Raw genomic sequence first — 144,179 nt, forward strand, 5'->3', positions numbered from 1 at the left:
CACTGCGTCTTGCACGCTAATGACAACCAAACACTATCAACTCCCTACAAGTAATCCACCAGAACTTCCCGTCCACCTCTGGAAGTTCACTACCCTGATATCTTCAGGTTCTTCCGGGTTTCACTACCAGGATCCTCTGCAGCTCCTCCAGGCTGCTACCATGAAGTTTCCTTGAGCAACTACGGTGCTTCACCCTTCTGCTAGGTTCCTCCACAGCTCTCTTGGCTGCTACACCGTGAAGTTTCCTCGAGCAACTATGGTGCTTCACCACCTCTACAGAAGCATGTGACACTCCTCTTCACTACTTCTCCTCACAGCTCGAGGTCCTCTGCTTCACTACCTTGGAGTCTCATCAATTACTTCATCTATGCTGGCTTCGAAGTTCTCAGCAACTTCTTCCCCAAAGACAAACCTGCAACCCATCGACACTCCAATAAAAACGTTTCCCATTAACACATAAACAAAAATAACCACACAATATGCTTGCCTCAAACCTCTATCTGTCCTCTACATACAGTGAGAGTGGACTCCCCCGTTTTGGGCGGGTCCATACTCCACCTCGCCTGGCGGCGGTCCTCACTCGCTGGGAGGGTCTTCCTCCGTCAGGAGCCGGGCTCCCTCAGTCGTCTGTCAGAGCTCAGAGGGGACGGACGTCGCTCCGTGCTCCTCCCTCTTCACTCTCCTATTTCAGGCTTTCTGCCTTATTAAAACATGTCTAACTTATAAATAAACATTGATACTGTCGCTGGGCACACGACCAACCACAAGCAATCACTATGAACTGGCGTATATCGTGCTTACCACAGATTAACTGGTCGAGGGCGCTTCTCCCTCTGACGGCGTCTGGTCACGGCGCTTCCACGGCCCACAATAATGCCTCTGGGCGATTTAATAAACACTTTGTCGACCAGGACTTGAGACCACAACGTTCCCAGCTCGGTTCCACAGCTGGTACGTCTGCACACTTCTCTTCTCTTCGAGATATATCACTAGGGGGTTCCCTTCTGACGGGAGCTCAACGGAGCGCGGCTTTTCCCTGCGATGTCTGGCACTCAAGTGAGGTCAAAGCCCTTCCAGAAGCGAGCCTCACGCCTCCAGCAAAATGTCCACATCTCCTAGCCAGTCATTTATCTGTTTTCTTCTTCATTGCCCATAATCTCAAACTGTTATACATATCCAAGCAACTATTTTACATATGCGTTATCACCTCAATATTTGCTAGGCCTTCTAATCAGGTCAGGCTTGCTGAATAACTCTCAAGGAGGGAGACTCGTTTCTCCTGTAGGCTGAGATCATAACACATTGTAGTGCAGGCGGGCGTGGTAATACAGGTGTGCGTGGTTGTTCAGGTGGGCGTGGTGGTGCAGGTGGGTGTTGTGGTGCAGGTGTGCGTGGTGGTGCAGGTGGGTGTGGTGGTGCATGTGGGCGTGGTAGTGCTGGTGGGCGTGAAACTGCAGATGAGTGTGGTGGTGCAGGTGGGTGTTGTAGTGCAGATGAACGTGGTAGTGAAGGTGGTTTTGGTGGTGCGTGTGAGTGTGGTGCTGCAGGTGGGTATGGTTGTGCAGCTGGGCGTGGTGGTGCAAGTGGGCATGGTGGTGCAGGTGGGCGTGGTAATGCAGGTGGGCGTGGTGGTGCAGGTGGGCGTGGTGGTGCATTTGGGCATGGTAGTGCAGTGTCGTGACGCTGAACCCCGGTTCATTCCGAACACAGCGATTACACAACACATAGCACCTTGCCTCAGCAACTGTTACTACCACCGTGTACTCCTACACAGACCAGACCCTTGAGGCGTACCACTAGGTTTGTACTGGAACACAATGAATGAACATATGGAAGGTATTTAAAGGCCGTCGGGTTTTGCCATTTAATTACAAAGAATAGACTCTGACAAATAATACTATATTAATTAACATACTCTATTAGGGCAATACTCTTCCAATACCCATAGACCACTTGACCTCCGCGATCACCACCCACACTCGTAACTTCCGCCTAAGTCCCTAATACGGAATGATTACTACAACGCTCCACACCCGGTTAGTCTTTCATTCAATACTCACATACTGCAGACTTAACTTGGTCACTAAGATCACATCAGGTTCTCGCATAGCTGTCTGCTACACTTCGCTGCTGCCACAAACGGGGATCCAAAGGACTTGCTAGTTCAACTCCCACAATCAGACTGTCTCTAGCCAACCATGGCCTCAAACATTTCACCACTCCTCTCAAGGAAGGTATAATCCGATTAACCTTATCCCTAGAGCGGTAACCTTGATCCTAGAAGCCTGACGAAGAATAATTCCTCTTTCCAGGAATTATTAATTTGGCTAAACAGCTTCGATCTTAATCCATTGACCTTTCTTAGATATGTGATCCATAGTCTGTCTACTTACATGCACTTCCAATCATCATTCGTTAAGTGTTGTAGTAATAATCCTCTAGCTAATAATTCCTACTAACTTGTGGATTACAACACCACTCCCCTCCTTAAACACGCATATGTCCCCATATGCATCATTGCAATGGTTCCATTAGTGCAAGGACCTGGAGGATGCACCCACCATATGTGTACAACTAAGAAATCATCCAATAAGTTCATCATACACACGATGAAATAAATTAAAATTTTCCCCGACATGACTCACAACACTTCTCCAACATATACATTATATTCACATCATAGCACAGGTAAAATAGTCTGTAATAATTTTTCCCATCTCCAACAATGCACATATACCTAAACTGCTGACATATAATTACATACAAACATAACCATAAAATTACATTGACCAGAATGCTGGCAATTAAACAGAAATGACACTGGTCTTTAATATATACATAACACATATATATCTAAGGTTCTTCATCCTTAGTAATAAGTTAATTATAATTTAACATCGTGCCCTGTACTGTTGACATAAGGGCTTACAATGATCACACAATGTTTCACTGGCCTCCTCCACAATTGGCAGCATCACTTCTCTTGTCTTCGTGTCCCATGGTTGCTAGGTCATAGATCCTCCATGACCCAGACAAAACCCAGGCTGTCCAGCCTGGTGAATGTTGTCAATGTCCCATCAATGCTCTGAGCTAACATGATCCTGGCCTCCAGAGCAACGGAGATTCCTACCCCAGGGTCATGTTCCCTCGGGTCTGTGCTGACGTCTCGTTCCAGGCACCAATCCCAGAACGCTGTAGATACCTCACAGCTCTCTGGTCATCCTTCTTTGCTGTCCTCACCACAGCTGTAGCACATTACTCTAGGCCCATCCGCCCAGAGTGTGTCCACCTGTATTCACACCTTCCCGACCGCTGTACCTGCAAAATATTCCCTCGGAGCCCCCTGGCTCGATCCCATTATTACATGACACCCCTTCGGCTCCTTACTCTCTCCCCGTATATAGCCTGAGCGCAGCTGCAAAACCATTGCAGCTGGCCCTTATCCCTGCTTTGATGTCAGGGGGCGAATTTCGCCTATAACGTCACGTTGGCTTCACTTCCTTTCCCTATTTTTCTAGAATTACTGAGTGTAGCCTCATGGCTTCCCTTCTACTCTACCTGAAGCTCTGTGACATGATCCCGGGGGACCTTCTCAAGCCTAACACTCAGTAATGGTGCCGATGAGGTAATATACAGTATATACATACACATACAGTATCACAATAAATACCTCATTAAAACAATTTCACAACTAATGTCACTAAAACATCATACTGCCACTGGCTCGCCTCTAGCGAGATTCCTGTAACAACTTAATAAGAAATTAGTATATCTACTTCGCTCGCCCACTGCAACCACCAACACCTGAAATTTTGAAATTCTACATTATAATCTTATCCATAAGACTTACCCACTCCGACACACCATCACCTCTGGTCAACCCAACCACTGATGACCTCATTATAACACCACGTCTCTCAACAGTCAGGCTCTGCGTCCTGACGCACCTGACCTCATTACACCGATACTCACCGTATCCACCACCACCTGGCCTCCAGTGCCGCTATGCACTCCACAACGCCACACTCCATACCAGGCGTCCAAACGCCACAACACTACACATGCTACTCTACACCACACTCTACACACTACCCAACACTCTACAAAACTACCATGCCCAAGCACCACTCAACACCGCACTCTACACACTACCCACACTCTACAAAAACTACCATGCCCATGCACCACTCAACACCGCACTCTACACACTACCCACACTCTACAAAAACTACCATGCCCATGCACCACTCAACACCACACTCTACACACTACCCACACTCTACAAAAACTACCATGCCCATGCACCACTCAACACCACACTCTACACACTACCCACACTCTACAAAAACTACCATGCCCATGCACCACTCAACACCGCACTCTACACACTACCCACACTCTACAAAAACTACCATGCCTATGCACCACTCAACACCACACTCTACACACTACCCACACTCTACAAAAACTACCATGCCCATGCACCACTCAACACCGCACTCTACACACTACCCACACTCTACAAAAACTACCATGCCTATGCACCACTCAACACCACACTCTACACACTACCCAACACTCTACAAAACTACCATGCCCATGCACCACTCAACACCGCACTCTACACACTACCCACACTCTACAAAAACTACCATGCCCATGCACCACTCAACACCACACTCTACACACTACCCACACTCTACAAAAACTACCATGCCCATGCACCACTCAACACCGCACTCTACACACTACCCACACTCTACAAAAACTACCATGCCTATGCACCACTCAACACCACACTCTACACACTACCCAACACTCTACAAAACTACCATGCCCATGCACCACTCAACACCGCACTCTACACACTACCCCACACTCTACGAAACTACCATGCCCATGCACCTGCAGGTGGTGCAGGTGGGCATGGTGATGCAGGTGGGTTTGGTGGTGCAGGTGGGTGTGGTGGTGCAGGTTGGCATGGTGGTGCAGGTGGGTGTGGTGGTGCAGGTGGGTGTGGTGGTGCAGGTGGGTGTGGTGGTGCAGGTGGGTGTGGTGGTGCAGGTGGGCATGGTGATGCACGTTGGCATAGTGGTGCAGGTGGGTGTGGTGGTGCAAGTGGGTGTGGTGGTGCAGGTGGGCATGGTGATGCACGTTGGCATGGTGGTGCAGGTGGGTGTGGTGGTGCAGGTTGGCATAGTGATGCACGTTGGCATGGAGGTGCAGGTGGGTGTGGTGGTGCAGGTGGGTGTGGTGGTGCAGGTGGGTGTGGTGGTGCAGGTGGGCATGGTGATGAACGTTGGCATGGTGGTGCAGGTGGGTGTGGTGGTGCAGGTGGGTGTGGTGGTGCAGGTGGGCATGGTGATGCAGGTGGGTTTGGTGGTGCAGGTGGGTTTGGTGGTGCAGGTTGGCATGGCGATGCAGGTTGGCATGGTGGTGCAGGTGGGTGTGGTGGTGCAGGTGGGTGTTTTATTGCAGATGAACGTGGTAGTGAAGGTGGTTTTGGTGGTGCGTGTGAGTGTGGTGCTGCAGGTGGGTATGGTGGTGCAGCTGGGCGTGGTGGTGCAAGTGGGCATTGTGGTGCAGGTGGGCGTGGTATTGCAGGAGGGCGTGGTGGTGCAGGTGGGCGTGGTGGTGCATTTGGGCATGGTAGTGCAGGTGGGTGTGGTGGTGCAGGTGGGTGTGGTGGTACAGGTAGGTGTGATGGTGCAGGTGTGCATGGTGGGTCAGGTGGGTGTAGTTGTGCAGATGGGCGTGGTAGTGAAGGTGGTTATGGTGGGGCGGGTTTCTGTGGAGGTGCAGGTGGGTATGGTGGTGCAGGTGGGTGTGGTGGTGCAAGTGTGTGTGGTGGTGCAGGTGGGCATGGTAGTGCATGTGGGCGCGGTAGTGCAGGTGGGCGTGGTGGTGCAGGTGGGTGTGGTAGTGCAGGTGGATGTGGTGGTGTAGGTGGGTGTGGTGGTGCAGGGGGGTGTGGTGGTGCAGGTGGTTCGTGGTGGTGCAGGTGGGTGTGGTGGTGCAGGTGGTTCGTGGTGGTGCAGGTGGATGTGGTGGTGCAGGTGGGCGTGGTAGTGCAGATGGGTGTAATAGTGCAGGTGGATGTGGTGGTGCAGGTGGGTGTGGTGGTGCAGGTGGGTGTGGTGGTGCAGGTGGGTGTGGTGGTGCAGATGGGTGTGGGGGTGATGCGGGTGTTGTGGTGCAGGTGGGTGTGGTGGTGCAGGTGTTGCGTGGTGGCGCAGGTGGGTGTTGCAGTGCAGGTGGGTGTAGTAGTGCAGGTGGGTGTGGTGGTGCAGGTTTGTGTGGTGGTGAAAGTGTGCGTGGTGGTGCAGGTGGGTGTGGTGGTGCAGGTGGGTATGGTAGTGCATATGTGTTTGGTGGTGCAGGTGGGCGTGGTAGTGCAGGTGTGCATGGTGGTGCAGGCGGGCGTAGAGGTGCAGGAGGGCGTGGGATTGCAGGTGGGCGTGGGAGTGCAGGTGGGCGTGGCAGTGCAGGTGGGCATTGTAGTGCAGGCGGGCGTGGTAATACAGTTGTGCGTGGTTGTTCAGGTGGGCGTGGTGGTGCAGGTGGGTGTGGTGGTGCAGGTGGGTGTTGTGGTGCAGGTGTGCGTGGTGGTGCAGGTGGGTGTGGTGGTGCATGTGGGCGTGGTAGTGCTGGTGGGCGTGGCAGTGCAGGTGGGTGTTGTAGTGCAGGTGGGTGTGGTAGTGCAGGCGGGCGTGGTAGTGCAAGTGGGCTTGGTATTGCAGGTGGACGTTGTGGTGCAGGTGGGCGTTGTAGTGCAGGTGGACGTATTAGTGGAGATGGGCGTGACGGTGCAGGTGGGCGTGGTCGGGCAGGTGGGCGTGGTAATGCAGTTTGGTGTGGTGGTGCAGGCGCCTGTGGTGGTGCAGGTATGCGTTGTGGTGCAGGTTTGCGTTGTGGTGCAGGTATGCGTTGTGGCGCAGGTGGGTGTGGTAGTGCAGGTGGGCGTATTAGTGCAGGTTGGCGTAGTGGTGCAGGTGGGCGTGATGGTGCAGGTGGGCGTGATGGCGCAGGTGGGTGTGGTAGTGCAGGTGGGCGTATTAGTGCAGGTTGGCGTAGTGGTGCAGGTGGGCGTGATGGTGCAGGGGGGCGTGATGGTGCAGGTGGGTGTGCTAGGGCAGGTGGATGTGGTGGTGCAGGTGGGTGTGGTGGTGCAGGTGGGTGTAGTTGTGCAGGTGAACGTGGTAGTGAAGGTGGTGCGGGTGGTACGGGTGTGTGTGGTGCTGCAGGTGGGTATGGTGGTGCAGCTGGGCGTGGTGGTGAAGACGGGTGTGGTGGTGCAGGTGGGTGTGGTGGTGCAGGTGTGCGTGGTGGTGCAGGTGGGCGTGGTAGTGCAGGTGGGCGTGGTAGTGCAGGTGGGCATGGTGGTCTAGATGGGTGTAGTGGTGTAGGTGGGCGTTGTGGTGCAGAAGGGCGTTGTGGTGCAGGTGGGTGTGGTAGTGCAGGTGGGCGTGGTAGTGCAGGTGGGTGTGGTGGTGTAGGTGGGCGTGGTAGTGCAGGTGGGTGTGGTTGTGCAGGTCGGCGTGATGGTGCAGGTGGGCGTGGTGGTGAAAGTGGGCGAGGTGGTGCAGAAGGAGGTGGTGGTGTAGGAGGGCGTGGTTGTGCAGGTGGGCGTGAGTAGTAGGGAGTACAGCGCACAGGTCATTTTTTTTTTTTTGCCAGAGGACCCCTGTGCGATGTACAGCGCACAGGTAATTTTTTTTTTTTTGGCCAGAGGACCCCTGTGCGATGTACAGCTCACAGGTAATTTTTTTTTCTGTGAAATATCGTGTCTGTGAGCCAGGGTATTCAGGTAAATTTTGTCAGTCACAGATTTTAGAAGTAAGGATTTCTTATGATGAAAATAATTTCCGAGACATAGAAGTTTGTTAAGGGCTTATGGGAGAAATTCAAATATCGTGTGAAGCGCTTTAGGGTTTCCAGGAGAACTCTACGGACATATTTTACCTGTTTTCAACTTACAAAAAATCGTCTATGTAAGCCATAGTTTTTCATGTAAATTTAGAAAGTTACCTGTGTGAGCCAGGGTTTTCAGGTCTCGTACCTCACATCACCTCCCTCCCCCCTTACCTCGCAATCTCTCGCGTCACCTTTATTTACCTTACGCCCGGCCAGCCAGACGCTTCGTGTAGGTCTCCTCTTATCATATCTTATCTTATCTTCTCCATAATATCTGGACCGTCCCTCCTCTCTCTCTCTCCTTTCATTCAGTTCAGCTATTTTCTGACATCATATGTTTGCTCCTTTTCATTAAGCAAGTCAGTTTTACACAAATAAATCGTGTTAGTAAGCAAGTTCTAGCTCACGTTCCCTGCCTTAGTCCCCTGTCGTATAATGAATACTATCATTCCAATCCCTCTAAAATTTAAAAATAATCATATTTCAAACGTATTTCAATACAGTAATTTAGTTACCGAGCTCCAGCGCTTGTCCTCCGCCTTAGCTCTCTCTCGTATCTTCGTTAATACCTATTCAAATTCCCCGAAATTTTTACCCTCTGTATTTCAGGCACCGTAAATAAGATCAAGTCCATTACCGAGCTCCAGCTCTCGTCCTCCACCTTAGTTCATTGTACAAGATCGTTAGTAACAGATCAATTCCCCTGAAATTTTTTACCCTCTGTATTTTCAGGCTCCGTAAATAAGATCAAAACAGTTATCGAGCTCCAGCTCTTGTCCATCGCCTTAGTTCATTTATACAAGATCGTTAGTAACAGACCAATTTTCCCGAAATTTAAAGCAGACATACTTCAAAGTTAGTAAATAAAAATCAAGTAAGTTATCGAGCTCCAGCTCTCATCCCCCGCCTTAGTTCTCTCTCGTATATTTGTAAATAACCTATCAATTTCCCGAAATTTAAAAGCAGACATACTTCAAAGTTAGTAAATAAGATCAAGTCAGTTATCGAGCTCCAGCTCTCGTCCCCACCTTAGTTCTCTTTCGTATCTTTGTAAATAACCCATCAATTTCCCTGAAATTTTTACCATCTGTATTTCAGACATAGTAAATATGAAGTAAACAAATATAAAACTCTAGCTCTTGTCCTCTGTCCAAGTTCACTCATGTAAATTCATTACTATCAGTCCAAATCCCCCTGAGATTTAAACACCCAACTACATTTTCAGACATAGTAAATAAAAACCAGTTCAGTTATGAAGTTTCAACTCTTGTGCCCCAGCTTAGTTCATTTTGTACAAGTTCTTTATTTTCCAACTAAATCACCCTGAGATTTAAAATCACCTTATTTTCTAACGTAGTAAAATTAATCTGGACATTAGCCAAGTTCCATTTCCTCAGCCTTAGATCATCAGACATAAATATATTCAATCAAGTCCATCTCCAGCCTAACTCTTATCCGAGTACACACATAACCCCAACCTGTGTAATTATTTTTCACCCCCTCCCACCTTCCTCCATCTCATCTCATCTCACCTTACCCTTTCCCTCCCTTACCTTCTCATCCCCAACGTATCCAAACCTTCAATAATCATACTGTATTTGCATATTTTCTCTATATTCAGCTGTGTTCTTCACATTTTGTCCATGTTTTCTGTGTTCATTCCATGTTCTACAAATGTTCACAGCATTCTCAGTTCAATTCTTTTCACCTGTTTTTTCTCATTTTTTCTGTAATCTTTCTCTTAGTCTCATTATGTTCTCTACAAATTCTAGTCATAGTTTCTATGTACATCATATGTTCTCTGTATAACTTTTATACTCAATATTCATGTTCTCAATGTTCTTAGCTTGTTCTTCACATGTTCAGTGTTCATTCTTTGTAATCCCTATTCTCCTTATCATGTTTTCATGTTCTCTGTAAGTTCATATTCCCAACATGTTCACTGTATTTATCAACTTTTCTTACATATGTTCTTTGCCATGTTCCCCATATGTTCTCTGGGTTTTTCCCCTTACATGTTATTTAACGTTCCTTAACTAAAAAAATCTTTCGCCAATCAACTAAAACATAGTCACTTTCGTCATTTCTCAACTAAACTTATTATCCAGTCAACTAAAAATTGTCAAAGGAATCTTTCCAACACTGTTCATAACTAAACTTATTCCCTAGTCATCAGAAAATAACCGTGTTCTTCATGTTTCATTGTCATTTCATAACTAAAATTATCCATCAATCAACAGAAAAAGTCATATTCATCATTTCGTAACAGCCATTATGTTTTCGTCAAGTAAGAAAATATAGTCAAAGATATCTATCATCGTCGTTCTTAACTGACATTTATACGTTGTGGAGCACTAAAAATAGTCAAATGTAACTTTTTCAACACTTTCGTAACTAAAATTATATGTCGCTAAGTAAGAAAAAATTGTCAAAGGAATCTTTCCAGCACTGTTCACAACTAAACATATTCCCCATTCATCAGAAAATAACCGTGTTCTTCATGTTTCATTGTCATTTCATAACTAAAATTATCCATCAATCAACAGAAAAAGCCATGTTCATCATGTTTTTGTCTTTTTGCTTAACTAAAATTATGTTTTGTCAAGTAAGAAAAAATATCCAAAGATATCTTTCATCGCTGTTCTTAACTGACATTATACTTTGGGGAGCACAAAAATAGTCTCCCTCGTCATGTTTTATCTTTTTCCTTAACTAAAGTATTCATCAGTCAACTAAAAAATAGTTACTTCATCATGTTTCCTTGTCATTTCTTAACTGAAATATCACTTCTCTCATTTAAAATAGTCATGTGTAGCCTCTTTCCAACACTGTTCTTAACTAAAGTAACCTTTCACTTCGCTAAAATAGTCATATTCATCATTGTTCCTAACTAAATTATATGTCGTTAAGTAAGAAATATAGTCAAAGACACTCTTCGAGACATCAAGGACTTACTCAAAGACATCAAAGTTGCACTCAAAGACATCCTTTGAGACATCAAAGACATCCTTTAAGACTTCAATGGGACTCTTCGAGATATCAAAAGATCCTCTCAAACACTCAAAAATTTACTTGCATCCTCAAAGTTATTCTCAGAGGCATAAAAGTTTTCTCAGAGCTATCAAACTTGTTCTCAAAGTCATCAAAGTTATTCACAGAGTCATCAAAGTTAATCTAAGACATCATTTTTCATCAAAGATATTCTCTCTAAACCATCAATGTTCTTTTCTAAGACATAAAAGTTATTCTCAGAGTCACCTTCGTTCTTCAGAGAAACTTTCCAAAACATCTTTGTTCATCAAGTTATTCTCGGAGTCATCAAAAGGTATTCTCTAACTCACTTTTGGTCATTAAAGTTAATTTCTATGTTATAAAAGTTTGTCTCAGAGACATCTAAAGTTAATCTTAGAGTTATCAAATGTAATCTCTAACTCACTTTTGTTCATCAAAGTTGATCTCAGAGTTAACAAAGGTAATCTCTAACTCACTCTCGTTCATCAAAGTTGTTTCAAAGACATCAAAGTTAATCTCAGAGTTATCCAAAGATATTCTCATGTCCACAAAAGTTAATCCAAGAGACGTCAAAGTTAATCTCAGACATCTTCGTTCATAAAAGTTATTCTCAGAGACATCTAAAGTTATTCTTTAAGACAACAAAGTCTTTCTCAGAGTCATCAAAGTAATTCTCAGAGTCACCTTTGTTATTCAAAGAAGCCTTCTGAGACATCCTCGTTCAACAAAAACTGTCCTCAGAGCCATCAAAAAGTTAAATACAGTCGTCAAAGTTATTCTCTAAGTATCTTTTCGTTCATCAGAGAAGCTTTCTAAGACATCTTTGTTCATCAAAGTTGTTCTCTAAGACATCAATCTTGTTCTCTAAGACATCAAAGATGTTCTCTAAATCATAAAAGTTAATCTCTAAGTCACCTTCGTTCGTCAGAGAAACTTTCCAAAACATCTTTGTTCATCAAACTTGTTTTCAAAGTCATCAAAAGTTAATCTAAGACATCTTTTTTCATCAAAGTTATTTTCAGATACATCTAAAGTTATTATGTAAGACATAAAAGTTATTCTCAGAGTCATCAAATGTTATTCTCGAAGTCATCAAAGATATTTTCAGAGACATCTAAAGTTAATTTCTATGTTATAAAAGTTATTCTCAGAGACATCTAAAGTTAATCTTAGTCATCAAAGTTGTTCTCTAAACATCAATGTTGTTCTCCAAGACATCAAAGATGTTCTCAAAATCATAAAAGTTATTCCCAGAGCTATCAAAGTTATTCTCAAAGTCATCAAAGTTATTCAAAGAGCTAACAAAAGTTATTCTCTAAGTAACCTTTCGTTCATCAGAGAAGCTTTCTAAGACATCTTCGTTCATCAATGTTGATCTCTAAGTCACCTTGGTTCATCAAAGAAACTCTCCTTCTTCCATCAAGTTATACTTTAAGACAACATTGTTGTTCTCTAAGACATCTTCAGGCATAAAATTTCTCTCCAAATACAACTAGTTCAGCTTTTCATATGAAACTTACACTTCTGTTAAATATATTTTCTTAGACATTTTACCTTTTAAACTGTTCTCTGAACTACACTGTTCAAACCTACGTAACCTATCCTCTCCACCCAATGTTACTTAGTTAACTTAACCTTCATAACCTAACTTTACCTATCCTAACATAACTTACATTACCTTACCTAACTTAACCTAACTTATTTAACTTATCTTACCTATCCTAACGTAACCTAACTTGCTTTACCTAACTTAATCTTACATTCCCAAACTGATGTATCCTAACTTATCTAGTCAAACCAGACATGATCTAACTTACATAAGTATTCCTTCTTGTCTTTTGTGTTTCGTCAATCATTGTCTCATATTCATTTACTCATTTCATTAGTTAATTTCTCAAATGGTCACTTATGCAGTTCAAGTGCTATTTGTTAGAGATTGGATATTTAAGCATTTCAAAGAATTTTTGTTATATATGGGCATTTACTCATTTCATTAGTTAATTTCTCAAATGGTCACTTTTGCATTTCAAGTGCTATTTGTTAGAGATTGGATATTTAAGCATTTCAAAGAATTTTTGTCATATATGGGCATTTACTCATTTCATTAGTTAATTTCTCAAATGGACGTTTTTGCATTTCAAGTGTTATTTGTTTAAGATTTGGTGTTTAACCATTTCAAAGGATTTTTGTTATATATGGGAACTTACTCGTTTCAAGGGCTAATTTCTCAAATGGTCATTTTTGCAGATCAAGGGTTATTTGTTAAAGTTCATCAAGTTGCTCATAAGTTGTATTTATTATGTTTGTTATCATTTATTCTTATTCCCCAACCCCTTAACCTAACCTCTTGTAATCTTAGTGTATTTGGTAGGTTCTATCATATGTTCTTATTCCCCAACCCCTTAACCTAACCTTTCAGATGTAGTTTATTGTGTTTTTGACGTATTTGTTGAATATATTATCCTTTTCCTAACCTTTCAGATGTAGTTTTGTTTCTCCTTTTTGTATATTTTTACCCAAACCCACCATCCCACTTAACCTTCTTTCCTTCTTTTACTTTGATTCTCCTACTCCTTCTAACCCTCCTTTTCTATCTCTCTCCCTTATTCTATCTCTTCCTCCCCCTCTCTCTCTCCCTCATTTGCTCAAATGCTCTCTTCTTTCTCAAATTCAAGTCTTAATGCTCCCATTCTCTCACCCTCACTCTCATTCACTTAGTTTTTCTTTTTCTCAAATTCAAGTCTTAGTGTTCCCATGCTCTTCCTCCCCCTCTCTCTTACTTTTTTCTCCTCTTTTCATGCTCTCACTCCCTTGAGCTCTTGTTTCTCAATTTCAAGTCTTAGTAGATCTGATTCTTTACTATTGTAATTTTTATTATTACTATGATAAAGAATGAACTTATATGTGAAAACAAAGTAAAAGAAGGAAAGAAGGTTAAGTGGGATGGTGGGTTTGGGTAAAAATATACAAAAAGGAGAAACAAAACTACATCTGAAAGGTTAGGAAAAGGATAATATATTCAACAAATACGTCAAAAACACAATAAACTACATCTGAAAGGTTAGGTTAAGGGGTTGGGGAATAAGAACATATGATAGAAGAAAAGATAGGATAGGTTACGTAGGTTTGAACAGTGTAGTTCAGAGAACAGTTTAAAAGGTAAAATGTCTAAGAAAATATATTTAACAGAAGTGTAAGTTTCATATGAAAAGCTGAACTAGTTGTATTTGGAGAGAAATTTTATGCCTGAAGATGTCTTAGAGAACAACAATGTTGTCTTAAAGTATAACTTGATGGAAGAAGGAGAGTTTCTTTGATGAACCAAGGTGACTTAGAGATCAACATTGATGAACGAAGATGTCTTGGAAAGCTTCTCTGATGAACGAAAGGTTACTTAGAGAATAACTTTTGTTAGCTCTTTGAATAACTTTGATGACTTTGAGAATAACTTTGATAGCTCTGGGAATAACTTTTATGATTTTGAGAACATCTTTGATGTCTTGGAGAACAACATTGATGTTTAGAGAACAACTTTGATGACCAAGATTAACTTTAGATGTCTCTGAGAATAACTTTTATAACATAGAAATTAACTTTAGATGTCTCTGAAAATATCTTTGATGACTTCGAGAATAACATTTGATGACTCTGAGAATAACTTTTATGTCTTACATAATAACTTTAGATGTATCTGAAAATAACTTTGATGAAAAAAGATGTCTTAGATTAACTTTTGATGACTTTGAAAACAAGTTTGATGAACAAAGATGTTTTGGAAAGTTTCTCTGACGAACGAAGGTGACTTAGAGATTAACTTTTATGATTTAGAGAACATCTTTGATGTCTTAGAGAACAAGATTGATGTCTTAGAGAACAACTTTGATGAACAAAGATGTCTTAGAAAGCTTCTCTGATGAACGAAAAGATACTTAGAGAATAACTTTGACGACTGTATTTAACTTTTTGATGGCTCTGAGGACAGTTTTTGTTGAACGAGGATGTCTCAGAAGGCTTCTTTGAATAACAAAGGTGACTCTGAGAATAATTTTGATGACTCTGAGAAAGACTTTGTTGTCTTAAAGAATAACTTTAGATGTCTCTGAGAATAACTTTTATGAACGAAGATGTCTGAGATTAACTTTGACGTCTCTTGGATTAACTTTTGTGGACATGAGAATATCTTTGGATAACTCTGAGATTAACTTTGATGTCTTTGAAACAACTTTGATGAACGAGAGTGAGTTAGAGATTACCTTTGTTAACTCTGAGATCAACTTTGATGAACAAAAGTGAGTTAGAGATTACATTTGATAACTCTAAGATTAACTTTAGATGTCTCTGAGACAAACTTTTATAACATAGAAATTAACTTTAATGACCAAAAGTGAGTTAGAGAATACCTTTTGATGACTCCGAGAATAACTTGATGAACAAAGATGTTTTGGAAAGTTTCTCTGAAGAACGAAGGTGACTCTGAGAATAACTTTTATGTCTTAGAAAAGAACATTGATGGTTTAGAGAGAATATCTTTGATGAAAAATGATGTCTTAGATTAACTTTGATGACTCTGTGAATAACTTTGATGACTTTGAGAACAAGTTTGATAGCTCTGAGAAAACTTTTATGCCTCTGAGAATAACTTTGAGGATGCAAGTAAATTTTTGAGTGTTTGAGAGGGTCTTTTGATATCTCGAAGAGTCCCATTGAAGTCTTAAAGGATGTCTTTGATGTCTCAAAGGATGTCTTTGAGTGCAACTTTGATGTCTTTGAGTAAGTCCTTGATGTCTCGAAGAGTGTCTTTGACTATATTTCTTACTTAACGACATATAATTTAGTTAGGAACAATGATGAATATGACTATTTTAGCGAAGTGAAAGGTTACTTTAGTTAAGAACAGTGTTGGAAAGAGGCTACACATGACTATTTTAAATGAGAGAAGTGATATTTCAGTTAAGAAATGACAAGGAAACATGATGAAGTAACTATTTTTTAGTTGACTGATGAATACTTTAGTTAAGGAAAAAGATAAAACATGACGAGGGAGACTATTTTTGTGCTCCCCAAAGTATAATGTCAGTTAAGAACAGCGATGAAAGATATCTTTAGATATTTTTTCTTACTTGACAAAACATAATTTTAGTTAAGCAAAAAGACAAAAACATGATGAACATGGCTTTTTCTGTTGATTGATGGATAATTTTAGTTATGAAATGACAATGAAACATGAAGAACACGGTTATTTTCTGATGAATGGGGAATATGTTTAGTTGTGAACAGTGCTGGAAAGATTCCTTTGACAATTTTTTCTTACTTAGCGACATATAATTTTAGTTACGAAAGTGTTGAAAAAGTTACATTTGACTATTTTTAGTGCTCCACAAAGTATAAATGTCAGTTAAGAACGACGATGATAGATATCTTTGACTATATTTTCTTACTTGACGAAAACATAATGGCTGTTACGAAATGATGAATATGACTTTTTCTGTTGATTGATGGATAATTTTAGTTATGAAATGACAATGAAACATGAAGAACACGGTTATTTTCTGATGACTAGGGAATAAGTTTAGTTATGAACAGTGTTGGAAAGATTCCTTTGACAATTTTTAGTTGACTGGATAATAAGTTTAGTTGAGAAATGACGAAAGTGACTATGTTTTAGTTGATTGGCGAAAGATTTTTTTAGTTAAGGAACGTTAAATAACATGTAAGGGGAAAAACCCAGAGAACATATGGGGAACATACCTGATCAGAATACCTGATCAACCAGGCTGTGACTCATACGTCAGGCTGCGAGCAGCCGCGTCTAACAGCCTGGTTGATCAGTCCAGCAACCAGGAGGCCTGGTCGACGACCGGGCCGCGGGGACACTAAGCCCCGGAAGCACCTCAAGGTAGCCTCAAGGTAGGTAACATGGCAAAGAACATATGTAAGAAAAGTTGATGAATACAGTGAACATGCTGGGAATATGAACTTACAGAGAACATGAAAACATGATAAGGAGAATAGGGATTACAAAGAATGAACACTGAACATGTGAAGAACAAGCTAAGAACATTGAGAACATGAATATTGAGTATAAAAGTTGTACAGAGAACATATGATGTACATAGAAAATATGACTAGAATTTGTAGAGAACATAATGAGACTAAGAGAAAGATTACAGAAAAAATGAGAAAAAACAGGTGAAAAGAATTGAACTGAGCATGCTGTGAACATTTGTAGAACATGGAATGAACACAGAAAACATGGACAAAATGTGAAGAACACAGCTGAATATAGAGAAAATATGCAAATACAGTATGATTATTGAAGGTTTGGATACGTTGGGGATGAGAAGGTAAGGGAGGGAAAGGGTAAGGTGAGATGAGATGAGATGGAGGAAGGTGGGAGAGGGTGAAAGATAATTACACAGGTTGGGGTTATGTGTGTACTCGGATAAGAGTTAGGCTGGAGATGGACTTGATTGAATATACTTATGTCTGATGATCTAAGGCTGAGGAAATGGAACTTGGCTAATGTCCAGATTAATTTTACTACGTTAGAAAATAAGGTGATTTTAAATCTCAGGGTGATTTAGTTGGAAAATAAAGAACTTGTACAAAATGAACTAAGCTGGGGCACAAGAGTTGAAACTTGATAACTGAACTGGTTTTTATTTACTATGTCTGAAAATGTAGTTGGGTGTTTAAATCTCAGGGGGATTTGGACTGATAGTAATGAATTTACATGAGTGAACTTGGACAGAGGACAAGAGCTAGAGTTTTATATTTGTTTACTTCATATTTACTATGTCTGAAATACAGATGGTAAAAATTTCAGGGAAATTGATGGGTTATTTACAAAGATACGAAAGAGAACTAAGGTGGGGACGAGAGCTGGAGCTCGATAACTGACTTGATCTTATTTACTAACTTTGAAGTATGTCTGCTTTTAAATTTCGGGAAATTGATAGGTTATTTACAAATATACGAGAGAGAACTAAGGCGGGGGATGAGAGCTGGAGCTCGATAACTTACTTGATTTTTATTTACTAACTTTGAAGTATGTCTGCTTTAAATTTCGGGAAAATTGGTCTGTTACTAACGATCTTGTATAAATGAACTAAGGCGATGGACAAGAGCTGGAGCTCGATAACTGTTTTGATCTTATTTACGGAGCCTGAAAATACAGAGGGTAAAAAATTTCAGGGGAATTGATCTGTTACTAACGATCTTGTACAATGAACTAAGGTGGAGGACGAGATCTGGAGCTCGGTAATGGACTTGATCTTATTTACGGTGCCTGTAATACAGAGGGTAAAAATTTCAGGGAAATTGAATAGGTATTAACGAAGATACGAGAGAGAGCTAAGGCGGAGGACAAGCGCTGGAGCTCGATAACTGTTTTGATCTTATTTACGGTGTCTGAAATACAGAGGGTAAAAATCTCAGGGAATTTGGACTGTTACTAATGATTTTGTACAAATGAACTAAGCTGGAGACAAGAGCTAGAGTTTGATAATTGATTGCATTTACTAAACTATGTCTGAAATACAGCGGGTAGAAATTTCGGGGAATTTGAATAGGTATTAACGAAGATACGAGAGAGAGCTAAGGCGGAGGACAAGCGCTGGAGCTCGGTAACTAAATTACTGTATTGAAATACGTTTGAAATATGATTATTTTTAAATTTTAGAGGGATTGGAATGATAGTATTCATTATACGACAGGGGACTAAGGCAGGGAACGTGAGCTAGAACTTGCTTACTAACACGATTTATTTGTGTAAAACTGACTTGCTTAATGAAAAGGAGCAAACATATGATGTCAGAAAATAGCTGAACTGAATGAAAGGAGAGAGAGAGAGGAGGGACGGTCCAGATATTATGGAAAAGATAAGATAAGATATGATAAGAGGAGACCTACACGAAGCGTCTGGCTGGCCGGGCGTAAGGAAAATAAAGGTGACGCGAGAGATTGCGAGGTAAAGGGGGAGGGAGGTGATGTGAGGTACGAGACCTGAAAACCCTGGCTCACACAGGTAACTTTCTAAATTTACATGAAAAACTATGGCTTATATAGACGATTTTTTGTAAGTTGAAAACAGGTAAAATATGTCCGTAGAGTTCTCCTGGAAACCCTAAAGCGCTACACACGATATTTGAATTTCTCCCATAAGCCCTTAACAAACTTCTATGTCTCGGAAATTATTTTCATCATAAGAAATCCTTACTTCTAAAATCTGTGACTGACAAAATTTACCTGAAAACCCTGGCTCACAGACACGATATTTCACAGAAAAAAAAAATTACCTGTGAGCTGTACATCACACAGGGGTCCTCTGGCCAAAAAAAAAAAAATTACCTGTGCGCTGTACATCGCACAGGGGTCCTCTGGCCAAAAAAAAAAAAATGACCTGTGCGCTGTACTCCCTACTACTGGCGTGGTGGTGTAGGTGGGCGTTGTGGTGCAGGTGGGCGTGGTGGTGCAGGTGGGCGTTGTGGTGCAGGTGGGCGTGGTGGTGCAGGTGGGCGTGGTGGTGTAGGAGGGCGTGGTGGTGCAGGTGGGCGTGGTGGTGCAGGTGGGCGTTGTGGTGCAGGTGGGCGTGGTGGTGCAGGTGGGCGTGGTGGTGTAGGTGGGCATGGTTGTGCAGGTGGGCGTGGTGGTGCAGGTGGGCGTGGTGGTGCAGGTGGGCGTTGTGGTGCAGGTGGGCGTGGTGGTGCAGGTGGGCGTGGTGGTGCGCGAGGGCATGGTGGTGCAGGAGGGCGTGGTGGTGCAGGTGGGCGTGGTGGTGCAGGTGGGCGTGGTGGTGCAGGTGGGCGTGGTGGTGCAGGTGGGCGTGGTGGTGCAGGAGGGCGTGGTGGTGCAGGTGGGCCTGGTGGTGCAGGTGGGCGTGGTGGTGTAGGTTGGCGTGGTGGTGCAGGTGGGCATGGTGGTGCAGGTGGGCGTTGTGGTGCAGGTGGGCGTGGTGGTGCAGGTGGGCGTGGTGGTGTAGGAGGGCGTGGTGGTGCAGGTGGGCATGGTGGTGCAGGTGGGCGTTGTGGTGCAGGTGGGCGTGGTGGTGCAGGTGGGTGTGGTGGTGTAGGAGGGCGTGGTGGTGCAGGTGGGCATGGTAGTGCAGGTGGGCGTGGTGGTGTAGGTGAGCGTTGTGGTGCAGGTGGGGGTGGTGGTGCAGGTGGGTATGGTAGTGCAGGTGGATGTGGTGGTGTAGGTGGGTGTGGTGGTGCAGGGGGGTGTGGTGGTGCAGGTGGTTCGTGGTGGTGCAGGTGGGTGTAATGGTGCAGGTGGTTCGTGGTGGTGCAGGTGGATGTGGTGGTGCAGGTGGGCGTGGTAGTGCAGATGGGTGTAATAGTGCAGGTGGATGTGGTGGTGCAGGTGGGTGTGGTGGTGCAGGTGGGTGTGGTGGTGCAGGTGGGTGTGGGGGTGATTCGGGTGTTGTGGTGCAGGTGGGTGTGGTGGTGCAGGTGTTGCGTGGTGGCGCAGGTGGGTGTTGCAGTGCAGGTGGGTGTAGTAGTGCAGGTGGGTGTGGTGGTGCAGGTTTGTGTGGTGGTGCATGTGTGCGTGGTGGTGCAGGTGGGTGTGGTGGTGCAGGTGGGTATGGTAGTGCATATGTGTTTGGTGGTGCAGGTGGGCGTGGTAGTGCAGGTGTGCATAGTGGTGCAGGTAGGCGTGATAGTGCAGGTGGGCAGGGTGGTGCAGGTGGGCGTGGTCGTGCAGGAGGGCGTGGGATTGCAGGTGGGCATGGTGGTGCAGGTGGGCGTGGGAGTGCAGGTGGGCGTGGCAGTGCAGGTGGGCATTGTAGTGCAGGCGGGCGTGGTAATACAGTTGTGCGTGGTTGTTCAGGTGGGCGTGGTGGTGCAGGTGGGTGTGGTGGTGCAGGTGGGTGTTGTGGTGCAGCTGTGCGTGGTGGTGCAGGTGGGTGTGGTGGTGCATGTGGGCGTGGTAGTGCTGGTGGGCGTGGCAGTGCAGGTGGGTGTTGTAGTGCAGGTGGGCGTGGTGGTGCAGGCGGGTGTTATAGTGCATGTGAGTGTGGTAGTGAAGGTGGGTGTGGTGGTGTAGGTGGGCGTGGTAGTGCAGGTGGGTGTGGTAGTGCAGGTGGGTGTGGTAGTGCAGGCGGGCGTGGTAGTGCAAGTGGGCTTGGTATTGCAGGTGGACGTTGTGGTGCAGGTGGGTGTGATAGTGCCGGTGGACGTATTAGTGGAGATGGGCGTGATGGTGCAGGTGGGCGTGGTGGTGCAGGTGCCTGTGGTGGTGCAGGTATGCGTTGTGGCGCAGGTGGGTGTGGTAGTGCAGGTGGGCGTGATGGTGCAGGTGGACGTGATGGTGCAGGTGGGCGTGATGGTAAAGGTGGGCATGATGGTGCAGGTAGGTGTGGTGGTGCAGGTGGACGTGGTGGTGCAGGAGGGCATGAAGGTGCAGGTGGGTGTGGTGGTGCAGGTGGGTGTGGTGTTGCAGGTTGGTGTGGCGGTGCAGGTGGGTGTAATTGTGCAGGTGAACGTGGTAGTGAAGGTGGTGCGGGTTGTACGGGTGTGTGTGGTGCTGCAGGTGGGTATGGTGGTGCAGCTGGGCGTGGTGGTGCAGACGGGTGTGGTGGTGCAGGTAGATGTGGTGGTGCAGGTGTGCGTGGTGGTGCAGGTGGGCGTGGTAGTGCAGGTGGGCCTGGTGGTCTAGATGGGTGTAGTGGTGTAGGTGGGCGTTGTGGTGCAGGAGGGCGTTGTGGTGCAGGTGGGCGTAGTGGTGCAGGTGGGTGTGGTGGTGCAGGTTTGTGTGGTGGTGTAGGTGGGTGTGATGATGCAGGTGGGTGTGGTGGTGCAGGTGGCCATAGTGGTGCAGGAGGGCATGAAGGTGCAGGTGGATGTGGTGGTGCAGGTGGGTCTAGGGATGCAGCTGGGCGTGGTGGTGCAGGTGGGTGTTGTAGTGCAGGTTATTATAGTCTGTGGGTTGGTTGATGTTGTTGTTGTCGTGTTCCTCCTTTACGGACAACCCAACCCACAACTCGGTAGAGTGCTTACACCTCACTAGGAGATCACCCTTGGTACTCCTGGCTCTTGGAGAGGGGCTCAACGTCACACGTTTAGGGGATGCGGCTCCAACACTCAACCTCGTTGTCACGGGCACACACCCACTCGAGCCGCTGTGACTCCCCACTCTCTCCTTAGGTGATATGATCTCCTCAATCCCCTTTTGACTTATTAGTATTACCTTCTACCCTGCCCACAGCTGTGGTTCCTGGTTCTCTCTCTCTCTCTCTCTTCTTCTGTACTACCTCCTGGGAAGCCTCACTAGGACAAGGGCAAACACCAGCAAATTGGAATACATTTACTGGACAAAGCACATACACGATACATACACACATATAATAATAATGAATCCTATACTCTATAATATTACAATCAGGTTGCACTCCAACACCATCAGAACTCTATCATCAGCTTATCAAGTGGTATCCTATCTCCTGGTTCACCACCTGATACTATCAACCTCCTCAAGTAGATCAAGTCTACATACACTGTTGCACCATCAGCAAGAGAATATATATATGTATCTATAAATGTGTTCAAAGAAAATCAGCATTTGAATGCAATAACATATATCAGTATAAATGTTCATTGATACACAACGATGATCAATCGATCACTCTATCAGTCCTAGAATGCATACATCTATAGGTAATCCAGCCTACGACTGTAACTCTAAACTTCAGTGTAAAACACTCCTTGACATAAGAATGCAAACAGTCACTCACCTCTCACTGCGTCTTGCACACTAATGACAACCAAACACTATCAACTCCCTACAAGTAATCCACCAGAACTTCCCTTCCACCTCTGGAAGTTGACTACCCTGATATCTTTAGGTTCTTCCGGGTTTCACTACCAGGATCCTCTGCAGCTCCTTCAGGCTGCTATCACGAAGTTTCCTTGAGCAACTACGGTGCTTCACCCTTCTGCTAGGTTCCTCCACAGCTCTCTAGCCTGCTATACCATGAAGTTTCCTCGAGCAACTATGGTGCTTCTCCACCTCTACAGAAGCACGTGACACTCCTCTTCACTGCTTCTCCTCACAACTCGAGGTCCTCTGCTTCACTACCTTGGAGTCTCATCCATTACCTCATCTATGCTGGCTTCGAAGTTCTCAGCAACTTCTTCCCCAAAGACAAACCTGCAGCCCATCGACACTCCAATAAAATGTTTCCCCTTTAACACATAAACAAAAATAACCACACAATATGCTTGCCTCAAACCTCTATCTGTGCTCTACATACAGTGAGAGTGGACTCCCCCGTTTTGGGCGGGTCCATACTCCACCTCGCCTGGCAGCGGTCCTCACTCGCCGGGAGAGTCTTCCTCCGTCAGGAGCCGGGCTCCCTCAGTCGTCTGTCAGAGCTCAGAGGGGACGGACGTCGCTCCGTGTTCCTCCCTCTTCACTCTCCTATTTCAGGCTTTCTGCCTTATTAAAACATGTCTAACTTATAAATAAACATTGCTACTGTCGCTGGGCACACGACCAACTACAAGCAATCACTATGAACTGGCGTATATCGTGCTTACCACAGATTAACTGGTCGAGGGCGCTTCTCCCTCTGACGGCGTCTGGTCACGGCGCTTCCACGGCCCACAATAATGCCTCTGGGCGATTTAATAAACACTTCGTCGACCAGGACTTGAGACCACAACGTTCCCAGCTCAGTTCCACAGCTGGCACGTCTACACACTTCTCTTCTCTTAGAGATATATCACTAGGGGTTCCCTTCTGGCAGGAGCTCAACGGAGCGCGGCTATTCCCCTGCGATGTCTGGCACTCAAGTGAGGTCAAAGCCCCTCCAGAAGCGAGCCTCACGCCTCCAGCAAAATGTCCACATCTCCTAGCCAGTCATTTATCTGTTTTCTTCTTCATTGCCCATAATCTCAAACTGTTATACATATCCAAGCAACTATTTTACATATGCGTTATCACCTCAATATTTGCTAGACCTTCTAATCAGGTCAGGCTTGCTGAATAACTCTCTAGGAGGGAGACTCGTTTCTCCTGCAGGCTGAGATCATAACACTCCCCTCCCCTTATTTTTGAGAGTTATTCCAGTGGCAAAGCTCGGGATAATACATCCGCCACCACACTGTCTCTTTCTTCAACCGATTGGTTCGACCGGTTAGTCTGTTTGCATACTCCGTCAGGAGTCTACAACTAGTTCGTTGCTCCTTGCAACATCTGGCTCACAACTCGCCAGAAACATGATCTTCTCACAAACGATTTGACTTCTCTGGCACCTCTTGGCTAGGCTGTCCTCCTTGGACGCCTGCACTCCATCGGTCCATTCTACTTACTGTTTCCACCCTCCGTTTCCTCGTCTTCTTCTCTTCACGTCCAGAGTCAGACATCTACTGTCTGTACCTCCTCTGTCGTCTTCACACTTCCATCTACTGCCGTTATACTTTCGTCTCCTGTCCTCATACTTCACTCTCTCGTCTTCACCGACGATCCTCCCTTTCGTCTCCTCATTTATCCGAGACCTCATCCTGTTTGACCTCCATCGAGTCCTCAGCTTTCCTCTATTCCTCCATGCTTGCATCATCATCCTCTTCCCACACTTTTCACCTCTATACCACTCAATTTCTTCTCCTTCAACTCTTCTTCGTTCCCTAAAAGTTTCTTCGAGCACTGTACTACAGCCACCAGCACTCGACCGTACATGTCGCTTTACCTCTCCTAGAGTGCTCGTAAGCATCTCTCCACACATACTGTCTCTTCTCCTTTCATTTTCTCGGCTATTACTCTTCTTCACTATCTTTTCTCTACGTTTTCTGTGAAACATGTCAACTCCTGACATCTCAAACAACTTAACTCCACCATCCATATGCCTCTGTGCTCGTGGACCACTTGACGCTCTACTCTCGTCCTCAGTCTGTCCACATCTTTCCTCATTCCTACTCAGCACAGTTGCATTCGCTTTCCAACTCTTAATTTCAGCAGTCTGGGCTCTACTCAGGTTCGCTCTCTTCACATGATTCTTCTTCGGCTGGGTCATCCTCACTTTCGACCTCACCGAGACTCCATTTTCCTGGGCTGGACCTTCATCAAACAGCCACGCTATATCTACATCGATATCTTCCACCGGTTGAATCGACACTGTCTCATCTTCTCCAGCGTCTTCCTCGTCGGCCACCTCGGCATTCATCACTACCGAGACAGGGTACTCAATGGCTTGCCGGTCTCCTGACTCATCTCCTCGGATGTCAGTCAGGTTCACACTCTCAGGTGTCCCACCCGTGCCGTGGCCTTCAGGGCACTCCTCTGGCACAGTCTCCACCATGACTCTTGGCAACACCTTTGTCCCGCACAAGTCATTTCCCAGGATCACTTGGATTCCTGGAATAGGTATGTCGGGGCACACTCCCAACATCACCTCCGCCGACACATATTCCGACCTTAGCTGGACAGTACATACGGGCATGTCACCCTCAGACAATAACCCATATACTCTCATCTTACTCCTGCCAGCTAACCGTCGATCATTCCCAATCAGGCTTCTCGTAATCAAGCTCTGATTAGCTCCGGTATCTCTCAAGATACCAACTACTACCTCAGGTTGGCCTCTTATACTGATCCAACCTTTGCTCATGAACGGTCTATACCTCTCGTTCACTAAGTTCGTCTTCTGTGGTTTGTCTCGGAACACATTAGTATATTTACTTTGGGGGTCACACATGGCCAGGGTCACAACTCTCTTGCCCTGCCTACAGTCTCGCATTACGTGACCCAATCCGTTACAATTGTAACATCTCATCTGGGAAAAATCTCTCCTATATGTACCAGAGTAGCTCTGACTCTGCCCACTTGTATTGGAGTTTCTCGGGCCAGACGTACTACTCGTACTCTGTGGAGCTTTACTGGACTCTTGATTCCCTGGATAACGATTAGGTTCTCGTTTAGCTAATCCATCCTCACTTTCAGACGAAGTACGCGACCTACTCTTCTGAGTTTTAGGGTACTTACTTTTATCTGCCCATTTATCAAAATTCTTCTCACCCCAGACTCTTCTGGGTCTTTCATAATTTCTTCCTCCCCAGACTCCATTGGGTCTGCCATTGCTGCGTCTCACCTCGCTTCTTACTCTGTTCTCCCTTAAGCTCTTGTACGCTTCAGTAATCATATCTGCCCTATCTGCGGCATCTTTCACCTCCTTTATCCCTACTTCTTGGATCTTGAACTTTGTTTCGGGATGCATCATCTCCAAGAACTTCTCCATGACCATCAGTTGCTTCAGGTCAGCGTAAGATCCAACTCCAGCAGCCTCAATCCACTTCTGGAATCGTCTTTCCAGATCCCTTGCTGTCTCAGCAAACGTACATGCTCCAACTTTGATCATTTCTCTGAAGCGCTTCCTATAAGCTTCTGGGGTTAACTGAAACGAGCGCAATATGCTGCTCTTTACCGTGGCATAATCCTGGCACTCTTCCAGTGACAATTGGGTGTATGCCTCCCTGGCTGCACCGGTCAATCTTAACTGGACCAGCTGGGCCCATTCCTCCTGTGGCCACTCCTTGATACTGGCCACCTTTTCAAAGTGTTCGAAAAAGCTCTCTGCCTCTTCAGGAACAAACAAGGGAATGTCCTTCTCCCTAACCCTAACATCTGGTGAGTGTGATACCTGGGTAGTGCTCTCTGGCAACCCATGTTCAATCCTTTGTTCAGCCAAGGTTCTATTCGCTTCTATCTGCATTTGTTTTGTTCTCTCTTTTTCTTTTTCGACCTGGGCTTTTTCTTTTTCTTTCTCCTGTTCCAACTCCAGTTCTCTTACTCTGGTTTTCTCTTTTTCTATTTCCAGTCTGGTTTTCTCTTTTTCCTTCTCGGCTTCATTTTTCATCTGGAGTTCTAATTTCATCTTTTCCAGCTGGAACTGTCTCTCCTTGTCCTCACGCTGCATCTGGAGCTCTAACTGGAATCTCTCCAAGCTCCTATTTCGGCTACTCCTGCTACTGCGGCTACTCTTGCTGCTCCTACTCGATCCTTGGGATCTCACTTCATCCTGCCCATCATCCTCCTTTCCACTTTCAGCTCCTTTCTGGGCTCCTTGCTCTGCCGCTTCACTTTTGGCTCTTAACTGCCTCAGGATCTCATCCTTCATCCCAGCTACTTTAGATGCTTTAAACCTGATGCCACATTTTTCTGCTATTTGCTTCAATTGATCCCTCGTGCAACCTTCCAAGTCCTCAGGCTTGCCTGACTCCACAAACGCTTGCACCTTCTCCATCTTGTCCTGTGAGTCTTCCCAAGAGAGAGAGTATACACCTGCGGTCACACAGTTTATCTGTTTTAGCAAGGGTGTTGGTTGATGTTGTTGTTGTCGTGTTCCTCCTTTACGGACAACCCAACCCACAACTCGGTAGAGTGCTTACACCTCACTAGGAGATCACCCTTGGCACTCCTGGCTCTTGGAGAGGGGCTCAACGTCACACGTTTAGGGGATGCGGCTCCAACACTCAACCTCGTTGTCACGTGCACACACCCACTCGAGCCGCTGTGACTCCCCACTCTCTCCTTAGGTGATATGATCTCCTCAATTCCCTTTTGACTTATTAGTATTACCTTCTACCCTGCCCACAGCAGTGGTTCCTGGTTCTTTCTCTCTCTCTCTCTTCTTCTGTACTACCTCCTGGGAAGCCTCACTAGGACAAGGGCAAACACCAGCAAATTGGAATACATTTACTGGACAAAGCACATACACGATACATACACACATATAATAATAATGAATCCTATACTCTATAATATTACAATCAGGTTGCACTCCAACACCATCAGAACTCTATCATCAGCTTATCAAGTGGTATCCTATCTCCTGGTTCACCACCTGATACTATCAACCTCCTCAAGTAGATCAAGTCTACATACACTGTTGCACCATCAGCAAGAGAATATATATATGTATCTATAAATGTGTACAAAGAAAATCAGCATTTGAATGCAATAACATATATCAGTATAAATGTTCATTGATACACAACGATGATCAATCGATCACTCTATCAGTCCTAGAACGCATACATCTATAGGTAATCCAGCCTACGACTGTAACTCTAAACTTCAGTGTAAAACACTCCTTGACATAAGAATGCAAACAGTCACTCACCTCTCACTGCGTCTTGCACACTAATGACAACCAAACACTATCAACTCCCTACAAGTAATCCACCAGAACTTCCCTTCCACCTCTGGAAGTTCACTACCCTGATATCTTTAGGTTCTTCCGGGCTTCACTACCAGGATCCTCTGCAGCTCCTCCAGGCTGCTATCATGAAGTTTCCTTGAGCAACTACGGTGCTTCACCCTTCTGCTAGGTTCCTCCACAGCTCTCTTGGCTGCTACACCATGAAGTTTCCTCGAGCAACTATGGTGCTTCTCCACCTCTACAGAAGCACGTGACACTCCTCTTCACTGCTTCTCCTCACAGCTCGAGGTCCTCTGCTTCACTACCTTGTAGTCTCGTCAATTACCTCATCTATGCTGGCTTCGAAGTTCTCAGCAACTTCTTCCCCAAAGACAAACCTGCAACCCATCGACACTCCAATAAAATGTTTCCCCTTTAACACATTAACAAAAATAACCACACAATATGCTTGCCTCAAACCTCTATCTGTCCTCTACATACAGTGAGAGTGGACTCCCCCGTTTTGGGCGGGTCCATACTCCACCTCGCCTGGCGGCGGTCCTCACTCGCCGGGAGAGTCTTCCTCCGTCAGGAGCCGGGCTCCCTCAGTCGTCTGTCAGAGCTCAGAGGGGACGGACGTCGCTCCGTGTTCCTCCCTCTTCACTCTCCTATTTCAGGCTTTCTGCCTTATTAAAATATGTCTAACTTATAAATAAACATTGCTACTGTCGCTGGGCACACGACCAACTACAAGCAATCACTATGAACTGGCGTATATCGTGCTTACCACAGATTAACTGGTCGAGGGCGCTTCTCCCTCTGACGGCGTCTGGTCACGGCGCTTCCACGGCCCACAATAATGCCTCTGGGCAATTTAATAAACACTTCGTCGACCAGGACTTGAGACCACAACGTTCCCAGCTCGGTTCCACAGCTGGCACGTCTACACACTTCTCTTCTCTTAGAGATATATCACTAGGGGTTCCCTTCTGGCAGGAGCTCAACGGAGCACGGCTTTTCCCCTGCGATGTCTGGCACTCAAGTGAGGTCAAAGCCCCTCCAGAAGCGAGCCTCACGCCTCCAGCAAAATGTTCACATCTCCTAGCCAGTCATTTATCTGTTTTCTTCTTCATTGCCCATAATCTCAAACTGTTATACATATCCAAGCAACTATTTTACATATGCGTTATCACCTCAATATTTGCTAGACCTTCTAATCAGGTCAGGCTTGCTGAATAACTCTCAAGGAGGGAGACTCGTTTCTCTTGCAGGCTGAGATCATAACAAGGTGTGCGTTGTGGTGCAGGTGGGCGTGGTGGTTCAGGTGGGCGTTGTGGTACTGGTGGGCGTGGTGGTGCAGGTGGGTGTGGTGGTGCAGGTGTGTGTGGTGGTGCAGGTGGGCGTGGTGAAGCAGGTGGGCGTGGTGGTGCAGGTGGGCGTGGTGGTGCAGGTGGGCGTGGTGGTGCATGGGGGCCTGGTAGTGCAGGGGGGCGTGGTAGTACAGGTGGGTGTGGTGGTGTAAGTGGGCGTGGTAGTGCACGTGGGTGTGGTGGTGTAGGTGGGCTTGGTAGTGCAGGTGGGTGTGGTAGTGCAGGTGGGTGTGGTAAAGCAGGCGGGCGAGGTAGTGCAAGTGGGCGTGGTATTGCAGGTGGGCGTGGTATTGCAGGTGGACGTTGTGGTGCAGGTGGGCGTTGTAGTGCAGGTGGGTGTGGTAGTGCAGGTGGACCTATTAGTGCAGATGGGCGTGGTGGTGCAGGTGAGTGTGGTGGTGTAGGTGGGCGTGGTAGTGCAGGTGGTTGTGGTTGTGCAGGTCGGCGTGATGGTGCAGGTGGGCGTGGTGGTGAAAGTGGGCGTTGTGGGGCAGGAGGAGGTGGTGGTGTAGGAGGGCGTGGTTGTGCAGGTGGGCGTGGTGGTGCAGGTGGGCGTGGTGGTGTAGGTGGGCGTTGTGGTGCAGGTGAGCGTGGTGGTGCAGGTGGGTGTGGTGGTGCAGGTGGGCATGGTGGTGTAGGTTGGCGTGGTGGTGCAGGTGGGCGTGGTGGTGCAGGTGGGCGTGGTGGTTCAGGTGGGCATGGTGGTGCAGGTGGGCGTTGTGGTGCGCGAGGGCGTGGTGGTGCAGGTGGGCGTGGTAGTGCAGGTGGGCGTGGTGGTGTAGGAGGGCGTGGTGGTGCAGGTGGGCGTGGTGGTGCAGGTGGGCGTTGTGGTGCAAGTGGGCGTGGTGGTGCAGGTGGGCGTGGTGGTGTAGGTGGGAATGGTGGTGCAGGTGAGCGTGGTGGTGCAGGTGGGCATGGTGGTGTAGGTTGGCGTGGTGGTGCAGGTGGGCGTTGTGGTGCAGGTGGGCGTGGTGGTGCAGGTGGGCGTGGTGGTGCACGAGGGCATGGTGGTGCAGGAGGGCGTGGTGGTGCAGGTGGGCGTGGTGGTGCAGGTGGGCGTGGTGGTGCAGGTGAGCGTGGTGGTGCAGGTGGGCGTTGTGGTGCAGGTGGGCGTGGTGGTGCAGGTGGGCGTGGTGGTGCGCGAGGGCATGGTGGTGCAGGAGGGCGTGGTGGTGCAGGTGGACGTGGTGGTGCAGGTGGGCGTGGTGGTGCAGGTGGGCGTTGTGGTGCAGGTGGGCGTGGTGGTGCAGGTGGGCGCGGTGGTGCAGGTGGGCGTTGTGGTGCAGGTGGGCGTGGTGGTGCAGGTGGGTGTGGTGGTGCAGGTGGGCGTTGTGGTGCAGGTGGGCGTGGTGGTGCAGGTGGGCGTTGTGGTGCAGGTGGGCGTGGTAGTGCAGGTTGGCGTGGTGGTGCAGTTGGGCGTGGTGGTGCAGGTGGGCATGGTGGTGTAATTTGGCGTGGTGGTGCAAGTGGGCGTGGTGGTGCAGGTGGGCGTGGTGGTGCATTGTTACATTATAGTGCATGTGAGTGTGGTAGTGCAGGTGGGTGTGGTGGTGTAGGTGGGTGTGGTAGTGCAGGTGGGTGTGGTAGTGCAGGCATGCGTGGTAGTGCAAGTGGGCGTGGTATTGCAGGTGGGCGTGGTATTGCAGCTGGACGTTGTGGTGCAGGTGGGCGTTGTAGTGCAGGTGAGTATGGTAGTGCAGGTGGACGTATTAGTGGAGATGGGCGTGGTAGTGCAGGTGCACGTGGTGGGGCAGGTGGGCGTGGTAATGCAGGTGGGTATGGTGGTGCAGGTGCCTGTGGTGGTGCAGGTATGCGTTGTGGTGCAGGTGGGTGTGGGTAGTGCAGGTGGGCGTAATAGTGCAGGTGGACGTGGTGGTGCAGGTGGGCGTGGTGGTGCAGGAAGGCGTGGTTGTGCAGGTGGGTGTGGTAGTGCAGGTGGGTGTGGTGGTGCAGGTGGGTGTGGTAGTGCAGGTGGGTGTATTGGTGCAGGTGGGCGTGGTGGTGCAGGTTGGCATGGTGGTTCAAGAGGGCGTGGTGGTGCAGGTGGGCGTGGTGGTGCATGTGGGCATAGTGTTGCAGGTGGGTGTGGTAGTGCAGGTGGGCGTGGTGGTGCAGGTGGGCGTGGTGGTGCAGGTGGGTGTGGTGGTGCAGGTGGGCATAGTGTTGCAGGTGGGTGTGGTAGTGCAGGTGGGCGTAGTGGTGCAGGTGGGAGTGGTAGTGCAGGTGGGTGTGGTGGCGCAGGTGGGTCTGGTGGTGCAGGTGGGTGTGGTGATGCAGGTGCGTGTGGTGGTGCAAGTGAGTGTGGTGGTGCAGGTGGGCGTGGTAGTGCAGGTGGGTGTGGTGGTGCAGGTGAGCTTGGTAGTGCAGGTGGGGGTGGTGGTGCAGGTGGGTCTGGTGGTGCAGGTGGGTGTGGTGATGCAGGTGCGTGTGGTGGTGCAAGTGAGTGTGGTGGTGCAGGTGGGCGTGGTAGTGCAGGTGGGTGTGGTGGTGCAGGTGAGCGTGGTAGTGCAGGTGGGTGTGGTGGTGCAGGTGCGTGTGGTGGTGCAAGTGAGTGTGGTGGTGCAGGTGGGCGTGGTAGTGAAAGTGGGTGTGGTGGTGCAGGTGAGCTTGGTAGTGCAGGTGGGTGTGGTGGTGCAGGTGGGTGTAGTGGTGCAGGTTTGTGTGGTGGCGCAGATGGGTGTGGTGGTGAAGGTGGGTGTGGTGGTGCAGGTGGGCGTGTTAGTGCAGGTGGGCGTGGTGGTGCAGGTGCGCTTGGTAGAGCGAGAGGGCGTGGTGGTGCAGGTGGGTGTGGTGGTGCAGGTGGGTGTGGTGGTGCAGGAGGGCGTGGTGGTGTAGGTGGGTGTGGTGGTGCAGGTGGGTGTGGTGGTGCAGGTGGGTGTGGTGGTGTAGGTGGGTGTGGTGTTGCCGGTGGGTGTGGCGGTGCAGGTGGGCGTGGTGGTGCAGGTGGGCGTGGGGGTGCTGGTGGGTGAGGTGGTGCTGGTTTGCCTGGTGGTGCAGGTGGGCCAGGTGGTGCAGGTGTGTGTGGTGGTTTTGGTGGGCGTGGTGGTGCAGGTGGGTGTGGTGGTGCAGGTGGGCGTTGTGGTTCGGATGGGCATTGTGTTGCAGGTGGGTGTGACAGTGCAGGTAGGTGTGGTGGTGCAGGTGGGTCTGGTGGTGCAGGTGGGTGTGGTGGTGCAGGTGAGCGTGGTAGTGCAGATGGGTGTGTTGGTGCAGGTGGGTGTGGAGGTGCAGGTGGGTGTGATGGTGCAGATGGGTGTGGTGGTGCAGGTGTGTGTGGTGGTGCAGGTGGGCGTGTTAGTGCAGGTTGGCTTGGTGGTGCAGGTGGGTGTGGTAGTGCATGGCGGCGTGGTGGTGCAGGTGGGTGTGGTGTTGCAGGTGGGTGTGGTGGTGCAGGTGGGTGAGGTGGTGCAGGTGTGTGTGGTGGTTTTGGTGGGCGTGGTGGTGCAGGTGGGCTTGGTGGTGCAGGTGGGCGTGGAGTGCTGGTGGGTGTGGTGGTGCTGGTGGGCCTGGTGGTGCAGGTGGGCTTGGTGGTGCATGTGGGTGTGGTGGTGCAGGTGGGCGTTGTGGTTCAGGTGGGCGTTGTGTTGCAGGTGGGTGTGGTGGTGCAGGTGGGTGTGGTGTTGCAGGTGGCCGTGGTGGTGCAGGTTGGTCTGGTGGTGCAGGTGGATGTGGTGGTGCAGGTGAGCGTGGTAGTGCAGATGGATGTGGTGGTACAGGTGGGTGTGGTGGTTCAGGTGGGCGTGGTGGTGCAGGTGGGCGTGGGGGTGCAGGTGAGTGTGGTGGTGCAGGTGGCCGAGGTGGTGCAGTTGGGCGTGGTGGTGCAGGTGGGTGTGGTGGTGCAGGTGGGTGTGGTAGTGAAGGTGGGTGTGGTGGTGCAGGTGTGCATGGTGGTGTAGTTTGGCATGGTCGTGCAGGTGGGCGTAGTGGTGCAGGTGGGCGTGGTAGTGCAGGTGGGTGTGGTGGCACAGGTGGGTCTTGTGGTGCAGGTGGGTGTGGTGGTGCAAGTGGGTGTGGTGATGCAGGTGAGCGTAGTAGTGCAGGTGGTTGTGGTGGTGCAGGTGGGTTTGGTGGTGCAGTTAAGCAAGATAGTGCAGGTGGGCCTGGTGGTGCACGTGGGCGTAGTGTTGCAGGTGAGCGGGGTAGTGCAGATGGGTGTGGTGGTGCAGGTGAGCGTGGTGGTGCAGGTGAGCGTGGTGGTGCAGGTGGGTGTGGTGGTGCAGGTTTGTGTGGTGGTGCAGGTGAGCGTGGTAGTGCAGATGGGTTTGTTGGTGCAGGTGGGTGTGGAGGTGCTGGTGGGTGTGATGGTGCAGATGGGTGTGGTGGTGTAGGTGTGTGTGGTGGTGCAGGTGGGCGTGTTAGTGCAGGTGGGTGTGGTGGTGCAGGTGCGCGTGGTAGTGCATGGCGGCGTGGTGGTGCAGGTGGGTGTGGTGTTGCAGGTCGGGTGTGGTAGTGCAGGTGGGTATGGTGGTGTAGGTGGGTGTGGTGGTGTCGGTGGGTGTGGCGGTGCAGGTGGGCGTGGTGGTGCAGGTGGGTGTGGTGGTTTTGGTGGGCGTAATGGTGCATGTGGGTGTGGTGGTGCAGGTGGGCGTTGTGGTTTAGGTTGGCGTTGTGTTGCAGGCGGGTGTGGTGGATGCAGGTGGGTGTGGTTTTGCAGGTGGGAGTGGTGGTGCAGGTGGGTCTGGTGTTGCAGGTGGGTGTGGTGGTGCAGGTGAGCGTGGTAGTGCAGATGGGTGTGGTGGTGCAGGTGGGTGTGGTGGTGCAGGTGGGTGTGGTGGTGCAGATGGGTGTGGTGATGCAGGTGGGTGTAATGGTGCAGGTGGGCGTGGTGGTGCAGGTGGGCGTGGTGGTGCAGGTGGGCATGGTGGTGCTGCTGGGTGTGTTGGTGCATGTGGGCCTGGTGGTGCAGGTGGGAGTGGGGGTGCAGGTGGGTGTGATGGTGCAGGTGGGCGTGGTGGTTCAGGTGGGTGTGGTGGTGCAGGTGGCCGTGGTGGTGCAGTTGGGCGTGGTGGTGCAGGTGGGCATGGTGGTGTAGGTTGGCGTGGTGGTGCAAGTGGGCGTGGTGGTGCAGGTGGGCGTGGTGGTGCATTGTTACATTATAGTGCATGTGAGTGTGGTAGTGCAGGTGGGTGTGGTGGTGTAGGTGGGTGTGGTAGTGCAGGTGGGTGTGGTAGTGCAGGCATGCGTGGTAGTGCAAGTGGGCGTGGTATTGCAGGTGGGCGTGGTATTGCAGCTGGACGTTGTGGTGCAGGTGGGCGTTGTAGTGCAGGTGGGTGTGGTAGTGCAGGTGGACGTATTAGTGGAGATGGGCGTGGTAGTGCAGGTGCACGTGGTGGGGCAGGTGGGCGTGGTAATGCAGGTGGGTATGGTGGTGCAGGTGCCTGTGGTGGTGCAGGTATGCGTTGTGGTGCAGGTGGGTGTGGGTAGTGCAGGTGGGCGTAATAGTGCAGGTGGACGTGGTGGTGCAGGTGGGCGTGGTGGTGCAGGAAGGCGTGGTTGTGCAGGTGGGTGTGGTAGTGCAGGTGGGTGTGGTGGTGTAGGTGGGTGTGGTAATGCAGGTGGGTGTATTGGTGCAGGTGGGCGTGGTGGTGCAGGTTGGCATGGTGGTTCAAGAGGGCGTGGTGGTGCAGGTGGGCGTGGTGGTGCATGTGGGCATAGTGTTGCAGGTGGGTGTGGTGGTGCAGGTGGGCGTGGTGGTGCAGGTGGGCGTGGTGGTGCAGGTGGGTGTGGTGGTGCAGGTGGGCATAGTGTTGCAGGTGGGTGTGGTAGTGCAGGTGGGCGTAGTGGTGCAGGTGGGAGTGGTAGTGCAGGTGGGTGTGGTGGCGCAGGTGGGTCTGGTGGTGCAGGTGGGTGTGGTGATGCAGGTGCGTGTGGTGGTGCAAGTGAGTGTGGTGGTGCAGGTGGGCGTGGTAGTGCAGGTGGGTGTGGTGGTGCAGGTGAGCTTGGTAGTGCAGGTGGGGGTGGTGGTGCAGGTGGGTCTGGTGGTGCAGGTGGGTGTGGTGATGCAGGTGCGTGTGGTGGTGCAAGTGAGTGTGGTGGTGCAGGTGGGCGTGGTAGTGCAGGTGGGTGTGGTGGTGCAGGTGAGCGTGGTAGTGCAGGTGGGTGTGGTGGTGCAGGTGCGTGTGGTGGTGCAAGTGAGTGTGGTGGTGCAGGTGGGCGTGGTAGTGAAAGTGGGTGTGGTGGTGCAGGTGAGCTTGGTAGTGCAGGTGGGTGTGGTGGTGCAGGTGGGTGTGGTGGTGCAGGTTTGTGTGGTGGCGCAGATGGGTGTGGTGGTGAAGGTGGGTGTGGTGGTGCAGGTGGGCGTGTTAGTGCAGGTGGGCGTGGTGGTGCAGGTGCGCTTGGTAGAGCGAGAGGGCGTGGTGGTGCAGGTGGGTGTGGTGGTGCAGGTGGGTGTGGTGGTGCAGGAGGGCGTGGTGGTGTAGGTGGGTGTGGTGGTGCAGGTGGGTGTGGTGGTGCAGGTGGGTGTGGTGGTGTAGGTGGGTGTGGTGTTGCCGGTGGGTGTGGCGGTGCAGGTGGGCGTGGTGGTGCAGGTGGGCGTGGGGGTGCTGGTGGGTGAGGTGGTGCTGGTTTGCCTGGTGGTGCAGGTGGGCCAGGTGGTGCAGGTGTGTGTGGTGGTTTTGGTGGGCGTGGTGGTGCAGGTGGGTGTGGTGGTGCAGGTGGGCGTTGTGGTTCGGATGGGCATTGTGTTGCAGGTGGGTGTGACAGTGCAGGTAGGTGTGGTGGTGCAGGTGGGTCTGGTGGTGCAGGTGGGTGTGGTGGTGCAGGTGAGCGTGGTAGTGCAGATGGGTGTGTTGGTGCAGGTGGGTGTGGAGGTGCAGGTGGGTGTGATGGTGCAGATGGGTGTGGTGGTGCAGGTGTGTGTGGTGGTGCAGGTGGGCGTGTTAGTGCAGGTTGGCTTGGTGGTGCAGGTGGGTGTGGTAGTGCATGGCGGCGTGGTGGTGCAGGTGGGTGTGGTGTTGCAGGTGGGTGTGGTGGTGCAGGTGGGTGAGGTGGTGCAGGTGTGTGTGGTGGTTTTGGTGGGCGTGGTGGTGCAGGTGGGCTTGGTGGTGCAGGTGGGCGTGGAGTGCTGGTGGGTGTGGTGGTGCTGGTGGGCCTGGTGGTGCAGGTGGGCTTGGTGGTGCATGTGGGTGTGGTGGTGCAGGTGGGCGTTGTGGTTCAGGTGGGCGTTGTGTTGCAGGTGGGTGTGGTGGTGCAGGTGGGTGTGGTGTTGCAGGTGGCCGTGGTGGTGCAGGTTGGTCTGGTGGTGCAGGTGGATGTGGTGGTGCAGGTGAGCGTGGTAGTGCAGATGGATGTGGTGGTACAGGTGGGTGTGGTGGTTCAGGTGGGCGTGGTGGTGCAGGTGGGCGTGGGGGTGCAGGTGAGTGTGGTGGTGCAGGTGGCCGAGGTGGTGCAGTTGGGCGTGGTGGTGCAGGTGGGTGTGGTGGTGCAGGTGGGTGTGGTAGTGAAGGTGGGTGTGGTGGTGCAGGTGTGCATGGTGGTGTAGTTTGGCATGGTCGTGCAGGTGGGCGTAGTGGTGCAGGTGGGCGTGGTAGTGCAGGTGGGTGTGGTGGCACAGGTGGGTCTTGTGGTGCAGGTGGGTGTGGTGGTGCAAGTGGGTGTGGTGATGCAGGTGAGCGTAGTAGTGCAGGTGGTTGTGGTGGTGCAGGTGGGTTTGGTGGTGCAGTTAAGCAAGATAGTGCAGGTGGGCCTGGTGGTGCACGTGGGCGTAGTGTTGCAGGTGAGCGGGGTAGTGCAGATGGGTGTGGTGGTGCAGGTGAGCGTGGTGGTGCAGGTGAGCGTGGTGGTGCAGGTGGGTGTGGTGGTGCAGGTTTGTGTGGTGGTGCAGGTGAGCGTGGTAGTGCAGATGGGTTTGTTGGTGCAGGTGGGTGTGGAGGTGCTGGTGGGTGTGATGGTGCAGATGGGTGTGGTGGTGTAGGTGTGTGTGGTGGTGCAGGTGGGCGTGTTAGTGCAGGTGGGTGTGGTGGTGCAGGTGCGCGTGGTAGTGCATGGCGGCGTGGTGGTGCAGGTGGGTGTGGTGTTGCAGGTCGGGTGTGGTAGTGCAGGTGGGTATGGTGGTGTAGGTGGGTGTGGTGGTGTCGGTGGGTGTGGCGGTGCAGGTGGGCGTGGTGGTGCAGGTGGGTGTGGTGGTTTTGGTGGGCGTAATGGTGCATGTGGGTGTGGTGGTGCAGGTGGGCGTTGTGGTTTAGGTTGGCGTTGTGTTGCAGGTGGGTGTGGTGGATGCAGGTGGGTGTGGTTTTGCAGGTGGGCGTGGTGGTGCAGGTGGGTCTGGTGGTGCAAGTGGGTGTGGTGGTGCAGGTGAGCGTGGTAGTGCAGATGGGTGTGGTGGTGCAGGTGGGTGTGGTGGTGCAGGTGGGTGTGGTGGTGCAGATGGGTGTGGTGATGCAGGTGGGTGTAATGGTGCAGGTGGGCGTGGTGGTGCAGGTGGGCGTGGTGGTGCAGGTGGGCATGGTGGTGCTGCTGGGTGTGTTGGTGCATGTGGGCCTGGTGGTGCAGGTGGGAGTGGGGGTGCAGGTGGGTGTGATGGTGCAGGTGGACGTGGTGGTTCAGGTGGGTGTGGTGGTGCAGGTGGCCGTGGTGGTGCAGTTGGGTGTGGTGGTGCAGGTGGGTGTGGTGGTGCAGGTGGACGTGGTGGTTCAGGTGGGCGTGGTGGTGCAGGTGGGCGTGGGGGTGCAGTTGGGCGTGGTGGTGCAGGTGGGTGTGGTGGTGCAGGTGGGTGTGGTGTTGCAGGTGGGCATGGTGGCTCAGGTGGGCGTTTTGGTGCAGGTGGGTGTGGTGGTGCAGGTGGGTGTAGTGGTGCAGGTGGGCGTGGTGGTTCAGGTGGGCGTGGTGGTGCAGGTGGGCGTGGTGGTGCAGGTAGGCGTGGTGGTGCAGGTGAGTGTGGTGGTGCAGGTGGGCGTGGTGGTGTAGGTTAGTGTGGTGGTGCAGGTGGGCGTGGTCGTGCTGTTGGGCGTGGTGGTGCAGGTGGGTGTGGTGGTGCAGGTGGGTGTGGTGTTGCAAGTGGGCGTGGTGGCTCAGGTGTGCGTGAGTAGTAGGGTGTAAGCGCCACAGGTAACTTTTTTTTTTGGGCAGAGGACCCCTGTGGGGTGTAAGCGCCACAGGTACCTTTTTTTTGGGGGGGAGAGGACCCCTGTGGACTGTAAGCGCCACAGGTACCTTTTTTTTTTTGGCCAGAGGACCCCTGTGGACTGTAAGCGCCACAGGTACCTTTTTTGTTTTTCTGGGAAATTCGTGTCTGGGAGCCAGGGTTTTCAGGTAAATTTTGTCAGTCACAGATTTTAGAAGTAAGGATTTCTTATGATGAAAATAATTTCCGAGACTTAGAAGTTTGTTAAGGTCTTATGGGAGAAATTCAAATATCATATGTAGCGCTTTAGGGTTTTCAGGAGAACTCTACGGACATATAAATTTTGTCAGTCACAGATTTTTAGAAGTTGTTAAAGTTCTTATAATTAAAAATCATGTCATACGAGTATGGACTGTTTTGTGTGCGTATCCATGTGTACTATTGTCAAGACGGACAGACACGTGAAGCTATGTGTGTTTATGTGTACCTGTAATTGAACCACACCCCCCTCCCTCCCCCCTTACCTCGCAATCTGTCGCCTCACCTGTGTTTACTTTAGACGTCAGCCAGACACGGCCTTCAGGTCACCTCGGTAATCGTATCTTATCTTCTCCATAGTAATATCTGGACCGTCCCTCTCTCTCTCTCTCTCTCCTCCTATTTCCTTACAGCTATTTTCCAACATCGTATGTTTGCACCTTTTCATTAAGCAAGTCAGTTTTACACAAATAAATCGTGTTAGTAAGCATGTTCTAGCTCACGTTCCCCCGCCTTAGTCCCCTGTCGTATAATGAATACTATCATTCCAATCCCTCTAAAATTTAAAAATAATCATATTTCAAACGTATTTCAATACAGTAATTTAGTTACCGAGCTCCAGCGCTTGTCCTCCGCCTTAGCTCTCTCTCGTATCTTCGTTAATACCTATTCAAATTCCCCGAAATTTCTACCCGCTGTATTTCAGACATAGTTTAGTAAATTCAAACAATTATCAAACTCTGGCTCTTGTCCCCAGCTTAGTTCATTTATACAAGATCGTTAATACCTATTCAAATTCCCCGAAATTTCTACCCGCTGTATTTCAGACATAGTTTAGTAAATGCAAACAATTATCGAGCTCCCGCTCTCGTCCCCCACCTTAGTTCATTTGTACAAGATCGTTAGTAACAGATCAATTCCCCTGAAATTTTTTACCCTCTGTATTTTCAGGCTCCGTAAATAAGATCAAAACAGTTATCGAGCTCCAGCTCTCATCCCCCGCCTTAGTTCTCTCTCGTATATTTGTAAATAACCCATCAATTTCCCGAAATTTAAAAGCAGACATACTTCAAAGTTAGTAAATAAGATCAAGTCAGTTATCGAGCTCCAGCTCTCGTCCCCACCTTAGTTCTCTTTCGTATCTTTGTAAATAACCCATCAATTTCCCTGAAATTTTTACCCTCTGTATTTCAGACATAGTAAATATGAAGTAAACAATTATAAACTCTAGCTCTTGTCCTCTGTCCAAGTTCACTCCTGTAAATTCATTACTATCAGTCCAAATCCCCCTGAGATTTAACCCTTAAACTGCGCATGGCGTATATATACGCCCTGAGTAACATGTCCCATGGTGCGCATGGCGTATATATACGCCATAGGGTGCCAGGCCTGATTCAAATGGCCCGCGGCTACACGGGGTTCACAGTAGCTTCCTCAGGGCTCTTGTAAACAGATGCCATTTTAAAAAAAAATCGTGGGCAATATTCTCAGGTGTGAGAGGCACAGTACTGTTGGAGCAACCAAGGCCGGCGCACGCAGCATGAGCGAACAGCATTGATGTTCAGCTTGTGCCCACAGCATCGCCGAAAAATGTCAAAATAAATATATAATTGTTATTATTTAGCGATGACAATATTACAGATGACCAATGACTGTGATATAAATAACCAGGGTTGTGATAATAGCAGGATTGTTGTAATAATTAGCGCTGTGTGAGGAGTGATGCTGAGAGACGGAGGGAGACAGCATCGTTTACTGACTGTGTGGCCACCTGTTATTGTTTGCGTTCACCATACTAGGTCAGTGGTTCTCTATGGTGAACACAAATGTAGATACTTATATATAATGTGTGTATTAGTGTAATAACAGCAAAAGGATTATGTTGGGAGGAGCCATATGGGTGACGGAGGTGACGTCGTCTGCACGATTTCTCTAGCTGTTTAGAGGGTGGCCACTATGCTCTTTGGGCGCTCTACAAGCTTAGGTGTACAGTTACGGTGCATAAAACATGTAGATATTTATATATAACGTCTGTATATAGTGTAATAACACCACAACTGGTATTGTTGGGGGAGAAAGTTTAGTGCGTGTGACCTTGAAAGAGTGAGGGAGCCGCCAGCCGCCATCTGTGTATAGCGACGACTCTTAGTGCCTGAACTAACTATATCAGCTTAGCTGTACAGTTGTGGTGAACAAAATATACTCATACTTATATATAACGTCTGTATATAGTGTAATAACACCACAACTGGTATTGTTGGGGGAGAAAGTTTAGTGCGTGTGTTGAGGGAGTGGCAGTGAGTGGCTGGCTGGTGTGTGGCGGTAACTCCTCGTTGCTTTTCGACTCTCAATACCAACTTAGTGGTTCGTTATGGTGACCAAAACATGCCAATACTTATATATAACCTGTGTATAGAGTGTAATAGCAGCAAAACTATTTGTTTATTGTTTTATAAACATAATAATTGAATCACTAATACGCACATCATACTTTTGAGTATAGCGATTATTAACCACTTTTATTATATAAATATATTACAATACACACTATTGAATAATATTACTGCAAAAAAACTAAGAAAAAATCAATCGGAGACATTGAAACAATTAGGTAATAATATCTTTGTGGCAACTCCCATCTGTCAACGCGGGTGACGCTGACCGGGTCTGACGACCGCTCTGTCAACGCCCACTTTTTGCCAGACTTCCTCGGTCAATTGCGCCCAAAATATGTCACCTACGATTTTTTTTTTATTTTTTCCGTGCTCAGGGGACACAAATTAACATGTTTAGAAGACGAAAAAATTTTTTTGAATTTTTTTTTTTTCTTGCGCACAGGGGTGTAAATGTCCATATGACCCCTGAGCAGTGTAAGGGTTAAACACCCAACTACATTTTCAGACATAGTAAATAAAAACCAGTTCAGTTATCAAGTTTCAACTCTTGTCCCCCAGCTTAGTTCATTTTGTACAAGTTCTTTATTTTCAACTAAATCACCCTGAGATTTAAGATCACCTTATTTCTAACGTAGTAAAATTAATCAGGGCATTAACCAAGCTCCATTTCCTCTGTCTTAGATCATCGAACATAAATATATCCGATCAAGTCCCTCTCCAGCCTATCTCTTTATCAGAGTAATTACCTTACCCTTCTCATCCCCAACGTATCCAAACCTTCAATAATCATACCGTATTTGCATATTTTCTCTATATTCACTGTGTTCTTCGTATTCTCATCCGTGTTTACTCCATGTTCTTCAAATGTTCACAGTCCCATTCAGTTCATATTTTCACAAGTATCTCCATTTTCTATGTTTTCATGTTCATCACATGTTCTCTTTACAACTTTTATACTCAATATTCATGCTAACTTCCATATTTTGTGTTCTTTGTCAATATTCATGTTCCTCTACAAGTTCATGTTCCTCACAAGATCACTTCGTTTTTCACCTTCACTTACATGTTTTCTACATTCTTTGTCATATTCTCCATGTTCTTCACAAGTCCATTGTTCATTCTTTGTATTCCCTATTCTCCTTATCATGTTTTCATGTTTTCTGTAAGTTCATATTCCCAGCATGTTCACTGTATTCATCAACTTTTCTTACATATGTTCTTTGCCATGTTCGCCATATGTTCTCTGGGTTTTTCCCCTTACATGTTATTTAACGTTCCTTAACTAAAAAAATCTTTCGCCAATCAACTAAAACATAGTCACTTTCGTCATTTCTCAACTAAACTTATTATCCAGTCAACTAAAAATAGTCAGAAATAGCCTCGTTCAACACTGTTCTTAACTAAAACAACCTTTCTCTTAGCTAAAAATTGTCAAAGGAAACTTCTTTCAGCACTTTCTTAACATCCGCTATGTTTCATCAAGTAAGAAAAAATTGTCAAAGGAAACTTTCCAAAACTGTTCATAACTAAACTTATTCCCTAGTCATCAGAAAATAACCGTGTTCTTCATGTTTCATTGTCATTTCATAACTAAAATTATCCATCAATCAACAGAAAAAGTCATATTCATCATCATTGTTCCTATCTAAAATTATGTTTTGTAAAGTAAGAAAAAATAACCAAAGATATCTTTCATCGCTGTTCTTAACTGACATTATACTTTGGGGAGCACAAAAATAGTCTCCCTCGTCATGTTTTGTCTTTTTCCTTAACTAAAGTATTCATCAGTCAACTAAAAAATAGTTACTTCATCATGTTTCCTTGTCATTTCTTAACTGAAATATCACTTCTCTCATCTGAAAATAGTCATGTGTAACCTCTTTCCAACACTGTTCTTAACTAAAATACCCTTTCTCTTAGCAAAAATTGTCAAGGGAAACGTTTCCAATACTGTTCATAACTAACTTTATCCATTGTCATTCAACTAAAAATGGTCTTGTTCATCATTTCGTAACAGCCATTATGTTTTCGTCAAGTAAGAAAATATAGTCAAAGATATCTATCATCGTCGTTCTTAACTGACATTTATACTTTGTGGAGCACTAAAATAGTCACTGTCGTCATATTTTGTCTTGTCTTTCCTCAACTAAAATAGTCAAATGTAGCTTTTCAGCACTTTCGTAAAATTTATCTGTCGTTAAGTAAGAAAAAAATAGTCAAAGGTGCTCTCCGTGACACCAAAGTTACTCTTCGAGACATCAAGGACCTACTCAAAGACATCAAAGTTGCACTCAAAGACATCCTTTGAGACATCAAAGACATCCTTTAAGACATCAAAGACACCTCTCGAGGCATCAAAGACACTCTCAAACACACCAAAAGACACTCTTCGTTCATCAAACTTATTCTCAGAGATATCTAAAGTTATTCTCAGAACAATCTAAAGTTATTCCAAGACAACAAAAGTTATTCTCAGAGCTACCCGAAGCTATTCTCAGAGGCATCAAAGCTATTCTCAGAGTTAACAAAGTTGTTCCAGAAAGACGTTAAAAATTAATCTCAATCATCAAACTTGTTCTCAAAGTCATCAAAGTTAATCTTAGAGTTATCAAAGGTAATCTATAACTCACTTTTGTTCATCAAAGCTGATCTCAGAGTTAACAAAGGTAATCTCTAACTCACTCTCGTTCATCAAAGTTGTTTCAAAGACATCAAAGTTAATCTCTAAGACATCAAAGTTATTCTAAGAGCTATCAAAAGTTATTCTCAGTCATGATATGTTATTCTCTAAGTAACCTTCCGTTCATCAAAGACATTCTCTAAGTCCTCAAAGACATTCTCTAAGTCCTCAAAGTTATTCTCTAAGTCCTCAAAGTTATTCTCTAAAACAACAAAGTCATTCTCAGAGTCATCAAAAGTTATTCTCAGAGTCACCTTCGTTATTCAAAGAAGCCTACTGAGACATCCTCGTTCAACAAAACTGTCCTCAGAGCCATCAAAAAGGTTAAATACAGTCATCAAAGTTGTTCTCTAAGACATCTTTGTTCATCAAAGTTGTTCTCTAAGACATCAATGTTGTTATCTACGACATCAAAGATGTTCTGTAAATCATAAATGTTTATCTTAACTCACCTTCGTTCATTAGAGAAACTTTCCAATCCATATTCGTTGACCCGAGTTATTCTCAGAGTCATCAAAGCGATCTCTAATTCATCTTCGTTCTCCAAAAAGTTGTTCTCTAAGACACCTTCATTCATCAAAGAAACTCTCCTTCTTCCATCATGTTATTCTTTAAGACATCTTCAGTCATAAAATTTTCTCTAACAAAATGTAACTAGTTCAGCTTTTCATACCAAACCTGCACTTGTTAAAATATATTTCCTTAGTCGCTTTACCCTAAAACTGTTCTCTGAACTACACTGTTCAAACCTACGTAACCTATCCTCTCCACCCAATGTTACTTAGTTAACTTAACCTGCATAACCTAACTTTACCTATCTTACCTTACCTTACCTATCTTACCTAACCTAACCTAACTTTACCTATCTTACCTTACCTATCTTACCTAACCTAACCTAACTTATCCTGCTTAACCTAACTTACCTATCTTACCTAACTTTACCTATCTTACCTAACTTAACCTGCATAACCTAACTTTACCTATCCTAACATAACTTACCTTACCTTACCTATCTTACCTAACTTTACCTATCTTACCTAACTTAACCTGCATAACCTAACTTTACCTATCCTAACATAACTTACCTTACCTTACCTATCTTACCTAACTTTACCTATCTTACCTAACTTACCTACATTACCTAACTTAACCTGCTTAACCTAACTTACCTAACCTTACCTAACTTAACCTGCATAACCTTACCTTACCTATCTTACCTAACTTACCTACATTACCTAACTTAACTTAACCTGCTTAACCTAACTTATCCTGCATAACCTAACTTACCTACATTTACCTAACTTAACCTGCCTAACCTAACTTTACCTACCCTAACTTAACCTGCATAACCTAACCTGCTTAACTTAACTTACCTTACATTACCTATCTTACTTAACTTAACCTGCTCAACCTAACTTTACCTATCCTACCTTACCTTACCAATCTTACCTAACTTTACCTATCTTACCTAACTTACATAACCTAACCTAACTTATCATGCTTAACTTAACTTACCTAACGTACCTAACTTATCCTGTATAACCTAACCTGCTTAACCTAACTTACCTTACCTTACCTAACTTTACCTATCTTACCTAACTTAACATGCATAACCTAACTCTACCTATCCTAACATAACTTACCTTACCTTACCTAACTTTACCTATCCTAACATAACTTACCATACGTTACCTATCATACCTAACTTACCTAACCTTACCAAACTTATCTTGCTTAACCTAACTTACCTACATTACCTAACTTAACCTGCTTAACCTAACTTACATAACTTAACCTGCTTAACCTAACTTATTTAACTTAAATTACCTATCCTAACGTAACATAACTTGCTTTACCTAACTTAATCTTACATTCCCAAACTGATGTATCCTAACGTATCTAGTCAAACCAGACATGATCTAACTTACATAAGTATTCCTGCTTGTCTTTTGTGTTTCGTCAATCATTGTCTCATATTCATTTACTCATTTCATTACTTAATTTCTCAAATGGTCACTTTTGCATTTCAAGTGCTATTTGTTAGAGATTGGATATTTAAGCATTTCAAAGAATTTTTGTCATATATGGGCATTTACTCATTTCAAGGGATAATTTCTCAAATGGACGTTTTTGCATTTCAAGTGTTATTTGTTTAAGATTGGGTGATTAACCATTTCAAAGGATTTTTGTTATATATGGGAATTTACTCGTTTCAAGGGCTAATTTCTCAAATGGTCATTTTTGCAGATCAAGGGTTATTTGTTAAAGTTCATCAAGTTGCTCATAAGTTGTATTTATTATGTTTGTTATCATTTATTCTTATTCCCCAACCCCTTAACCTAACCTCTTGTAATCTTAGTGTATTTGGTAGGTTCTATCATATGTTCTTATTCCCCAACCCTTTAACCTAACCTTTCAGATGTAGTTTATTTGGTAGGTTCTATCATGTTCTTATTCCCCAACCCTTTAACCTAACCTTTCAGATGTAGTTTATTGTGTTTTGACGTATTTGTTGAATATATTATCCTTTTCCTAACCTTTCAGAGGTAGTTTTGTTTCTCCTTTTTGTATATTTATACCCAAACCCACCATCCCACTTAACCTTCTTTCCTTCTTTTACTTTGATTTCACATATAAGTTCATTCTTTATCTTAGTAATAATAAAATTACAATAGTAAAGAATCAGATCTACTAAGACTTGAAATTGAGAAAAACAAGAGAGCAAGTGAGTGAGAGCATGAAAAGAGGAGAAAAGAGTAAGAGAGGGGGGGAGGAAGAGCATGGGAGCACTAAGACTTGAATTTGAGAAAAAGAAAAACTAAGTGAATGAGAGTGAGGGTGTGAGAATGGGGGCATTAAGACTTGAATTTGAGAAAGAAGAGAGCATTTGAGCAAATGAGGGAGAGAGAGGGGGAGGAAGAGAGAGAATAAGGGAGAGAGATAGAAAAGGAGGGTTAGAAGGAGTAGGAGAATCAAAGTAAAAGAACGAAAGAAGGTTAAGTGGGATGGTGGGTTTGGGTAAAAATATACAAAAAGGAGAAACAAAACTACCTCTGAAAGGTTAGGAAAAGGATAATATATTCAACAAATACGTCAAAACACAATAAACTACATCTGAAAGGTTAGGTTAAAGGGTTGGGGAATAAGAACATATGATAGAACCTACCAAATAAACTACATCTGAAAGGTTAGGTTAAAGGGTTGGGGAATAAGAACATATGATAGAACCTACCAAATAAACTACATCTGAAAGGTTAGGTTAAAGGGTTGGGGAATAAGAACATATGATAGAACCTACCAAATACACTACGATTACAAGAGGTTAGGTTAAGGGGTTGGGGAATAAGAATAAATGATAACAAACATAATAAATACAACTTATGAGCAACTTGATGAACTTTAACAAATAACCCTTGATCTGCAAAAATGACCATTTGAGAAATTAGCCCTTGAAACGAGTAAGTTCCCATATATAACAAAAATCCTTTGAAATGGTTAAACACCAAATCTTAAACAAATAACACTTGAAATGCAAAAACGTCCATTTGAGAAATTAACCCTTGAAATGAGTAAATGCCCATATATAACAAAAATTCTTTGAAATGCTTAAATATCCAATCTCTAACAAATAGCACTTGAAATGCATAAGTGACCATTTGAGAAATTAACTAATGAAATGAGTAAATGCCCATATATAACAAAAATTCTTTGAAATGCTTAAATATCCAATCTCTAACAAATAGCACTTGAAATGCATAAGTGACCATTTGAGAAATTAACTAATGAAATGAGTAAATGAATATGAGACAATGATTGACGAAACACAAAAGACAAGAAGGAATACTTGTGTAAGTTAGATCATGTCTGGTTGGACTAGATAAGTTAGGATACATCAGTTTGGGAATGTAAGATTAAGTTAGGTAAAGCAAGTTAGGTTACGTTAGGATAGGTAAGATAAGTTAAATAAGTTAGGTTAAGCAGTTTAAGTTAGGTAAGGTAAGGTAAGTTAGGTTAAATTAAGTAAGTTAGGTAAGGTAAGGTAAGTTAAGTTAAGCAGGTTAGGTTATGCAGGTTAAGTTAGGGTAGGTAAAGTTAGGTTAGGCAGGTTAAGTTAGGTAAATGTAGGTAAGTTAGGTTATGCAGGATAAGTTAGGTTAAGCAGGTTAAGTTAAGTTAGGTAATGTAGGTAAGTTAGGTAAGATAGGTAAGGTAAGGTTATGCAGGTTAAGTTAGGTAAGGTTAGGTAAGTTAGGTTAAGCAGGTTAAGTTAGGTAATGTAGGTAAGTTAGGTAAGATAGGTAAAGTTAGGTAAGATAGGTAAGGTAAGGTAAGTTATGTTAGGATAGGTAAAGTTAGGTTATGCAGGTTAAGTTAGGTAAGATAGGTAAAGTTAGGTAAGATAGGTAAGGTAAGGTAAGTTATGTTAGGATAGGTAAAGTTAGGTTATGCAGGTTAAGTTAGGTAAGATAGGTAAAGTTAGGTAAGATAGGTAAGTTAGGTTAAGCAGGATAAGTTAGGTTAGGTTAGGTAAGATAGGTAAGGTAAGATAGGTAAAGTTAGGTTAGGTTAGGTAAGATAGGTAAGGTAAGGTAAGATAGGTAAAGTTAGGTTATGCAGGTTAAGTTAACTAAGTAACATTGGGTGGAGAGGATAGGTTACGTAGGTTTGAACAGTGTAGTTCAGAGAACAGTTTTAGGGTAAAGCGACTAAGGAAATATATTTTAACAAGTGCAGGTTTGGTATGAAAAGCTGAACTAGTTACATTTTGTTAGAGAAAATTTTATGACTGAAGATGTCTTAAAGAATAACATGATGGAAGAAGGAGAGTTTCTTTGATGAATGAAGGTGTCTTAGAGAACAACTTTTTGGAGAACGAAGATGAATTAGAGATAGCTTTGATGACTCTGAGAATAACTCGGGTCAACGAATATGGATTGGAAAGTTTCTCTAATGAACGAAGGTGAGTTAAGATAAACATTTATGATTTACAGAACATCTTTGATGTCGTAGATAACAACATTGATGTCTTAGAGAACAACTTTGATGAACAAAGATGTCTTAAAGAACAACTTTGATGACTGTATTTAACCTTTTTGATGGCTCTGAGGACAGTTTTGTTGAACGAGGATGTCTCAGTAGGCTTCTTTGAATAACGAAGGTGACTCTGAGAATAACTTTTGATGACTCTGAGAATGACTTTGTTGTTTTAGAGAATAACTTTGAGGACTTAGAGAATAACTTTGAGGACTTAGAGAATGTCTTTGAGGACTTAGAGAATGTCTTTGATGAACGGAAGGTTACTTAGAGAATAACATATCATGACTGAGAATAACTTTTGATAGCTCTTAGAATAACTTTGATGTCTTAGAGATTAACTTTGATGTCTTTGAAACAACTTTGATGAACGAGAGTGAGTTAGAGATTACCTTTGTTAACTCTGAGATCAGCTTTGATGAACAAAAGTGAGTTATAGATTACCTTTGATAACTCTAAGATTAACTTTGATGACTTTGAGAACAAGTTTGATGATTGAGATTAATTTTTAACGTCTTTCTGGAACAACTTTGTTAACTCTGAGAATAGCTTTGATGCCTCTGAGAATAGCTTCGGGTAGCTCTGAGAATAACTTTTGTTGTCTTGGAATAACTTTAGATTGTTCTGAGAATAACTTTAGATATCTCTGAGAATAAGTTTGATGAACGAAGAGTGTCTTTTGGTGTGTTTGAGAGTGTCTTTGATGCCTCGAGAGGTGTCTTTGATGTCTTAAAGGATGTCTTTGATGTCTCAAAGGATGTCTTTGAGTGCAACTTTGATGTCTTTGAGTAGGTCCTTGATGTCTCGAAGAGTAACTTTGGTGTCACGGAGAGCACCTTTGACTATTTTTTTCTTACTTAACGACATATAAATTTTACGAAAGTGCTGAAAAGCTACATTTGACTATTTTAGTTGAGGAAAGACAAGACAAAATATGACGACAGTGACTATTTTAGTGCTCCACAAAGTATAAATGTCAGTTAAGAACGACGATGATAGATATCTTTGACTATATTTTCTTACTTGACGAAAACATAATGGCTGTTACGAAATGATGAACAAGACCATTTTTAGTTGAATGACAATGGATAAAGTTAGTTATGAACAGTATTGGAAACGTTTTCCTTGACAATTTTTGCTAAGAGAAAGGGTATTTTAGTTAAGAACAGTGTTGGAAAGAGGTTACACATGACTATTTTCAGATGAGAGAAGTGATATTTCAGTTAAGAAATGACAAGGAAACATGATGAAGTAACTATTTTTTAGTTGACTGATGAATACTTTAGTTAAGGAAAAAGACAAAACATGACGAGGGAGACTATTTTTGTGCTCCCCAAAGTATAATGTCAGTTAAGAACAGCGATGAAAGATATCTTTGGTTATTTTTTCTTACTTGACAAAACATAATTTTAGATAGGAACAATGATGATGAATATGACTTTTTCTGTTGATTGATGGATAATTTTAGTTATGAAATGACAATGAAACATGAAGAACACGGTTATTTTCTGATGACTAGGGAATAAGTTTAGTTATGAACAGTTTTGGAAAGTTTCCTTTGACAATTTTTTCTTACTTGATGAAACATAGCGGCTGTTAAGAAAGTGCTGAAAGAAGTTTCCTTTGACAATTTTTAGCTAAGAGAAAGGTTGTTTTAGTTAAGAACAGTGTTGAACGAGGCTATTTCTGACTATTTTTAGTTGACTGGATAATAAGTTTAGTTGAGAAATGACGAAAGTGACTATGTTTTAGTTGATTGGCGAAAGATTTTTTTAGTTAAGGAACGTTAAATAACATGTAAGGGGAAAAACCCAGAGAACATATGGGGAACATGGCAAAGAACATATGTAAGAAAAGTTGATGAATACAGTGAACATGCTGGGAATATGAACTTACAGAAAACATGAAAACATGATAAGGAGAATAGGGAATACAAAGAATGAACAATGGACTTGTGAAGAACATGGAGAATATGACAAAGAATGTAGAAAACATGTAAGTGAAGGTGAAAAACGAAGTGATCTTGTGAGGAACATGAACTTGTAGAGGAACATGAATATTGACAAAGAACACAAAATATGGAAGTTAGCATGAATATTGAGTATAAAAGTTGTAAAGAGAACATGTGATGAACATGAAAACATAGAAAATGGAGATACTTGTGAAAATATGAACTGAATGGGACTGTGAACATTTGAAGAACATGGAGTAAACACGGATGAGAATACGAAGAACACAGTGAATATAGAGAAAATATGCAAATACGATATGATTATTGAAGGTTTGGATACGTTGGGGATGAGAAGGGTAAGGTAATTACTCTGATAAAGAGATAGGCTGGAGATGGACTTGATTGAATATACTTATGTCTGATGATCTAAGGCTGAGGAAATGGAACTTGGCTAATGTCCAGATTAATTTTACTACGTTAGAAAATAAGGTGATTTTAAATCTCAGGGTGATTTAGTTGGAAAATAAAGAACTTGTACAAAATGAACTAAGCTGGGGCACAAGAGTTGAAACTTGATAACTGAACTGGTTTTTATTTACTATGTCTGAAAATGTAGTTGGGTGTTTAAATCTCAGGGGGATTTGGACTGATAGTAATGAATTTACATGAGTGAACTTGGACAGAGGACAAGAGCTAGAGTTTTATATTTGTTTACTTCATATTTACTATGTCTGAAATACAGATGGTAAAAATTTCAGGGAAATTGATGGGTTATTTACAAAGATACGAAAGAGAACTAAGGTGGGGACGAGAGCTGGAGCTCGATAACTGACTTGATCTTATTTACTAACTTTGAAGTATGTCTGCTTTTAAATTTCGGGAAATTGATAGGTTATTTACAAATATACGAGAGAGAACTAAGGCGGGGGATGAGAGCTGGAGCTCGATAACTTACTTGATTTTTATTTACTAACTTTGAAGTATGTCTGCTTTAAATTTCGGGAAAATTGGTCTGTTACTAACGATCTTGTATAAATGAACTAAGGCGATGGACAAGAGCTGGAGCTCGATAACTGTTTTGATCTTATTTACGGAGCCTGAAAATACAGAGGGTAAAAAATTTCAGGGGAATTGATCTGTTACTAACGATCTTGTACAATGAACTAAGGTGGAGGACGAGATCTGGAGCTCGGTAATGGACTTGATCTTATTTACGGTGCCTGTAATACAGAGGGTAAAAATTTCAGGGAATTTGAATAGGTATTAACGAAGATACGAGAGAGAGCTAAGGCGGAGGACAAGCGCTGGAGCTCGATAACTGTTTTGATCTTATTTACGGTGTCTGAAATACAGAGGGTAAAAATCTCAGGGAATTTGGACTGTTACTAATGATTTTGTACAAATGAACTAAGCTGGGGACAAGAGCTAGAGTTTGATAATTGTTTGAATTTACTAAACTATGTCTGAAATACAGCGGGTAGAAATTTCGGGGAATTTGAATAGGTATTAACGAAGATACGAGAGAGAGCTAAGGCGGAGGACAAGCGCTGGAGCTCGGTAACTAAATTACTGTATTGAAATACGTTTGAAATATGATTATTTTTAAATTTTAGAGGGATTGGAATGATAGTATTCATTATACGACAGGGGACTAAGGCAGGGAACGTGAGCTAGAACTTGCTTACTAACACGATTTATTTGTGTAAAACTGACTTGCTTAATGAAAAGGAGCAAACATATGATGTCAGAAAATAGCTGAACTGAATGAAAGGAGAGAGAGAGAGAGAGGGACGGTCCAGATATTACTATGGAGAAGATAAGATACGATTACCGAGGTGACCTGAAGGCCGTGTCTGGCTGACGTCTAAAGTAAACACAGGTGAGGCGACAGATTGCGAGGTAAGGGGGGAGGGAGGGGGGTGTGGTTCAATTACAGGTACACATAAACACACATAGCTTCACGTGTCTGTCGGTCTTGACAATAGTACACATGGATACGCACACAAAACAGTCCATACTCGTATGACATGATTTTTAATTATAAGAACTTTAACAACTTCTAAAAATCTGTGACTGACAAAATTTATATGTCCGTAGAGTTCTCCTGAAAACCCTAAAGCGCTACATATGATATTTGAATTTCTCCCATAAGACCTTAACAAACTTCTAAGTCTCGGAAATTATTTTCATCATAAGAAATCCTTACTTCTAAAATCTGTGACTGACAAAATTTACCTGAAAACCCTGGCTCCCAGACACGAATTTCCCAGAAAAACAAAAAAGGTACCTGTGGCGCTTACAGTCCACAGGGGTCCTCTGGCCAAAAAAAAAAAGGTACCTGTGGCGCTTACAGTCCACAGGGGTCCTCTCCCCAAAAAAAAAGTTACCTGTGGCGCTTACACCCTACTACTTGCGTGGTGGTGCAGGTGGGTGTGGTGGTGCAGGTGGGTGTGGTGGTGCAGGTGGGCGTTGTGGCGCAGGTGGGCATGGTGGTGTAGGTTAGTGTGGTGGTGCAGGTGGGTTTGGTGGTGCAGGTGGGCGTGGTGATGCAGTTGGGCTTGGTGGTGCAGGTGGGTGTGGTGGTGCAGGTGGGTGTGGTGTTGCAGGTGGGCGTGGTGGTTCAGGTGCGCATGGTGGTGCAGGTGGGTGTGGAGGTGCAGGTGGGTGTGGTGGTGCAGGTGAGCGTGGTGGTGCAGGTGGGCGTGGTGGTGCAGGTGGGCGTGGTGGTGCAGGTGGGTGTAGTGGTGCAGGTGGGTGTGGTGGTGCAGGTGAGCGTGGTGGTGCAGGTGGGCATTGTGGTGCAGGTGGGCGTGGTGGTGCAGGTGGGTGTGGTGGTGCAGGTGGGCGTGTTAGTGCAGGTGGGCATTTTGGTGCTGCTGGGTGTGTTGGTGCATGTGGGCGTGGTGGTGCAGGTGGGAGTGGTGGTGCAGGTGGGTGTGGTGGTGCAGGTGGGCGTTGTGGCGCAGGTGGGCATGGTGGTGTAGGTTAGTGTGGTGGTGCAGGTGGGTTTGGTGGTGCAGGTGGGCGTGGTGATGCAGTTGGGCTTGGTGGTGCAGGTGGGTGTGGTGGTGCAGGTGGGTGTGGTGTTGCAGGTGGGCGTGGTGGTTCAGGTGCGCATGGTGGTGCAGGTGGGTGTGGTGGTGCAGGTGGGTGTGGTGGTGCAGGTGAGCGTGGTGGTGCAGGTGGGCGTGGTGGTGCAGGTGGGCGTGGTGGTGCAGGTGGGTGTAGTGGTGCAGGTGGGTGTGGTGGTGCAGGTGAGCGTGGTGGTGCAGGTGGGCATTGTGGTGCAGGTGGGCGTGGTGGTGCAGGTGGGTGTGGTGGTGCAGGTGGGCGTGTTAGTGCAGGTGGGCATTTTGGTGCTGCTGGGTGTGTTGGTGCATGTGGGCGTGGTGGTGCAGGTGGGAGTGGTGGTGCAGGTGGGTGTGGTGGTGCAGGTGGGTGTGGTGTTGCAGGTGGGCATGGTGGTTCAGGTGCGCATGGTGGTGCAGGTGGGTGTTGTGGTGCAGGTGGGTGTGGTGGTGCTGGTGAGCGTGGTGGTGCAGGTGGGCGTGGTGGTGCAGGTGGGCGTGGTGGTGCAGGTGGGTGTGGTGGTGCAGGTGGGTGTGGTGGTGCAGGTGAGCGTGGTGGTGCAGGTGGGCATTGTGGTGCAGGTGGGTGTGGTGGTGCAGGTGGGCGTGTTAGTGCAGGTGGGCATTTTGGTGCTGCTAGGCGTGGTGGTGCAGGTGGGCGTGGTGGTGTAGGTGGGAGTGGTGGTGCAGTTGGATGTGGTGGTGCAGGTGGACGTAGTGGTTCAGGTGGGCGTGGTGGTGCAGGTGGGCGTGGTGGTGCAAGTGGGTGTGGTGGTGCAGGTGGCCGTGGTGATGCAGTTGGGCGTGGTGGTGCAGGTTCGTGTGGTGGTGCAGGTGGGTGTGGTGTTGCAGGTGGGTGTGATGGTTCAGGTGCGCGTGGTGGTGCAGGTGGGTGTGGTGGTGCAGGTGGGTGCGGTGGTACAGGTGGGCGTGGTGGTGCAGGTGATCGTGGTGGTGCAGGTGGGCGTGGTGGTGTAGGTTGGTGTGGTGGTGCAGGTGGGTGTGGTGGTGCAGGTGGGCGTGGTGGTGCAGGTGGGCGTGGTGATGCAGTTGGGCGTGGTGGTGCTGGTGGGTGTGGTGGTGGAGGTGGGTGTGGTGGTGCAGGTGGGCGTGGTGGTGCAGGTGGGTGTGGTGGTGCAGGTGGGTGTGGGGGTGCAGGTGAGCGTGGTGGTGCAGGTGGGTATTGTGGTGCAGGTGGGCGTGGTGGTGCAGGTGGGTGTGGTGGCGCAGGTGGGCGTGGTGGTGCAGGTGGCCGTGGTGGTGTAGGTGGATGTGGTGGTGCTGGTGGGTGTGGTGGTGAAGGTTGGTGTGGTGGTGCAGGTGGGCGTGGTGGTGCAGGTGGGCATTGTGGTGCAGGTGGGCGTGGTGGTGCAGGTGGGTGTGGTGGTGCAGGTGGGCGTGGTGGTGCAGGTGGCCGTGATGGTGTAGGTGGATGTGGTGGTGCTGGTGGGTGTGGTGGTGAAGGTGGGTGTGGTAGTGCAGGTGGGCGTGGTGGTGGAGGTGGGTTTGGTTGTGCAGGTGGGTGTAGTGGTGCAGGTGGGTGTGGTTGTGCAGGTGCGCGTTGTGGTGCAGGTGGCCTGGTGGTGCAGGTGGCCTGGTGGTGCAGGTGGGTGTAGTGGTGCAGTAGGGCGTGGTGGTGCAGGTGGCGTGGTGGTGCAGGTGGGCGTGGTGGTGCAGGTGGGCGTGGTGGTGCAGGTGGGTGTGGTGGTGCAGGTGGGTGTGGTGGTGCAGGTGGGCATTGTGGTGCAGGTGTGCGTGATGGTGCAGGTGGGCATGGTGGTGCAGGTGGGCATGGTGGTGCAGGTGGGCATGGTGGTGCAGGTGGGTGTGGTGGTGCAGGTGGGCGTGATGGTGCAGGTGGGCATGGTGGTTCAGGTGGGCATGGTGGTGCAGGTGGGCATGGTGGTGCAGGTGGGCATGGTGGTGCAGGTGGGCATGGTGGTGCAGGTGGGCGTGATGGTGCAGGTGGGCATGGTGGTGCAGGTGGGCATGGTGGTGCAGGTGGGCATGGTGGTGCAGGTGGGTGTGGTGGTGCAGGTGGGCATGGTGGTGCAGGTGGGCATGATGGTGCAGGTGGGCATGGTGGTGCAGGTGGGCATGGTGGTGCAGGTGGGCATGGTGGTGCAGGTGGGTGTGGTGGTGCAGGTGGGCATGGTGGTGCAGGTGGGCGTGATGGTGCAGGTGGGCATGGTGGTGCAGGTGGGCATGGTGGTGCAGGTGGGTGTGGTGGTGCAGGTGGGCATGGTGGTGCAGGTGGGCATGGTGGTGCAGGTGGGCATGGTGGTGCAGGTGGGCATGGTGGTGCAGGTGGGTGTGGTGGTGCAGGTGGGCGTGGTGGTGCAGGTGGGCGTGATGGTGCAGGTGAGCGTGGTGGTGCAGGTGGGCGTGGTGGTGCAGGTGGGCGTGATGGTGCAGGTGGGTGTGGTGGTGCAGGTGGGCGTGATGGTGCAGGTGGGCGTGATGGTGCAGGTGGGCGTGGTGGTGGAGGCGGGCGCCGCGCCCAATATATTTATCAGATTCCTTTACTACCAGTAGGGAAAGTGTTTAAAACTGACGTTGTATGATGGGCAAAGAATTATTTTGCTCCTGACGAAGTAAACTCAGTCCTTTCAAGTTTAACTCAAGATGCCTGATATATGTCAAAAGGAATTCTTGAGTTAACTTTGTAATTTAAGTCGGCATTAGTAATATAAATATTGGGATACAACATTTATGATTAAGTTGCTTAAGACCTGTGGACTTTGTATGTAAAGGAGCCAAAGTGTTGAGTGTGAGGGTGCTCATGAGGCAGAGATAGTGGCCATAGTGTGAGCATCTCAGAGAATGATAGGGAGCCATTGTATCAAACATTATTTATTTATTTATTTATTTATATATACAAGAGTTCTTACATTCTTGTTCAGCCACTAGCACGCATAGAGTTCTGAGCAAGTTCTTAATCCTAATTTTCACACACACAGACTTCACCCAGGAAGGAGCCCGTAGCAGCTGTCTAACTCCCAGGTACCTATTTAATGCTAGGTGAATAGGATCATCAGACTGAAAGAAACTCAGTTCATTTGTTTGCTGCCACCCACATAACCATATATCTGGATGGTTAAGTTCCCACACCTTACTGTGTATATATCTGAATGGGTGAGATTTGAGTTGACTGGACTTAGGTCAATGCGTGACTCCGGCCTCAGGTCCGGGGTTCCAACTGTAAACTCAACAGTATTGTTCGGTCCACTCCACCACCGTTCAGTTTCAGCTGGTAATTTTTATTATCGAACAATTTACATTTTTCTCCCATGTCTTTTATTTAGCGACAATGGAAGCTGTTACCCTGGAGCACCTGAGCTTGAATGATCAGTCTAGAGAATCAGTGAAAATGAGTTTCAAGGGTAAACTACTGTGTATATTACGGTGACCCAGGCGCTATGCTCTGGTAAAGTCACGGTACACAGGGTATAACCGACGTAGAGCATGTGATATGACACAGTGCATGCAATATATATTTGACATTGACATGCATGCACGTCTCGACTATCGCTGACTTCAGACAACCATTTTTAGGATATTGAGTATTACGAAGGAGATTGGTGTATTTTTTCAATGAGTAGCCAGTATTTTGTCAAGTATTTTAATATTATTATTACTTGTTCTGGTTTTGTACATAATTGGGTATTTTATTCTATTATTTTTCGTTTATTTTGTTATGGAGAACGTTGAGGATGTGCTAAAAGGTGGGTTTCGAACATAGGAATATCTGAAGCTCTATTTGAATAATGTTAAAACATAATTTTTGTCATGCAAGTAGTGTTTTTCATTCATAAAGTGGGGGACGTAGTTTGGATTAAAGAGATGTTACAAAATATGTACTGTGTGCTCGTACATGGGTTAGTAACACCTCTTTAGGCGTATTCTATTTTTGTCGTAATGCATAATTGATAATTTATCAGGTATATTATTAATATAAATTTTTACACTGAGAGCAATCTCACTAACGCCATGTATCAATGAGAAAATCCGTAGGGGCCGATAGGAGAATTCGGCTCCTACGGATTTTTCTTATTGACGCACCACGTTAGTATTCACCTAGTTGTATTCACCAAGTTGTGCTTCGGGGGAGGGGGGGGTGAGCTCTGCTCTTTCGGCCTGCCTCTCAACTTCCAATCAATCAACTTTTACTAATTACTAACAATTTTTTCCACACACACACACACACACCCAGGAAGCAGCTCGTAACAGCAGTCTAACGCTTAGGTACCTATTTACTGCTAGGTAACAGGATGAAAGAAACTCTTCCCATTTGTCTCTGCCGGCGCCGGGAATCAAACCCGGGCCACATGATTACGAGTTCCGCGCGCTGTCCACTCAGCTATCAGACCCCTTGGGGGGGGGGGTCTGGTAGCTTAGTGTGATTATTTCTGTGTATTGAAAGAGGAGCGTCAGCGGTAGCACATTCCTAGAAGACCGAGCCACAGTACGTGGAGGGATTGCGTGAAAATCCTGGTCCAGCTTCATTGGAAGCCTCGGGAAACCCTCGTGAACTCAGTAGAACTCCTGGCTGCAATCTTTTTATCATATCGTGGCCTAGTTAACTAGGGCGTGTGCGTGGAAACACCCACCGCATGGGTTCGAACCCTCATCACGGTTCCTATGGATTTTCTCATAAATATATATTAGCTACATGTATAGCTATGTTTAGAATAGGTTACTCCTAGTTGTTGTGGTTCTGTACCTACCCTCCCTGTTGGGCATTACTGCCAGCGACCTATATTAGGCCAAGGAGTCCTTTTTTATTCAGACATTTGGTCATTTACACTAATAAGCGTTATATGTAAGGAAGAATATGCCTGCGTCTACCGAAATGTAATAGCTAAGAACAAAATAGTACACTTATGTGTGGGTGAATGCAACTGACACATTTGGGGATCTTCAGAGTAATGAGACTCCTCACAGTAAGTCATACTAGGGGAATACTGTTGAAGGTGTTGAAGCTAATGAAGAGCTGTATTTTCCCAATCCATCCTTTTTTTAACAAAAAACTGCTTCCTGTATACATATCAATATGTACAGGTACGTCCTGCCTAATTCACATCACCTCGAGAAGATGGCTCCCTTTGACGAGGGTCATCTGGTCCTTAATTACATCTGGACTGTATCTAGCAGATGCTCAAGTCGAATGACATATGGAGAGCAGTTAGGTACTGTCGAGAACCCTGCATGAACCCGCTACAGTACTGGCAGTTGATAATGAGGAGTTGTAACGGATGTTGATGCAATTCGGGCAGATGACAGGAACATGGCGTGCAATTATTATAGTCTGTGGGTTGGTGGTGTTGTCGTTGATCCTTCTCTACGGACAACCCAACCCACAACTCGGCAGAGTGCTTTTACTTCACTAGGAGATCACACTAGGCGCATCTGGCTCTTGGAGAGGGGTTCAACGTCACACGTTTAGGGGATGCGGCTCCAACACTCAGCCTCGTTGTCACGTGCACACACCCACTCGAGCCGCTGTGACTCCCCACTCTCTCCTTAGGTGATATGATCTCCTCAATCCCCTTTGACTTATTAGTATTACCTTCTACCCTGTCCACAGCAGTGATTCTTGGTTCTTTCTTTCTCTCTCTCTCTTCTGTACTATTTCATGGGAAGCCTCACTAGGACAAGGTCAAATACCAGCAAATTTGAATACATTTACTGGAAAGAGCACATACACAATACATATACACATATAATAATAATGAATCCTATACTCTATAATATTACAATCAGGTTGCACTCCAACACCATCAGAACTCTATCTATCATCAGCTTATCAAGTGGTATCCTATCTCCTGGTTCACCACCTGATTTTATCAACCTCATCAAGTTGATCAAGTCTACATACACTGTTGCACCATCAGCAAGAGAATATATATATGTATCTATAAATGTGTTCAAAGAAAATCAGCATTTGAATACAATAACATATATCAGTATAAATGTTCATTGACACAACAATGAACAATCGATCACTCTATCAGTCCTAGAACGCATACGTCTGTAGGTAATCCAGCCTACGTCTGTAACTCTAAACTTCAGTATAAAACACTCCTTGACATAAGAATGCAAACAGTCACTCACCTCTCACTGTGTCTTGCACGCTAATGACAACCAAACACTATCAACTCCCTACAAGTAATCCACCAGAACTTCCCTTCCACCTCTGGAAGTTCACTACCCTGATATCTTTAGGTTCTTCCGGGCTTCACTACCAGGATCCTCTGCAGCTCCTCCAGGCTGCTATCATGAAGTTTCCTTGAGCAACTACGGTGCTTCACCACCTCTACAGAAGCACGTGACACTCCTCTTCACTGCTTCTCCTCACAGCTCGAGGTCCTCTCCTCCACTACCTGGGAGTCTCATCAACTACTTCATCTGTGCTGGCTTCGAAGTTCTCAGCAACTTCTTCCCCAAAGACAAACCTGCAACCCATCGACACTCCAATAAAAATGTTTCCCCTTTAACACATAAACAAAAATAATCACACAATATGTTTGCCTCAAACCTCTATCTGTCCTCTACATACTGTGAGAGTGGACTCCCCCGTTTTGGGCGGGTCCATACTCCACCTCACCCTGCGGCAGTCCTCACTCGCTGGGAGGGTCCTTCGCCGTCAGGAGCAGGGCTCCCTCAGTTGCCTGCCAGCGCTCAGAGGGGACGGACGTCGCTCCGTGTTCCTCCCTCTCTACTCTTATTTTAGGCTTTCTGCCTTATCAAAACATGTCTAACTTATAAATAAACATCGCTACTGTCGCTGGGCACACGACCAACTACAAGCAATCACTATGAACTGGCTTATATCGTGCTTACCACAGATTGGCTGGTCGAGGGCGCTCCTCCCTCTGACGAAGCTTGGTTAGGGCGCTGCCACGGCCCACGATAATGCCTCTGGCCGGTTTAATAAACACTTCTCATCGCCCGGGACTTGAGACCACACGTCCCCAGCTCGATTCCACAGCTGGTACGTCTGCACACTTCTCTTCTCTTCGAGATATATCACTAGGGGTTCCCTTCTGACGGGAGCTCAACGGAGCGCGGCTTTCCCCTGCGATGTCTGGCACTCAAGTGAGGTCAAAGCCCCTCCAGAAGCGAGCCTCACGCCTCCAGCAAAATATCCACATCTCCTAGCCAGTCATTTATCTGTTTTCTTCTTCATTGCCCATAATCTCAAATTGTTATACATATCCAAGCAACTATTTTACATATGTGTTATCACCTCAATATTTGCTAGACCTTCTAATCAGGTCAGGCTTGATGAATAACTCTCAAGGAGGGAGACTCGTTTCTCCTGCAGGCTGAGATCATAACACAATGTAGGGTTGAAAGTGCATTAAGACCGTGCAGCTGAGGTGGAAGTGTGCGGGGAAGCCCTCCTCTTTTTTGTTAGTGTGGTAGGAGGTCATCCAACCGGTGATGGTGCTTTTAGTGCATGGGACAGGGTCAGGCTTGTCCACTAACATAATCACAGAAGAAGTTGTGATGTCTTCCCTAAAGAGAACACTGGATCCAGCTCACAGGGAAGCTGGGGTTGGAAATTATTTGTATATGCAGTTAGTGGGTGAAGAATTTAGAGCAACCCATATTCAGGCAACGTTTGACCTCACAGCGGATAACCCCCAAAGACGCATCTCAAATTTGACCGTTCTATGTATTCAAAATTGATACTTTCCTTTTATATAAATGAATATAATTAAATATTAGAATTTTATGTATAGATAGACCAAAATTAGGTTCTACAATGGCCTTGAATCTTCAACATATATAAAACGCGGATCCCTACACCACGCTGCACTTAATGTGAATACAAGAAGCTGCTGTTTCTGCATTCCTGTAATAATAGCGAGCGTAATTTAATATGAAATCACTAATTGTGTACGAGGGAGACATGTTGTGGCTAGCTGGGGAAGGTAACGCCCAGAGGCACTTAGTGATAGTGTAGCACGGTGTTCGGCTGACCAGTTATCTTTATGGGGTAATTAGGTTCCAAGAGTCACGCCTCAGAAAGTCACTTGCAGCTTCGGGTACCCGTTGTCTAAGGAGGTAATGTGAGGGAGAATTCGTGTATGTACGCACTCCAGAGTGCATAAAAGCGATTACACCTGCACAGGTCTCCAATAATAACAGCGTGAGAGGAAAGTGAATGTGACCTGTAGGAAAATGTCCTTTTACGATAAGTCCATTATAATAAAGAAAAATATAATTAAATACTTCGCACACATAACTTAGTAAACATATAATCATGAGAATCAGGTGCCAAACCTCTGTGTATGAACCAAGTGTCGGCATTTTCCTCACCCGATCAATAAGTGTTCCTTCTCTGGCTTGATAAAAGACTCCTCGGCTCTCTGGGTCGGTATACCCCGCTCCACCTGTCGCCACGAAGGTCGTAAACTCATACCCCGTCGTCACGAAGGTCGTAAACTCATACCCCGTCGTCACGAAGGTCGTACACTCATACCCCGTCGTCACGAAGGTCGTACACTCATACCCCGTCGTCACGAAGGTCGTAAACTCATACCCCGTCGTCACGAAGGTCGTAAACTCTTACCCCGTCGTCACGAAGGTCGTACACTCATACCCCGTCGTCACGAAGGTCGTACACTCATACCCCGTCGTCACGAAGGTCGTACACTCATACCCCGTCGTCACGAAGGTCGTACACTCATACCCCGTCGTCACGAAGGTCGTACACTCATACCCTGTCGTCACGAAGGTCGTAAACTCATACCCCGTCGTCACGAAGGTCGTGCTGTCATTTCTGGTTATGCACGTTAGGAGCAAGTAAGTGGATTTCGTTGCCTTGTGCACTCATGTGCACGGTCTCTAACATTATGCAGCTAGAATAGTCGTGTTTGGGATCAGCAGATAGCACATGACATGAGCAGTCTAACGAAGCTACGATGGTCACCGTGCTACAATGAGCAGTATTTCAGCAATCTGAAAACAGGTTATTCAGGATTGGGAGAGAGTATCAGAAATTTGGTAGAGGTGAGGTCACTTATCTCTCTGGGGACTGCCTGGGGAGCTTGGTACGAGGTCACTACCACTATGCATGAGGTCATACATGTCTTCACAGCTCCTGGCCCCCTCCCTAGTGGCTATGAAAGCTGCTCTGTCATTGGCAAATTATAAGAGCTGCAGCCCTATTAGTTTATGTATTTCTGTCTAGCAGACAAAGACTCGGTATCTATGGTACTGGTGCCACTTTCATTTTTCTGCTGGTGGTAGTCAAGTTGTGTGGAAGTCCGTAGTGTTGTTTCCTAACTCGGCCAAGGAAGGAAAAGCATAACTTCCCAACCGAAAGCTTTTAAAAGCTTCTTTTTTATCACACATTCATATATATCCAGTTGGGCCCAAATCCTCAAACCGCTTAACTCGTTATACACGTTGTAATGACAACATGGATGAAGTTTTATAAAGTGAAAGGATTAAGCCTACTGATTCCCACATGATTGAAGTGTTAACAAAGCAAGACACTGTTGTAGCATCGTATATCAGTAAAATCATCATTTATTACAACAGCAAGTCGCAGCATCTCTAGCTCTTCATATTATAGTGCTGCAAGTGACTAGGATAATCTGTTATCATCTCTCAGGAGTGAAGATATATGAGTGAGAAGGCCTCACAGATTGTATTATGAACGTGTCGTGTCCATTGCCCACGGGACTACGGTTGTGTCAGTGTGCCACGTGATAGCCTATTGACCCCAGTAATTGTGCTATCACTGTTCCTATCTGCATTTAAGTATGCTCCATTGCCATGGGACATGCCTGTATGTGATGTCATGTGCGACAAACTGCAAAGGTGTCGTCATTGCCAACAAGTTAGCCCCATTCATCATCTGTAGAGTAGACGAATTCCGAGAAAGGACATCGCCTACCTAACGAGATGTAGATGTGCCTCACTGAATGGCAAAAAGCTGGCCAATTTAGTAGGTGTTAAAAACTTTAATTTCAAGTTATTTCCTCATGATTGTTTCCTTGGAATCGACCGACTGGTTTAAGTGAGACTTCATCACAGAACTCGGACAGAAATCTGTTAGCTAAGAACCACATCAGATTGACATTGACCATACGTTCAAATTCAAATGTTTGTAGACGCCACTCCGTAGAGAGAAGTCTTTAGGGTATGACCCTAGAGAACCAGGTTTCCAAATAGGAAGAACAACAACCGCTTCATGCCAATCCTCAGGGACTGACGACGACTCCCAGATACGCTTACAAACAATCAGTAAAGACTGATGATGCATGGAGGGAGATGGTAAAGCATCCCATAATGAATATCCTCTCAGCCCGCCACTGTAGAACCGCAGAGGGCCAAGGCAGACTAGAGTTCTGAGAGAGAGAAAGGATCGTTCTAGGAAGGCTGAAGATAAGTGCGAAAATCTAAGGGGACAAGATTTAAGAAGGGGCTTACAGGTAAAGAAAGGAGGAAGATGAGAACCGGAGCTAAAAGTCGAAAAGTGTGAATCCAGTTCGGTCGCGACCGACACCAGCTCTGCCACAATAGAACCACGGAGGTGAAGGACTGGCGAGACATCTGGAACAAACTTACCAGCTATCTTGCGGATTTTCTTCCAGATCAGGGACAGAGGAATGTCAGACGTCATGGTGGAAACAAAAGATCTCCAACCCTCATGCTTAACTGCATGGATGGCCCTACGGGCCACTGCACTCGCCTTACGAAACAAAATAAAAGAACCGGGCGACCGTTGGTGACGATGTTTCTTCCAGGTTGCACGCTTACAGTGGACAGCCCGAGCACAGTCTGCATTCCACCAGGAAACGCACTTCCGCGTTCCTCCGGAGGTAGAGCGAGGAACAGAGCAGAGAGCAGCATAAAAACTGCCATGAAAAAGGAGAGAAGGGCTTGGGGAAGAGGCAGATCAGAGTGGTCGGAAAGGGTAGTACGTAAGGTGAAAAGGGTCCAGTCAGCCTTGGCAAACTGCCACCTAGGGAAGGAGAGGGGAGGATAAAAAGAGAAGTTGACAAGGATGAGGAAATGGTCACTACACACAGAAATCACAATAACGTGATGCATCAGATGAACAAACCCTCATAACGACCCTTGTTGATTTGTTCAAATGGTCACTATTATGGAGGCCACCAAGAACCCCCCAGGGGAATTCCTAATAAATAGAAGATGAGCAGAGAGAAAGATCAAGACAGGAAAGGATACGAGTACAGGAGTCAACATGAGTGGGCTCATCAGAATTCAGAAAAGACAGAGAAGAGAAGAAAAATGGTTCAAGAAGGCAGCTCCGGGTGTTTGTCAGAACATCTTCCCAGAGGGTATGCCGACAGTTAAAATCCCCCAAAAGGAGTCCAACAGGTGTTTAAGATCAGGAAGAGCAAGCGGGACATTTGCGGAGTGATAAACAGAACAGACTGTATACCATTTACTCACAAATATATGGGCCGCAGAAGAATGGGCTTGGGAATGGGCGACTGATAAAGTAAGAGGACCAAGGGTCCCCTTACTTTACAAGACGAAGGGTCTTGATCCGTCATATCATGACGGATCAAGAAAGTAGTAGAGTTATGGACCACAGCAAAATCTGGAGGGGAAAAGAAAAAAGAATAACCACGGAAGCAACCAGGACGAGCGCCAAGCATCGGCTCCTGGAGACAAACAAAAAGCATTGAAAACTGCGTGATCAAAAGTTGGAGTTCATGGAAGTTGGCATAAGAACCACGAATATGCCATTGAAGAACAGACATAGACAACAGAGAGAGAATAGAAACAGAGATAACATGGGCGAAACAAAGGCAAAGAAGAACACAGTAGACTAATTAAGATCAGGATCAGTGAAATTGGGGTGACGAGGCATAGGCAAAGCTAGCAAAGATAATGGAGGCAAGGCAGTTGGAGGACTGACCAGAGGCGGACTGACAGTTCCCAGCGGGAGGAGGCATCATAGAAGGGCAGTCAAGGGAATAGGAAACAGGAAGGCCAGAAACAAGAGAAGGCATCGGACCAAGAGCAGCATCCTCAAGAGGATCAAGGACCATGGGAAGAGACAAGTGACTCTGCCACTGAAATGGGAGGGAAAGCAGGGTTAGTGTTGGAGTCGGAAGGTGAGGAATATATTGAAGCTTTCTTACCCGCCGGGGGGGAAGAGTTAGAAGAGCCAGGCTTACGTTTCTGATGTAGAGCAACAGGCGTACCATCAGTAATGTACTGAGCGACTGCCTAGACAATTTCCACAGGAAAAGAAGAAGGGAATGGCCAACATGAAGAATGCTGAGAGGAGGATGGACAATGGCCCGAACAGACAGGCAGTGAAGAGGGCCAAGAGACAGAGGGAGGGGCTGAGAAGGAGTGGGGCGAGAAGATAAAGAGGACAGAGATGACAAGGAAGACCGGGAAGGAGGGAAGGAAATACCAGAGGGAGAACAATGAGGAAGATCCCCATTGGCCCAGAATGCAAAGGAGCAGGCGAGGTGGCGTTGGAGGTGCCAGGGCCCAAGACCTTGTAACTGTTGCGAAACTAAGAAATTGGGAGAGGGCGAGGAGAAAAGGGAATGCAACACATGGGGCATAAGACATTCCAGAGAAAGACAGCGAACTTGGAGTTTTGCCTCAGGAAAAGACAAATCATCACAGTGTTTCAAATTAAGGATGGATTCCTCAAATTTGTAATGCTCACACATGTGCGGGGAAAGGCAGGGTGGGTGTGGGTGTCACCGCAACTGATGCTGTGAGCGTGGGAAGACGTGCACTCCATCTTAGGATGGCTCCACACAAAGGGGCATAGAGACACGGGACCATGCCCAAATGTTAAGATTCTGTTGCATAGGCGAGGCGAGGGATGTACTTCTGAATGAAGCATCTGACACCAACATAAATGACGGAAGATGGAAGGGACCGAGTATCAAATGTGACCTTCACAACGCGAAGAGGTTAATGGCAACAACCACGAGGGGATGTCGAGTGAACGTATTTATCTGGAGGATAAAATAGCCTTGAGGAAAGAACAGTGCTAATGCTGGCATTTAACCAGACATTTTTGAAGATTTGAACAGAGGTCTCCCCAATGCAGGACTGTGAAGCCAAGTGGTCAGCCTCTTCCTGAGAATGGGCTGCAACAAAACATGTACCAGTACGGGTGGGGTTAATAGTGACAAATGTAAACACTGAATCAACAAGGTGTTTATCTATATAAATAAAAATGGAAATGTTCGTTTGTTCAAAATCGCTAATCTGCGAAAGTTCTTCACCGATTGCTTTGAAATTTTCACACAATGTTACATTTGCATCTGGCCAGGTTTTTTATATACATACTATATAGATATCACGTCTGTGACGGTAAAAAACATGTTATTTTCTGAAAAACTGTGTTTTTCATGTATTTTTCAGGTGAGGGAAATCTTCGAAACCGCTTTACCGATTGCTTTGAAATTTTGACAAAACGTTGCATTCGAATAGGTGCGTCTTTTTATATATCTACTATATACATGCTTCACCTGTCACAGGAAAAAACATTCTTTTCTTGAAAAACAGCGCCATCTGTTGGACGTAAGAGCAACACACGTTGTAATCTCCAAAAGTTCTTCACCGATTGCTTTGAAATTTTGACACAACGTGGCATTCGAATAGGCGCGTCTTTTTATATACCTACTATATAGATGCCACCCCTGTGACAGGTAAAAACATACGTTTTTGAAAAACAGCGCCATCTGTTGCACATAATGGCAACATGCACGCTATTCTAAATATGTCACAAATTCCATTTCAGTGTTTCCGATTGCACTGATAAATTTTATTTTCATGGATTTGGATTTATTTAATTTTTTATTTAATTATTTTGTGTGAATTGTGTTGGAATTGAGCTGTGTTGTTTACAATACCGTTCATTTTATAAGTATAGTTTATTTTTCATTTTTTCTCATTTTCATTTCATTTTTTAACTGTTTTTCTTATATTTCAGTGATGGGAACATCAGATCACTTGATGTTCCCAATTTTCAGATGGGGAACATCAGACCATTTGGGAAGGCATCGGACGAGGGAGTGGGGAATGGTGGGGATGACAAGGGGACGGAAGTGAGAGATGGTGGGGAGGACGATGGGACAAGTGAGGGGGGTAATGATGGGGAAGGACAGGGGGATGGGGGAGTTTGGGATGGTGGGGACGAGGGGATGGAGAATGGTGGGGAGGACAAAGGGACAGGGGAGTGGGACATGGTGGGAAGGAAGAGGGGATGGTGGAGTGGGGAATGGTTGGGAGGCCGAGGAGATGGGTGAGGATTGAATAGTGGGGAGGACTGGGGGACAAGGATAGTAACGCACATGCGTTGCTGAGCCACAGCAACACGTGGCCGGGTACTGCTAGTGGAGGAATCAATCATCAGGACGAGTAGTGTAAACATGACTAAAATCAAAATACTTAGTCCACATAGCAGGACCAAACAAAGCCTGGAAAGAGTTTGACTGGAGAGGAATCATGCTCGTGTGATTGCAAAGGTGACGGCGCTGGGCACTTCTAGGAAGAGGGGGGGGGGGGAAAGTTCCAGTTGTGAAAACGAGAGATGGAGCCATGCCAGGTGATTCGGTGGTCACCACTGGGGGCTTGAGGCTCAACCCCGCCACAGAGATGAGGGGAGCAGAGAGAGTCATTCGGGAGAATCAGAGAAGTAGCATGGTCAGGGCCCAATGTAGCCGGGAGCTACAGAGCCCGGCCTTTGAGCACAGTCCGACTCGGGGGGCCTGGTTGCCTACCCCACGAGTCTGAGAAGTTAAAAGTGGGTCAAAAAATAAAAGATACGAACGAACAAGAAAAACATTCATCTACGAATAAGGCCAACAACCCCCCCCCCCCCACCCTACAGAGGTTCATCGTGGATATACACCCTGCACTTGTCACCTTAAGAACCGTCAGTCCGTTGAGACTGTGCTCAGCAACAAAGGAAAACTTTGACAATAAAAGTATCCCCTCACTCGACAACGTCAGGTGCCACAGTTCTACGGGTGAGAGATGCCTCAAAACCAAGAGGCTTTGACGCCTCACCACTCAGTGTCAAAACAGAAGAAGACAAAAAAATCATCAAGAATGGCAAAAAAATTACAGGAATGGAACAATCTGAAAGGAGAAGAGGTGGGAAAGAAAAACGAAACATGAGGAGAGGAAAGCGCTACCAGCATAATTGGAGAGGACAGCAGCGGGAGCATAAGTCTTCAAAAGGACAGAGGATAATCCGGCCCAAGAGCATCACACTCTGGCAGGCGTGCACTAAGCCCCCTCACAACCGCAATGGACTGGACAGGGAGAAGGTTTCTGTGGTAAAGGATTCCTGTTTTCTCGTGATATAGTATGTGATGCTGGCCTGTAAATTTCTACCCAAACCTCTTTAGGCCTATCGAAGGCGTAACTCTCTCAAGAGCTCTACAACTGATTCTCTATCTCCGTATGGTCTATCTTGGTTTCTGCTGTTATCTCAGGGAGTTTCTGAATGATTATTATACTCTTTTGAAATATCTTTCTAGTCTGTCCTTAAATTGATTGTGAACTTGCTGTTTGGAATGCAACATCCAACATCTTTTTAACTACGACATTAAATCTTGCAAACACTAACTGTAACGGTCTTATTGTTCCATTGTTGCAACGTGACACAAAGTTGTTACATTACGTGTTAGAAAGTGTTTATGATGTGTCGAAAGTTGTTATAACTTGATAGAAGGTGTTACAACTTGTTCGAACGTTGTAGCAACCTAGTTGTTTCGTTGAGTGTTTTGCGGTTTGTTACTATTGACTACTTGGACACACGTGGTGCCATTTACAGAGTTAAGGTTTTCTAGTGTAGCCTCAATAGTTGCTAGCCTCTTCTGGCACAGTGCATTATTTCTCTTTGTCTCCTCTATTTCGGCTTTGCTCATGTCGTCTGCCAATTTTCATAGTTTATGTTCCCATTTTGCATTTAGCCCTTGTAGTTTGTTACCCCAAGTTACTCTCCTTTTATCTATTTCCTTCTGCCAAATGGGTTAGTCAATGGTGCAGTCATCCAGTATGTTTCAAATGTCTAGGTTCACCTTAAATTTTTAAAGATATAAATTGTCAACCACACTACCGTTGATAATAACATTTTATTAGCCTGGGAACTAGCAGTCTTGAACCATGCAAACGCTGCAGTTGGGCAGCGGTTAGTTGCTTCTGGAGTCCTTCCTTAATAAGACTGTTTGTGGTGCAGTGGTAAGAACTACGCTTATATACCGTCTCTTGCTACTGGGGTCGGTGGTTCGAGACTCCTAATGCCCGGGTGATTGAATTGTGAAGAGTATAGAAGAGTAAAGAAACTAGACAATGTCTTGCATAGTTTCAATTGTAATTATATTGCAGCAAGGGATAAAGATATTCCAGTGTATTATTGTGATGATATTTTAAAAATTATATCATTGACAAAAATGCTTCGGAATCCAAGTTGATTATAATGTCAACCAACAAACGAACAGTGTCGAACCGTGTGACGTCAGAGGCGTCAACCCTGGCACAATAATCAGTATACCTTGTACAAGAAACTGAGTCTCATAGTCTACTATGTAACGATTACCACCACCCACCACCACCACCATATCAACAATGCCACACACTCATCATCCCTACCACTCCACAACACTACCACAACCAAACACCATCTGATTCCAATATTACCACATCTAGCAGCGGTAGAGGTGGATTTTCCATATGAAACTACATTGGACCACCACCACAATATTAGACAACTAAGCCAATACAACACCAATACCACAACATCATACAAACACCACACCACAGAACAAAACCATCACCACACCAACATCACCAATACCACACCACCATCACTACTTCGCATCACTACCACAACTGCAACCTCGCCAACACCACCACTAATACACTATTACCACACCCACAAGCTTCCCCCAAGCCAACACTCCCACTACTCCACCACTAACACACAACCACACTACATAACAACACCACACAACACCTACACCAAATCACCACACCACTACCAACACCTAACCATTCTAAATCGACCACTAATACACAACCACACCGTCACCACTACCAAAGCACTATGATCACACTACCAGTACTATACCACCACTACCACATAACCAGTACCAAACCACCACTATCACACCTCCACACCATAACCATCACTCCATCACTACCACACCACCACTACCACACCCCCTATTATCAAAACTCCACTAACACACACTACCAATTCCATACCATCGCACCATCACTATCTCACCCTCACTTCAAAACTACACTACAACACCACCACTACTATACCATAACTACCACACCACAACTAGCACACCACTACTACATCACCACCATTACCGAATCCCCACTACCACATCACCACTACCACACCACCACTACCACCTACCACTACCACACCACCACTACCACACTACCACTACCACACCACCACTACCTTACTACCACTACCACACCACCACTACCACACTACCACTACCACACCACCACTACCACACTACCACTACCACACCACCACTACCACACTACCACTACCACACCACCACTACCACACTACCACTACCACACCACCACTACCACACTACCACTACCACACCACCACTACCACACCACCACTACCACACCACCACTACCACACTACCACTACCACACCACCACTACCACACTACCACTACCACACCACCACTACCACCTACCACTACCACACCACCACTACCACACTACCACTACCACACCACCACTACCACACTACCACTACCACACCACCACTACCACACTACCACTACCACACCACCACTACCACACTACCACTACCACACCACCACTACCACACTACCACTACCACACCACCACTACCACACTACCACTACCACACCACCACTACCACACTACCACTACCACACCACCACTACCACACTACCACTACCACACCACCACTACCACACCACCACTACCACACCACCACTACCACACTACCACTACCACACCACCACTACCACACTACCACTACCACACCACCACTACCACACTACCACTACCACACTACCACTACCACACCACCACTACCACACTACCACTACCACACTACCACTACCACACCACCACTACCACCTACCACTACCACACCACCACTACCACCTACCACTACCACACCACCACTACCACACCACCACTACCACACTACCACTACCACACCACCACTACCACACTACCACTACCACACCACCACTACCACCTACCACTACCACACCACCACTACCACTCCACCACTACCACACTACCACTACCACACCACCACTACCACACCACACTGAACTACAGACCAGTGTCCTTGACTTGTATACCATGCAAGGTGATGGAGAAGATTGTGAGAAAAAACCTGGTAACACATCTGGAGAGAAGGGACTTCGTGACAAATCGCCAACATGGATTCAGGGAGGGTAAATCTTGCCTTACAGGCTTGATAGAATTCTACGATCAGGTGACACAGATTAAGCAAGAAAGAGAGGGCTGGACGGACTGCATTTTCTTGGATTGTCGGAAAGCCTTTGACACAGTACCGCATAAGAGGCTGGTACATAAGCTGGAGAGACAGGCAGGTGTAGCTGGTAAGGTGCTCCAGTGGATAAGGGAGTATCTAAGCAATAGGAAGCAGAGAGTTACGGTGAGGGGTGAGACCTCCGATTGGCGTGAAGTCACCAGTGGAGTCCCACAGGGCTCTGTACTCGGTCCTATCTTGTTTCTGATATATGTAAATGATCTCCTGGAGGGTATCGATTCATTTCTTTCAATGTTTGCGGACGATGCTAAAATTATGAGAAGGATTAAAACAGAAGAGGACTGTTTGAGGCTTCAAGAAGACCTAGACAAGCTGAAGGAATGGTCGAACAAATGGTTGTTAGAGTTTAACCCAACCAAATGTAATGTAATGAAGATAGGTGTAGGGAGCAGGAGGCCAAATACAAGGTATCATCTGGAGAGGAAATTCTTCAGGAGTCAGAGAAGGAAAAAGACTTGGGGGTTGATATCACGCCAGACCTGTCTCCTGCAGCACATATCAAGCGGATAACATCAGCGGCATATGCCAGGCTGGCCAACAAACGAACGGCATTCAGAAACTTGTGTAAAGAATCATTCAGAACTTTGTATACCACATATGTCAGGCCAATCCTGGAGTATGCAGCCCCAGCATGGAGTCCATATCTAGTCAAGGATAAGACTAAACTGGAAAAGGTTCAAAGGTTTGCCACGAGACTAGTACCCGAGCTGAGAGGTATGAGCTACGAGGAGAGACTACGGGAATTAAACCTCACTTCGCTGGAAGACAGAAGAGTTAGGGGGGACATGATCACCACATTCAAGATTCTGAAGGGGATTGATAGGGTAGATAAAGACAGTCTATTTAACACAAGGGGAACACGCACAAGGGGACACAGGTGGAAACTGAGTGCCCAAATGAGCCACAGAGATATTGAAATTGAAATTGAAATTGAAATAAGTTTATTGAGGTAAAATACACACAAAGGGATGAGGTAGCTTAGAAAGAACTTTTTTAGTGTCAGAGTGGTTGACAAATGGAATGCATTAGGGGGTGATGTGGTGGAGGCTGACTTCATACACAGTTTCAAGTGTAGATGTGACAGAGCCCGATAGGCTCAGGAATCTGTACACCTGTTGATTGACGGTTGAGAGGCGGGACCAAAGAGCCAGAGCTCAACCCCCGCAAACACAACTAGGTGAGTACAACTAGGTGAGTACACCACCACTACCACACCACCACTACCACACTACCACTACCACACCACCATTACCACATCACCACTACCACACCACCACTACCACACTACCACTACCACACCACCACTACCACACCACCATTACCACACCACCACTACCACACTACCACTACCACACCACCACTACCACACCACCACTACCACACCACCACTACCACACTACCACTACCACACCACCACTACCACACTACCAATACCACACCACCACTACCACACCACCACTACCACACCACCACTACCACACTACCACTACCACTACCACACCACCACTACCACCTACCACTACCACACCACCACTACCACCTACCACTACCACACCACCACTACCACACTACCACTACCACACCACCACTACCACACTACCACTACCACACCACCACTACCACACTACCACTACCCCAGCAAACACAAAACGTTTTTTGACTTTTTTAATTGGTCTCAGAAAGGTGACACTGTAACTATTTATATAAAGTCGTCATTTTAACTTATGAAATACATTAATTTCAGTCACTCAAATTGCAAATGAATAACTGACATTGTAAACATTTCTAATTTAAATTAGTACAAACATATATAGTTCACCTAGTTGTGCTTGTTGGGCTTAAGATCTGCTCTTTCGGCCTGCCTCTCAACTGTCAAACAACTGTTACTAACTACTATTTTTTTCACACACACACACACACACACACACACACACACACACACACACACACACACACACACACACACACACACACACACACACACACACACACACACACACACACACACACAGGCTGTTGGGCCTGACAGAATCTCACCATGGATACTAAAGGAAGGTGCAGAAGCACTAAGCATGCCACTCTCTATGGTGTAAAACAGGTCACTGGAATCAGGAGACTTACCAGAAAGTTGGAAGACAGCTAACGTGGTCAAAATATACAAAAAGGGTGACAGGTGAGAAGCACTAAATTACAGGCCAGTTTCCTTAACTTGTATACCATGCAAGGTGATGGAGAAGATCGTGAGGAAAAGGCTCGTAGAACATCTGGATGGAAATAACTTTGTTACGCACCACCAACATGGGTTCAGGGATGGTAAATCGTGCCTCACAGGTTTAATAGAATTTTATGACCAGGCAACAAAAATTAGGCAGGAAAGAAAAGAGTGGGCCGACTGCATTTTCCTGGATTGCCAAAAAGCCTTTGACACAGTACCCCATAAAAGGCTGTTAAAAAAATTGGAGCAACAGGCAGGAGTAAAAGGGAAGGTGCTCCAGTGGATAAGGGAGTACTTAAGCAACAGGAAACAGCGAGTAACTGTGAGGGGGAAGACATCAGAGTGGCGAGATGTCACCTGCGGAGTCTCACAGGGCTCAGTATTTGGACCCATCCTGTTTCTAATATATGTGAACGATCTTCCGGAGGGTATAGACTCATTTCTCTCTATGTTTGCTGATGATGCAAAAATTATGAGAAGAATCAAGACGGATGAAGATAGACAGAGACTACAGGATGACCTGGATAAACTGGAGGAATGGTCTAGAAAATGGCTGCTAAAGTTCAACTCGGGAAAGTGTAAGGTGATGAAATTAGGTGAAGGGAGCAGGAGGCTGAACACAAGGTATCATCTGGGAGGTGAAATCCTGCAAGAGTCAAATAGAGAGAAAGACCTGGGGGTTGATATCACACCTAACCTGTCCCCAGAGGCCCACATCAAAAGAATATCATCAGCGGCATATGCTAGACTGGCCAACATAAGAACTGCCTTTAGAAACTTGTGTAAGGAATCTTTCAGAACCCTGTATACCACTTATGTAAGACCAGTCCTGGAGTATGCAGCTCCAGCCTGGAGTCCATACCTAGTTAAACACAAGACAAAGTTAGAGAAGATTCAGCGGTATGCCACCAGGCTCGTCCCGGAACTGAGAGGATTGAGCTACGAGGAAAGGCTAAAGGAACTGAACCTCACATTCCTGGAAAACAGAAGAGTAAGGGGAGACATGATAACCACCTACAAAATTCTCAGGGGAATTGACAGGGTGGACAAAGACAAACTCTTCAACACGGGTGGGACACGAACAAGGGACACAGGTGGAAACTTAGTACCCAGATGAGCCACAGAGACGTTAGAAAGACTTTTTTTAGTGTCAGAGTAGTTAATAAATGGAATGCACTAGGAAGTGATGTGGTGGAGGCTGACTCCATTCACAGTTTCAAATGTAAATATGATAGAGCCCAGTAGGCTCAGGAATCTGTACACCAGTTGATTGACAGTTGAGAGGCGGGACCTAAGAGCCAAAGCTCAACCCCCGCAACCACAATTAGGTGAGTACAATTAGGTGAAAGGTGTTGTGTGTGTGTGTGTACTCACCTAATTGTACTCACAATTAGGTGAGTACAATTAGGTGAGTACACACATACACACACACACACACACACACACACACACACACACACACACACACACATACAGGAGGCACTGAACTACAGGCCAGTGTCCCTAACCTGCATACCATGCAAGCTGATGGAGAAGATTGTGCGAAAAAAAACTAGTGGAACATCTGGAGCGAAGGAACTTTGTAACACAGCATCAACATGGGTTCAGGGATGGCAGGTCCTGCCTCACAGGGTTACTTGAATTCTACGACCAGGCAACAAAAATAAGGCAAGAAAGAGAAGGGTGGGCAGACTGCATATTTTTGGATTGTCAGAAAGCTTTTGATACAGTGCCACACAAGAGGCTAGTGCGAAAGTTGGAGATGCAGGCTGGAGTGCGAGGGAAGGTACTCTGGTGGATAGAGGAGTACCTAAGCAACAGGAGACAACGAGTCTGTGTGAGGGGTGAGGTCTCAGATTGGCGAGACGTCACAAGTGGAGTCCCGCAGGGGTCAGTCCTTGGACCTATACTGTTTCTGGTATATGTACATGATCTCCCAGAGGGTATAGATTCGTTCCTCTCAATGTTTGCCGACGATGCAAAAATTATGAGGAGGATTGAAACAGAGGATGATAGTAGGAGGCTACAAGATGACCTGGATAGACTGAGTGAATGGTCCAACAAATGGCTGTTGAAGTTCAACCCGAGTAAATGCAAAGTAATGAAACTAGGCAGTGGAAACAGGAGGCCAGGCACAGGATACAGAATAGGAGATGAAGTACTTAATGAAACAGACAGAGAGAAAGATCTAGGAGTTGATATCACACCAAACCTGTCTCCTGAAGCCCACATAAAGAGAATAACGTCTGCGGCATATGCGAGGCTGGCTAACATCAGAACGGCGTTCAGGAACCTGTGTAAGGAATCATTCAGAATCTTGTACACCACATATGTAAGACCAATCCTGGAGTATGCGGCCCCAGCATGGAGCCCGTACCTTGTCAAGCACAAGACGAAGCTGGAAAAAGTCCAAAGGTATGCTACTAGACTAGTCCCAGAACTAAGAGGCATGAGTTATGAGGAAAGGCTGCGGGAAATGCACCTTACGACACTGGAAGACAGAAGAGTAAGGGGGGACATGATCACAACCTACAAAATCCTCAGGGGAATCGACCGGGTAAACAAGGATGAACTATTCAACACTGGTGGGACGCGAACAAGGGGACACAGGTGGAAGCTGAGTACCCAAATGAGCCACAGAGACGTTAGAAAGAACTTTTTCAGTGTCAGAGTAGTTAGTAAATGGAATGCATTAGGAAGTGATGTGGTGGATGCTGACTCCATACACAGTTTCAAATGTAGATATGATAGAGCCCAATAGGCTCAGGAATCTGTACACCAGTTGATTGACGGTTGAGAGGTGGGACCAAAGAGCCAGAGCTCAACCCCCGCAAGCACAATTAGGTGAGTACAATTAGGTGAGTACATAGGAAGAAGCCCGAAGCAGCTGTCTAACTCCCAGGTATCTATTTACTGCTAGGTAACAGACACATCAGGGTGAAGGAAACTCTGCCCACCTGTTTCTGCCGGCTGCGGGGATCGAACCCCGGTCCCAAGGTACATGAGTCCAGAGCGCTGTCTACTCAGTTAGCAGCCCCCATGTGTGTGTGTGTGTGTGTGTGTGTGTGTGTGTGTGTGTGTGTGTGTGTGTGTGTGTGTGTGTGTGTGTGTGTGTGTGTGTGTGTGTGTGTGTGTGTGTGTGTGTGTGTGTGTGTGTGTGTGTGTGTGTGTGTGTGTGTGTGTGTGTGTGTACTCACCAAGTTGTGCTTACGGGGGGTTGAGCCCTACATACCCACTCACCAGACCTGTGGGTGGATGTGCGATGTCGTGGGTGTGTAGGGGTGGGAGTGTGGTTGTATATGGCTGGGATGTGTGTGGGATGTGGTCGATATGTGCTAGTGTGTGTAATTACCTAAGTATAGTTACAGGATGACAGCTGTTACAGGATATTACAGTCTCTCCTCTCAACTGTCAATCAACTGGTGTACAGATTCCCGAACCTATTGGGGACTACCAAATCTGCATTTGAAACTGTGTATGGAGTCAGCCTCCGCCACATCCCTATTTATTGCATTCCATTTGTTAACTACTCTGACACTGAAAAAATGATTTCTAAAGTCTCTGTGGCTCATTCGGGTACTCAGTTTCCACCTGTGTCCACGTGTTCATGTTCTGTCCGTGCTAATTATCTTGTTTTTGTCCATCCTTTCAATTCCCATGAGAATTTTGAAGGTAGGTATCATGTCTCCCCTTACTCTTCTGTATTCCAGGGACGTGAGTTGCAGCTCCTTTAGCCTTTCCTCGTAGCTCATACCTCTCAGTTCTGGGACGAGTCTGGTGGCATACTGCTGAATTTTCTCTAACTTTGTCTTGTGTTTAAGTAGGTATGGACTCCAAGCTGGAGCTGCATATGCAAGTGTATAAATGTTGACTGCTATGGGGGATCTAGTATTATTATGGAGTAGGGTCAGCAGTTAGAATCAAGGTGTAACAGGGTAGTGACACAATTAGGCCCGGCCCCCAAGGAACATAGGTTCCTGTTTATACTTTAAGGTTTTAGAACAGATCTGTCGTCTGGGATACAATCAACTACGTCACTACAACAGGAGTAATGGATACACCTCAAAAACTAACTTATTTATTAAACCCTCTTAACAACAACCCCTATACATTCACAACAATAACAATAATTACTTTACCACACTATCTTACGTTAAAAGTCTTGGTCCACATAGGCAGGATACAAGGTTTTACAATTAGCACAAGCTAGGGTAAAGTCTACTAGTGAAGAACTTGAAGCTTGAGGCAACTTAGGGTAGTGAGCCCACGTTGAGTACCCTAACACAACACAACACTTAGGGGTACCCAAAACACTGGCAAATACTACAAAGGTCTACACAAGTCTTACAATTCCAGAGTAAGCACGATTATACACAAACAGCCAGGATTGGTCTGACATAAGTGGTATACAGGGTCCTGAACGATTCCTTACATAAGTTCCTAATGGTTGTTCTTATGTTGGTCAGTCTAGCATATGCCGCTGAGGATATCCTTTTGATGTGGGCCTCTGGGGACAGGTTCGGTGTGATACCAACCCCCAGATCTTTCTCTTTATTTGAATCTTGTAGGATTTCACCTCCCAGATGGTACCTTGTGTTCAGCCTTCTGCTCCCTTTGCCTAATTTCATTACTTTGCATTTTCCTGAGTTGAACTTTAGTAGCCATTTTCTAGACCATTTCTCCAGCCTGTCCAGGTCGTCCTGTGGTCTCTGTCTATCATCATCTGTCTTGATTCTTCTCATAATTTTTGCATCATCAGCAAACATAGAGACAAATGAGTCTTTACTCTCTGGAAGATCATTTACTTATATTCGAAACTAGATGGGTCCAAGTACAGAGCCCTGTGGGATTCCACTGGTGGGATTGGTGACATCTCACCAATCTGATGTCTCCTTCCCTCACCATTACTCGCTGTTTCCTGTTGTTTAGATACTCCCTTATCCACTAGAGCACCTTACCTTTTACTCCTGCCTGTTGCTCCAACTTTCGTAACAGCCTTTTATGGGGTACTGTGTCAAAAGCTTTCTGACAGTCAAAGAAAATGGACCACCCTGTCCACAGCTGTGATCCTTTCTCTCTCTTTTCTGCTTTCTGCGAAGCCTCACCAGGACAAGGGCAAACACCTGTTAATTATACACATTTAATTAATAAAGAACATGTACAGTACACTAAATAAAAGAAAGAAGAATATTAACGTAAACACTTTAAGCTACTGTAATCTGGTTGCAATCCAATACCATTCTGGCTTCACTAGCTGTCTATATCAAGTGGTTGCCCAACTCCTGAGTTGCCACATATTACTCCCTCACCAAGTGGTTAAACTCTTGTCGTAATAATATTTCACAGTCATCCCTAGAATTTATATATATATATATATATATATATATATATATATATATATATATATATATATATATATATATATATATATATATATATATATATATACATATATATATATATACATATATATATATACATATATATATATATACATATATATATACATATATATATATATATATATATATATATATATATATATATATATATATATATATATATATATATATATATATATATATATATATGTCGTACCTAGTAGCCAGAACGCACTTCTCAGCCTACTATGCAAGGCCCGATTTGCCTAATAAGCCAAGTTTTCCTGAATTAATATATATTCTCTAATTTTTTTCTTATGAAATGATAAAGCTACCCATTTCATTATGTATGAGTTGAATTTTTTTTTATTGGAATTAAAATTAACGTAGATATATGACCGAACCTAACCAACCCTACCTAACCTAACCTAACCTATCTTTATAGGTTAGGTTAGGTTATGTAGCTGAAAAAGTTAGGTTAGGTGAGGTTAGGTAGGTTAGGTAGTCGAAAAACAATTAATTCATGAAAACTTGGATTATTAGGCAAATCGGGCCTTGCATAGTAGGCTGAGAAGTGCATTCTGGCTACTAGGTACGACATATATATATATATATATATATATATATATATATATATATATATATATATATATATATATATATATATATATATATATATATATACATATGTCGTACCTAATAGCCAGAACGCACTTCTCAGCCTACTATTCAAGGCCCGATTTGCCTAATAAGCCAAGTTTTCATGAATTAATGTTTTTTCGTCTACCTAACCTACCTAACCTAACCTAACCTAGCTTTTTTTGGCTACCTAACCTAACCTTACCTATAAATATAGGTTAGGTTAGGTTAGGTAGGGTTGGTTAGGTTCGGTCATATATCTACGTTAATTTTAACTCCAATAAAAAAAATTGACCTCATACATAGAGAAAAGGGTTGCTTTATCATTTCATAAGAAACAAATTATAGTAAATATATTAATTCAGGAAAACTTGGCTTATTAGGCAAATCGGGCCTTGAATAGTAGGCCAAAAAGTGAGTTCTGGCTACTAGGTACGACACATATATATATACACATATTATATATATATATATATATATATATATATATATATATATATATATATATATATATATATATATATATATATATATATATTAGTTGATTTTATACCCGCACTGGGTCAGGTGATAATACAATAAAGGTGAAAACATGGGGGGATATATAAGGGATAAATGTGAGGTGAAACATAGAGGTAACTGCAGAAGGCTTATTGGCCCATATAAAATAAAACTCCTAAGGGGGAGCCCATTGCTACTCCGTCTATTTGTAAATGCATGTCTCCTTGTGGACTGATGAAAGGGGCTTCCTTTGTACATGCTTCGAGAAGACTTTTCAAGTGTGGCTCAGGTATGTCTAATTTGGGGGTGCTCTCGTCTCTGTATACTCTGTCCAGTATCATTCCTATGGTTGTGTCGACTGGGACGTTGGTAAATAGGGATTCAACGTCCAGGGAAGCGATGATTCCATCGGGCTGGGTAGATTTGATCAATTCTAGGAAATCTGCTGATGATTGTAGACTAAACTTACTTGGAGTGTACGGAGTTAGGAGTTCATTGAGTTTCTTTGCCAGGTGATAAGTTGGGGTTGGTATTTGGCTGATTATAGGGCGTAGTGGGTTACCTGGTTTATGCGTCTTAACATTGCCGTAGGCATATCCTAAGTCATAGTCGCCTTGAAGTTTATTGAAATGCACACTACCTTTCTTTGCGTTGATTGCTGTAATTGTTTTGTTTACTTTCCGCTTAAGGTCTTCTACGGGGTTCCTCGTGATTCGTTGAAATTTGGAGTCGTCACTTAGGATGTCGCTAATTTTGTTCATGTATTCATGGGTAGGAATCAATACATATGCTGCTGTTTTGTCGGCTTTTCTTATTGTTACGTCTTTCAGATTTTTTAGTTGTTTTGCTGCTTCTTTGAGTCGTGGGGTTAAGATTGTAGATGAATATGTTCCTCGTTTTTTCCCTGCTTCTGCAAGTAGTTCAGCCTGAAGTGTGTCAGTGGTGATGACTTTTGTTGTCTTCTAGCTTATGGATGTCGTCCAGAAGCATTTCGATTTCCAGGCGTTTTTGATGCATCTTTGGTTTAGATATGAATTAACAATTTAGACCAAGATTTAAGAGGTCTCGTTGGTCCTGGGTAAGATCATAAGAAGTCAGGTTAATGTAGCCATCTTTAGGACGAGGGATCTTAACCTGTCCACCGTTTAGGGCTGTTAACTTACGGAGTGTCTTTGTTTCTACACGAGTTTTATGTTGTTGTTTCAGGTTAAATAGTTCACTGTTGATGGTGTGCTTGAGTTGGATAGGGATGTCGTACTGGGTCCATTTGTTTAACAGATGCTCAGCCTGCTCTGTAAGGGTTTGGAGGGCTTCCTTCTTCTTGTTTAGTTGATGCCGAATGAGCTCTTGCCTATACCCATAGGTAAACTCTGTATTGCGGACTGCTGGGTCATGTGGGTTTATATTGGTGTATTTTCATATTCAATGAAACATGTGCGTTTCATTGATATGAAGTGATAGCTTCGGCTATCACTTCCTTATGTCCGGTCGTGATGGTCAAGCGGATTAAGGCGTCCTGTAGTTACCAGTTGCATTGCTCCTGGGAGTATGGGTTCGAATCACTTCTGGGGTGTGAGTTTTCAGTCACATATAGTCCTGGGGACCATTCAGGCTTATTTGCATTTGTGTTCCTCACGTGTGCCCCAAAGAATGAGATGATTTGATAAAATGCTATGCCCAAGATTACCATCCGAGTGCCGGCGAGGAAGTGGTCAAATAGCTTCGGCTATCACTTCCTTATGTCCGGTCGTGAAGGTCAAGCAGATTAAGGCGTTCTGTAGTTACCAGTTGCATTGCTCCTGGTAGTATGGGTTCGAGTCACTTCTGGGGTTGTGAGTTTTTTAGTCGCATATAGTCCTGGGGACCATTCAGGTCTGTTTGCATTTGTGTTCCTCATGTGTGCCCCAAAGAATGAGGTGATTTGATAAAATGCTATGCCCAAGATTACCATCCGAGTGCCGGCGGGGAAGTGGTTCATATAGCTTCGGCTATCACTTCCTTATATCCGGTCGTGATGGTCAAGCGGATTAAGGCGTCCTGTAGTTACCAGTTGCATTGCTCCTGGGATTATGGGTTCGAGTCATTTCTGGGGTGTTAGTTTTCAGTCGCATATAGTCCTGGGGACCATTCAGGCTTGTTTGCATATGTAAATGTATATATATATATATATATATATATATATATATATATATATATATATATATATATATATATATATATATATATATATATATATATATATATATGTCGTACCTAATAGCCAGAACGCACTTCTCAGCCTACTATTCAAGGCCCGATTTGCCTAATAAGCCAAGTTTTCATGAATTAATGTTTTTTCGTCTACCTAACCTACCTAACCTAACCTAACCTAGCTTTTTTTGGCTACCTAACCTAACCTTACCTATAAATATAGGTTAGGTTAGGTTAGGTAGGGTTGGTTAGGTTCGGTCATATATCTACGTTAATTTTAACTCCAATAAAAAAAAATGACCTCATACATAGAGAAAAGGGTAGCTTTATCATTTCATAAGAAAAAAATTATAGTAAATATATTAATTCAGGAAAACTTGGCTTATTAGGCAAATCGGGCCTTGAATAGTAGGCTGAGAATTGAGTTCTGGCTACTAGGTACGACATATATATATATAATCTTTGGACAACACCCACCAGTGGGACTCGAACCCAGAAAGCACAACTACCTTCCAGTAGCTGGCATAGCTAGTATGCTTTAACCCACTACACCATCAGACCTTACAAAAGAAGTAGATAGTTCGAGATATATATCCCAAACATCTCCACTTCCCGAAGGCACCAGATGAGTGTGGGGTCAGTCTGCATTTTCCATCAAGCCACTGTCAATGTGAGAGAACTCGTGTCCAGCTTATAAGCCTATACTTGCATAAACCACAAGTGAAGATTAATAATCTTTGGACAACACCCACCAGTGGGACTCGAACCCAGAAAGCACAACTACCTTCCAGTAGCTGGCATAACTAGTATGCTTTAACCCACTACACCATCAGACCTTACAAAAGAAGTAGATAGTTCGAGATATATATCCCAAACATCTCCACTTCCCGAAGGCACCAGATGAGTGTGGGGTCAGTCTGCATTTTCCATCAAGCCACTGTCAATGTGAGAGAACTCGTGTCCAGCTTATAAGCTGGACACGAGTTCTCTCACATTGACAGTGGCTTGATGGAAAATGCAGACTGACCCCACACTCATCTGGTGCCTTCGGGAAGTGGAGATGTTTGGGATATATATCTCGAACTATCTACTTCTTTTGTAAGGTCTGATGGTGTAGTGGGTTAAAGCATACTAGTTATGCCAGCTACTGGAAGGTAGTTGTGCTTTCTGGGTTCGAGTCCCACTGGTGGGTGTTGTCCAAAGATTATTAATCTTCACTTGTGGTTTATGCAAGTATAGGCATATATATATATATATATATATATATATATATATATATATATATATATATATATATATATATATATATATATATATATATATATATATATATATATATATATATATATATATATTATTAAATATGACCGAAAAAGTAAGATTAATAATTCTAACACGAATTTTCTCTATCTTTCGTACATTTCTTTTCACTATTGGTGGTAATTCAAAAATCAATTCTCCAAAATTAATTTTTATTTCTAGTCTGACGCGACACTTGAGCGCGTTTCGTAAAACTTATTACATTTTCAAAGACTTTACATACACAACTGAATAGAACTTACACATCTCCGATTTGTTTATATCTACATTTGAGTGAGGTGGATGGGGTGAGGTGGCATTAATAGGGTATTAATTTCATCAACACAAGACAGAACACGAAACAATGGGTATTGAAAGGAAGTGATTGTAGAAAGCCTATTGGTCCATATTTCTTGATGCTTCTATATTGGAGCGGAGTCTTCAGGTGGGTAGAATATAGTTGTCCATTAATTGGCTGTTGATTGCTGGTGTTGACTTTTTAATGTGTAGTGCCTCGCAAACGTCAAGCCGCCTGCTATCGCTGTATCTATCGATGATTTCTGTGTTGTTTACAAAAATTTCTCTGGCGATGGTTTGGTTGTGGGAAGAGATTATATGTTCCTTAATGGAGCCCTGTTGCTTATGCATCGTTAAACACCTAGAAAGAGATGTTGTTGTCTTGCCTATATACTGGTTTTTTTGGAGCTTACAGTCCCCAAGAGGTCATTTGAAGGCATAGACTACGTTGGTCTCTTTTAAAGCGTTCTGCTTTGTGTCTGGAGAGTTTCTCATGAGTAGGCTGGCCGTTTTTCTGGTTTTATAGTAAATCGTCAGTTGTATCCTCTGATTTTTGTCTATAGGGGTAACGTTTCTATTAACAATATCTTTCAGGACCCTTTCCTCCGTTTTATGAGCTGTGGAAAAGAAGTTCCTGTAAAATAGTCTAATAGGGGGTATAGGTGTTGTGTTAGTTGTCTCTTCATAGGTTGCATGGCATTTCACTTTCCTTCTTATGATGTCTTCGACGAAACCATTGGAGAAGCCGTTGTTGACTAGGACCTGCCTTATCCTACAGAGTTCTTCGTCGACTTGCTTCCATTCTGAGCTGTGGCTGAAAGCACGGTCGACATATGCGTTAACAACACTCCTTTTGTACCTGTCTGGGCAGTCGCTGTTGGCATTTAGGCACATTCCTATGTTCGTTTCCTTAGTGTAGACTGCAGTGTGGAAACCTCCGCTCTTTTCCATGACTGTTACATCTAGAAAGGGCAGCTTCCCATCCTTTTCCATCTCGTAAGTGAAACGCAGCACGGAACTCTGCTCAAACGCCTCCTTCAGCTCCTGCAGATGTCTGACATCAGGACATCAGGACATCGAAGACATCATAAGAAGGAAAGTGAAACGCCATGCAACCTCTGAAGAGACAACTAACACAACACCTATACCCCCTATTAGACTATTTTAAAGGAACTTCTTTTCCACAGCTCATAAAACGGAGGAAAGGGTCCTGAAAGATTTTGTTAATAGAAACGTTATCCCTACAGACAAAAATCAGAGGATACAACTGACGATTTGCTATAAAACCAGAAAAACGGCCAGCCTACTCATGAGAAACTCTCCAGACACAAAGCAGAACACTTTAAAAGAGACCAACGTAGTCTATGCCTTCAAATGACCTCTTGGGGACTGTAAGCTCCAAAAAAACCCAGTATATAGGCAAGACAACAACATCTCTTTCTAGGCGTTTAACGATGCATAAGCAACAGGGCTCCATTAAGGAACATATAATCTCTTCCCACAACCAAACCATCGCCAGAGAAATTTTTGTAAACAACACAGAAATCATCGATAGATACAGCGATAGCAGGCGGCTTGACGTTTGCGAGGCACTACACATTAAAAAGTCAACACCAGCAATCAACAGCCAATTAATGCACAACTATATTCTACCCACCTCAAGACTCCGCTCTAATATAGAAGCATCAAGAAATATGGACCAATAGGCTTTCTACAATCACTTCCATTCAATACCCATTGTTTTGTGTTCTGTCTTGTGTTGATGAAATTAATACCCTATTAATGCTACCTCACCCCATCCACCTCACTCAAATGTAGATATAAACAAATCGGAGATGTTTAAGTTCTATTCAGTTGTGTATGTAAAGTCTTTGAAAATGTAATAAGTTTTACGAAACGCACTCAAGTGTCGCGTCAGACTAGAAATAAAAATGAATTTTGGAGAATTGATTTTTGAATTACCACCAACAGTGAAAAGAAATGTACGAAAAAGAGAGAACATTCGTGTTAGAATTATTAATCTTACTTTTTCGGTCATATTTAATAATATATGTCTACAGGAAAGACTGCTACCAAAATATACTAATATTAAAACGCACGACCCATCAGCAAGGAATCAAGCCTTTACGATAAAATATCGCCAGAATCTGATTCGTGATCAGATATACAAGGCGGAAAATGAAATCAAAGACAACAAAACGCAACTACTTCATGCTACAAACGAATGGAGAAATAGCAACATCGACGAAAGTCTCCGTACCCGCATTGAACAACACCTCGACATCCTCACAGACCGACATCACCTCAGCACTGAAACAAGGATTATCAAGAAACTAACAACGTTATATGGAGGACCTATGGCAATTCCATGACCAAGAGGTGGCTTCCTGAACCTTGCAGGAATCAACCTCACTGAGGACCAAATCACTGTCCTAAATCTGGGTATAAACTGTCACGTTATGTCCAGACCGAGTGAGATGGCCCGGAAAGTGGAGTTGGAAATCCTGTTGGACGACATATTCGACCTCGGGACACAAAAGAAGGTCAATACCAAAGACACCTTGCAAGCAGAACTTATTGCGGAAGGAGGAAAGAATCGAGGCAATTACAGAAGCACCATACTGTCCCCCGAGCTCAAAGCGGCAGCTAAAAGCCTTCGTGACAACAAGGAGATAGTTGTCAGGAGAGGCGACAAGTCGCCAATATACGTCATTCTTAAAAAAGACGAATATCTGGCGAAAATGAACCTCATACTCTCTGACCAAACTAAATTCCAAAGGGTAACGAAGGACACTACAGCCGAATTAAAAGCAAAGGTCAACAAACTGATCGAAACTGTGAACGCCAAGAAATCCGGACTCCACCTGCCAAAGATTATTGGGGAATATAAACCTGGATATGCGTATGGAAATGTCAAGACATACAAGCCTGGAAACCCACTTCGGCCAATCATTAGCCAGATACCCACACCCACGTACAGACTGGCGAAGCGACTCAACGGCCTGCTGGCTCCTTATGTCCCTTGCGCCTTCAGCCTGAAGTCTCCAAAGGAATTTGTTGACTTACTGCGGGGCACACGGGCCACAGGGATAAGAGCCTCGTTGGACGTAGAATCACTGTTCACCAACGTACCTGTGGACGAGACAATCGGGATGATAGCCGACAGAGTGTATCGTGATCCAGCCTGTACTCCTCTTGACATACCAGAAAATATTCTAAGGAAACTACTCCTAGCTTGTACTAAAGAGGCACCCTTCTTGAGCCCGGATGGGCACATGTATAAGCAAGTAGATGGGGTTGCCATGGGTTCTAACGTAGGTGTCCTGTTTGTAAACTTCTACATGGGTACCATCGAGCAAAAAGTCCTAGTCGACATGAACTTGAAACTGGCCATATACTGCAGGTATGTTGACGACATTTTTACACAGGTACCTGATGCCAGACATCTGCAGGAGCTGAAGGAGGCGTTTGAGCAGAGTTCCGTGCTGCGTTTCACTTACGAGATGGAAAAGGATGGGAAGCTGCCCTTTCTAGATGTAACAGTCATGGAAAAGAGCGGAGGTTTCCACACTGCAGTCTACACTAAGGAAACGAACATAGGAATGTGCCTAAATGCCAACAGCGACTGCCCAGACAGGTACAAAAGGAGTGTTGTTAACGCATATGTCGACCGTGCTCTCAGCCACAGCTCAGAATGGAAGCAAGTCGACGAAGAACTCTGTAGGGTAAGGCAGGTCCTAGTCAACAACGGCTTCTCCAATGGTTTCGTCAAAGACATCATAAGAAGGAAAGTGAAACGCCATGCAACCACTTAAGAGACAACTAACACAACACCTATACCCCCTATTAGACTATTTTACAGGAACTTCTTTTCCACAGCTCATAAAACGGAGGAAAGGGTCCTGAAAGATATTGTTAATAGAAACGTTATCCCTACAGACAAAAATCAGAGGATACAACTGACGATTTACTATAAAACCAGAAAAACGGCCAGCCTACTCATGGGAAACTCTCCTGACACAAAGCAGAACGCTTTAAAAGAGACCAACGTAGTCTATGCCTTCAAATGCCCTCTTGGGGACTGTAAGCTCCAAAAAAAACAGTATATAGGCAAGACAACAACATATCTTTCTAGGCGTTTAACGATGCATAAGCAACAGGGCTCCATTAAGGAACATATAATCTCTTCCCACAACCAAACCATCGCCAGAGAAATCCTAGTAAACAACACAGAAATCATCGATAGATACAGCGATAGTAGGCGGCTTGATGTTTGCGAGGCACTACACATTAAAAAGTCAACACCAGCAATCAACAGCCAATTAATGCACAACTATATTCTACCCTCCTCAAGACTCCGCTCCAATATAGAAGCATCAAGAAATATGGACCAATAGGCTCTCTACAATCACTTCCATTCAATACCCATTGTTTCGTGTTCTGTCTTGTGTTGATGAAATTAATACCCTATTAATGCCACCTCACCCCATCCACTTCACTCAAATGTAGATATAAACAAATCGGAGATGTGTAAGTTCTATTCAGTTGTGTATGTAAAGTCTTTGAAAATGTAATAAGTTTTACGAAATGCGCTAAAGTGTCGCGTCAGACTAGAAATAAAAATGAACTTTGGAGAATTGATTTTTGAATTACCACCAACAGTGAAAAGAAATGTACGAAAGATAGAGAAAATTTGTGTTAGAATCATTAATCTTACTTTTTCGGTCATATTTAATAATATATGTCTACAGGAAAGACTGCTACCAAAATATACTTATATATATATATATATATATATATATATATATATATATATATATATATATATATATATATATATATATATATATATATATATATATATATATATATATATGTCGTACCTAGTAGCCAGAACTCACTTCTCAGCCTACTATTCAAGGCTCGATTTGCCTAATAAGCCAAGTTTTCCTGAATTAATATATTTACTATAATTTTTTTCTTATGAAACGATAAAGCAACCCTTTTCTCTATGTATGAGGTCAATTTTTTTTTATTGGAGTTAAAATTAACGTAGATATATGACCGAACCTAACCAACCCTACCTAACCTAACCTAACCTATATTTATAGGTAAGGTTAGGTTAGGTAGCCAAAAAAAGCTAGGTTAGGTTAGGTTAGGTAGGTTAGGTAGACGAAAAATCATTAATTCATGAAAACTTGGCTTATTAGGCAAATCGGGCCTTGAATAGTAGGCTGAGAAGTGCGTTCTGGCTATTAGGTACGACATATATATATATATATATATATATATATATATATATATATATATATATATATATATATATATATATATATATATATATATATATATATATATATATGTCGTACCTAATAGCCAGAACGCACTTCTCAGCCTACTATTCAAGGCCTGATTTGCCTAATAAGCCAAGTTTTCATGAATTAATGTTTTTTCGTCTACCTAACCTACCTAACCTAACCTAACCTAGCTTTTTTTGGCTACCTAACCTAACCTTACCTATAAATATAGGTTAGGTTAGGTTAGGTAGGGTTGGTTAGGTTCGGTCATATATCTACGTTAATTTTAACTCCAATAAAATAAAATTGACCTCATACATAGAGAAAAGGGTTGCTTTATCATTTCATAAGAAAAAAATTATAGTAAATATATTTATTCAGGAAAACTTGGCTTACTAGGCAAATCGGGCCTTGAATAGTAGGCTGAGAAGTGAGTTCTGGCTACTAGGTACGACATATATATATATATATATATATATATATATATATATATATATATATATATATATATATATATATATATGTCGTACCAAGTAGCCAGAACTCACTTCTCAGCCTACTATGCAAGGCCCGATTTGCCTAATAAGCCAAGTTTTACTGAATTAATATATTTTCTCTAATTTTTTTCTTATGAAATGATAAAGCTACCCATTTCATTATGTATGAGGTCATTTTTTTTTATTGGAGTTAAAGTTAACGTAGATATATGGCCGAACCTAACCAACCCTACCTAACCTAACCTAACCTATCTTTATAGGTTAGGTTAGGTTAGGTAGCCAAAAACGTTAGGTTAGGTTAGGTTAGGTAGGTTAGGTTGTCGAAAAAACATTAATTCATGAAAACTAGGCTTATTAGGCAAATCGGGCCTTGCATAGTAGGCTGAGAAGTGAGTTCTGGCTACTAAGTACGACATATATATATATATATATATATATATATATATATATATATATATATATATATATATATATATATATATATATATATGTGTCGTACCTAGTAGCCAGAATGCACTTCTCAGCCTACTATGCAAGGCCCGATTTGCCTAATAAGCCAAGTTTTCCTGAATTAATATATTTTCTCTAATTTTTTTCTTATGAAATGATAAAGCTACCCATTTCATTATGTATGAGGTCAATTTTGTTTTATTGGAGTTAAAATTAACGTAGATATATGACCGAAACTAACCAACCCTACCTAACCTAACCTAACCTAACTTTGTAGGTTAGGTTAGGTTAGGTAGCAGGAAATGTTAGGTTAGGTTAGGTTAGGTAGGTTAGGTAGTCGAAAAACAATTAAATCATGAAAACTTGGCTTATTAGGCAAATCGGGCCAAGCATAGTAGGCTGAGAAGTGCGTTCTGGCTACTAGGTACGACATATATATATATGTCGTACCTAGTAGCCAGAACGCACTTCTCTGCCTACTATTCAAGGCCCGATTTGCCTAATAAGCCAAGTTTTCATGAATTAATTGTTTTTCGACTATCTAACCTACCTAACCTAACCTAACCTAACTTTTTCGGCCACCTAACCTAACCTAACCTATTAAGATAGGTTAGGTTAGGTTAGGTAGGGTTGGTTAGGTTCGGTCATATATCTACGTTAATTTTAACTCCAATAAAAAAATTGACTTCATACACAACGAAATGGGTAGCTTTATCATTTCATAAGAAAAAAAATAGAGAAAATATATTAATTCATGAAAACTTGGCCTATTAGGCAAATAGGGCCTTGCATAGTAGGCTGAGAAGTGCGTTCTGGCTACTAGGTACGACATATATATGTATATATATATATATATATATATGTCGTACCTAGTAGCCAGAACTCACTTTTCAGCCTACAATGCAAGGCCCGATTTGCCTAATAAGCCAAGTTTTCATGAATTCATATATTTTCTCTAATTTTTTTCTTATGAAATGATAAAGCAACCCATTTCATTATGTAAGAGGTAAATTTTTTTTTATTGGAGTTAAAATTAACATAGATATATGACCGAACCTAACCAACCCTACCTAACCTAACCTAACCTATCTTTATAGGTTAGGTTAGGTTAGGTAGCCGAAAAAGTTAGGTTAGGTTAGGTTAGGTTGGTTAGGTAGTCGAAAAGCAATTAATTCATGAAAACTTGGCTTATTAGGCAAATCGGGCCTTGCATAGTAGGCTCAGAAGTGAGTTCTGGCTACTAGGTACGACATATATATATATATATATATATATATATATATATATATATATATATATATATATATATATATATATATATATATATATATATATATATATATATATATATGTCGTACCTAGTAGCCAGAACGCACTTCTCAGCCTACTATGCAAGGCCCGATTTGCCTAATAAGCCAAGTTTTCATGAATTAATTGTTTTTCGACTACCTAACCTACCTAACCTAACCTAACCTAACTTTTTCGGCTACCTAACCTAACCTAACCTATAAAGATAGGTTAGGTTAGGTTAGGTAGGGTTGGTTAGGTTCGGTCATATATCTACGTTAATTTTAACTCCAATAAAAAAAATTGACCTTATAAATAATGAAATGGGTAGCTTTATCATTTCATAAGAAAAAAAATAAAGAAAATATATTAATTCAGGAAAACTTGGCTTATTAGGCAAATCGGGCCTTGCATAGTAGGCCGAGAAGTGCATTCTGGCTACTAGGTACGACATATATATATATATATATATATATATATATATATATATATATATATATATATATATATATATATATGCTACATCTGGGACAGGTAAAAACATTTTTTTTTAAACAGCGCCATCTGTTGCACGTAAGAGAACCACACACTATTCTAAATATGTTACAATTCCATTTCAATGTTTCTGATTGCTTTGATAAGTTGAATTTTCATAGATTTCGATTTATTTTCATTGCGATTTATGTATTTTATGTGACATTGCCTTGGAATTTAGTTGTGTTGTTTACCATACTGTTAATTTCATGGGAATAGTTTATTTTTTTATTTCTTTTATTTCGTTTTTGAACTGTTATACATATTTTTTTGTGATGGGAACATCAGCTCATTTGGGAATGCATTCGGCAAGGGAGTGGGAAATGGTGGGGAGGACGAGGGGATGGGAGTGGGGGATGGTTGTGAGGACGAGGGGACAAGGGGAGGGTGTAATGGAGGGGAGGAGGATAGGATGGGGGAATTGGGGACGAGGGGACGGGGGAATGGAGAATGGTAGGGAGGACAATGGGACAAGGGAATGGGGTATGTAGGGGAGAAAGAAGGGAGAGGGGAATAGTAGGGAGGACGAGGAAACGGTGAAGTGGGAGATAGTGGGGAGAACAAGGGGACGGTGGAGTGGGAATGGGTTGGAGGACAACGGGACTGTGGAGTGGGAAACTGTGGGGAGGACCAGAGGATGGGGGAGGGGGAATGGCGGTGAGGACAAGAGGATGAGGGAATTGGGAATGGTTGGGAGGATGACGGGACAGGGGAGTGGGGAATGGTGAGGAGGACTAAGGGACAGGGGCCATGGTTGCTGTGGCTGAGCACCGCACATATGTGTTGCTGAACCACAGCAACGTGTGGCCGGGTACAGCTAGTGTATCCATAAACACTTGCCATGATCGTTGGGCACACGATCAATCACAGGCAATCACCACCATCTGGTTCAAATAGACTTACCACAGAATTTATCTAATTTGAGGGCGCTCACTCGCTGACGCTTGACCAGGGCGCTCAGACAAGCCGCCCCCTGAAAATGCTTCAGCACTGCTTCACAACTCTTTCTGCAGTCCACAACTTGATTCCACACCTTTCCAGACTGATTCCACTACCGAAACGTCTGCTCACTTCGTTCCATTTGAAGGTATATCAATTAGGGGTCCTTCTCTAACAGGAGCTCAACAGAGCGCGACCTTCCCTCACGATTTCTGCTGCTCAAGTGACCAGCGAGCCTCACACCTTCAACAAACTCTCCACATCTCAGGTCAAGTCATTTATTTACATATTTATTCTCTGCCCATGCTTTTCAACTATTCATCAATATTAGCCTAGTATTTAATATATATTCCCATGTCTATATTACTGTGACCTCGCAGTTAGGTCAGGTTTAATGAATAACTCTCACAGGGGGTAGACTCGTTTTTCAAGCTACCTGGGATCATAACACCCCCCAGACCCTGATGTGTGTGTGACTGTGTGTGTGTGTGTGTGTGTGTGTGTGTGTGTGTGTGTGTGTGCGTGTGTGTGTGTGTGTGTGTGTACTCACCTAATTGTGCTTACGGGGATTGAGCTCTGGCTCTTTGGTCCCGCCTATCAACTGTCAATCAACTGATGTACAGATTCCTGAGCCTACTGGGCTCTATCATATCTACATTTGAAACTGTGTATGGATGTCAGCCTCCACCACATCACTGTCTTCCATCTGTTAACTACTCTGACACTGAAAAAAATCCTTCTAACGTCCCTGTGGCTCATTTGGGTACTCAGTTTCCACCTGTTACCAGTGACTTATTGTACATCATGGAGAGTGGTAGGCACAGAGCTTATGCTCCTTTCTTTAGAATCCATGGTGAGATTCCATCCAGGCCTATAGCCTTTGTCACATCCAAATCTAGCAGATGCTTCCTCACCTCCCCACTGGGAGGTGAGGAAGCATCATTTCTTCTTTCATTTGGTGGTGGGTTATATATCACTGCTACTATTACTCTTGGTCGTCCCATCGTCATGGTGCCTGTTATGAAGTCTCTGAACCCTTCACAGCCTGGAATAACCATCTCCTTGAAACTCCATTCTTTTCTCATCAGTAGAACCACTCTGCCTCCCCCCTACCCCTCCCTCTCTTTCCTTATTACAGTGTAATCCTGGGGAAAACCACATTCGTTATGATTCCTGAGAGTTTTGTTTCTGTGAGCCCAATTACATCTGGGTTTACTTGTGTTCTTTTCCTAAGTTCACTAGCCTTGTTTGTAATCCCATCTATGTTCGAGAACATGACCTTGAAGCTGACTCTCTTTTGTCCATTCTCAGTTTCTGTTGATTCCACTGGAGTTGGTGTCAGGGTTCACCCCCTTCCAACCTGTGGTTTGGGTCGTCCCACATGTCTTAGCACCTCAGTACCGGGCGCCACTGCTCACCCTTGGCCTCCCCCAGTCAACTAAGGGCTAGCCTTATACACCCCTAGTGAGTGGGGAGAGTCAAGTTTCAAATAACTCGCTTAAACCTGCCTGTCCTGACACTGGAACGCTTTCTTCTTTTTATCTAGTCTACTCAGGTCGCCAGCTGGGTGTTTATGCTCGTGTCCCAGCAACACGTCAGAGGTCTTAATGGTTATCTTAATCAAGGATGCAATATCATGTGTAGTACAAGGTGTCACTAATGGTCTCATAAATATATAATATATATAGCCCTAGATAATGGAGACTCACTTAAACTCTTCAGTTAGTTTAACAGTTTACTGAAGAAAACATATATACATTTACAAATGGCATAAAGAAATGTCTATGTTGAAATCATCCGCTGGCGGCAGCATTTCTCGATGCCACGTCTCTGGCAACACGGTCAGCTGACTGGATCCACTCCTCCCGCGCGGGCACACACCTCGCGCCTCTGGCAGCACGATCAGTTGACGGTTCTAGCTGTCAGAACGTCGGGACTTTCCCACGCCTCCAGCGATGCGATCAGCTGTGTGTTTCAGAGTACGTTGCTGGCTCCTTGACCACCAATTACCCTTCCTGGATCACTAACATCCCCACCTTAATGTTAACACACACCAACTCATGCCTAAATGAGTTTTTGGCTCCTAGCCTAACGTCCTGTCACTTAGACAATAAAATGATGAGTGGAAATATTCACAACATATAAAATACTCTAACTCGCCTAGCTCAAAAAGGGGTAAGGGAGGGACAATTATCTACCTTATTTCACTCCAACCACGAAGCTGACTCGTCCTCTGTTGAGGGATGTTGAGGTTCCTGGTTCTGGCTTCTGGTCTCCTGATGAACATTTCCCACACACACACAGGTTCCTCCGTCCTCCGTCCTCCGTTACCTCCGTGGTAACGCATCCTCGCCGTGCTCACATCCAACAGGTACTGCCTTCCTCCTCCTATTCTCTGGGGTACTGGAGACAGGTTCCTCCGTCGTCGTCCTCCACACTCACTGGCACTGTAGACTCTTCGCAGTCCAGCACAGCTTCCCTTCGCCTTAACTGCCAGTAGATTTGGGCCCGGCCCTAGCTTCTCACTTGATGTGTATGACGTGGTCCTCTAGTGGGCGTCCCAGACGTCACCAGCCCAAAGTTCCTTCTGCTGCAGACTCTTGATACGGCTTTTGGCTCTTCAATCCGGTCCGTCCTAGACTCCGGGAACTCCACAGAAGTTGGATGGCTTCCCAGACTGTCTGCAGAATCGAAGCGGAGCTTAAATCTACTGGTAAGGACTCTCTAGGTTCGGAGCTTGCTCGAGCACGTCTTCCCTCTCTGACGGCTCGTGATGTACTGTCTTCCCGCCCAGGTGCCAGCTGCCCCCCGAGCCCTGTGCCTCATGACGTCACACCGCCCGAGGGCTCTCGTCATTGGTCACTTCCGGCACGTGACCTCACCTGGCCAATCAGGTGCCGGGAAGCGTCAGGAAGTCTTGGCGGGAAACAGGATGGCGCGTCACCGTCCTGTGCTTCAAAAGGCGTAAGCCCCTTTCATTATCAAACCTAGCTGGACATTTTACAGCCAGCTTAATCATGCTCCACGCTTTCCCACACATGAAAATGTTCCCTGAACATCAGAGAACACTTAGCCTATGAAGATATGACTCTTGTAAGCTGGGAAGGAAGAATACAAAGGTGGACACCGTCACATGGAGGGGCAAGAGATGTCTGGGATGGGTGAGCCTATGAAGGAGGAACTGGGGGTCTGGGGTTTGAGGGGGCTGGGAGGATCTGGAACAAGGGGGCGAAGGGGGTCTGACATGATGCGGCTGACGGGGGGTCTGGGGTTGGGGGTTAGTTGGGGCATGGGATGAGGGAGCTGGAGGGGCATGTGGTGGGAGGTCACGGGCTGGGGTATGCAGGGTAGACTGGGGTGGGTTGACAAGGAGAGTAGTATAAAGTACGACTATGACCGGCCGTTTTCATTTTTTCCTGGGCCGGTCGTAACACCAGGGTTTTTTCCTGTTTTTCCCCCCGGCCGGTCGTAGCACCAGGGTTTTTTCCTGTTTTTCCCCCCGGCTGGTCGTAGCATCATGGGTTTTTCTCGATTTTTTTCCTGGGCCGCTCGTAGCATCAGGGTTTTTCTCAATTTTTTTTCCTGGGTCGGTAGTAGCATCATGGGTTTTTCTCGATTTTTTTCCTGGGCCGGTCGTAGCATCTGGGTTTTCTGCATGTTGCTCTATTGTCCGTGCCATTTAGCTGAAGGGGATTAAAAGGCTGGTCCCTGTCATAGTCGAATTTCGTTACCCCAGTGAACCTTGCACAGGCATCACCAATGGTCAATGACGTCATCGGGTAGCCAGTCTTCAATTTGCCTGGGAGTAGGATTAAAAGGCTGGTCCCTGGGGTACCCAAATTTCGTTACCCCAGTGGCCCATGCACAGGCATAGCCAATGGGCAATGACGTCATCTGCCAGCCAGACTTCAATTTGCCTTGGGGTAGGATTAAAAGGCCGGCTCCTGGCGTACCCAAATTCTGTTACCCCGGTGACCCTGCACAGACATTGCTAATGGTCAATGACGTCACCCTGTCTTCATCTTCCCTGTATAAGTCCGTTTTCTGTTATAGTGTAATTATTCCCATTTTCAATATTTTTAGCAAAGGGGGATTCAAATGCTGCCATCTGTCAAGCCTAATGTGCAATGGTGTTAACCATTATAAGCTCGTTTTTCACAATAAGGTATTACCATACGGTTTCCTATTGTCTAAGATCATTTTAACATAAGAAATGAGTTCCACCCTGTTACAGAACCAGTATTTACCCAGGTCATTTTCCTAAACCTAAAAAACATATTTCCAACTTATGTCCATTGTTTCGTGTTTATAGTATTAATAGCCCATTACTATCCCTTTTGCCATGTTTCCCCTATTTCTTCTTTGCCTTTGTAGATAATGCAATTTAAGCTTTGTCAATCTGTCTTCAAGGATTGCTTATTGACCATAGGGAAAAATAAAAATGAAAACCCACTATCATCCATTTGTATGAAAACAGTCCCCTGCCAGGCATGGTGATTTCAATGCGATTTCAGTAGTAATCCAATATTACTGTATAAACTAACAGTCCCCTGTCAGGCGTGGTGACTTTAATGCGATTTTAGTACTAATCCAATATAGCTTCATAAGGCATAAATATATATGCACGTACATAAATATATATGCACATCTCACATTCTCTCAAAAACATACCTCCCCACACCTTACTGTAGCATATAACAAATCAAAATACTCATTCAGTGTACATATATAGGAATACTACATTCAGTATAAGCAAGCCTCTCATGTTTTGAAATAAGGCCTTCTTTTCTGACGTCATCATCCCTAATGCGGCGCGAGGCTCCAACGTGCTAAATGCGGACCCTAGGAGGTTCACAGATAAGTGTGAACTCTTAATCAGGCTTAATACCTAAACTGTACTCAGTGCTTCATCAGAGTTGATATTCAGCTACAATGGCTCGGATTTTCGCTCATTGCTCATATTTTCTGATATTCATAAACCGGATCAAACCATCCTAACCTAACTTATTATATATCAAACAAATACATTCTACAGACCAGTTGCTGTTGTTTAGCGACGTCGCAAAAAGCGACCTCAGGTATAGGGATAAGGTATTGCTAGCCATTAGCATATAAGTGTCAAGGTATCACGGCACCTGACTGATCAACTATGTGTGACGTGACCAGATAACCAATACGGCCTTTAGCGTCCTACTGGCATGTGTATTTAATGTTATTATTAAAAAATGACTATACTATCCATCCCCCACCTAACCTTACCAAACGTTTAAGAATATACATTTTAATCATCCACGACTGTAATTATTATTCGGTAATAAGTGCAAAAGTATAACAGCAACCCAAATGTCATACTGCTAATCTTGCAGAATCGTACATCTGGCAGCATTGCAGGTGAGCTGAACATTAGAATAAAGGCAACTGCAGAAGTCCTATTGGCCCATACGAGGCAGCTTCTATATATTTCCACCCAATCTCATTCATATTCATGTCCACCTTATGCTTAAAACAACCAAGGGATCTCACTTAAAGTAATAGTTTACAATAATAGTTTTAATAAATAGCTCTCATTCTAGTTTTATAAACAACAGCAATTATGAAACCCTATAGCTAGATATCGTACTATAATCCACAAGTAGTTACTACACATCTAGTAGCACAGCGGATTAGTAGCTGTGTTCATAGGCTAGTCAACTGTCCTCACATCCATCAAAGAGCTATCCAAATGTCGCACCTCAATTCATCCATCTAGCAACTCAGCTGGATTAGCCTATATTCATAGGCTAATCATTTCTGCACCTCAAAAAAATCCTACTCTTGCTACGCAAATCAGCTACCTTGTTTCTAAACCAACACTCGCAAATACAATCATATTTACCTACACATACTCAACATCCCATACAGTCATAGAGAATAGCCAAGTTTTTTGCCCCCTTTTCCCCCATTAATCAGATGTAATTTATGTCTTACACAGAAAATACAGCATTTACACACCAAATATGTCATTTATGCACAAAATATATTATTTACACTCAAAATATACCATCACACAAAAAATATGACATTTACATACAAAATATGTCAGTTGCTCACAAAAATATACCATTTGCACAATATTGCATGTACGCTCAGAGTATGACATTCACACAAAGTATGGTATTTGCACAAATATTTCAAAACGCTTATGCATTTAGACAATCAAAAATGCGATTTCACTAAAATTACACAATTTCATGTACATAATTTTCACAAAATACCCATACATTGTCTCAAACCAAAATACACTTACACCATTAAGATCTATTTTTTCAGATTACAGAGCTTACACAAAATACACAATTTGCACACAAAAATACAGTTGCACCAGTTCCACTTCAACAAATTAAAAACACAGCTTGCATAAATGCACTAGTAGCACAAAAATTATTATAAATCATGGACAATTATTACACAATTTGTATAATTATTGTACTTCTTTGCACAATTAATACAAGAAAACTTGCTATATAATTTCTCGACTTGCACAATGACAATCAATAAACAAAGGTATAAATAAACAATTCGTCCATATGCAATTACACAACATGCGCAATTAATACACAACTTTCACATATATTACACATCTTTCATAATTATTACACAACTTGCACAAATACATATCTAGCATAAGTATGTACAATACATAACTACCCCAAATATGAAAATACACAACTAGCATAAATACACGATTTACACAAATACAATTGTGACATTTACACAACTTGCTCAAAAATAAAATCAATACACAACTGAACAATACATAACTAGCACATATTCATTAAATACACAATTAGAAAATTTTCACAAATACATATACAATTAATACATACGACTTGCCAAAACAATACACAATTTATAGAAATATAATCAATACATTATTGCAATAATCATACAACTTATGCAAAATACATAATCTGCACAATTAATACACAAGTATATTAATTGTGCAATATATGTACAAATACAAACACAACCAACTGGGTCAAACAATACACAATTTGCATGATATTTTTCTAAGTATATTTAGGACATTAATTACAATATGCTGAGTTTAACCAACTCCCCAAAAGTCAGAATTTCACATATAAAAAAGATACATATGACTTCCGATGAGCTCAATATAAAACACATTCATTTTCCATTAATGTTTCAACATTATTAGTGCTAAACTATTCATCTAACATCCATTTATCTTCATCCATTGTTTTTAATGTCTTATTAATACCTTCTTTGTCACATCCTCTCCAATCAGGTCACCCATATATATTTATGCAAACCATCTAATAGACTTATTTGTTCTAGCCTTAGTTATGTTAGGGCAGGTAGGGTTAGGTAAAGTCAGTATTTTCTATGATAATTTTAAGCAAATTTGCTATATCTTATCAAAAATGCATCCTATTAAAACCTAAATTCATCTAAATCTATCAAAAAATATACTTATACTACACAAATTTGACTAAATTTAACCTAGCAAAAGCTAAACTAACTAAATATGAGCATCCCATATCCTCACATACAAGCCTATGTCACCTCTGTCCATACATTACATGAGTTGGCCATATAGCTCGAACCCCAAATAGGAAAATTTACCCTATTTCATAAACATTCTAGTTCATTACCCCTAAGATATTATATATATATATATATATATATATATATATATATATATATATATATATATATATATATATATATATATATATATATATATATATATATATATATATATAGAAAATGTAGGTAAAAATGGGCTTTGGCAGTGCACAACATTTAGGTAAATTTGGTGGGAATTGTCTTAAATTATTTCGAATTTATGTGGGATAGCTTAAATTTCGCCGACTTTAACCAAATCTAGGTTTGGATATGCTAGGTTATGTTAGGTAAGGTTGCATAGGGTAGGATGGAATAGGAGAAAATGTAGGCAAAAATGGGCTTTGGCATTGTTGTGATACACAACATTGGGGTATATTTGGTGGAAATTGCCTTAAATTAGATTGAATTTAGGTGGCATAGCATAAATTTTACCAACTTGAACTAAATCTAGGTTTGGATATGCTAGGTCAGGTTAGATGAGGTCGTGTAGGGAAAGACACACATATATATATATATATATATATATATATATATATATATATATATATATATATATATATATATATATATATATATATGTCGTACCTAGTAGCCAGAACTCACTTCTCAGCCTACTATGCAAGGCCCGATTTGCCTAATAAGCCAAGTTTTACTGAATTAATATATTTTCTCTAATTTTTTTCTTATGAAATGATAAAGCTACCCATTTCATTATGTATGAGGTCAATTTTTTTTTATTGGAGTTAAAGTTAACGTAGATATATGACCGAACCTAACCAACCCTACCTAACCTAACCTAACCTATCTTTATAGGTTAGGTTAGGTTAGGTAGCCGAAAACGTTAGGTTAGGTTAGGTTAGGTAGGTTAGGTAGTCGAAAAAACATTAATTCATGAAAACTAGGCATATTAGGCAAATCAGGCCTTGCATAGTAGGCTGAGAAGTGAGTTCTGGCTACTAGGTACGACATATATATATATATATATATATATATATATATATATATATATCGTACCTAGTAGCCAGAACTCACTTCTCAGCCTACTATGCAAGGCCCAATTTGCCTAATAAGCCAAGTTTTCATGAATTAATTGTTTTTCGACTACCTAACCTACCTAACCTAACCTAACCTAACTTTTTCGGCTACCTAACCTAACCTAACCTATAAAGATAGGTTAGGTTAGGTTAGGTAGGGTTGGTTAGGTTTGGTCATACATCTACGTTAATTTAAACTACAATAAAAAAAAATTGACCTCATACATAATAAAATGGGTAGATTTATGATTTCATAAGAAAAAAATTAGAGAAAATATATTAATTCAGGAAAACTTGGCTTATTAGGCAAATCGGGCCTTGCAAAGTAGGCCGATAAGTGCGTTCTGGCTACTAGGTACGACATATATATATATATATATATATATATATATATATATATATATATATATATATATATATATATATATAATATCTTAGGGGTAATGAACTAGAATGTTTATGAAATAGTGTAAATTTTCCTATTTGGGGTTCGAGCTATATGGCCAACTCATGTAATGTATGGACAGAGGTGACATAGGCTTGTATGTGAGGATATGGGATGCTCATATTTAGTTAGTTTAGCTTTTGCTAGGTTAAATTTAGTCAAATTTGTGTAGTATAAGTATATTTTTTGATAGATTTAGATGAATTTAGGTTTTAATTGGATGCATTTTTGATAAGATATAGCAAATTTGCTTAAAATTATCATAGAAAATACTGACTTTACCTAACCCTACCTGCCCTAACATAACTAAGGCTAGAACAAATAAGTCTATTAGATGGTTTGCATAAATATATATGGGTGACCTGATTGGAGAGGATGTGACAAAGAAGGTATTAATAAGACATTAAAAACAATGGATGAAGATGAATGGATGTTAGATGAATAGTTTAGCACTAATAATGTTGAAACATTAATGGAAAATGAATGTGTTTTATATTGAGCTCATCGGAAGTCATATGTACCTTTTTTATATGTGAAATTCTGACTTTTGGGGAGTTGGTTAAACTCAGCATATTGTAATTAATGTCCTAAATATACTTAGAAAAATATCATGCAAATTGTGTATTGTTTGACCCAGTTGGTTGTGTTTGTATTTGTACATATATTGCACAATTAATATACTTGTGTATTAATTGTGCAGATTATGTATTTTGCATAAGTTGTATGATTATTGCAATAATGTATTGATTATATTTCTATAAATTGTGTATTGTTTTGGCAAGTCGTATGTATTAATTGTATATGTATTTGTGAAAATTTTCTAGTTGTGTATTTAATGAATATGTGCTAGTTATGTATTGTTCAGTTGTGTATTGATTTTATTTTTGAGCAAGTTGTGTAAATGTCACAATTGTATTTGTGTAAATCGTGTATTTATGCTAGTTGTGTATTTTCATATTTGGGGTAGTTATGTATTGTACATACTTATGCTAGATATGTATTTGTGCAAGTTGTGTAATAATTATGAAAGATGTGTAATATATGTGAAAGTTGTGTATTAATTGCGCATGTTGTGTAATTGCATATGGACGAATTGTTTATTTATACCTTTGTTTATTGATTGTCATTGTGCAAGTCGAGAAATTATATAGCAAGTTTTCTTGTATTAATTGTGCAAAGATGTATAATAATTAATCAAATTGTGTAATAATTGTCCATGTTTTATAATAATTTTTGTGCTAATAGTGCATTTATGCAAGCTGTGTTTTTAATTTGTTGAAGTTGAACTGGTGCAACTGTATTTTTGTGTGCAAATTGTGTATTTTGTGTAAGCTCTGTAATCTGAAAAAAATAGATCATAATGGTGTAAGTGTATTTTGGTTTATGAGACAATGTATGGGTATTTTGTGAAAATTATGTATATGAAATTGTGTAATTTTAGTGAAAGCGCATTTTTGATTGTCTAAATGCATAAGCGTTTTGAAATATTTGTGCAAATACCATGCTTTGTGTGAATGTCATACTCTGAGCGTACATGCAATATTGTGTAAATGGTATATTTTTGTGAGCAACTGACATATTTTGTATGTAAATGTCATATTTTTTGTGTGATGGTATATTTTGAGTGTAAATAATATATTTTGTGCATAAATGACATATTTGGTGTGTAAATGCTGTATTTTCTGTGTATGGCATAAATTACATCTGATTAATGGGGAAAAAGGGGGCAAAAAACTTGGCTATTCTCTATGACTGTATGGGATGTTGAGTATGTGTAGGTAAATATGATTGTAATTGCGAGTGTTTGTTTAGAAACAAGTTAGCTGATTTACGAAGCAAGAGTAGGATTTTTTTGAGGTGTAGAAATGATTAGCCTATGAATATAGTGGCTAGCATCCAGCTGAGTTGCTAGATGGATGAATTGAGGTGCGACATTTGGATAGCTATTTGATGGATGTGAGGACAGTTGTCTAGCCTATGAACACAGCTACTAATCCGCTGTGCTACTAGATGTGTGGTAACTACTTGTGGATTATAGTACGATATCTAGCTATAGGGTTTCATAATTGCTGTTGTGTATAAAACTAGAATTAGAGCTATTTATTAAAACTATTATTGTAAACTATTACTTTAAGTGAGATCCCTTGGTTGTTTTAAGCATAGGGTGGACATGAATATGAATAAGATTGGGTGGAAATATATAGAAGCTGCCTCGTATGGGCCAATAGGACTTCTGCAGTTACCTTTATTCTAATGTTCAGCTCACCTGCTATGCTGCCAGATGTACGATTCTGCAAGATTAGCGGTATGACATTTGGGTTGCTGTTATACTTTTGCACTTATTACCGAATAATAATTACAGTTGTGGATGATTAAAATGTATATTCTTAAACCTTTGGTAAGGTTAGGTGGGGGATGGATAGTATAGTCATTTTTGAATAATAACATTAAGTACACATGCCAGTAGGACGCTAAAGGCCGTATTGGTTATCTGGTCACGTCACACATAGTTGATCAGTCAGGTGCTGTAATACCTTGACACTTATATGCTAATGGCTAGCAATACCTTATCCCTATACCTGAGGTCGCTTTTTGCGACGTCGCTAAACAACAACAACAACAACAACAACTGGTCTGTAGAATGTATTTGTTTGATATATAATAAGTTAGGTTAGGATGGTTTGATCGGGTTTATGAATATCAGAAAATATGAGCAATGAGCGAAAATCCGAGCCATTGTAGCTGAATATCAACTCTGATGAAGCACTGAGTACAGTTTAGGTATTAAGCCTGATTAAGAGTTCACACTTATGTGTGAACCTCCTAGGGTCCGCATTTAGCACGTTGGAGCCTCGTGCCGCATTAGGGATGATGACTTCAGAAAAGAAGGCCTTATTTCAAAACATGAGAGGCTTGCTTTTACTGAATGTAGTATTCCTATATATGTACACTGAATGAGTATTTTGATTTGTTATATGCTACAGTAAGGTGTGGGGAGGTATGTTTTTGAGAGAATGTGAGATGTGCATATATATTTATGTACGTGCATATATATTTATGCCTTATGAAGCTATATTGGATTAGTACTGAAATCGCATTGAAGTCACCACGCCTGGCAGGGGACTGTTAGTTTATACAGTAATATTGGATTACTACTGAAATCGCATTGAAATCACCACGCCTGGCAGGGGACTGTTTTCATACAGATGGATGATAGTGGGTTTTCATTTTTATTTTCCCCTATGGTCAATAGGCAATCCTTGAAGACAGATTGACAAAGCTTAAATTGCATTATCTACAAAGGCGAAGAAGAAATAGGGGAAACATGGCAAAAGGGATAGTAATGGGCTATTAATACTGTGACGGTAACGCGTTGGTGTTCGGCTGTTCAAAGCTAGGGGTATGGCCTCATCACATAGAATAAAAAAAAATAGAAAATCTGGAACTTTGTCTGTGGTAAGGTAAGGAGAAGACACACAAAACACAAGTAAATTTTAACAATGGAATTTTAATTACGTTAGATAAACAAAACATGAATAAAATGGACATACAAATTCGTATAATAAAATCAATCAATCAAAATAATAAGAATAAGTAAATGACAAAATGAAAAGTTATGTTAAGACAAGTGAGCAATAACAAGCTGTGCAATATACAATAAAATGAGAGGTGCAGGAATATTGGCTTTAAGCTATCACCTCTCTTAGTACACGTAAGCCAAAGCTTAGTCTACCAGGAAGAAGTGTTAACCGTATGAAAGCACTGAATATTCTGAAGACTGAGGTCGTGGCGGCCCCAGACATCAAGTAGTATGGTGGGTGGAGTGCAGTTGCAGCCAGACCGGCGGCCAATCAGCGAGGAGCCGGCAACAAGACAGGTAGTTTGGCGGTTTGAGGTGAGGCAGGTGTTCCTGGCTGCATACGTTTTGCTCTCTGGCAAACCTTGGAGATGATGTTGTCGTTGTTGGACATTTCTTCCATAGTAGTTTTATATAGATGTATCGACGTATTTTTAGAGGGAAGAGCAGGCTCAATCTCTTGAAGGAGATTATCGTCACAACTCTCCCCCAAAGCCTGCGGTTCTGGAAGAAGTACGTCGTTATGTGGTGGAGTAATAGATGGAGTCGCTTCTACTTCATAAACTCTGGAGAGGGCATCGGCTATGGTGTTGTCAGAACCCTTGATATAGCGGATCTCCAGGTTGAAATCTTGTAAATACAAAGCCCATCGTAGAAGACGCTGGTTGGTGAATTGGGCTTGATGTAGGAAGCGGAGAGGGTTGTGGTCTGAGAAGATGGTTGTAGACCTGGCGCCTTGTAGGTACGGAGCGAAGTGTTGGAGGTTCAGGACGATGGATAGTAGCTCCTTTTCAATAGTGCTGTAGTTCCTCTGGTGTGGTTTCAGTTTGTAGCTGTAGTAGCTGACAGGTAGAACCTCCTCGCCTCGTTGTTGCATCAGAACACCACCAACGCCGGTACCACTGGCGTCGACATGTAGGACGAAAGGCTTGGTGATATCTGGTGAGGCGAGAATGGGATTAGAACAGAGGAGGAATTTGAGTTGTTCGAAAGCAACGGTTTGCTGCATGGTCCAATTATACCATTGCTTGGGACTGGTTAATAGAATTAGAGGTGTGGCGACTGTACTGAAATTCCTCACAAACCTACGGTAGTAAGAGGCAAGACCAAGGAAGCGCAGGAGCTGCTTCCTGGTGGTAGGCTGTGGATACTGTTGGATGGCTTGAGTGTGTGAGTCTAACGGAGCTAGGCTGCCACTCCCAATAACATGACCCAGATAACGCACTTTACCTTTCGCGAAGGTGGACTTGCCCAGGTTGATGGTGAGGCCGGCTGTCAGGAGCTTGGAGAACAGACGTCGCAGCTGGAGCAGATGTTCACTCCAGGTGTTGGAGGCTACGACGATATCGTCCAGGTAGGCGTATGTGTTATCCAAGCTCTGGATGACACGGTTGACAGCTCTCTGAAAGGTGGCCGGGGCATTACATAGTCCGAAAGGAAGGCGTTCATATCTGAAAAGTCCAAAATGAGTGATGAAGGCAGATATCTCTTTAGCGCGCTCCGTTAGACACACTTGATAGTACCCCTTAAGCAAGTCCACTTGGGACAAGTACTGGGCACTACCAATGGCATCAAGGATGTCATCTATCCTTGGCAAGGGGTAAGCATCCTTGACAGTTACATTGTTCAGTTTACGATAGTCAGTACATAACCGCACCTTACCTTGGGGTTTGGGCACCAAGATACAAGGTGAGGCCCAGGGGGACTCACAAGGTGTAGCCAGTCCATGATCCAAGAGGTACTGCACCTCAGCACGCATGACTTCCTTCTTGCTCGGGCTGATTCGGTAGAAGGGTTGACGAATCGGCCAGGTGTCGGGGAGCAGTTGGATGTCGTGCTGGGTAACATTACACTCTTGGGGGTCATCTCGGAACAACTCCTGATGTTCTCTGAAGATCTTGACAAGAGGTGCACTATGATTATCCTGAAAGTATTTGGGAAGATCATTAAGGATTTCGGAATTAGAAAGCGCTGACTCCTTGTCAGTGCTTTCGGGAGGAGAAGCTGGGAAGGTCTCACTGTGGATGTAGGGTTCTGTGAAGGTGGAATAATTAATTAGGACAGTGGGAGGAGTACCATTATATTGCTTCAGGAGGTTGACGTGGCACAGCTGGGTCTTCCGCCGCCTATCTGGAGTCTCTATGACGTAGTTGTTGTTATTTCTGCACTCTTTGACGCGGTAGGGTCCTGAAAACCTGTTTTGTAAAGGTGAACCTGGGATAGGGAAGTATGCTAGAATGAAGTCTCCTGGCTTAAATTTTCGTACTTTGCTGGTCTGGTCGTAATGAGTCTTCATCCTCTCCTGGGCTTTCAATAGATTATCATGGGCAAAACGGTGGACTCTCTCTAGAATGTGTTGAAGGTTTTGAAGAAACTGGGGCACATTCTGATGCTCACTGAGGGTGGCATCTCTGAGAGAGTCTTTGAAAGCCTTAAGGGGAGTACGACACTTACGGCCGTAGAGCATCTCATAAGGAGATACTCCTAGGGACTCATTAGGGAGACTTCTGTAAATACACATTATAAGGTCGATTTGCTTATCCCAATCCTTAGAGGTTTCACTACAAAACTTTTTCAAGAGTGCTTTGATAGTCTGATGACTACGTTCAAGAGAACCCTGTGAAGCAGGATGATAGGGGCTGGACAATACCTGTTTGATGTTGAACTCCTCCAGTGTTCTTTTGAAGAGATCACTGGTGAAGTTGGTACCACAGTCGCTCTGAATCTCCCTGGGAAATCCGTATTGAGTGAAGATCTTCAATAGATGTTTTACAACCGTAGCAGCCGTGATGTTCTTCACTGGAACTGCTATGGGAAATCTGGTGGTAGGACACAGGATGGTTAAGATATAGGCGTTACCCGAACTGGTCCGAGGTAAAGGACCATTATTCGTTTGCCTTGTTCGGGTTGAATGTAGACACAGTAGTCGCTTCTGTATATATTTATTGAGTGAGGCAAACAGGTGTATAACTGGCCAGCCGAGGTCCACCTACTCTGGGTCTGTGAGGATAACTGAGGCTGCTGGGAGCATGCTTGATGCTCCTCTGTCTGGCATGACGTCAGAGGCCTACTTGCCTGTGATTGGTTACATTTCAACTGACAGAATTTGAGTATAACACCGCTCGGACACGCTACCAAGTCGACGTCCCTTGTCGACAAGCTCTGGCTAGCTATATAGTTACAATGATACTGAAAGGACCTCGGTGGCATACAATAATGGCTTACATGTGAAATTTGCATAATAAAACATTGAAAGAAGATCAGGTGTGCGTAATACAAACAACTCGGCATATATGCACAAAAAAAAAAAAATTCATCATAATAGGTGAAAATCATGGTAACAATGCTTTGATTAAACCAGAGTATTAAGAACATGTGTATGTCTACTGATCAGATATGAACAATACAACTCAAGGTATTGCCTAACCAAAATTATTAACATGTGTCAATGGCATGTGCTTGAAAACCATACAAAATTAAACAATTATTACATTAATGGAACAAAGTTCTGACCTAACAATCCCAATTGAATTTCAAGATAGATAATTTTTTTTTTTTTTTTCTCTTTTTTTTTTTTTTTTCGAAATATACAATATATTTACAAGACCAATGTACAATATATATAATGTGCAATATATTTACAAGCATATACAAGACCTGGATCAAGAAGACTAACATCTGCGTGATAGCAGTCAGGATTCACTGGCCACAATGTGGTTGCTAGAACAATAATAACTCTTATGACAAGCACTGTAAAAATACAAATGGTAGTAGACTTAACAATGGCATCTAATTTATAACAAAATAAAGTTGAGAAAAACTATACATTATATATAATGGTAATAATAAGACACATGTGGTAGAAATACTGCAAATGATTTTTTTTTTTTCAAAACAAACAGAATAACTGCAGAGTGCAATCAATTATAAATTCTGCGGATATCTACACCTAGCTCATCCAAAGCACTATACAACTCTGGCTCTGACTGAAGGTCCGGAACAGATGAAACTTCATGTGACAAACTATCATCTTGAGAGATATCCTCGTTAACATCTAGCCAATGGACGTGTGGTGAGTGCACGGTTGAAACGAGAGGTCTAGATCTAAGATTATAATTGCTAGTATGGGGTTGCTGAACATCCAGTGGTCTGTCAACCACAGGAGGTGGTGTCCGAGTAGGAGTATCTGTCTGGGTAAGTTCATTGTCATCTTCCTCATCAGTCTCGTCAACAGTCATTTTAGCTAACTTCATGTGGTCTAAATGTTCATTTATATACTCTCCTGTTAACAAGTTCTTAAGTCTGTATTTGTTACCTTTAATAAGCTCGATTACCTTATATGGACCCAAAAATTTCTTAGTTAACTTGTACATAGGACCAGACCTGTGTTGGTTAAGTATCATTACTACAGATCCAATAGTTATTTTATTGGGTTTAGCTCGTGCATTCCTTGCTAGAGTGAACTCGGCTGTTGCTTTGGACAGTTGTTCTCGTATTTTCTTGAATACTAGTTGCATTTGTCTACGCTTCACTTGAACAAAATCATCTACGTTATATAAGGGAGTAGGAGGTACGTTAATCAATTCATTAGGGAGGATCTTATCTGTACCATAAAGAATAGCGTGAGGTGTGTCACCAGTAGAAACATTAATTGAAGAATTTATAGCACACTGAATTAAGGGTATAAAATCATCCCAATTGTTGTTATCAAAATTCAACGTGACTCTCAAGGCATCTAACACTTTCCTGTTAGTACGTTCAGCTAGTCCATTACTTGCCGGATGATAAGGCATGATGCTACATTTTTTGATGTTATATAAATCACACAAGCTAGTTAGAATACTATTACTGAATTCTGGTCCATTATCTGAAAGGATTACTTTAGGCATACTATATCTACAAATTATTTGGTCATGGAATGCGCTGGCTATGGTTTCTGCTGTTTTGTTCGGGATAGGAACTAGTTCGCAAAACCGTGAAAAATTATCGACCATTACAAGCAAATGTTTGTTCCCTTTCTCTGTTTCCGCAAAATTTGTCAATAAATCCATCGATATTCGTTCCCAAGGAGCTTTAGTTGCTGGGTACACCTGAATTGGATTAGGTCCTGAAACATGTCCCTTGTGCTGTAAACAAGTTAAACATCTGTCAACATAATGAGCAATCTCCTTAGCCATTTTTGGCCAAAAATATTTCAATCGACCTTGTTGGAGTGTACGATCCTTTCCTGGATGTGCACTTGCAGGAGCATCATGGATAATTTTTAACACAGTTGGTACCAAGACAGCTGGAACAACTAACTGACAACATTTCCTCGGGGCTGTCCCTAGCTTTACTACTCTACACAGTAAATTGTCCAACATAACTAGTTCTTTCAATGGTACTGGCGGTTTATGAATCGGGCGAGTGTCTTGCTTAGTCAAAAATTTAATGACGGGTGCCCATATGGGGTCTTGTCTTTGTTCCGTTTCTACTACTGTAGCATCTAATGCTGGGTAATTTAACTGAATCGCAGCTACGTGTCGAGAAAACGCATCCGCTACAACATTTTGCTTTCCTGGAATATATCCAAATGTGGGATTGAATTCTTGAATTGTGAGCAAATATCTAGCAAGCTTTCCAACTGGATTCTTATTTTTGAACAAGGGAATTAATGGTTGGTGATCTGTAAGAACATGAACTGGGTAATTATAAATTGTATCCTTGAAATGTTTAAGTGCCCAAACAACTGCCAAGGCTTCTCGTTCTGTTGCACTATAATTTTTCTCTTCTTTAGATAAAGTACGGCTAGCATAAGCTATTGCGTGATCTCTGTGACCTTCTGTTTGAAGTAATGCAGCACCTAGACCTATGTCACTAGCATCTGTAACCAACGTAAAAGGTTTAGAAAAATCTGGGTACCTAAGGACAGGTGACGAAATCAAGGCTGCTTTGAGTTTTTTGAATGACTGATCCTGGGCCTCTCCCCAAACAAAGGGTTCATCTTTTCTTTGCAACTTGTAAAGCGGAGCGGCTATAATAGAGAATCCAGCAATAAATGAACGATAAAATCCTACAAGACCTGTGAACTGTCTTACGGCTTCTGCGGTACGAGGTGTTGGAAAATCACGGGCAGCAATAATTTTTGATTCATTCAATGTAATACCTGAAGGTGTAACTGTATGACCTAGGAAATTAATCTTTTGCTTTAAAAATGAACATTTTGCAAGCTTTATTTTTAAATTAGCTTCAGCGAGCTTTGCAAGTACTTTTTCAAGGTTCTGGAAATGAGTCTGAACATCTTGCGACATGATTATGAGATCATCAAGGTAAACTAGAAGCGTACTTCCTATCAATCTACGAAATAGATTTGTCATGAGCCGTGAAAAGGTTATTGGACTACTACGCAAACCAAATGGCATTCTTTTGAAATGAAAATGACCATTGGGAGTACTAAAGGCTGTCAATTGTTTACTTTCCTCATCAAGGGGGATTTGCCAGAATCCCTGCAACAAATCTAACGTTGAGAATACTTTGTTTCGACCAATACTTTGCAACAAATCATTGAGAACTGGAAGTGGGAAACGATCAGGTATTGTTACTCTGTTAAGCTTGCGATAATCGATTACAGGTCTCCAAGTCCCATCTCGCTTTGGTACAAGAATCAATGGAGCGTTCCATGGCGAATTACTCGATTCAATTACATCACTCTGTAACATTTCTTCTACAAGTCTATCTGCTTCTGCTCTCTGAGAATGGGGAAGACGGTAAGCTGGTACATAAATAGGCGTAGTTCCTTGTTCAAGGGGAATTTTATGTGTAATGAGAGGAGTGAGACCTAATTTTTCTCCTGGTAGAGCAACAACAGCTCTATTCCTGTTCAAAATTTTCAAAAGCTGAGCCACAGAGTCAGGAAAATCAGTAGGACTGAGGTGTTGCGCTTGCACCTCTGGCTGAGATCCCTGTTCTCCTGGTGTGAGTGTACAAACAGTATGATCCATGGAGACATCATCCACAACTCGCACCGGTAACGAGTAATGGGCAAAATCTACAACATGGGTACCAGACTGGAGATGGATATCGGCATTACTTGTGTTCGCGATAAAAAGTGAGACAGTACCATCCTGCACTGTGTGCCAGGAGGGTTCAACAAATGTACCATTTACTTTACATGTTTCACTTTCCGCAATCACATCCGACAACTCAGGCACTCCCTGAACCTTAACTCTTATTCTGGTGAGAGAATGAGGGTGTAGCACAGTGTCAGTAGCCGTGGAACCACTGACTTCAGAGATGGAAGCTGCCAGGCGAGCGAGACAACGAGAATCCGTTAGGGCGTCCCCTTCCAGAAAGTCCCGATACTCATTCTCCTTAACAACTGCACAACTACTATGCTTCAATCGAGTGCCTGTTTTCTCGGGTATGCTACCACGACAATGATCTGACAAACCTACGCTTGCAAGGCGGGTGTCAACAAAATTAACATAATCTGATTGAAGGTTGAACTCGTGGCCCTGTCGATACATGCTACACAAGGGTATGACGTGGTCTTTGATACTTATGTTCCAACGATGGGGAAACAATGCAATATTTTCATCAATCATGGTGTACAGACCTAAGAGAATGTCTCCAGGAAAATGAATAATGTCAACAACTAAACATGTTATAGACAATGTGACATCATTGAACTTGAGTGGGAGGTCAATTTCACCCTGAACTTTTACTTTATTTCCTGAAATACCACTTAGAAAAGGTATGTGTGACTGTTTTAAAATAGTAGGGTGCATACTTTCAATGTCTCTAAGAGCTGAGGGCTTGACAATATTAATTTTTGCACCTGAGTCAAGAAAAACTTTTAAAACTCTACCATGTACAATGGCTGAGACAAGGGGACCATCACTTGAGACTGGACAAGTTACTATTTTTGACTTATGTTGTCTGGGATATCTGCGTCTTGTTTGTGTCAAATTTACTGTGGATCCGTCAACATCTACAACTGGTTTAGAGTCAGTGTCCTCCTCTGTCAAGTGTCCAAATCTATTTTGGGTAGCTACTGAATACACAGGGAGGGCACTGGGATTGGCTAGCTTGAATTGGTTAGCGGATGGCCTTGGGGGTTTCCCGACGACATGGAGTGAACATTCTGAGCTCCAGCATTCTGTGACTGAGCATTATAATTTGAAGTTGCATTATAGCTGGGCTGGGAGTTGTAATTACGAGAGTTCTGATAATGTCTTGGACGCTGTGAGCCTCGCCAAGACTGACCATGGGAGTTACGAGGTGGAGATGTCCTTTGCCTAGCTCTACAATCCGCAGTGTGGTGACCAACTTGTTTATGGTACGTGCAATATGGAAGCCTAGAATGATTAGATTGATGAGGGGGCCGAGAGAATTGTCTAGGAGGTGATGATCTAGGGGCGGACCAACAGTCCCTTGCAAGGTGGTTACTCTTACCACAATGCCAACATGAGGGAGTGGATGGTTGTGGACTATGGCGTTTCGGCATTTTATGAGGCGGCGAATTTGACTGGGGGCTACGAGCATGGGTACGCTTCTGCGACCAAGAGTTTTGAGAATTTGTGGGAGGATGCTGAGAGCTTGTGACTACATTTACAGCATCAGAGGGTGGCAACAGTTGAGCACTTCGGGGAGCTAGTTTATCGGCGGCATTGTTAATAGCCTCAAACACTTCACCAATTTCATGTTTAACACCAAAATTTTGTTGCTCAACGATTGGTTTTGTATGCTCGGGGGCAAAATGCATTAAAGTACCAAATGCTATCATTTTGGCCATAGCCTCAGGGGACAGATTATTGTCTTTATCTAACCAAGTTGAATTATTCATAGCAGAAACTAAGGCATACAGATACTGATCGAGACGGCTAGTAAACGCATTAAACGATTCACCAGGCTGCATGGTGGCATTGGCAATTTTCTTGACTAACCTATATGGGTCAAGGTCTCCTTTATTAACAAAGCGACGGCGAAAGAAATCCTTAAATTCAGGCCAAGACTGGAGGCTAACAATGGCTTTCTCATCAACAACAAAACGTGCATCACCTTTGGTTGTGTCCACAGCTGACCGTGCAATTGCTAAGTATTCGGCATCAGTAGGCTTAGAAAAACGTGCAACAGTTTTCGCTTCAACCTTACTAAACCATGACTCTAATAAGCGGGATTCCCCAGCAAAAAGAGGAATAGCCATTTCCTGAGCTGATCTCTGGCCATTGGGACAAGCAACTGTTCCCATTGATTCTGAAGGGGTTTCAACAGTGGTAGGCATTGTCACAGCCGTGGAAGTAATATTTGAACGCAGATTATAATTAAGTGCACCTGGCATCAGAAATAGTATACACAAAAATAAACACAAAAAATATCAACTTGGCTAAAGTAAAAATGGCAGAAATAAAATTATTAAATTGGGCTAGGCAAGAAAATAATTAAGAACAAGCAATTGTAAACTAAATTTAGCAATCTTTCATTAAAAAATGACTGGAATTAGATGTATGTAAATTAATTAAACCAGACTAAGCACAGCAATTTAGAATAAAAACTGGGAAATGCAATTGCAAAATTTCATTAAAAAAGATTCAACACAACAAGTGGCAATGCAAGAAATATGGATGTAGCACATAAACTGGACACAGGAATGTATATAACTCCTATGGTAAAAGTTTAAAATAAAATGCTTAAAGGATAAATTTCAAGTTAGGTCTGGAGAAATATAAAAAAAAATTTCTATGTTCTATTGTCTATGGAAATCTCAAAAACAAATTTCTTTTATGCAAAAATAAACTGCTAGAACAATTATTTCTTACTTCTCTCACCTTTGAATTCAGTAATGACACTAGTAACAATTAATGAATAATGGAATCATATGCAGGGAATATTGAAATGTCTCAGAGAAACTGTGGGCCTCTGGAGTACTAAACCGGCTCCAATATTTAACAAGTCACTGAATGGTTAATTCACAGGATATTATGGGAATTATTACATAAGTCACTTTTTAACACTTGGCACGTTGTTCTCAACTAGCAATTACTTATCTCAGGGTTGTAATTTATGAGGATCACCAGTAGCCAAAGTAGGAGAAGCGTCGTGAAGATCGGAAGAGGCCCATGTGAGGCGTGTTTACAAACTGGATGCGACGGCAGCGCTCCTGGCGGCGGTGGCGCGAGACTCAGGGACCCCACACTGTTCAGGCTAGAGGCACGAAGATAAATTCTGACGACGACAATATTGCGACGATGGAATAACCAGTTGATACTTGCGACGATGGCTGACGACGATTGCAGTAGCTTGCACCCTCACGAAGCTTGATACTGTCAGCTTGGGTGGCGGTGGTGGTGGTGGTGGGTGTAATAGGTGGTTCCCACGTGGTGGCGCGAGGTTCAAAAATGGCTGGCGCGGGAAGCTTCCTTCCTCCTCACTGATGAGTGAGCGTTCTCACAGGAAAATATTGACCCTTACTTCTAAAACGTTAGCCTGGAGTAGTGGTTGATGGCAGGACCCCGGTCTGGCACAATATTTGATGCGTGGGTGGCAGGATGGCGGCTTATGGCGGTGGCGGTGGCGGCTGGAACACGAGGCGATGCTGGGTACTTGAACTTTTCTTTCCAGAAAAAAATTTCTGGATCCCACTGCTGCTACCAGTATTCGTTTGCCTTGTTCGGGTTGAATGTAGACACAGTAGTCGCTTCTGTATATATTTATTGAGTGAGGCAAACAGGTGTATAACTGGCCAGCCGAGGTCCACCTACTCTGGGTCTGTGAGGATAACTGAGGCTGCTGGGAGCATGCTTGATGCTCCTCTGTCTGGCATGACGTCAGAGGCCTACTTGCCTGTGATTGGTTACATTTCAACTGACAGAATTTGAGTATAACACCATCACAGTCTATTATGAGTCTGTGGAAAGGTTCCGCAGGCACCTGTATGGGAATCAGTGGCGCTCTGGGAATGGAGATGTTCGGTTTGCCTGCCATCTGACATGTATGACACTGTTTTACGTACTGTTTGACGCTATTTACCATACCTGGCCAGTAGTAGTCTTGACGAATTCCATGGTAAGTCTTGTTGAAGCTGTAGTGGGAGAGCGCTCCGTGGGCCAGGAGTAGAATAGTAGGCCGCAGGCTGGTAGGAATCACAAGTTGTTCGATGTTGGCCCAATCGTCCTCCTCCTTCAGTTTACTGGGTCTATATCTGCGGTAGAGCAAGTCGTTCTCTAGGAAGAACCCAGGAATACTGTCGGGTTGAGTCTCAGCCTGGAAAAACAATGGTGTTAAAGTAAGATCTTCCCTCTGCAACTTACGGAACTCCAACTTGGTCAGATTCGGGGGTAGTTTCTGAGGGTCTTGAGGGACAGCGGTAGCAGTAGAGTCAGCTGGCTGTGGACGTGCGGCTTGTGCACGGGTGGTCACGAGAACCGGAGGAGAAACTTCATCACTCTCTTGAACCTCTGCTGGAACATACGCTAGAATAGGGTTACTTGGCACAGAGTTACACACCTGGGGTTTGTCCATGACGATCAGGTTGGTCGGTTGCAGGTCTTCTGCCAAGTCGTTGCCTAGGAGAAGTTGCACTCCAGGCATGGGAAAAGGCTTTTCCCTGACGGCGACTTGGACTTCTCCGTTCACGTAGGGACAATCCAGGTGGACTCTGGCGAGAGGGTATGGAGTGGTAGCAGTGAGGTCAGTGATGAAGACAGTTTCTCCGGTGTAGACGATGTTGGGCACAGCCGACTTCAAGATGATCGATTGAAGAGCCGCTGTGTCCCTCAAGATCTTCAATTTGAAACGTCCCTCCGGATTTGAACCGTTGGCAGAGACAGTTCCAGTATACAGGTGGTTACAGAAAAGAGAAAGATCATTAGCATTAACACCAACATTCATCACAGGCTTACCGGACTTAGGAGGAGTTGGTTTGGGTTTCTGTGGGTCAGTGGTTCCCTTGTATTGAGACTTACCACACTTGTCTATGGTATGGCCATAGAATCTACAATACTTACAGTACAATTGCGAGCCAGCTTGATCGGTGCTCACTTTCTCGTAACTGTACCACGACTTCTTACTGGAGGATGGTTCGGGTGTCAGCCGGTGGATGAGGCTGTAAGTGTCAGCCGACTTAGCACACTTCAGGTAGTCGGTTTCTTCTTTATCTGCTAAGTAGAGACGGACAGGAGGCGGCACACGCCTCAAGAATTCTTCAACTAGCATCAGGTTGACGAGTTCTGTAAAAGTAGAGACATGTGCTGCTTCCAGCCATTTCATGAAATATCTCCGTTTTGTGTTAGCAAACTCGAGGAAGGTAGTGGTACTTGCCTTCAGGTGGTCACGGAATTTCCTTCTATAACTTTCAGTAGAGAGGAGGTAGGCGTCCAACACTGCTTGTTTCAGAGTCTGGTAGTCATTCTCAGACGCCAAAGTACTGAGTGTGACTGCAGCTCTACCTGTAAGATGGACTCTGAGAAGTGTGGCCCATTGGTCGACAGGCCAACTGAGTTGATTAGCAAGGGTTTCAAAGGTGGTGAAAAACACATCAACTTCTGCTTCTACAAAGGATGGCATTAACTTACTTGCATGTGATATATTAAAACTGACGGGAAGATTGGCAGTAGCTTGCTGGCGTTGAGTGAAGTGTGAAGTTTCCAAGGCGATTCCGCGTTGACGACACTCTAGAGCCAGAGTCGCTTGTTGCTTGTCATGTTCGCGTTGCATCTCCAACTCGCGTTGTTTGGTTTCAAGCTGTACTCGTTCACGTTCACGGAGTAATGCGACCTCCCGTTCGTGTTCTTCTCTCCTCAAAGCAGCCTCACGTTCGTGTTCCTCTCTCCTCAAAGCAGCTTCGCGTTCTCTGAGGGTGATTTCTCGTTCTTGTTCTTCCCTCCGTATGGCAGCTGTTCGTTCTTGTTGTTCGAGGGCTTCCCTTTGCTGTTCGCGTTCAATCTTGGCCAGCTCTAGTTTGAGTTTCATCGTTGCCAAATCAGTTTTATCTGCAATATAGTAAGTTTCATGAGTTTCAGAGTCTATCTTACCTTGCTCTAAATAGTAATCCAGCAACAGGTTGTGTAGGTCATTTTTGTTGGCTTGGTAGGGAACTTCTAGTTGATACTCATGTGCAAGAGTTTGTAATTCAGTCCTCTTGGCACGACTTAAAGTCCCTATTTCACCTGCTGGATTTGCACGGAAAGCTTGGAGACGAAACATGGTGAAATTAGCAAATAAATGTAACACGAATATTCAGTTATTGTGAATGTCAGAAACAGGACAACGTGGCAACTGGTACCTATCCTGTGGGATCTTTAACAATTAAAGTTAAGTACAAGATGTTAAATGATTAATTTAAATCAAGGGCGCAGGAAATCTTGTACCCGGTACTCATGTAAGAGGATAAGGGCAAGAAAATCCTACTAACAAATGAAACAGAGTTTCGAAAACAAATGAAACAGTTAATTGCCTCAAAAGTAAAATTGGTAGTCCAAGGATGTAGGCATACCTTGCCAAGTCTCTATAGGACATAAAGCAAGTTTTTCCTACTGAATTTAATATGATACTTACAGAATTAGCGAACTTTTGTGCTCTGAAAAAGTAAGCTAATTCCCTACCGTTGTATGTATCATCATCTCTGACTGACGTGTAGGGGTGCGAGGTGTCAACTGGTGACGAGAACTGCTGCTGAGGTCCCAATTCAGCAACTAAAGTTCGAGCTAGAGGAACTATGGCCCTCTTTGTCCTCCTACAGTCAGATTGCAGAAGATTGGGTGCTCTTGACCCGGGGCAGACCACAGTACCAGGGTACCAATATGATGATCTGTCAAAATGAAAAATATCCAAGGGACAAAGATGGTAAACACGAGTAATAACACGGAGGGAGAGATGACCAATTAAGAGTATGACTGAGGCCTACAGTCACCACGTAATCCAAAGTTGTCTCACCTTCACCATATGTTACTCTCGTAATGCACAATACACCGCACCATATAAAAAATGAAATTGAATATGAGAAATAGTAAAAGCTACGTTAACAAAGTTAAATACGCTTACCATTAATTACCACTTGGCACCAGTACCTGAGTGAAGCTTCTAGGACAGGCCCCCATATAATATGTGACGGTAACGCGTTGGTGTTCGGCTGTTCAAAGCTAGGGGTATGGCCTCGTCACATAGAATAAAAAAAAAATAGAAAATCTGGAACTTCGTCTGTGGTAAGGTAAGGAGAAGACACACAAAACACAAGTAAATTTTAACAATGGAATTTTAATTACGTTAGATAAACAAAACATGAATAAAATGGACATACAAATTCGTATAATAAAATCAATCAAAATAATAAGAATAAGTAAATGACAAAATGAAAAGTTACGTTAAGACAAGTGAGCAATAACAAGCTGTGCAATATACAATAAAATGAGAGGTGCAGGAATATTGGCTTTAAGCTATCACCTCTCTTAGTACACGTAAGCCAAAGCTTAGTCTACCAGGAAGAAGTGTTAACCGTATGAAAGCACTGAATATTCTGAAGACTGAGGTCGTGGCGGCCCCAGACATCAAGTAGTATGGTGGGTGGAGTGCAGTTGCAGCCAGACCGGCGGCCAATCAGCGAGGAGCCGGCAACAAGACAGGTAGTTTGGCGGTTTGAGGTGAGGCAGGTGTTCCTGGCTGCATACGTTTTGCTCTCTGGCAAACCTTGGAGATGATGTTGTCGTTGTTGGACATTTCTTCCATAGTAGTTTTATATAGATGTATCGACGTATTTTTGGAGGGAAGAGCAGGCTCAATCTCTTGAAGGAGATTATCGTCACAATACTATAAACACGAAACAATGGACATAAATTGGAAATATGTTTTTTAGATTTAGGAAAATGACCTGGGTAAATACTGGTTCTGTAACAGGGTGGAACTCATTTCTTATGTTATAATGATCTTAGACAATGGGAAACCGTATGGTAATACCTTATTGTGAAAAACGAGCTTATAATGGTTAACGCCATTGCACATTAGGCTTGACAGATGGCAGCATTTGAATCCCCCTTTGCTATAAATATTGAAAATGGGAATAATTACACTATAACAGAAAACGGACTTATACAGGGAAGATGAAGACGGGGGTGACGTCATTGACCATTAGCAATGTCTGTGCAGGGTCACCGGGGTAACAGAATTTGGGTACGCCAGGAGCCGGCCTTTTAATCCAACCCCCATCCAAATTGAAGTCTGGCTGGCAGATGACGTCATTGCCCATTGGCAATGCCTGTGCATGGGCCACTGGGGTAACGAAATTTGGGTACGCCAGGGACCGGCTTTTTAATCCCCTTGATCGTACCTGTGCAGGAACGCTGAGCGGCTAGCGGGTGACGTCATTGTCCATTAGCTATGTCTGTGCAAGGTTCACTGGGGTAACGAAATTTCGGTACGGCAGGGACCAGCCTTCTAATCCTACTCCCAGGCAAATTGAAGACTGGCTACCCGATGACGTCATTGACCATTGGTGATGCCTGTGCAAGGTTCACTGGGGTAACGAAATTCGACTATGACAGGGACCAGCCTTTTAATCCCCTTCAGCTAAATGGCAGGGACAATAGAGCAACATGCAGAAAACCCAGATGCTACGACCGGCCCAGGAAAAAAATCGAGAAAAACCCATGATGCTACTACTGGCACAGGAAAAAAAAAATGGAAAAAACCCTGATGCTACGAGCGGCCCAGGAAAAAAATCGAGAAAAACCCATGATGCTACGACCAGCCGGGGAAGAAAACAGGAAAAAACCCTGGTGCTACGACCGGCCGGGGGGAAAAACAGGAAAAAACCCTGGTGCTACGACCGGCCCAGGAAAAAATGAAAACGGCCGGTCATAGTCGTACTTTATACTACTAAGGAGGTCAGGGGTTGGGGAGGGGAGGGGGGGGGCAGAAGGGAGGGGAACTTGGGGTGGGGAAACTGGGAAGGGCACAGGCTGGAGAAACGGGGAAGGGCATGGATTGAAGGAACAGTGGGGGGTCTGGGGTAGGGGTTGGGGAAGAAAAAGGGCATGGGGGAGACTGGGGTCATGGAACATTGGGGGCATGGTCTGAAGGGGGACTTTAATGTCTGGGGAGGTGTAGATGATTGGTGGGGGATGGCTGAGGGGTTGGATGGTGGGAGGCTTCTGTTACAATCCTCCCTGTGGGTGCTGGCCTCTTTTGCAGAAAGACGTCCTCGTATCCCCCTAAGCTTACAAGTCTGCTCCTCCTGGATAGGATTTTCTTCTTTGTTGTCTCGTTTGTGAGCACTTCCTTTATCAATCGTTTCCTTTCCTTCTTGTAGATACCCAGCCTGAAAACCTTCTCTATGTTGCCATTTGCCTCCTCCCCATCCAGTCCCTCCAAGATATCTGTCATAGATGCTGTGTGTGTGTGTGTCTGTGTGTGTGCGTTTTTGTGTGTCTGTGTGTGTGCGTTTTTGTGTGTGTGTGTGTGTCTGTGTGTGTGCGTGCGTGCATGCGTGTGTGTGTGAGTGCGTGTGTGAGTTTGGGGGCGTTTGTGTATAGGGGGAGGGGGAGGGGGTGACATGGAAAGTTGGTGGGATGGGTGGACGGTCACCAGGGTAGATAAGGTAGAGGATAGATAAGGTCACTAGTCACTTAGGTGTGAAAGGCCCAATGTGGGTGGTGTACTCACCTAGTTGTACTCACTTAGTTGTGCTTGCGGGGGTTTAGCTTTAGCTCTTTGGTCCCGACTCTCAACCGGCAATCAACAGACAGGTGTACAGGTTCCTGAGCGTATTGGGCTGTATCATATCTACACCTGAAACTGTGAATGGAGTCAGCCTCCACCAAATCACTCCCTAATGCATTCCATTTGTCAACTACTCCGACACTAAAAAAATCTTTCTAACGTCTCTATGGCTCATTTGGGCACTCAATTTCCACCTGTGTCCCCTAGTGCGTGTGCCCCTTGTGTTAAAAAGTCTGTCTTTATCTACCCTATCAATTCCTCTGGGAATCTTGCATGTGGTAATCATGTCCCCTCTAACTCTTCTGTCTCCCAGTGACGTGAGGTTTAATTCCCGTAGTAGCTCATACCCCCTCAGTTCGAGTACTAGTCTGGTGGCAAACCTTTGAACCTTTTCCAGTTTAGTCTTATGCTTGACTAGATATGGACTTCATGCTGGAGCCGCATACTGCAGGATTGGTCAGACATATGTGGTATGTAATGTTCTGAAAGATTCCTTACACAAGTTTGTAAAGGCCGTTCTTATGTTAGCCAACCTGGCATATGCCTCTTGATATGAGCTTATGGGGACAGGTCTGGCGTGATATCAACCCCCAGGTTTTTCTCTCTCTCTACGTTACCAATGTAACGTACGATTATGTTACATTGTTGGGTATATGAGATACACAGTGTTTAGTGAGTTTCATATTTATTCAGTAGTCCTGGATACAGCAGTGTCGTGGACGTTGTGACGGAGCTTGGAGCAGAGCAAAGAGCTAAGTGTGTGTGTGTGTGTGTGTGTGTGTGTGTGTGTGTGTGTGTGTGTGTGTGTTTGTGAGAGAGAGAGAGAGTTCACGTTTTTGGTGTACAAGTTAAGGTACGAATAGGTAAGCACTACCACCAGAATAGATGTATGGTGGTATTCCTGAGGCCTTCTTCTGTCCCGGACCTCCACAAGGGGTTGGGGCTTATGGAGCTTAAACCTCCAACGAGCTCTGGTTACTGTACCAGACTGTTCCTTGCTACAGTTAGGCAACATCCCCCAACCACTCTCTGCTGGAACAGACAACCAACCTCGGCACCCACACTCTCACTACCACACTTTCTACTACCAATGAGCTCCGGTAGTGAGTTCATTGTTGAACTCCCTACCGGAGTTCAACAATGAACTGTAGAGTGCTTGTAGTTTTCTCAGGAGATCACCCTGTATGCCTCTTGATTTTACAAAAGGGTTCAGCGACACATATTTGGGGGGCGCGGCTCCAGCACTGGCCTCATTGTCCTGTGCACTCACCCTACTTGAGCCGTCGTGACTCCCCACTCTCTCCTTGTTTGGTATGATCTCCTCAATCCCCCTTTTCTGAATTAGTATTCCTCACCACCCAGTCCACAGCTGTGACCCTTTCTCTCTCTCTACTTTCTGGAAAGCCTCACCAGGACAGGGAAAAACACCTGTTAACTATACTTTTAATAAACAAAGAACATATGTGGTACACTACAAAAAAGAGATAAAAATATTTCCATAAGACACTAGGCTACTACAACCTGGTTGCAATCCTATACCATTCCCTGGCTTCACCCGCCGTCTATACCAAGTGGTTGCCCAACTTTTGGCTTGCCGCTTATTACTTCCTCACCAAGTGAGTTAAATCTCGTCGTAATAATATTGCACAATCAGCCCTAATATATATATAACTCAGCCTATGGCTGTAACACTAGAAATATCAATATTACACAACCAGTCCTGAGGGAATATAAAGCTCTGCCTGTGGCTGAGACACTAGAAACATCTTCATTAATATTCCTCGACACAAAAATTGTCAATCTCTTACATTTTACTGCGTCTCACACGCCAATGACATTCAAGCACTCTCCCAAATACATTATAAGTAGTCACCATGAACCTCCACTCTGTACCAAGAGGCTAACTACTCTGTATATCTCTAGGTTTTCCAAGAATTGTCAACAAGAATCTTCTACAGTCCTCCTAGACTGCTACACAGTAAAGTTTTCCTCGTACACCAGTGATGCTCCACCACTGATTCCACAGACATGTGCAATTCCACTTCACTGTTGCTTCACACAGCTTAAGGTCCAGCTCCTCACTATGGGGGCTCTGCTCTTTCACAGAGTTCAGCATTCACTTCTACAGCCTTGAAGTTCCATCCGCTAACTTCTTCTCTGGCCTCGATGTTCTCCCATCAACTCCTTCCCCAAACCAACCTGCAATTCCCATTGACATGCCAAGAAAAATGTTTCCCTACTAACATACAGTATAACTAAAAGTATTCACATTACATAAGTATCTTCTCTCGATATCTCTTTAAACTCTCGCACGTCGTGAGGGGGACTCCCCCGTCCAGGGCGAATCCATGCTCCGGCCTCCCTGGGCTTTCCTCCGCCTCGAGGCTGCCTGCCTGCCTGCCGCCGCCTCTCTGTCACCCACAGACCTTGGAATGGACGGATGTCGCTGCCTCCTCCAGCTGGTTGCCTGATCTTTATTCTCTTATTTAAGCTTACTGCCTTAATAAATTACATCTAATATATATACACAAATCCCTGCCACGATTGCTGGGCACATGATCAAAGAGTATTGGCTCACTACCAACTGGTTAAATAGGCTTACTGCAGAATTTCCGATTTCAGGGCGCTCACTCGCTGACGCTCGAGAGGGCGCTCACTCGCTGATGCTCGAGAGGGCGCTCACTCGCTGATGCTCGAAAGGGCGCCCTCACAGGCTGCCCACGAATATGCTTCAGGACTGCTTCACAACTCTTGCTGGAATCCACACGCTTCCAGACTGATTCCACAACTGGAACGTCTGCTCACGTCCTTCCTCTTGAAGGTATATCAATTAGGGGGGGGGGTCCTTTTCTATCTGGAGCTCAACACAGCGCGACCTTCCCTCACAATTTCTGCTGCTCAAGTGACCAGTGAGCCACATATCTTGTCAGCAAAATCTCGACATCTCAAGTCAAGTCACTGATTTGCAAATTTATCCACTGTCCCTTTGCTTTTAATCTCTTGATCAAGCTATGCCAAGTATTTAAAATATACTCACATGCCTATATTTCATTTGACCTCTCAGTTGGTTTTGGTTTGGTGAATAACTCTCAAAGGGTAGACTCGTTTTTCAGGCTACCTGTGGTCATAACAGCCTGTAGTGAGAGTGAAGGTAATACGATACTCTCTGTAGTCACCACCCATTGACCTGTGCCTGGCCTATAGCCTTACAAATCAGTCTCTCTCCAGTTGTGGTTCCCTACGACATCAACGGTGCTACACTCTTCCAATCTTCCTCTCTCCCCCCCCTTTCTCTCTCCCTTTCTTCTTCTTCTTCTTCTTCTCCTCTCTCTCTCTCTCTCTCTCTCTCTCTCTCCTTTATTATTATCACACCACCATTACCACCCTACCACTAACACACGCTACCACTACCACACCTCCACTTGACCTTGTAAAAGCACCTTCATCACCCTCAGTGATTAAGTGCTTAATTTCACACTAGTTTCTTTTACAGCTATCTCACCCTGTCAGAGTAAATGAGACAGATGTATGTGAATGCATGTGTGTGTATATATGTATGTATATGTGTGTGTGTATGTATGTGTATGGGTATAAAGTATATATGGAAGCTGATCAGAATTACATTTCACCTTTGTGAATGTACATTAATGACACTATGTAAAAGACACATCAAACACTTTATGTAGGGCATACGTAACTCTGTGTATCTATGTATTTACGTATGTAGGTTAGCTTAGCATTTTAAAAACACCGAATCACCTTCTGTGGTTGAGTGTTCAATAAACCCTTGAAATATATGTTTAACATTTCTCTAACCCTGTCCATGGAGGACAGAAGAAAATGTATATATTCTGGTTAGCATTGTAAATGTGTGGCCACGTCTGTGGTAGAAAATAATAATAATAAAAAAAAAAAAAACTCCACTACCTCACCACCACTACTAAATCACCACTACCTCATCATCACTACCTCACCACCACTACCACACCCTCTCTACCATGCCACCACTAAAACACACCACAACTATCACATACCCAGTACATCACTACCACTACCACACCACCACCACAATACCAAACCACCACTATCACACAACATCACTATCACACCACCATTCTCTAAACACCACTTCCTCACCGCCACTACCAAACCACCACTACTACACCACCACTACCACACAACAACTACCACACCACCACTACCTCACCACCACTGCACAATCACCACCACCACGCTACCAAACTACCACTAACACACAACACAACTACCTCACCACAACTACCACATCACAACTACCACACCACAACTACCACAACACCTCTACCACACCACACCTACAAACCACCACTACAAACAACCCCTACCACACCACTACTACCGCACTACAATTATCACGCCACCACTAACCCACCACCACTAATACACCTCCACTACAACACCACCACTACCACACCACCACTACCACATCCAACACTACCAAATCACCACTACCTCACCATGACTACCACACCCCCTCTACCACACCACCGCTAACACACACCACCACTACCACACCACCACTACCACATACCCAGTACCTCACCACCACTACACGCCACCATTACCACATCCACATTGCCTTACCACCACTTCCACATCCCCACTATATCACAACTTATACCAAATCACCACCTCCACACTACCAAACCACCACTAACACACAACACCACTATCTCATCACCACTATCACTAAACTACCAAACCACCACTACCAAACCACCACTAAAACCCCACCACTACTAAACCACCATTACCACACCACCATTAACTTGTGGTGTGGTAACCACCATTAACTGGTTAACGTTGCAAATCCAACACTTTGTGGGCGACACCAGCCAGCTGGGGATTGGCTGGCTGAGGTCACATGACGCGGCTGATCAATCAGGGTCCGCCGTGAGGTCACCGGGAGACCTGGCTAAGCACTGAAGGAGTGCGGCCGCAGAGCTGACCTGACTTTGGACGCGAGCGGATGTGCGTTGAAGAGCTCTCAAGTTTGGAGGTTCTGGGAGCCTTGCTCAGTGGATCATAAGCGGCCATCACAGTCCACCATTATTGCCGAAGACACTGTGTTCCTGGGGAGCAGGAAGAAGCCAAGTTAAGTGGGCAAAAAAGTGCCAAGAACTTGAGGATTTCAGTCGGCGACGACTCGAGAGGGCCTGCCTGGAAACCGCGATTCCGGTTGGTGCGACGAGCAGTGTTGCAGTGACTGGGTCATATCTACTGAGACGTTGGAGGAAAGGCACCATTTCCCGATCCGGGAGAAAACGTCTCGTTAAAGGAGTAGGCTCAGTGACCACTGGTTGGACCAGCATTGAAATACGTGAACTCTAGGGAGTACTATGGCGACGACGCGATCACTTCACGACACCTGAAGCCTTGCAACAAGCTACTGGATCTCCGAAGAGTGACCTGGGACCCGCGGGAGCCTCACACCATTGGAGGATAGGCGTCTTGGACAGAAGTGATTAAGGTAGATCATATTTCCCTCCCATTACCCCTTGCTGATTATGCTAGATAGGCCAGTAAATATGTAAATATTGTTACGGTGCCCTCTCCTATTTCTTTCGTTTGCCTGCTTTAAGAGTCATATCAGCTCTCCCTACTAATTCTCTGATGTTCAGGGAGTCTATTGATATATGTGGCGACCAGACCAGCTGCCAGTTAAGGGAGAAAGTTACATTATAAGTTGTAAGTAAGGGGAAATTGGCGCCCTGGTATAAAATGAAAGAGTATCCCCTACTGCAGATATGACGTTTTGGAAGGGACACTAGCCGATCGCGGATTGGCCGACTTAGGTCGCGGGCGACCAATCAGGGCCCGCCGTGACGTCACCGAGTGCCCCGGGCGGCGCCAACGTCAGAGTTGACCTGACCATGAAGGCGAAAGGACGCACCTCGGTCAGCTCTCAAGGATTTGAGGCTCTACAAGCCTTTCTTAGTGGATTAGAGCTGGCTATTGCAGCCCATCTTATGTATTGGAGACCCCGCGCTTCTGGGAAGCAAAAAGGAACCAAGTTTATTGAGCAAAAAAGAGTGCCAAACTTGGAAAATATTCGGCGACGACGCTGGACGTTGAGGGCTTGGAAAGGTGTGGCGGGCAAGCCTAGCTGTGACCGGGTCACATCCACTGAGGGTTTTGGAAGGACGACACCGTTCCTAGGACAAAGAGCAACGCCATGTGGAAGGGGCGAGTGTGGGAAAATAGTAATTAGCTCAGTGCCCATCGATGAACCAGGATTGGGGTAGCTGAATCTCAGGGATTGGAACGGCGACGACGCGAAGGCTCCACGACACCTGAGGACCTGTGGAACGTTCCTGGATCGTCAAGGATCGACTCAGGAAGCGTGGGAACCTCACACCATCGAGGGACAGGCGTCGTGAGCCAGGAATGTAAGGTAGATCATTTTCCCTCCCATTACCCCTAGTGTGAGTAGGCTAGTTAGGCCACAATATTTACTTACGTATGTGGCAATAGGACATTAATGCTTTAGTAGTAGAATAGGCTGCAAGGCAGCTTGTATCCAGGACTGTCAGAGGGGACAGTGTGTATGGATGGCAGAACAGTGAAGAAGAGGCGCCGACGTGGTGAAGAGGCCCTCCTGTGAGAGAGTGTGGGACTCTTGTCTTTCAGCCCAGTTGAAGGAGCGTTGGAGGTCGTGGAAGAAGAGGCTGACGATCTCCAGACTTATTATCCTTATTTTCATATTCATGTATTACTTGTGATTGTATGTGTGTTCATGTAATTTGCATCAGTAAATTCACACATTTTATCATTGTGTTTAAGTGTGCCTCCATTTATAATATTTCTCTATGAGCATACACGAAGGTTATCATAGTACCACCTAGGGAACACTACGTTCTCTATAGAAGTTCTCATTGCCTGGAGAGTGGTAAAAGCAGCACAGACTTATATAAAAGTGTACCCTTAGCCATCCGATCAGTATCAGTGCCTGAATGGTGGCAACTAGTAACGTGGTGGCTAGAGAGAGGTAAAGCCACACAGACCTTCCTGGGAGAGTACCCTGGGCCGACAGTCTAGTAGTAGATCTATGGGAGTAGCAATCTTCTGGCTACAAACAATATATAATACACTCACTGAACTGCATTGCTGGGGTGCAGATATAATAACCCAGCTGGCGACCTTGTTAAGAAGAAGATAGAGAAGACAGGCGGGAAAGGAGTTCCTGCAACCTTTTTGTCTGGCAGGCAAGACTCAGGGAGGTTATTGTTATAAGGTAAGCCTGAGTCTTCCTTCACTCCTCCACGGGTCTAGGCCGGAACTGTTAACATCAGTTTCCCCCGTGTTTGACTGAAGGGCTTCCAGGGTGAATCAGTGGCACCCCCCTTTTGTGGTGGAAGCAAAGACCTGTGGAGGTGGACATTGTTGGTCCTCTCCTGTGTGACCAAGGAGACTCCGGTGAATCCCGGGAGTCGGAGGGGCTGAGTATTCGGCCTTTTGAGCCCCTAGCAGCTGAGTGCTAGCAGAGCCCCGGCCCACCCCCCACGTGACAATATGTATATGTATATATGATATTAGTATATTTATTATTACATAAGTATTAGGATAGGTTGCAAGGCAGCTATTATTTACGGCTGTTGAAGAACACAGTGTGCAGACGACGTGGCAGGTGGTGAGGAGGGAGGTCGACATTGAAGAAGTGCCTCCCCCCTCCCTTGGGAGGTTGTTGTTATTATAGATTCAGCTACTCAGAACAAGTTCCAAGTAGCACGGGCTATGGTGAGCCCGTAGCTTACCTGGCACAGGAGCGGGGCAAGTTGCACAGGCTATGGTGTGCCTGTTGTGGACTTACCTGGCACAGGAGCGGTCACATTGGGAGGTTGCGAGTGTGAGTGAGTTTTCAGGGGAAAGCTCCAAGCCATTACGACTGTATAGCACTGGGAAGGAGTCAGGATAAGGATTTGCGATGGGACGGAGGAAGGAAGGAACGGTGCCCAACCACTTGGACGGTCGGGGATTGAACGCCGACCTGCATGAAGCGAGACCGTCGCTCTACCGTCCAGCCCAAGTGGTTGGGTTGGGAGGGTGCGAGTCTCCCATTTAAACCTGCCAAGCTGACGGAGGTCGTGAGAGGAGAGCTGCCGACGATCTCCAGAAAATTTATTTATATATCCATTCATGTACCATTTCTATATATGTGTTTATGTAGTTCTTTCGTTAATAAATTTCCAAATAATTTTACTGACGTGTTTGAGTGAGTCTCCATATTTCTATATGTGCATATACGAGTGATATTATAGCCCCACCTATTGAACAGTAAGATATGTTTATGGAAAGATATCTTACTGTTTATGGAAACGTACCCTAGGCTAGCAATCCTGTTTTAACACTGTAGGAGTAATAATACGTATGCAATCAGGAAACATTTTGTATAACCACTGAACTGAACTGCTGGGGTGCAGAGATATTAACCCAGCTGGCGACCTTATGATAGTAGAGAAACACAGGTGAGGAAGAGGGACCTGTGACCCCTTTTTGTTATGGCGGGCAAAACTCAGAGGAAGTGCTGTTGAAATTAATCTGAGTTTTATCAGATCGCCCTGAGATCTCCCAGGGTGATCAGTGGCACCCAGGTGGTGGGAGCACAGACCTGTGGTGGTGGGTGTGACGTGGTCCTCACCTTTGGGACCAATAGACTCTGGTGAGTTACACAGGTCAGGCAGACTGACTCTTCTTTTCCCTGAACCTCTAGCAGCCCCTTATCCCACCCCCTTCATGTAACAATATATATAAATATATATGTTTAATTTTGATCTGACGATTCAATATATATCGTTTAGATGATCAACTACCATGTATGTATCTATCGAATTTCAGAGGACAGCAGGTGCAAGCCAAGGTAATAAGGGTGATCCATATGCAAACGAGGAGTCACAATAACGTGGCTGAAATATGTTGACCAAACCACACATTATAAAGTGAAGGGACGACGAAGTTTCAGTCCGTTCTGGACCAGAATGGTCCAGGACGGGACACCATAGTGAGTGTCACTATGCTGTCAAGTCGACAATCGACTTGAGAATGGTCCACGACGGACCGAAACTTCGTCGTCCCTTCACTTTCTAATGTGTGATTTGGTCAACAAGGGTGATCCGTTTGATGCCCTGTGTCTGTATTAATTTTTAAATTTTCTCTAGTGCTGTAAGTGATTTATTCATGTGTAGTAATGAGTATGATTTTTATATATATTGTGCTAGGTATCATATCCATGAGTGTTTCAGTGCAGAAGGTCCAGTAGCCTGCCAGACCAAGGTCATGGGTGGTCGGTTGACACCTTGGTGTCTGTAAGTACTGTGTCGTGTAATGTGTGGGGAGTCAGTAATTGTGATTACTGACTGAGATATCATTTGCATATGGGTATGTTAATGACACCTGTGTTGTGTGTGTTTGGGGAAGTGACTTTATATATATGTATAAGTTATATTACTGCCCTGGGTGCTGTGTTCTTTGGTAAAATCTCTAATTATAGGTTATTAGGGTTTTAGAGTTAATTAGGGGGTAATTAACTGCACCAAGTAATTTCATATTGTTTGATTAGAGCACTGTCGAGTGGGTGACAGTACATTGGGTTAATGATTACGTTATGAACTAATTATTTGTCCGTCGGGCAATTAATTGGTTACTCTAGCTAATTAGGGGTAATTTGTGCCAGATGTCGGTGGAGTGACAGCATGTTGAGTTAGTGTATTTTCATTGCTGTAGTAGTTCGCTGTCCGTGGGAGAGTTAATTACTTACTCTGGCTAATTAGGGGTAATTAGCAATCCATCAGATTGATTCCACACAGTAATTCATTGCAGGGTGTTGAAAGAAGTATGGGGCAGTAATGTAGCTGTGTACGTTTGTTATAGATGCTAAACCATGTGTGTCGTAACTGTGGGTGTTCACAGTAATTAATGTGTTGCAGTGGGCTGCAAGCGTATGGGGCTGTGACACATACATATGTTACTGAGTGATGTGACTGGTGTGACTTATGTTGTGTTGCTTGTTCGAGAGACAAGACCTTGGTGTGTTTTTGTATTGATCATGGATCATTAAGGATTCATTGAAAGTTTATTAGGGGGTAATTAACTACACTAAAGGGTTGCACATTGCTTAATGAGGGAACTGCTGAAAGGGTAGCAACATTGAATAACGAGATACGTTTCAGGTGCAATCAATTGTCCGTGAGATAGCCAATTGCCAATTCTAGCTAATTGTGTAATTAGCATTTTTATCGTGAATTCACATAGTGTGTGAAGGGACTCTTGATAGGGTGACAATATTTTGTGTTAACGTAATTTGCTCTTGTCTAATTACCTGCTTGTGGGATGGATAATTAGTGGTTCATGTTAATTAGGGTAGTTAATTAGCGTCACAGGGTTTAACTGACTGTCGTTGGGCGAAGTCATTGGGCTATCATAATTTTTTTATTAATTATATATGTCATTGGGACAGTTCATTAAGCACTCATATTAATTAGGGTAATTAACGTCTCTACCGTGAATTCACAGTGTTTGATGAGCCATGCTTAGGCAGTGTGGAGTGGGACGTATTCGTATATAATTAATTATCGGTCTGAGGGACAGTTTAATTAATTGCTTATGGTTAATTAGTGGTAATTAACACTCAATAAAGTCAACTTGACTTAGACCGTTATTATAGACTGTGGGTTGGTTGGTGTTGTCGTCGTTGATCCTTCTCTATGGACAACCCAACCCACAACTCGGCAGAGTGCTTATACTAGGAGATCACCCTTGGCGCTTCTGGCTCTTGGAGAGGGGCTCAACGTCACACGTTTAGGGGATGCGGCTCCAACACTTAGCCTCGTTGTCACGTGCACACACCCACTCGAGCCGCTGTGACTCCCCACTCTCTCCTTATGAGATATGATCTCCTCAATCCCCTATGACTTACTAGTATTACCTCCTACCCTGTCCACAGCAGTGGTTCTTGGTTCTTTCTCTCTCTCTCTCCTTCTTTACTACCTCCTGGGAAGCCTCACTAGGACAAGGGCAAACATCAGCAAATTGTGACACATTTACTGGACAAAGCACATACACGATACATACACACATATAATAATAATGAATCCTATACTCTATAATATCACAATCAGGTTGCACTCCAACACCATCAGAACTCTATTATCAGCTTATCAAGTGGTATCCTATCTCCTGGTTCACCACCTGATACTATTAACCTCCTCAAGTTGATCAAGCCTACATACACTGTTGCACTATCAGCAAGATAATATATATATAGAAAATCAGCATTTGAATGCAATAACATATATCAGTATAAATGTTCATTGATACACAACAATGATTAATCGATCACTCTATCAGTCCTAGAACGCATACGTCTGTAGGTAATCCAGCCTACGACTGTAACTCTAAACTTCAGTGTAAAACACTACTTGACATCAGAATACCAACAATCACTCACCTCTCACTGCGTCTTGCACGCTACTGACAACCAAACACTATCAACTCCCTACAAGTAATCCACCAGAACTTCCCCTTCCACCTCTGGAAGTTCACTACCCTAATATCCTTAGGTTCTTCCGGGCTTCACTACCAGGATCCTCTGCAGCTCCTCCAGGCTGCTATCATGAAGTTTCCTTGAGCAACTACGGTGCTTCACCCTTCTGCTAGGGTCCTCCACAGCTCTCTTGGCTGCTACACCATGAAGTTTCCCCGAGCAACTATGGTGCTTCTCCACCTCTACAGAAGCACGTGACACTCCTCTTCACTGCTGCTTCTCCTCACAGCTCGAGGTCCTCTGCTCCACTACCTTGGAGTCTCATCAGCTACTTCATCTAGGCTTCGAAGTTCTCAGCAACTTCTTCCCCAAAGACAAACCTGCAACCCATCGACACTCCAATAAAATGTTCCCCTTTAACACATAAACAAAAATAACCACACAATATGCTTGCCTCAAACCTCTATCTGTCCTCTACATACAGTGAGAGTGGACTCCCCCGCTTTGGGCGGGTCCATACTCCACCTCGCCTGGCGGCGGTCCTCACTCGCTGGGAGGGTCTTCCTCCATCAGGAGCCAGGCTCCCTCAGTCGTCCGCCAGCGCTCAGAGGGGACGGACGTCGCTCCATGTTCCTCCCTCTCCACTCTCTTATTTCAGGCTTTCTGCCTTATTAAAACATGTCTAACTTATAAAATAAACATCGCTACTGTCGCTGGGCACACGACCAACTACAAGTGATCACTATGAACTGGCGTATATCGTGCTTACCACAGATTAATTGATCGAGGGCGCTTTCCCTCTGACGGCGTCTGGTCAGGGCGCTCCACACAGCCCACGAAAATGCCTCTGAGCAGCTTATTAAACTCTCCTCGCCGTCCAAGACTTGACACCACAACGTTCTCAGCTCAATTCCACAGCTGGCACGTCTGCACACTTCTCTTCTCTTCGAGATATATCACTAGGGGTTCCCTTCTGGCGGGAGCTCACGGAGCACAGCTTTCCCCTGCGATGTCTGGAACTCAAGTGAGGTCAAGGTCCTCCGGAAGCGAGCCTCACGCCTCCAGCAAAATGTCCACATCTCCTAGCCAGTCATTTATCTATTTCCTTACTCACTGCCCATAATCTTAAATTGTTTTACATATCCAACCAGCCATTTTACATATGGGTTATCACCTCAATATTTGCTAGACCTTCTAGTTAGGTCAGGCTTGACGAATAACTCTCAAGGAGGGAGACTCGTTTCTCCTGTAGGCTGAGATCATAACACTGTGGAGAAGCTACCGAGACGGTGGTAAGCTTTGTTAATGTAACTCGATTTGGATTAATTAGCAGTCCGTTTGACAGCATTTAGGAATTACTCACTGAATGCTTGATGGGTCAAGTGTGAAGTAATTAAGAGCTAACGAGTCATCATGTTACAGTTTGACTTGTCAGTAGGAGACAAGTAAGTAAGTAATTATCAAAAGAAGGCACCAAACCGGGAAGGCTATGTAGCACCATCAAATACGCAAAATAATCAGAGGGCGCTAAATATCACCAAGGATGCCAATACGAGAACAAAAACGCATAAGGCGAACGATATCAAAAGTATCCGAGTCACCAAAAATTCTAACGAGGGACAGGTGACCGCGAGGGGCGGTCGGAAAGCAAGACACACGCTCGTCCTGGAAGTCAGGACATTCAAGAAGGACATGCACGACCGTAAGAGGGACAATGCAACTAGGACAATAAGGAGCAGGGCGGCGCTCCATCAAGTGACCATGGGTTAAGCGAGTATGGCCAATACGCAACCTCGCCAGAGCTGTTTCCCACCGCCGGTTTCGGTGGAAGGAGGACGGCAACGAGGAAACACAACATTTAAGAGTACGTAGCTTGTTACCAGTAACAGACAACCAAGAAGCCTGCCAACGGGTAAAGACTGAGGAATGGATAACCGGGTAAAAGTCGGAATACGGAATGCCTTTACGAGAGATGGGACAAGAGCGGACAGCTTCCTTAGCGGCAGCATCCGCACGCTCATTTAAAGACACACCAATATGGCTGGGAACCCAACAAAACTCAACCGACTTAAATTTACTGTGAACGAGAAACAGCCAATGCTGGATCTCGACAACTACTGGATGAACCAGATTAAAGGACCCGAGAGCCATGAGGGCACTACGAGAGTCAACAACAACCACAAAGGAAGACTGACAACGAGAAAGCAGGAGACGAAGAGCATAGAGAATAGCATAAAGTTCCGCTGTAAAGATGCTAGTCTCCGGAGGCAAGCGACACATATAAGTGCGATCAGGAAAACAAAACAGAGTAGCCAACACCGTCCTCTGACTTAGACCCATCGGTGAAGACAGAAACGGAGCGGGAGTGAGAAGAAAAGTGCTCGAGGAAAAGGCGTTTTAGAACCGTAGGAGGGGTAAAAGCTTTAGTGATACGGGTCAAGGAAGTACAAAACCGCGGAAGAGGGACCCTCCACGGGGGCAAAGAAGGAACAACACGAGGAGAAACATCAGAAATACGAACGGAGAGAGAATCCTGTAGGCGAGATAACCGGACAGAAAGAGGGAGGTGGTGAAGAGGAACAGGAACCGCAGGAGGGGTAAAAGTTAAAGCACGACAGAGGCGAGAGGAAGGATGTTGCAAGGACCGCGCAAGATAGCGAAGACAGTAGCGATCACGGCGGTCCTGGAGAGACAGGAAGCCAGTGTCAACATACAAGCTAAGGATGGGAGTCGAACGAAAGGCACCAGAACTGAGGCGCAACCCAGTATGGTGCAAAGCATTAAGACGGCGAAGAGTAGAAGGAGAAGCAGACGAGTAAGCAGGGCAACCATAATCGAGCTTAGACAGGACGAGAGAGGAATGTAAAGCAAGGAGAGTGCGCCTATCTGCCCCCCAAGAAGTATGGGACAAGACCCGAAGGAGGGTAAGGGCCTTAGAGCACTCAACACGGAGGTAAGAGATATGGGGAGACCAAGACAAACGAGTGTCAAGGAATAACCCCAAAAGCTTCGCGGAATCTTTGTATTCAAGGGGATGACCATAAAGTGACAAAGAGGGACGAAGAACAACCCGTTTCCGCGTAAAAGTCATGGCACAAGTCTTAGAAGTAGAGAACTTGAAGCCATGACCTGTGGCCCAAGACGACACGGCATCAATTGCAAGTTGAAGCCGGCATTGAAGGAGAGGCGAATCATCACCCTGACAACAAAGGGTAAGATCATCGACATAGAGAGCGGAGAAGACACCAGAAGGAAGAGAGGAAAGAAGACCATTGAGGGCAACCAGAAAAAGAGTAGTGCTCAGAACACTACCCTGGGGCACACCTTCGTATTGCTGAAAAGAGGGAGAGAGAGCGGTACCAAGGCGCACCCGAAAGGAACGACGAGAGAGGAAGCTGCGGAGAAAGAGAGGGAGATGACCACGAAGGCCAAAAGAATGAAGTTGAGATAGGATATGATAACGCCAAGTGGTGTCATAAGCCTTTTCTAGGTCAAAAAGGACGGCAACAACGGAGGTCTTCGCAGCAAAAGCAGTACGAATATAGACCTCCAAGTTCACTAGGACATCTGTCGTGCTGCGGCACTTGCGGAAACCAAATTGAGAAGGGGAGAGGTGATGGTGTTCCAAGAACCACATCAGACGAACGTTAACCATACGTTCAAAGAGTTTACCAGACACAACTTGTGAGAGCAATAGGGCGAAAGTCCTTAGGGGAAGTACCCAGAGACCCCGGTTTGCGAACAGGGAGGACAACGGCATCGAGCTAGTCCTCAGGGACTGACGACGACTCCCAGATCCGATTATACAGACTCAGTAAATACTGAGACGTGCTCGGAGGGAGATGGCGAAGCATCTCATAATGAATACCATCGGAGCCCGCCGCCGTAGAACCGCAGAGGGCCAGGGCAGAACGAAGTTCAGAGAGAGAGAAGGGATCATTATAGGGAAGCTGAAGATGAGTGCAGAAATCTAAAGGACGAGACTCAAGGACAGGTTTACGAAGAAGGAAAGATTGGGGAAGATGAAGACCAGAGCTAACAGAAGAAAAGTGGGAACCCAGTTCGGAAGCGACCTGCAACGGGTCCGCCACAAGAGTATCATGGAGGTGAAGGACCGGTGAAACATCGGGAACGAACTTACCCGCTATCTTGCTGATACGCTTCCAGATCTGGGCCAGAGGGGTCTCGGACGTAATTGTTGAGACATAAGATGCCCAACATTCACGTTTAGCCGTACGGATGGCCCTACGGGCCACCGCACTCGCTTTCCGAAAGAAAAGAAAAGAATCGGTCGTCTGCCTACGGCGGTGCCTCTTCCAGGCTGCACGCTTACAGCGGACAGCCCGAGCACAGTCCGCATTCCACCAGGGAACGCACTTCCGTGGACCCCGAGAGGAAGAGCGAGGAATAGAGCGGAGGGCAGCGTTGAAGACAGTGTCATGAAAAAGGAGGAGAGCGCGAGAGAGAGGCAGAAGGGAGAGGTCAGAGAGAGCAGCACTGAGGGTAAATAGGGTCCAGTCTGCCTTAGCAAACGGCCACCTAGGGAAAGAGAGGGAAGGGCGAAAAGAGAAAAAGGAAACAAGGATGGGGAAATGATCACTTCCATGGAGGTCATCAAGAACCTGCCACGTGAAATCTAAGTAAAGAGAAGAAGAGCAGAGAGAAAGATCAAGACAAGAAAGGGTGCGAGTCCGAGAGTCCAAATGAGTGGGCTCACCAGAATTCAGAAGAGACAGGGAAGAAGAGAGGAGAAACGGCTCAAGGAGGCGACCCCGGGTATTCGTCAGAACGTCACCCCAAAGAGAATGACGACAATTGAAGTCACCCAGCAGGAGCACAGGCTCCGGCAAGGAGTCTAGGAGGTGTTTCAAATCAGGAAGAGAGAGCGGGACACTCGGGGGGAGATAAATGGAACAAACTGTATACCATTTCCCCACAAAGATACGAGCAGCAGAACAATGGAGAGGCGAAGGAAAAAGTAAAGGAACAAAGGGAACATCAGCCCGAATCAAGAGAGCCGAAGAATTAGAAGCCCCAGCAATGGCTGCGGGGGGGGGGGGAGAGAAAGGAATAGCCACGAAAACGACCAGGACGAGCACCAAGCATTGGCTCCTGGAGACAGACACAAAGGGGCGAAAACCGCGAAATCAGAAGTTGGAGTTCGAGGAAATTGGCGTAATAACCTCGAACGTTCCATTGAAGAATGGACAACGACGAGAAGAGAAAGGACAAAAACAGAGAACAAGGAAGAAACAAAGGCGAAAGAGCAACAGAGCACGTTAAAGAATATCAGGGTCGGGATCAGGGTCAGCAAAGTCAGGGTTAGGGGGCATGGGTAAACTAAGCAAAGACGGAGGGAAGGAAACGGGAGAACAGATCAGAGGTGGGCGGGCAGGGTCCGGAGGAGGAGGATGAGGATGAGGAGGAAGAGGAGGAGATAACGGAGAGGAGCAGTCAAGGACAGCAGCAGGAGGAGGGGGAGTAGAAAGAGGGGAGCGCACCCCAGCAAGAGCAGCAACCGAAAGGGAAGCAGGGGCCAAAGAAACCTCCATAGCAGGAACAGGGGGCGCAAGCACTGAAACGGGAGGGGAAGGAGCAACAGAGCCAGAAGGAGCTGAGGAAGAAAGCGAAGCCTTCTTACCCGCCGGGGAAGAGGAAGGAGAGGAGCCAGGCTTACGCTTCTGACTTAAAGAGACCGGTGTCCCAGCAACTACGTACCGGGCAACGGATTCCAGTGTCTCAACAGGAGAAGCCGAACGAGAGCACACACGACAGCCGGTAGGAGAGCGATGGACATCCGCCCGCACCGACAGGCGGTGGGGAGAGCCGATAGATGGAGGAAGAGGATGGGAAGGAGGATCGGAGGGGGACGAGGAAGAAGACACAGAAGACACGACAGACCGGGTAGAAGGAAGGGGAACCCCAGACAGAGGACCAGGAGGAGGATCCTTCGGGAGAGAACCCAAAGGAACAGAGGAGGGGGCAGTGGGCGCATCAGGGTCCAAGGCCCGGAAACGGTTGTGAGTCTGAGGAAGGCGGGAAGGACTAGGAGAGGAAGAGCGCAACACGCGAGCATAAGAGATATTAGCATAAGGCGGGAGCCGGCGAACCTGGCGCCTCGCCTCAGGAAAAGATAAACGCTCCCGGTGCTTCAGGTTGAGGACGGCTGCCTCAAGCTTGTAATGGACACACGCACGGGAGAAGGTAGGATGGGCCTCACCGCAGTTGAGGCAACGAGCCTGGGGAGAAGTGCACTCCGACTTATTGTGACCTTCGCCACCACACAAAGGACAGAGAGAGACAGTCCCGGAGCAGCGGAGGGCACCATGCCCAAACCTCCAGCACTTGTTGCAGAGCCGAGGAGAAGGAATGTACTCCTGGACAGAGCACCTGGCACCAGCAAGAATGACAGAGGGTGGAAGGGTCCTACCATCAAAGGTAATCTTCACAACCCGGAGGGGTTGACGGCGACTACCACGAGGGGGACGAGTAAACGTGTCCACCTGGAGAATAGAATGGCCCTGGGCAGCGAGGATATGTCGAATATCGTCGTGGCAGTCGCGCAGGTCCCGAACACCGGTCGCAACATGGGGCGGGAGCAAAATAGTGCCAACACTGGCATTCAACTGAGCGTTCTTCGAGACCCGAACGGGGGTCTCGCCAAGGCAGGATAAGGCAGCCAAGCGGGAAGCAGCATCCTGAGAAGGAGCAGCAACGACACGTGTACCGAGACGAGTGGGGTTGAAAGTAATGGAGGCATCCACGGAATCAATGAGATGCCGATGGAGGGAGAAATCGTCAGGAGGCGCAGAATCAAGAGGGAGAAGATCAAAATATTTGGCCCACGAAGCGGGACCAAACAAGGCTTGATAGGTAGCAGAACTGGAAGGAATCGAGCGAGGGCGGCCGTGACGAGGACGGCGGTGAGAACCCCCAGAGAGAGAGGGGTTAAAAGGCGCAGTAGTTACAACTAGAGAAGGAGCCGCGCCAGGGGACGAGGTAGTCACCACAGGGGGCTTGGGGCTCGACCCAACCACAGAGGAGGGAGGGGAGCCAGGTGAAGGAGTCGAGAGAGGCCAAAGGAGGAGCAAGGTCGGGGCCCAATGCAGCGGAGGCTACAGAGCCCGGTCTTCCAATACGGACCGACTCGGGGGCTTGGTCGCCCACCCCACGAGCCTGAGAAGGTAAGCCAGAAGCAGCCGAAACAGGGGTTATCATCTTGACGAAAAGAAGAATTCATTCACGAATGTGCCCCCACACTCACCATGGAGCCACAATTAGAGGCAGGACACCCAACAAGAAGCTATCGCCGATCTTGCCGGGGCCTCCTAGGGGTGCGTCGTGAGTATACGCCCCACAAACGCCACCTTAAGAAACCGACAGTCCGTCGAGATCGGGTTCAGTGACGAAGTGGGGATTGACAATAAAAGGTTCCCCTCGCTCTCGACGTCGGGTACTACAGTTCTACGGGTGCATGAGTATGCCTCCTCAAGCACCCGGGCGTCAAAATAGAAGAAGTCCAAGGGAAGAACCAGAACGAGCAAAAGGTCGGCAGGAAACGGCAAGCAGATAGGAGAAGAGGGGGGAGAAAAACGAAACAGAAGGAAAAGGAAAATGTGCCCAGCAGAATTGGAGAGGACGGCAGCAGGAGCACAAGGCTAGAAAAGGACAGAGGACTGTCCCAAGGAGCATCACACTCCGGCAGCCGCCCACGAAGCCCCCACACGGCGACAACGAGCTGAGCGGGGAGGGGGAGTAGGAGACAAGTGTTTGTGATTAACGTAGAGAACTATTGTTGTTTCATTGTCTGTGGGAGACAAGTGTTGAGTTTAAAGTAATTAATCACCGAATCTATTTAGTAATTAATTAAGGCAATTTGCTTCATTGTCGTCTCTGGAGACGAGAGTTAAAGTAACTTGGGGATACCGGAGAAGTGTCTCAGGGTCCCACCTTGCCTAGCTTTGTTTACATTTGCAACTTAATTGCAGGGAGTCGCAAAGAGTGTTAACATAGCTGATAGGAGGCTATTGGAGTCTTGTCTTGATGATGTTTGCAATAGTAATAATAGTGCAGGATGTTGCAAGGGTTTCTTGATTGCAATCTTGTGTCGTCGATGTTCAGTTTTTTTTTATTTTTATAAATTACACAAATACAAGAACATACAAAACAACGCAAACCTGTACACATCAAGTATACCAATGAAGGAACAGTACACAGGGATAAACAGTCTGTACACTCAACAATAACAGTAACCGCAAAACAAACACAAGCGCTGAACAAAATAAAAACGCATTAAAGCAATGGGCTAAACAGTACAGGGAATTAAGTGCTAAAACAGTACATGGAAACAATAGGCTAAACAGTTCATATCTACATAGCAACACAGAACATGGCAAAGAAAATTACATGAAAAATAAAGAAAACAATAAAGTACATAAATAACATTTAAACACACCTGGAACCAAGAACACAAAACATACACAGACGTGGACATAGAATCACGTGCACAGAACCACGCCTACCACACACACAGAAGAACAAAGGAGCATAGGACCATACACGCGCTACCCAGGAAAATGACATACACTAAATGAGAAGAAAGCATGTACACACACACTAAACACACTTTAAACAACAAGACAAACACACTCATACCACCCACACCACCTCGGCACACCACACAGCACCCAAGCACGCAAAATAATGGGTCACAGGCCAAAGCAAAACACGGCCACAAAAAGAACAGTAGAAAACAGTACAGCAGAAAACCCAGGCCCACGCAGGAGCCAAAACCCCCCTCAAAACCACACACCCACACGCATACGGACACAACCGGCACCCGGAGGTACGGAAACGCACCACACACACACAGGAGCAGCAGCATCTCAAGGGGGGAGACACACAATCACACGCAACCCCCGCCAAGGACAACCAAAGAAGCGGAAAGGGAGCGCATAGCAAAGCAAACCCCGAAACCCCCCAACCGCTCTAAACCCCCATCGACACCCCAACCCCACCCAAGACGAGAACATCACCTTCCCACCAAGGCACCTGCCGACCCAAAGGCAACCCCACGAACATAGGCATCTGTGAACCACCGACCAAACTCCTCCGGAAAAGCGCGCTGCAACCACCACCAGGTAAACCGCATGCGCCCCCGCAAAAATCCTAAAATTCGGGCAACCCCAAAACCCTCCCAACCCACACACAAAACACATAATCAGCAACCAAAACATATAATATATTACGCACCCGCAGCGGATAAGCCGCAAAATACAAAAACAAAAACTGCAAAACATCTCC

The 144,179-nt window shown here is 44.7% G+C and overlaps 4 protein-coding genes across 4 annotated transcripts; 3 read left to right on the plus strand and 1 right to left on the minus strand.

The window, feature by feature from the left end:
• Window positions 1-1,345: 1,345 nt before the first annotated feature.
• LOC138363864 (hepatitis A virus cellular receptor 1-like) lies at window positions 1,346-1,699 on the minus strand. The gene has a single exon (XM_069323281.1). The coding sequence runs from the start codon at window positions 1,697-1,699 to the stop codon at window positions 1,346-1,348; it is 354 nt and encodes a 117-aa protein (XP_069179382.1).
• A 3,371-nt stretch (window positions 1,700-5,070) lies between these two features.
• LOC138363865 (uncharacterized) lies at window positions 5,071-7,388 on the plus strand. The gene is made up of 2 exons (XM_069323296.1): window positions 5,071-5,802; window positions 6,381-7,388. Exons 1-2 carry the CDS (start codon window positions 5,071-5,073, stop codon window positions 7,386-7,388), a joined length of 1,740 nt encoding a protein of 579 aa, XP_069179397.1.
• Window positions 7,389-19,552: 12,164 nt separating this feature from the next.
• Window positions 19,553-21,582, plus strand: LOC138363866 (uncharacterized). Its single transcript, XM_069323306.1, has 3 exons — window positions 19,553-19,744; window positions 20,539-20,772; window positions 20,971-21,582. The coding sequence occupies exons 1-3, from the start codon at window positions 19,553-19,555 to the stop codon at window positions 21,580-21,582; spliced, it is 1,038 nt and encodes a 345-aa protein (XP_069179407.1).
• Window positions 21,583-21,702: 120 nt separating this feature from the next.
• LOC138363867 (uncharacterized) lies at window positions 21,703-62,686 on the plus strand. The gene is made up of 15 exons (XM_069323310.1): window positions 21,703-21,816; window positions 29,619-29,816; window positions 30,087-30,194; window positions 30,375-30,662; window positions 31,059-31,238; window positions 31,420-31,563; window positions 33,057-33,254; window positions 33,345-33,632; window positions 34,247-34,390; window positions 34,643-34,822; window positions 35,004-35,147; window positions 36,641-36,838; window positions 36,929-37,216; window positions 37,831-38,118; window positions 62,189-62,686. The coding sequence occupies exons 1-15, from the start codon at window positions 21,703-21,705 to the stop codon at window positions 62,684-62,686; spliced, it is 3,258 nt and encodes a 1,085-aa protein (XP_069179411.1).
• Window positions 62,687-144,179: the final 81,493 nt, after the last annotated feature.

Source organism: Procambarus clarkii, chromosome 1 (assembly GCF_040958095.1).
Source record: "Procambarus clarkii isolate CNS0578487 chromosome 1, FALCON_Pclarkii_2.0, whole genome shotgun sequence".
NCBI classification, from domain to species: domain Eukaryota; kingdom Metazoa; phylum Arthropoda; class Malacostraca; order Decapoda; family Cambaridae; genus Procambarus; species Procambarus clarkii.

Coding starts and splice junctions, on each gene's coding strand:
- LOC138363864 (XM_069323281.1), bottom strand. CDS start 1,699: ATGAACCGGGGTTCAGCGTCACGACACTGCACTACCATGCCCAAATGC.
- LOC138363865 (XM_069323296.1), top strand. CDS start 5,071: ATGGTGATGCACGTTGGCATAGTGGTGCAGGTGGGTGTGGTGGTGCAA. Junction 5,803..6,380: donor GGGTTTCTGTGGAGGTGCAG/GTGGGTATGGTG, acceptor TTGGTGGTGCAG/GTGGGCGTGGTAGTGCAGGT.
- LOC138363866 (XM_069323306.1), top strand. CDS start 19,553: ATGGTTGTGCAGGTGGGCGTGGTGGTGCAGGTGGGCGTGGTGGTGCAG. Junction 19,745..20,538: donor AGGTGGGCGTGGTGGTGCAG/GTGGGCGTGGTG, acceptor TTGGTGGTGCAG/GTGGGCGTGGTAGTGCAGGT. Junction 20,773..20,970: donor AGGTGGGCGTGGTGGTGCAG/GTGGGTGTGGTG, acceptor GTGGTGGTGTAG/GTGGGCGTGGTAGTGCAGGT.
- LOC138363867 (XM_069323310.1), top strand. CDS start 21,703: ATGCAGGTGGGTGTGGTGGTGCAGGTGGCCATAGTGGTGCAGGAGGGC. Junction 33,633..34,246: donor AGGTGAGCGTGGTGGTGCAG/GTGGGTGTGGTG, acceptor GTAATGGTGCAG/GTGGGCGTGGTGGTGCAGGT. Junction 34,823..35,003: donor AGGTGCCTGTGGTGGTGCAG/GTATGCGTTGTG, acceptor GTATTGGTGCAG/GTGGGCGTGGTGGTGCAGGT.